This window comes from Panthera onca, chromosome A3 (genome assembly GCF_046562875.1).
Source record: "Panthera onca isolate mPanOnc1 chromosome A3, mPanOnc1 haplotype 2, whole genome shotgun sequence".
NCBI classification, from domain to species: Eukaryota; Metazoa; Chordata; class Mammalia; order Carnivora; family Felidae; genus Panthera; species Panthera onca.
The window spans coordinates 90,683,776-90,827,250 of NC_138341.1; the positions used below are offsets into that span (position 1 = coordinate 90,683,776).

The window sequence follows — 143,475 nt, forward strand, 5'->3', positions numbered from 1 at the left end:
TCATCTCCGCCAATCATAGATCTCTTTATTCTTGAGAGTCAAGGAAACATTTAACTCTTTTATTTGAATATTTTTAAAGTTTATTTATTTTGAGAAAGAGCAAGCATGAGTCGGGAGGGGCTCAGACAGAGAGTCCCCAAGCAGGCTCATGTGGAGCTTGACACAGGTCTTAAGATCATGACTTGAGCTGAAACCAAGAGTTGATGCTTAACCGACTGAGTCACCCAGGAGCCATACACTTACAAGTATGCATATGTTTGCTCAAAAAGGCAGAGTAAAAATTGCCTAAGGGAAATAATTAGTTGCTTTCAAGAAATGATTTCTGGGTGTAATGAAACGTGATTAACAAGTGACCTGTGCCAAAAAGGAAATGTCAGTGTTAAGATTCCCAAAGAACAATGGGACAGATGAGCTACTTGTCAACAGAAATAATAACAATGAATGTCCATGTCCATGCAGACACTGGTGAATGTCTTTCCTACTGAGCACCATTTCCTATCAAGTCTGGGTCGACCTTAAGAATCTTCCTCTAATGAGGAAGATTAGATTAATTAGTGTAATTAGATTAGATTAATTAGTGTAATTAAGGGAGTTTTCTCCAGTCAAGTTATTTATAATCCTTACCTCTTCCCCTACCTGCTTCTCATTGGAGCAGACATCACTCAATGTGCTGTCCTGTCTTGCTCACGTACAGTCCTGCCGCCTAGTTCCCTCTCTCGTTCCTCCTGAACGTTCAGTGGAACGTGGGATTTTGTCCTCTAACACAGCACCAGGCTTGGGCACCTCACCAAAGTTGGGAACATTAGAGTCTCAATTCAGGAATCTGGACTTGGGACAAAGAGACTGTAGTTAGTTGGTGGGATTCCTGAAATGGGAAGTCATGGAGAACTGGGCTTGAGGCAATAGTTTTCTGCCATGGACATGTCCTTGCAGAGAATGTGTGTCAGATGGAACGCATTCAGGTGCAAGCACAAACTGCTCACATGCATGAGGGGTTGTTTTCCTCATGTAATCTGAAAGCCCAGGTGTAGGTGGTTGCTGGCAGAGGCGAGCAGCCTAGGTTTTCTGTTCTCAGACTGCTGTCGTTTAGACCTCAAGGTGTTTTCCCATGGTCACAAGACACTACTGTCACTCTAAGCACAACTCTGGGGTTCAGAGCAGAAGAAAGGGCAAGGCCTATCTCTCCCTTTTATCAGAAAAGCAAAAACTTTTCCTAGAGGTCAAAAGAAACCCTAGATTTCTTTATCTCAAGTTCAGAATCTAGCCTAGGACCACCTTAGCTTTAAGAGCTGGAAAAGTAACAATGTATCCAGCTGTAGTAGAGGGCAGGAAAAAGAAGGGAGGCAGTCAAATAACAGGGCTTGCCCCAGAAACATGCAGGGACCAAGAGACAAAATGTGGCGAGGCCCCAGGGAAGATGAGAGGAACATTGTTCCTGTTTTTCCAGGCCCTTGTTCCATTCCCTGTGAGGTTTGGCTGTACTTTCTGTGATGGTATTCTGTGAGATATCCCCATATCCTTCCAATAGATCCCTCCCTCATCTTACGTGGGCTTTTGTGGATGTCTGTGCCTGGCACCTGCATGATCTCTAAGATGCTTTTTCTACAGTGAACAAGTTATTCTACATTCTCTAACTTTACACTTTACACTTTCCTGCCCGAGCTGACACCAGAGCTTCCTATCACAATACAAGTTAGCTTGAAGCCCTGTTTAGGGCAGGCCATTCTTTCTCTCCCCTGGATTCAGGGCAGGGAGAAGGGCTCTGTCTATTGCTGCTCTTCTTTACCCCTTTGAGATGGTTTGTCTTCCTTGATTACTCATAACCTTGAAGTCTGCCCTGATTGTCATCCCCTTATTGACCAATCCATGGGCACTCCATACTTTTGGCCTGTTTCTTGTCCTCTTCCATCCCCTCAACCTGCCCATTATAATGTTACTTATCCAAGGCCTGGTTCACACATCGCCTCCTCCATGAAACCTTCTCTGGGCATTGCTACCTGATGGCACTTGTTCCTTGTGGCCCCCAAGGCATCATGCAGTTCTTCCATGACACTGTTTTATATTGGTTATTAGGCTTATCTCCCCTCTGAGATTATAACATGTCTGCATGTTGGCTCACCTTATTTCACCTTCGTTTTGTCACAGCACTTGGCTGAGCACCTGGAAGGCTCTCAACAGATATCTGTGAAAGAAATGGAAACAGTATGGGATTCGGAAAAAGCACTGGACTGGAAATAGGGAGTATTTCTAGTTTAAGCTGTGAGGCATACAATTGGCTGCTTGCCCAGCATCACTGCCTCTCCTTCCATGCTGGCAGAACCCTGATTTATTGAAATCAATTGCCCTCCATGTGGGCCAAAGTTACAATGGAAGTGGGCCTCATCCCCAGTCTCAGGGTGCAAAGAGGGTGGCTTCTGGTTGGTCTAACCCAGTGGTTCTCAACCAGGGGCTATTTTGTCTCCCAGGGGACACTTGGAAATGTCTGGAGACATTACTGATTAGCATCACTAGGTGGGATGCTATTGGCATCTGGTGGGTGGAGGCCAGGCATGCTGCAAAACATCCTGCAATGCACAGGAGAGCTTCTCCCTGCCACCCCCAACAAAGAATTATCTGGCCCAAAATGTCAGTGGTGCTGAAGTTGAGAAACTTGGTCTAACCAATTATAGGGGTCCCATCTCCCTGCTGATAACTGGGTGGCAGCTAGGCTGGAGCCTGGGGGGAGAACTGAAGTCACAAACAGCAATGTGGACCTCACCATGACTTGCAAACAGAAAAACGGTACTAAACTGTGCTGCCCACTCAAAAACAAGCATTAAATTCAGACCATTTAACTAATTTAGCTCATTCAGACCATTTGCTCCAAGATAAGACAAGCTGACCTCCCAATAACTCCACATGGACTCCACATGGACTCATGTGTTCCAGATAAGACCACTGACTCCTCCAATGACTCTCCTAGTTTATAAATTTTGACCCATCTCTGCCAAGACTATCTGTTACTAATACCAGCCCTAACCCTCACATGGATGCTTCCATAACTCCCCCCTTTTAAGAAGCCTCACAGGTCCTCTGGTGAATTCCTTTGCTGTAGCAAGTTCAATAAACTTAACTTATTATTATTATTACTTTTTTTTTTTACAATTCTGTTCCTGGCTGTTTTTTGTTGGTGGTCCTTACCGCTGGGCATGAAATACAAATAAATCTAATGCAATGAGCTAAGTACTATAATTGGGCATGTTCAAAGTGTCTTAGACATAAAGATGTTCTGCTTGAGAAATTAGGAGAAGGGTTTTCAGCAGAGAATTAGAAATAGCAAGCAATGCTGAGTATCTGAAAGACAGGATTCAGAACCAGAGGGATAGTCCAGACAGGCAGGAAGGGGCCAGGTCATGCAGTGCTGTTTAAATTATCCTTGATACAACAGCTATGCCAGTTGTATTGGAGAGGGAATGAAATAAAATACTTCCCAGGCCTTAACTATATCCCTGGCAGTCCTGGAATCCCTGAACTGGATTTATATATACTCATTTCCCTTATGCTGGCTCTTGGTTTCTTATTAAACAGTCATGTGGGATTCTAGTGCCTAAGAAAGATAATTGCATGTTTGATCAGGGAAACCTTCAAGTGCAATAAGGAGATTCCTTTTTTTTTTTTTTTTTTAAGTTTATTTTGAGAGAGTAAGAGAGAGCAAGAGCACATGAGGGGAGGAGAGGCAGAGAGAGAGAGGGAGAGAGAATCCCAAGCAGGCTCCCTGGTGTCAGCACACAGCCCAACAGGGGGCTCAAACCCACAAGATCATGGCCTGAGCTGAAATCAAGTGAGATGCTTAATTGAGCCACCCAGGCACCCTGGAAATTAATTCTTTAATACTTCATCCTGAACATGCCTTTTCTAGAGATGATGCACAGTAACAGAACTTGGTTTCCTCTGATTGGAAATCCTGTTTTTCCCCCAAATCCAATCCTTTCTCAGCTCCTTCATGTGTCAAATGCTCTCACAAGATCATATTATTCTTTTCTAGTTCAATTATTACATTTCACATTTTACATTTATCTTTATGATGACCTGATTAAAGTCATCTCTCATTAGTTTACCTTCAGTGAGGGGACTTGTCTATGGGTTGCTCATCGTCACCTCCCAGCACCTAGAAATATACCTAGTTGACTAAAATACTGCTAACGAACAAACTGAAGATTGCTTCCTGCTTTCTTAAACCTTATTTGTTGCAATTAATGATAGTTTCTATTTATACCCCACTTTAACTTCTTTTTTATTTAGACAAATTCTGATTTTATTCACATTAAATCATGTTAAAGGGACTAAAATAAAAACAGGCATAGCTGTGCTTAGCAATGCCCATTATGAGTAATGCACACGTGAAAAAGCCTAAACTTACAAAACAATAATTTTCAAAATTCCTCTTCTTTTGTCATTCTAAAGTCACTCTGCTTCTACTCTTGCTATATTGAGGGACTCTTAAAACAGTAATGTCACTTTCTTGGCCTGTTCTGCAAATCCTCTGACCAATCATTTAATTACTTTCCCCCTCTTCATCAAAGAAATGCAAGGTGTACACAGCTTAATGGGTTTCCCATTCTATCTATCATTATCCACAACTTAGTGTATGCTACCTCAGATACATATACTTACAGCATGGACAAAACAATATGTATTAGTTAACGTGATTTTTGCAGTGTATTAAGTGAAAACACCTGCACGTTCCGTCAATGGACTATTCTACCCAGTGGTTCTATTAAGTATAGACCTGGGATAAGGTCTCTAGTTGCATATATTCTACTTATGACTATGTCAGCCCCACTTTTACTTCTAAGGGTAACTCTTTCACAAACTTTATCAAATGTTCTGTTAACAAAAAGATTTAATACTCAATGTCCCTAATCCAAAGGGCGGCATATTTGTCCCAAATTTTCCCCTCAAGTGGGTGTTTGTAAAAGGTAATATAAATTTCAGGCGGGCGTTACTTGCACTCGTGTCCCTCCCAAAATACGAACTTGTTATTTTTTTAACCCGCTTATATGAGCCAGGGTCTTTGTCACTTCACAAGCAGCGCCAACTTCTACCGACACAAACGGCCAACACCTAAGTCCAGCACCGCCTATGTGCACTACTCTGAGCATAACGTTTCCTGCCTCCCCACCGCCTGCAATGAAAACACAGGAAGCGCAGACGCTGAGCTGGGCGACCCCGGGGTTAGGCTACGCGCGTCCCGATGCCTCTAAGGCGTCAGCACTGGGCCGGGACCCGTTTCGGAGCCCCGCACCCCGCGCCAGGTACGTGACCCCAGACCTGCCCCACTCACTAGTCCTGGCGGAGAGGAACCTCTGACCTTCGCGCCGGAGGCCCCGCGCGCTAGCTCCCGGAAGGGGCGGTGGTCGTAACGTCACATCCGCGCGCTGTCGGGTGAGGGGCGTGGCCGAGGGCGGTGCGGCGGGATTGGGCAAGTGCTGAGCTCTCGTTGCTGTCTCCCGGGTTGTAGCGGGGCTGGGAACCGTGGCGCTCGCACTATGAGCGAGGCGGACGGGCTACGGCAGCGCCGGCCGCTGCGGCCACAGGTCGTCACGGACGATGGCCAGGTCCCCGAGGCCAAGGACGGCAGGTAGGCCGGGACCCCGGACGTGGGCCGCGAATGGCTGGGTCGACCCTCCTAACCAACAGGACAGCAATAACAGCAGTTGGGTAAATGCGTTGCCAAGCGGGGTGCAGGTGCCATTCCAGTTAATTCCTCTGGCTAAATTCATTTTACAGGGCAGGAAACAGGCCCTGGCCAAGGAAATGCACCTGCCGCCTTCTTGAGGTTTTGGTGCATTCTGCTTCCAATCTCAGCATTGTTTCCCGGCTCTCGGGGTCTCAAGACCGCCTTGCTTCCCATCTGCCCCTTTCTTCGTCTCAATCTCACCCTAACTTCTAGAGCAGTTGCTTCCTCGCCTTTCCCTCAGCCCCCCTCCTCCTCCTCCGCCCTAGTCTTCTTGCTGGCTTACCTGATCCCCGGGGGAGAGCCATCTGGCCAGGGTCCAAGGTCTTCCCTGTCCCCGGCTCGCTCTGTCCCGAGGGAAGGTCCGAAATGCTCAGGTCGCGCCTCGTGTTCCAGCGTAGAGCTGGCCTCTGCACCTGCCCACCTCTCTCTGCGTGGTCACCAGCCTTTACCGTGGTTTTCAGGGAAAAGTGGAGAACAGAAGTGACATTTAATGTTAAGCAAATTTTGTGAGAATTCAAGCTTGCAGATTTTTTCCTGATAGGGACGAAGAAGCATAGGAAACTAGTTGATGCCTACCTAATAAAGAAATCTCAGCTGGCCTTTGCTTCTCCCAACCTTCCAGAATTTAAGCACACTATTTTGTTAGCTAAAAACTGAAGCATGGCCCTTAAACATCTATTTACATATATAATACTTAAGCTTCTCTTTTTAATTTTGTCTCCTGAGGCTCGTAACTTTGAATTTTTAGGGAGAACCAAGAGGCTTCATGTAGACCAACCTCAAAGTTGTGGAACTGATTGAATTCTAAGTTGATGGAGATATTTAGTGGAAATATCAGTATGTCAAAGGGTGTGGTGCATACTGAATGAGGGCCAGTTTTTGTGGGGAAAGACTGAATTTATTCACTGATAATAAGAGGACCACATTTGAAGGAGAGCTATAGCAGAGACAAGTGTTTTGACTCTAGAAAGGCAAATGGCAGAGAAGAGATTTTGGTTATTTTTGACTCCCGGTGCCTGTGGAAAGGTCAGGAGTATGCTGAATAAACTCAGAGGTTTCCACGGATGCAGGACTTTCAATGCTAACCCTGGGCAAACCAGGACAAGTTGGTCACTCTACTTATTGTGGATATTGTGAAGTCATGGTCTGCTGATGACAGAGGAGCTTTTTAGAGTTAACATGCAAGGATTGGCAGTGCTTTACAGCAGAAACCATGAAAACGAGATTTGCTTCATACTTGCTATATGAGAAATGAAAGAGCAGCTGGCCCTGAGTTTACTTTGAGGTGCAGTGTGTTGAAAACCAGGGCATGTAGCATCTGCAGGCACTTGTGGGATGGGCCCATCTCACCTGGGCTCCTCTGAACACTCCTGACCTCAGGACAGAGGGGCAGAATTAAATTGTTTTTCAGTTTCTCTGGGATTTCTGACTTAGTGGCAGGATAAATTGGGTGTTCCAGAATCATCATCTGCTGCTCATCTTTTCCACTGTGCCTTTTACAAAACTATGTTTATTTAAGAAATTTTCTTGACTTCCCTGTCCATGAACGTTGTTCTTATTTTCCTGTGTTTCCTTCTTTCTCTTATCTTTTTGATCCCATTGCCATATATCTGTAATGATCTTTTTTCAAAATGAGTTCTCACCTTCTTCCTTACATTTAGTATTGTATATTATAGAGTTATAGTTGTTTTTCTAAATTTTCTCATTGTCTTCTTGATTTACCTTAAAAATTTAGGATTCACCAAAAGACAGGGAAGCATTGTGTATTGTGGGTGAAGTAAAGGAAACCGAAGGAAATAGAAATCTGACAACTATAGAATAAACTTTAGATGTGCTAAACAGGAAAAAAAAAAAACAAACCTTGAATAATGTGTTATTCAATTAACAGAAATAGGACAGTAGATTTTAGTGGAAGGGATGCCTAGTGATACCTTAGCTAGTCTCCTGACTCTTGACATAAAATGTGATGTTAGCTCTGATTGCTAAGGTCATTGAGATCTATGTGAGTGAAGTGATTTATATAACATTAGAGTAATGAAGTCAAAAGAGAAGCAGAAATGAATGAATGAGGATAGCACTGGCAGCTGGACAAGGATTGAGAAGCATATTTTTAAAATTATGCTTTGGAAATAAGGTTTTATACCAAAGCTCTTGAATTTCTGTACTTAAGCTATAATGGGGAATGTGGTCATTAAATCCTTTTATTCAGTTTGGAATATAGATGAACTAAGCACTTGAACAATACTGGAGCAAGCTGATAATTATTTGGCATTAGTTTCCCCGTATGCTTTAGAAACTCTATCAGAATGATTGTAACACTGAAACTATTCCTCCTCTTTTGGAACATAGTTCAGTCTGGAAGAGAGAATAGCTGCTTAATGTCTTTATGTAACTGTTAAGGACTGAAGAGTGAATACATTGAAATTTAACAACTGCTTTTTCAATAAACTTCTAAAGGATTTTAGGCTAATTAAAAATCTCTACTACATTCATTTTTCTTTTTAAGACTGAGGAACAAGGGAGGCAGGGTGGAGAGACAGATGTGGCCATCATAAAGTCATGGACATGAGGAGTCAGGAATCCACGATTTCTTCTCAGCCCTTCCCCCTGAGTGTGTGTTTCAAATGGCTCTTTTAACTTGTTTCTTATTATTTTCAATGCTAAAATGAAGACATCTATGGTCCAGGAGCCCCAGTTTAAAGTAATGTGGACACCAACAAATTCAAGGTGCAGTCGGTTAAAAGACTAGGCTGGCTGCTATTTGACTTTCTCAGATTCCACGGGTCACCTTGACACCTGGGCCTCTGATGCCCCACAGATTTGTGGCTAATAGGTTTTCCACAAAATCACAGGTTGTTTTTGATCTCATGGAATCATCAGTCCATGAATGATGCCTTGCCCTGATGTTGGAGAACATCTTTCAGGTTTGCCTGGTGAAATTATAGAGGATTTTGCAAATCATGGATGAACCAATAGTAGTTGCCAAATCCTGTTGTATCACCATGATTGTTCTATTTCCCTTAGAAATGTTGGAAATTTCAGGGTGCAGGTGTCTTCAAGGAGGTGAGCATCACTCTGGGGTTTTCTAAGAGATTGGGCAAACAAATTGATTTCCCAAACTGCCCCTGGAACGGAAGTTGCCAGCCTTCCTGGATGTGTCAACACAGATTGGGAAAGAGAGTATTGTGGGAACATGTGCACTTTTGTCAGTGAAAATGGATAGAAATAAATGGAGTGTCCTTTATTTAATAAGGCAGATGTGCAGAGGCAGGGGGCAGACATGGAGGAAAGGCAGAATTATAGGTGAATGTGAGTTTGCAGGAATGAACCTTGGGCTAAAATAAATGGGTACAGAAGCCCCATTGCCACACAGTCACAGACTCAGATGCTGCCAGGGGAGCAGCATTCCTGCTACCTACCATTTAGGGAGTGCTTTTATTTTTATTTTTTATTTTAGAGAGAGAGAGTGGGGGAGAGGGGCAGAAGGAGAGAGAGAGAAAATCTTAAGCAGGCTCTATATGAGTGTGGAGCCCAATGCAGGGCTCAATCCCATGACCCTGGGATCATGACCTGAGCCAAAATCAAGAGTCAGATGCATATCCGACTGAGCCAGCCAGACACCCCAGTGCTTTAGATGTTCCAGGCCCTGGCCTTAGCACTGCACATATAGTGGTCATTTTGTTTGTGGTAGAGTCTGTAGCAGGTGTGGGGCTGGGAGAAGAAAAGAATGTGTGATTGTCTGAAGAGTGGAAAGCCCTGTGCACCTGTCCTGCAGCCTTAGGTTTCATAGATCTCTTTTTTCCAGAGAAGCTGGAAACCCAGATTTTTATGTAAAATCATCTTATTTTTCAGTTATGGCAATTAAAGCCATTTTGTGGAATGATGTTTATGGTTTAAGCTAGAGCTTTGCTTTGAGTTCTGGCACCACTTTTTTTTTTTTTTTTTTTTTTTTGAGAGAGCAAGTGAGAGAGCACATGCGCATGAGAGTGGGAACCTGTGGGGTGTGTGGGGGAGGGGGAGAGGGAGAAAGAATCTTAATCCGGCTCCATACCCATCACAGATGGGCACCACATTTAATTTATTGGGGAATTTTGACAAACTCTGAAACAACCAGGAAAGTTCTGCAATCCCTACCATCTGAGGAACTCCTGCAGGACTGGGGATGCTTTGCCCAAGGATGGTGGTGTGATCTTGGGTGTCTGGGAGGTCAAGGGTTTGCTGCCCCTGAAGGCACACAGCTGGGCCCAGTCAGTGCAAGCAGAGATGAAGTGTGTTTCGCAGAACATATTGTGTGAGGTGACTTGAGCAGCCAATGTCCCCCAAGTAAAAGAAGTAGGGAAGTGCTCTATGTTGTAGCCTTCATGGACATTCATCCTGCATGCCAGCAGGCACTTCCCCGACCTTCAGGGCACTGTGGGATCTGCCCCTGGCTGTGGGCCTGACCTGTTCCAGCAGCTTCCCCTCAATGCTTGCCTTGGTCATTCTGTCTGTGTGGTCAAGGTTTGGGAATGGGGGCTTAAAGTTAACCCCTTAAAGCATGTATTCTTTATTCATGGCAAGTGCTTATTGAATCTTACTGTGTTACCTCTGTCTACATTGCTCTGCCTCAGGTATTTGATTTTTTCCCCAGCTTCACTGAAGTCTCTGTTCAGAGGTCATCTGCTTTGACCCCTGTGTGTGGCCAACCTTCCCCCTCTGTACCCCATCATACTGTGTTTTTCTTCATTGTATTTGTCACTGTTTGGCATCTACTTATTTACTAAAATAAACAGAGGGCAGGAAACTATTTTATTTATTGCTATCCTCTCAGGGCCATGGATAGTACCTGGCACATGTATATGGTTTGTTATTAAATGCTCATGTGTGAAGGAATGTTAAATGAACTGTCTGATGTGCTAGCTGCTTGCCATATGTAGCTATTTAAATTAAATGGACTAATGTTAAAAATTCAGTTCCTCATTTGCACTATGTAGGGAGTGTGAGGGATTTGGGGGCTCATCAAGAAAAAAGATACAACTGAGGGAGCAATGGCACACATGAGCTTTATTGGGTGACACTTGGACAGGTTCGCATATGGGAGCAGGAGAGGGGTCCACAGTCCAGAAGGGGAGGGGAGTCAAGGGGGAAGGAGAGGGGCCACCTGTATCTCAGTAAGTCTCTGTGTCAGAGAGCCCCAGGGGCAGCAGTAGCAGGTAAGGGCCTTCAAGCCTGTCTTATCAATGGGTAACTGCCCTCCACGAGCTTTCATAGAGTATGGAAGGCGGGTGACTCCAAATGGCTAAAAGTTTGCTTGTTTGGCTGTTTTAAAGATAATTGAGTATGTAAAAGTTAGAGTTTGGTGCTGGTGGACCTTTTGAACTAAAGGTCTCAGCCTGCAGTAAAGAAATAAACAACACAGAGCCAATATACAGAGGCCATCTTTGGCTCATTTGTATAACATGCTGGCCCCATTTCAGGTGCTCAGCTGCCACATGTGGCTAGTAGCTGCTGTATTTCTATCATGACAGTTCTGTTAGCTGGCACTGCTCAAGGAGTTTAAGTTTAGGCTGTTGTTTCTAAAACTTGACCATAGAACTTTCCATCAGAGACTGTGTCTCATGATCAGCCAGGGGGATGTTGATGGACTTCTTTCACCTGGTAGGGAGTTGGACAAGGTTGGTGGTATCCAGTTGCACATCGGGAACAACTGGGGAGTGTGAAAACAGAAAAAGCGTTCCCAGGCCCCTGTTGGTCCTGCCCAATCAGAATTTCTGGGCTTTATTTAAAGTGCCCTAGTCATCTGGTGTAGGCCCTCCAGGGACCGGCCAGCTTTGGAAGCCCAGGACTGGGTGGCCTCTGAATTTTCTTTAGCTTTTTAGACTGTGATTGTAAGAAGACAGTAGCTAGAACTCTGGCAAGGATGGACTTCCAATTTCTGGCTGCCTTTTTAGCTGTAAGCACCTGCTTTCAGTCCTGGCTGGACTTTTTGTTCTGGAGATCAGTGAGCTTTTTACTATTATGTGAAGGGGCAACCAGATATTCAAGCAGGGACTCAAGATCTCTGAATTGGATTACTAAATTAAGATTAAAATAAATGTAAGCTATGGTGTGGTAAAGGAGAGTTTAGAGTCTGAGACAAATGAGAAGGATGTGTTTTATGTAGAATCATGCTAGGTAAGGAAAAGGTAAAGTAGCAGTTTGGCCAGAGTGTCACCATTTTTGTTAATGACAGCTCTGTGGTGAAAGATTGCACAATGCAGCTTGCTGTGGGGCTGACTGCACCTTTAGCAGGGGTGGTGAGGGGTGATTACATTGGCCTCCTTGTAAGGACAGGACCTCCTTGTTGGACCTTACCTGAATGCTGTATGCAGTGCAGCCACACACGTTCACCACACACCTTTGCATTTGTCTCTCTTGGGATTCTTTTAGAAGAATCACACAAAGTTATTCCTGTTATTTGGACTTGTAAATAGCCCTGCTTTACCATACAGAAACATTGTTATTTCCTGTGTGTTGAAAGACTTTAGGCCACTTAAAGAAAATCACTTTGAGTTACAGTGTCCTGGCCTCAGAGTGGCACTTTGCATAGTTTGGGTCATTGACTTTTTTTTAAAACAAGATATAATTCACATACTGTGAAATTCACCCATTTTAAAATGTCCAGATCAGAGGTTTTTAGTATATTCAGAGTTTTGCAACAGTCACCACAGCCTTAAGTTTAGAACATTTTCATCACTGTTAACATTTTAAAAAATTGAGGTGAAATTAATATAACATGAAAATAACCACTTTAGAGTGTACAGTGATACTTAGTGTTGGGCAACACTTTCTAGTTTCAAAACTTTTTCATCACCCCATAAAAACACGTTGTACCCATTCAGTAATCACTCATTTCCGCCTCTCACCCAAATGTCCATGAGTGGATAAACAAATTGTGTTACAGGCATACCTCTGAGATAATGTGTGTTCTGTTCCAGACCATTTTTACCTCAATAAAATGGGTCAGGTGAATTGTTTGGTCTCCCAGTGCATATAAAAATTATGTTTACACTGTAGTCTATTAAATGTGCAATAGCATTATGTATAGAAAAACAATGTACATACCATAATTTTAAATACTGCCTAAAAATGCTAACCAGCATCTGAGCTTTCAGTGAGTCATAATCATTTTGCTGGTGGAAGGTCTTGCCTCGATGTTGATGGCTGCTGATGATCAGGATGGTGGTTGCTGGAGGCTGGGTGGCTGTGGCAATTTCTTCAAATAAAGCAATGAAGTTTTGATGTGTCAATTCACTCTTCCGTTCACAAATGATTTCTCTGTAACAGGTGATGCTGTTCAATAGCATTTACCCACAGTAGAACTTCTTTCAAAATTGGAATCAATCCCCTCAAACCCTGCTGCTGCTTTATCAACTAAGTTTATGTAATATTCTAAATCCTTTGTTGTCATTCCAACAATCTTCACAAAGTCTTCTCCAGGAGTAGATGCCATCTCAAGAAACCACTCTTTGCTCATCTGTAAGAGGCAGCTCCTAATCCATTTAAGTTTTATCACAAGATTGCAGCAATTCAATCACAATTTCAGGCTCCACTTCTGATGGTTCTCTTGCTGTTTCCACCACATCTGCAGTTATCTCCCACTGAAGTCTTGAACCTTTAACTTGTAAAAAATGCAATATCTGTGAAGCACAGTAAAAGAGACATACCTGTATATACTTGCAATCGAATATTGTTGAGCCATAAAAAAGAATGAAGTAGTGATAACATACTGCAACCTGGATGAATCTCAAAACATATGCTGAGCGAAAGAAGCCATTTGTGAAAGGTCACATTTTTATATGATTCCATAGATATGAAACGTTTAGAATAGGCACTTAACTTAACACTGTTAAGTTGTGCAGAGTTTTCAAACCCCAGCTCCGAGGGCTCCAGGTCTGGGCATCTTCTCCCTGTTCACTTGTCCTTGGCAGGCAGCATTGTTAATGGTGACTACAGCCTTACATTCAGATCTAGCCCTCCATCGTGCTCTTCCAGTTCTGGCAGTGGGCTGTGGGCCCACTTGTCTCTCTCTGCTTTCTTTTCTCTTTGGAAAGCAGAGAGGTACATAGTTCTACCTGACTACCACGTGAAGCCCATTGTATGGGACATTCTTATTGTCACTGTTTTTATCATTACTCTTTTTATGGCCCTTATTCCTTCCCTTGCTGCAGATCTCTCAGATTGCCTTAGCCAGCTGTCATGTCAGGTCATAGCTGATCTGTGCCATATGTGCATTTTCATGCACTGTATTCTTGTACCCTTGACTGGTGTCAGTCACATTAGAAGACTCTGTGGCCTAGGGTTTGGAGACAGGGCTGAGAGGGAGAAATTGGCCTGAATTTTCCCTTTCTGGCTACCTGTCCCCTTCTAGGAGCTTGGGCACCCTTGGCCTCTCCCAGCCGGGTTCTGTGGGAGGGACTGCCTTCTTTCCCAGCTAGCAAAAAGGGTAATGACTGATGACCTGGCCTGAGGTGGGGGTTGGGCTCTGAGTCCTGTGTGAGTGAAGAGAAGGAAGTTAGGAACAAAATTCATTTTTGGAAGGTTATTAGAAGGAAGGTAAACACAGACTAGAGTTCTCATTAGCAAAGGAGGAAATGTCAAAGGCCAAAAGAAGTGCTTAGTGCTGCCCCCTATGCTGTCCTCTGGAGGAGAAAGGACAAGAAGAAATCAGGCCACACCTTCCATTCTGCTTGGAAAGGGCCTCAGCTCAGCATCCTGGCTCGTCATTTACAAGTTCTACTTTCTACATTGCTGCAGGACACAGTATAATAAGGATTTGCTCTCTTCCAGTTTCCGGTAACTTGTTCCTGACATCCTTCTGAGCCCTTACCAGCAGTGCCTTCACTGTCCGTGTTTCTGCTAACAGTCTGTTCCCAACAATTTAATCATTCCCTGTGATGATGTACATTTTCTCTGCCATGCTCCTCGCTGCTTTCTGAGCCCTTGCTAGCAGAGTCCTTAACATCCATTTTTCTACCATGTCTGTTCAAGGGAATACGGACTTTTCCTGTCCTGCTTCTCAAAATGTTTCCCTCTATCTACTGCCCAATTACAAAGCTATTTCCACATGTTTAGGTATTTGTTACAGCAGTCCCCCACTTCCAGGCAACAAAAGTAGTTTAATTAGAAAACTGTGTTAGTTTTCTATGGCTGTTATGGCGGATGACCACACACTTAGTGGCTTAAACAACACAAATGGATTAACTTGCGGTTCTGGATGTCAGCAGTGCTGGACAGGTCTCACTGTGCTAAAATCAAGGTGTCAGCAAGGCTGTGTTCCTTTCCGGAGGCTCTAGGGAGACTGTTCTCTTGCCCATTCAGATTGTTGGTGGAAACACTCTTCAGTTATGCTGTCCATGGTTCTGCAAGGTGACACTATGAAAGCTTTTCACTCTCCTCTTTTGTCTTTCTTTCCCTTTGTCTTTCGTTTCTACCCAATAGAAACAGATGCTTTATTTTCTTCCATATTCATTTATTAAAATCATGCATGTTCAAATTGGGCAAGACTTTGAGGTTATCCTGCCCCAAACCCCATTTCATAGTGGGGAACTTAAGGACTTTGGGTGAAGAACCTTGCCTGAAGTGGAGTTGCTGACTATTGGGAAAGTTAGGACTTTCCCTGAAGCCCCCACATTTCTATGCTCTACCTGGATCAGGTTTATACAGTGGAAGCCTAGCTTGTCAGAAGTCAAACAAAACTTTGTCCTTAAATGAAGTGTTTGTTAAGTGTGAATCTGGATTTTTTTCTTTAAGTCAACTTTTTTTTTTTTTTTTTGGACAGAAAAAGATTCTCTGCCTTAGGAGCTCATGATTTTATTTACTTTAAGTTAATCTTGATGTATTTAATAAATTTTCATTTACAGCAAATAATGATCCTATAAAGTTTATTTAGTTGCAAGAGGCTAAATGTGTTCTCTTGTTTAGCAGATGAGCAATGGTGTATGTGAGATCATTTGAGAGTTATTTTAGTTACCATTGGTCATTTGTCCAAAAATGTCACACAGGATTCCAAAGACATCTTCTAGATCTTTGTAAGGCTTTAGTAAAGATGACTTGGAATTGTGATCGTATAGATTCTTTTTAAGTAACTGTCAGTATCTGTCAGACTTCTACCAGGTAGAGAGCTGGGATGTGCTTTTGAGTTCTTAAAAGTGTGATTGGAAAAATGATTGGAGAGTTGGTCACTCAGGAAGTTGTCCTGTGTTCTTTTTGCTTCATGAATTTGTTTCTCTTGTATCTACAAAATCTGGGAATCTTAAGGTTGCTGCTTTGAATCTATGTGCCTGGAAATAGTGGCTTTTGGGAAGCATGTGTCTTCTCTATAGACGAGTGTGTCTCCATTACCTCCTTGTACCTCTTTTCTCCCATTTTTGTGTTTATCAGTTCTTTGATTTACCCTCTTTGAGACTCTACTAGAGGATTGAAGATGCAACCTATCATACTGTCTGGCAAGTAACTGGCAAGTAAGAGTTTCCCACACCGCCGTCCTAAAGTGTCATCGCAAGCCACAGAGGTTGGCAGCCTTGGGGTGAATCTAGGCTAGAGGTCTGCTCCTGCTTGATGGGCTTTAAGACCAGCCTAGCTTGTCTTGGCTGAGCCTCTGCTAATTGCCTTTGTATATTCCATCTCTGTCAGCTCCTTTAGTGGCCGTGTGTTCCGAGTGACCTTCTTGATGCTGGCTGTCTCCCTCACAGTTCCCCTGCTTGGAGCCTTGTTGCTGCTGGATTCTCCCATAGACCCACAGCCTCTCAGGTGAGCTTCCCTGGCCATTCTTGGGAGGACTTGCATGGCAGATAAAGTAGGCTGGGATAGTATCTAGGGTAATAAACCAATTTGGTTTGAAAGGTAAGTTACTGGGGGGAGGGGGGCACAGAGAGAGAGAGAGAGAGAGAGAGAGAGAGAGAGAGACTTGTGATTTCTTTACTGCCTGTGCTTTGTGTGGATTCAGGTGTACCACAATATATGCATGGTATTGTCCACGATACTCTTTCAAAAACAAAACTATACAAACCAAATGCAAAACCCAGAAAAAATCCCGAATATGAATCCCGAATATGTGTTAGAGATAATTAAAACTTGAATTCATTTGAAGTGGCAAAAGCACACACAAAGGTTGTTACCTTGTTTAAAATTTATAAGTAACTGATTTTTATTTTAATTTTTTTAATGTTTATTATTTTGAGAGAGAGAGAGAGAGACAGAGACAGAGCATGAGCAGGGGAGGGGCAGAGAAAGAGGGAGACACAGAATCCAAAGCTCCTGGCTCCAAGCTGTCAGCACAGAATCTGATGCGGGGCTCGAACCCACAAACTGTGAGTTCATGACCTGAGCCGAAGTCGGACGTTTAACCAACTGAGCCACCCAGGTGCCCATATAAGTAACTGATTTTTTTTTTTTAAACTTGTGATTAGTGTTCTATTTTTCCTAAATTACCTTTCATTGGTGGGCATCTATGAGTAATGTAGTCCATTATAACTTGAAAAAAATAGTATACACCTAGGGGCCCCATGAAATGTATTCACACTTGTAATTATAATAGTGCAGAGCCAGGCTCTTACTGGTGGGATGATTTATGACGTTGATGTTGAGGGTTGTGCAGTCTGATTCAGTAAGTAAATTCCCCTTTTCTTCTGAAACTGCCCAGAGGTGATGCTTTCTGAAGTTTATTTTAAGTAAGTTAGTCCATGTAAGGCTTTAAAAACTTCAGACCAGAACTATGTCCCCATTATAGAGTGAATATAACATATACAATGGAATTATGTGTTGATGTTTTATAAATAAAAAGGCATTATATTGGACTCAATTTACTGAGAAAGTATTTGGCACCTACAGTGCTTTAAGTAGGTACCCAGCTAGATTCAAGGATATAAAAAGGACACAGTTCTGACCTTAGATTTACATCTGTATACAAGAGTCTACTTTTTGTTGTTGGATTTAGAATTAGTAAAGGCACAAAGTGCTGTTAAAATATAAGATTGAGATTGGGTGAAGGCCTGGGCATTCTAGACTCATGAGATTGCTAGCTTATAATTCCTGGTGTGTCAGTGGACCCTTGCATGCAGCTTTTTGGCTGAGCAGGACCCAAGTGCATACTGGGTGTCCTCTCTGAGGGGGTCTCCCAGGACACATGGTGGAGGAAGGAGGCTCTCTTTGCTAACCCCTCTCAACATGTAGAAGGATGTAGCTCAAACCACCCCAAATAGAAACTGACCTGGGGCTTTCTAGGTAATCTAGTTGTTTAAGGTGGGAGTGTGAACCGTGTCCACAGCCAGGGATCAAAACCTTGGCTGGGGAGCTAACCTTAGAGAAGAGCAGGAGAGTGGAAAGAGCAGGCAAAGATGGAGCTTCGGTAACTAGAGGCCTTTGATCTCAGTAGAGGTGAATTTGTGCGTGGAAAGAGTAAAGAAATTCAAAGGAAAGATAGGTGTTTGCTCCTGACCAGAAACTGAAAGGAAACATGGCCCACTAAGGATTTGAAGTTGTACAAAGCAAGTTCTGTCTGTGGAGTAGATGAGCCTGATGAGGAGGAAAGGGAGGAGAAACTCAGTGAAACCAGAATGGCTGACAGGGATCTCTCCCATGCTCAGACTTCGGGAATGACTTGCTCAAAAACTGGAAGGAGTGGCCCCAAAATGCAGAACAAAAGCAGAAGACTGGCGAAGGTGTAAGAATAGGAATGAGCTGAGGTTTGAGAGAAAATGCTAGCGACGACAGCAAAAAAGGCTTCTTTCAAACTCTATTCAGAGCAAAAAGAGCAAGGAAGGGGGAAACCCACTCTCTGGAGCAAGTAAGTGGTTGCAGTATTGATGATGATGGAAAAGCAGAGCTACCAGCTTCTGCTCCGCTTCTGTTATCTCCACGAGCCAAGGAGTATGGGACATGGCAGGGAATGGGGTCAGGCCAAGCCAACTGGCCAGGTGGGAGGGCAGCTGATGGAGGTGCCTCAGAGAGTCTACCTCTAGTTTACATGACATCCTGTGAGACCTTACACCACACTTAGAAATCTCTGAGAAATCAAAGAGAAAAATGAAGAGGGGTGCAGATCCCTCCAGAATGGATTATATGAAGTTGGTTTCAGTTCTAAGCAGCAGTCACCAGGAAGATTGCAGGGCTTTGTCAAAAACCTGCCATGCAAGGTGACTTTCTTTCATTCCTTGTTTGGCAGATTGGAGGACCATCGTAGACATAGCATGTATGACATCCTGATTTCTGGAGGATGTTGGTCAGTTCTTTCAGGATACATTTAACACATGGATTTAATGGGACTTGATACGAGTTAGCAGGACTTAGTAGGAATTAACAGGGAGTTAATAAGAGTTGATAAGTTCACAGGCTTTAACAAGGTTCCATGTGGCCTGGCTGGCCATAGAGCACTGATTTGGGCTTCCTGGGGCCATTCTTCCTTGATGCTTCTGCTCAGGCTACAGGAGTGGGAGCCCTTTCTTACCCATCCTTTACATTTTCTCATTTAAGTTTCTTTGTGTCTGCCAATCGAGATAATACTCAGACTTCTTGTTGGCAGGGACAGTGCACGATATACTGATTAGGTTGATGCTATATATATTTCTTTTTTTTTTTTTTTTTTTTTTTTTTGCTATATATATTTCTTAAGGACTTCCTTTGTGTAAGGAATTAGGCAAAGTCCAAGGACTGGGCGGTAGGGGGTGGCTGAGTATCTGGTGTGCTGTCCTCTATCTCTGGCTGTATGTGCTTGTTCAGTCTTCACGCACACCTCAGGAGGTCTGACCTTCCCAAGGTCAGAATTTGAACCCAGCCGTGTCCATCTCTGTAGCCTAGGCTCTTCTCACCAAAGTATGCAGGTTGCAGCCCTGCTCTCTTCCTTTGGAAATAAAACTCCTAGTTACACAGAGTGTTTTTTTAAAGCAGGTAGAAAGCCATAATTGGGAGGCAGGGTATAGTGAAAGTGTGGGATGGGGGGGAGGGGTAGAGTTTAATTCAGAGGAAATTGTACAGTGTCTTGAGTACACACCTGACTCAGAGGAGGCAGTAGGAAGTGAAGTGCTCTGCCGGGAAGGAAGGGATTGGGCAAGGCGGGGAAATTTCTCCATCATTCCATAGCCTCAGCCACCACTCCCTCTTAGTTCTTGCACTCTGCTGGACTGGCTGGGAAACTGCCCTGCTTGAGGGCAAGGTAGGGAAGGAATTGGGAGATATTCTCCCTCTCCGCTCCATTCTTCCCTTCCTCTCCCCACTCCTCCCTCCCACAGTGTTCATTAGGAGCCTCCTGTATGCCAGGTGCTTGAGATTCGGCAGTGAAAAATAGAAACACATCTCTGATCTCACGGGCCATGTGTTCTACTGGGGATAGACAGACAATAAATGTAACAGAGAAGTGAGAAGCTGATAAATACTATGGAAAAAATAGAGTAGGGTAGGTAGGGGCTAGGCTTTTGGGGGAGTATTAGGTATGGAATGTTATATTGGGTGTTAACAGCAGGCCTCACTGAGAAGGTGAGGGTGGAGCACAGATTTAAGGATTTAAGGTAGGAGGTGCCTGTTACGGTCAGGGGGAGAGGAGTGGAGAGAGGTAACTGTGGGTGTGCTGGGAAGGGCATCCCTGCAAGGCTGTAGGCTCTGGGTGAGATGGGGCTGTTGCAGGGCTGTGAGAGCCAAACGCTGTGATCTGACTGTGTCTCACAAAGTGCATGGTGCTGCTGGGTTGAGGATATACTGTAGAGAACAAGGGAGGAAGTGGGAATGAGAAGATGGTGGCCTGGACCAGGGGGGGTAGCAGATGACATGGGGAGAAGGGCTTTAAACTGTGTCTGTTTTCTGTAGGTGTCACCAGCATGATTTGATGGCTCGGAAGAAGTAGGTGTATTTGTGTGTAGATGGGAAGGACTAGTGGAGAGGGAAGATCTCTGGAGCTGAAGTCTGTTGTCAGGGGAAGGGTCCAGGGCCTAGCAAAAGCTGGCTTCAGAGAAAAGCCAGGCTGAGCCCTGACAGGGACAGGTAGGAGGTAGAGTGCACCTGTGCTGAACGATGGGCTGGTACAGCCAAACTCCTCTTATTTCTTGTGTCTTCTCCTTGAAGCAGGAAGCAACTCTATCAGCTGTGAAATGTCAGCACCACTCTCCTCTGCCTTAGTTGGCCTTTAATGACTGGGCAGACTGGGCAGACTGGGCAGCCACTGGGAAAATAAATGCCAGGGTGTGTGAATCAGAGGGTGTGAAGAGGTCTAACTTGCCTCAAGGTCTGGGACAGGAGCTTGTGTAGTTGGAGGCCCCAAGTTGTCTTAAGTGATTAGCAAAGTTCTTGCATTAGGCATAATCATATTTTAATTTTTCTGTATGGTGACCTTTTCTGATATCCTAGAATGTTTTTTTTCCCTTGACCTTTGTGTTTCTGGCAACTGAGGATGTTATTGCAACATGCCCTCTTTGTCAAAAACTGGGGAATAATGCATGAAGGTCCCCGGTTAACACTTTCTTCATGTATTTCTTATAGACAAATCCCTATAATTGCATTATTTTACAGCTTCAAAGAACCCCCTCTCTTGCTTGGTGTTCTGCAACCAAATATGAAGTTACGACAGGCGGAAAGGCTATTTGAAAATCAACTTATTGGGCCAGAGTCCATAGCAAATATTGGGGGTAAGTAGTAAACCCCTGGAACGTCAAGGCTCTATGAGGGGGGTTCTGCCAGAGCAGCTGCAATGCATCTGCTCCTGTGTGTGGGGGGATCCTGGACGTCTTCCTCAGTTGCAGAGGCGCTGTGCTTGTTGAGCAGACACCCCTCAGCTCTCTGAGTTACAGACCATTTCAGTGCTGTGTGGTTTTGAGTTCATGTCTGTGGAGTAGTTTTTTTTGCTCAAAGTGTCGGGCTCAAAGTCTCTTCAAATTGAAGAGAAAAAGGAAAGATGATGACCTTGATGTTAGCTCATTTATCAGAGTTCGGTAGGTATTACTTGATAGGACATTGCTTCTTCATTCAGTTTGTCTTTGTACAGATTTCATTTTTGAAAAGAGTACAAATGATTCTCTGTATTTCCACTGTTGTTTTGTTTGTTTTTGTTTGAGGCTGACTTTGATGGGTATGTTTAAGGGTAACTTAACTGTGTGCTAACAATTAGATGTGGCTCTGGTTCTGATTCTTGAATCTCTAGCCACAAGGCACTTTCTGCCTTTTAGGATGAAGATTAAGATCAGGAATCAAAAGACATGGTTAATGAGAAGTTAAAGAACTTAAAATGGGATGAGGATTTCTGAGCCGCTTAATGCGGCAGGCCACTCCTCGTTCCGAAGGATGGTGTGTTTCCGTGAAGTGGTGGTGGACTTGTGTGTCCTGTGTGCTGCTGGATGTGGGACCCAAATCTGATGCATTCTGTGACTATTGGTTTGTTTGGCTGGCTGAGTCAAACTTGTAAGAGGGATAGGCACTTCATGATAGAACCTCATGTTTCTCTTTAAAAGACATTGATATTTATTAATACATTTCTCAGATTTTGTGTTTTTTGGTGAAAAACCAAATATTGATATTTACAACTGGAACTTCAGGGAGTTACAGTGATCTTTTTCGTTATCTTTCAACGAGAATGCTTTTCTTAGTCCCTCCCTTTTGTCTTAGACTGACCCCTCATTGCACCTTGCCACCAGGGCTTGCTTTTTTTCCTTAAAGGCCCTGGTTATTCTCCTTGTGACATTTCTGGTTAGGCAGAGTGGGGGCCTGTTAACTTGCCTGCAGCTGTAACCACACGGAGGCCCCCAGGGAGCCCCTGCTTCCAGCTTCATTTGGAAGCTGTCCCTGGGGATTGGCTGGCATGTTGCTGGCAGCAGAAGGAGGCATTAGCCTCGGGACGGTGCCAATTAACATGCTTTCATTTTTCTAAATAGATTTTTTTTTTTTTTTTTTTTTAATTTTTTCAACGTTTTTTATTTATTTTTGGGACAGAGAGACAGAGCATGAACGGGGGAGGGGCAGAGAGAGAGGGAGACACAGAATCGGAAACAGGCTCCAGGCTCCGAGCCATCAGCCCAGAGCCTGACGCGGGGCTCAAACTCACGGACCGCGAGATCGTGACCTGGCTGAAGTCGGACGCTTAACCGACTGCGCCACCCAGGCGCCCCTAGATTTGTTTTTTTTAGAGCATTTTAGATTCATAGCAAAATTGAGGGGATGGTACAGAGATTTACCATATTCCCCTACCCCCCCCACCGCATATAGACAGCCTCCTTCATTATCAACACCCTGTACCAGAGTGGCTCATGTGTTACAGTTCATGAACCTATACTGACACGTCATTATGACCTGGAGTCCATAGTTTACCTTAGGGTTCACCCTTGGTATTGTACATTCTATAGGTTTGGACAAATGTGTAATAAAGTGTATCCACCATTATAATATCATACAGAGTAGTTTCACTGCTCTACAAATCCTCAGAATTCCTCTGTGCTCTACCTTTTCATCCCTCCCCACCCTGCAACCTTGGGTACCTTTTTACTCTCTATATTTTTGCCTTTTCCAGAATGTCATATAATTGGAATCATGTAGCATGTAGCTTTTTCAAATTGGCTTCTTTCACTTAGTAATTTGTGTTTAAGTTTCCTCCACGTCTTTTCATGGCTTCATAGCTCATTCCTTTTTATTGATGAGTAATACTCCATGTGTGAGTGTACCAGTTTATCCATTTACCTACTGAAGGACATCTTGGTTGCTTCCAAATTTTGTCAATTGTGAATAAGGCTGCTGTAAACATCCATGTGCAGGTTTTTATATGGACTTATGTTTTCAACTCATTTGGGTAGGTACCATGGAGCGCAATTTCTGGATTGTAAAAATATGTTTAGTTTTATAAGAAACCGTGAAACTGTCTTCCAAAATGGCTGTACCATTTTGCATTCTGACCAGCAGTGAATGAGAATCCTTGTTGCTCTATATCTTCACCAACATTTGGTGTTGTCTGTGTTTAGATTTTTGGCCATTCTAATAGGTGTATAGTGGTATTTCATTGTTTTAATTTGCAGTTCCCAAATGGACATATGATGTTGAGCATCTTTTTTTTTTTTTTTTTTTTTTTTTATTTTTTTTATTGTTTAATATATGAAATTTACTGTCAAATTGGTTTCCATACAACACCCAGTGCACATCCCAAAAGGTGCCCTCCTCAATACCCATCACCCACCCTGCCCTCCCTCCCACCCCCCATCAACCCTCAGTTTGTTCTCAGTTTTTAACAGTCTCTAATGCTTTGGCTCTCTCCCACTCTAACCTCTTTTTTTTTTTTTTTTTTTTTTTTTTTTTTTTTCCTTCCCCTCCCCCATGGGTTTCTGTTATGTTTCTCAGGATCCACATAAGAGTGAAACCATATGGTATCTGTCTTTCTCTGTATGGCTTATTTCACTTAGCATCACACTCTCCAGTTCCATCCATGTTGCTACAAAAGGCCATATTTCATTTTTTCTCATTGCCACGTAGTATTCCATTGTGTATATAAACCACAATTTCTTTATCCATTCATCAGTTGATGGACATTTAGGCTCTTTCCATAATTTGGCTATTGTTGAGAGTGCCGCTATAAACATTGGGGTACAGGTGCCCCTATGCATCAGTACTCCTGTATCCCTTGGATAAATTCCTAGCAGTGCTATTGCTGGGTCATAGGGTAGGTCTATTTTTAATTTTCTGAGGAACCTCCACACTGCTTTCCAGAGCGGCTGCACCAATTTGCATTCCCACCAACAGTGCAAGAGGGTTCCTGTTTCTCCACATCCTCTCCAGCATCTATAGTCTCCTGATTTGTTCATTTTGGCCACTCTGACTGGCGTGAGGTGGTATCTGAGTGTGGTTTTGATTTGTATTTCCCTGATAAGGAGCGACGTTGAACATCTTTTCATGTGCCTGTTGGCCATCCGGATGTCTTCTTTAGAGAAGTGTCTATTCATGTTTTCTGCCCATTTCTTCACTGGGTTATTTGTTTTTCGGGTGTGGAGTTTGATGAGCTCTTTATAGATTTTGGATACTAGCCCTTTGTCCGATGTGTCATTTGCAAATATCTTTTCCCATTCCGTTGGTTGCCTTTTAGTTTTGTTGGTTGTTTCCTTTGCTGTGCAGAAGCTTTTTATCTTCATAAGGTCCCAGTAATTCACTTTTGCTTTTAATTCCCTTGCCTTTGGGGATGTGCCGAGTAAGAGATTGCTACGGCTGAGGTCAGAGAGGTCTTTTCCTGCTTTCTCCTCTAAGGTTTTGATGGTTTCCTGTCTCACATTCAGGTCCTTTATCCATTTTGAGTTTATTTTTGTGAATGGTGTGAGAAAGTGGTCTAGTTTCAACCTTCTGCATGTTGCTGTCCAGTTCTCCCAGCACCATTTGTTGAAGAGACTGTCTTTTTTCCATTGGATGTTCTTTCCTGCTTTGTCAAAGATGAGTTGGCCATACGTTTGTGGGTCTAGTTCTGGGGTTTCTATTCTATTCCATTGGTCTATGTGTCTGTTTTTATGCCAATACCATGCTGTCTTGATGATGACAGCTTTGTAGTAGAGGCTAAAGTCTGGGATTGTGATGCCTCCTGCTTTGGTCTTCTTCTTCAAAATTACTTTGGCTATTCGGGGCCTTTTGTGGTTCCATATGAATTTTAGGATTGCTTGTTCTAGTTTCGAGAAGAATGCTGGTGCAATTTTGATAGGGATTGCATTGAATGTGTAGATAGCTTTGGGTAGTATTGACATTTTGACAATATTTATTCTTCCAATCCATGAGCAGGGAATGTCTTTCCATTTCTTTATATCTTCTTCAATTACCTGCATAAGCTTTCTATAGTTTTCAGCATACAGATCTTTTACATCTTTGGTTAGATTTATTCCTAGGTATTTTATGCTTCTTGGTGCAATTGTGAATGGGATCAGTTTCTTCATTTGTCTTTCTGTTGCTTCATTGTTAGTGTATAAGAATGCAACTGATTTCTGCACATTGATTTTGTATCCTGCAACTTTGCTGAATTCATGTATCAGTTCTAGCAGACTTTTGGTGGAGTCTATCGGGTTTCCATGTATAATATCATGTCATCTGCAAAAAGCGAAAGCTTGACTTCATCTTTGCCAATTTTGATGCCTTTGATTTCCTTTTGTTGTCTGATTGCTGATGCTAGAACTTCCAGCACTATATTAAACAGCAGCGGTGACAGTGGGCATCCCTGTCGTGTTCCTGATCTCAGGGAAAAAGCTCTCAGTTTTTCCCCGTTGAGGATGATGTTAGCTGTGGGCTTTTCATAAATGGCCTTTATGATCTTTAAGTATGTTCCTTCTATCCCGACTTTCTCAAGGGTTTTTATTAAGAAAGGGTGCTGGATTTTGTCAAAGGCCTTTTCTGCATCGATTGACAGGATCATATGGTTCTTCTCTTTTTTTTTGTTAATGTGATGTATCACGTTGATCGATTTGCGAATGTTGAACCAGCCCTGCATCCCAGGAATGAATCCCACTTGATCATGGTGAATAATTCTTTTTATATGCCCTTGAATTCGATTTGCTAGTATCTCATTGAGAATTTTTGCATCCATATTCATCAGGGATATTGGCCTGTAGTTCTCTTTTTTTACTGGGTCTCTGTCTGGTTTAGGAATCAAAGTAATACTGGCTTCATAGAATGAGTCTGGAAGTTTTCCTTCCCTTTCTATTTCTTGGAATAGCTTGAGAAGGATAGGTATTATCTCTGCTTTAAATGTCTGGTAGAACTCCCCTGGGAAGCCATCTGGTCCTGGACTCTTATTTGTTGGGAGATTTTTGATAACCGATTCAATTTCTTCGCTGGTTATGGGTCTGTTCAAGCTTTCTATTTCCTCCTGATTGAGTTTTGGAAGAGTGTGGGTGTTTAGAAATTTGTCCATTTCTTCCAGGTTGTCCAATTTGCTGGCATATAATTTTTCATAGTATTCCCTGATAATTGTTTGTATCTCTGAGGGATTGGTTGTAATCATTCCATTTTCATTCATGATTTTATCTATTTGGGTCATCTCCCTTTTCTTTTTGAGAAGCCTGGCTAGAGGTTTGTCAATTTTGTTTATTTTTTCAAAAAACCAACTCTTGGTTTCGTTGATCTGCTCTACAGTTTTTTTAGATTCTATATTGTTTATTTCTGCTCTGATCTTTATTATTTCTCTTCTTCTGCTGGGTTTAGGCTGCCTTTGCTGTTCTGCTTCTATTTCCTTTAGGTGTGCTGTTAGATTTTGTATTTGGGATTTTTCTTGTTTCTTGAGATAGGCCTGGATTGCAATGTATTTTCCTCTCAGGACTGCCTTCGCTGCATCCCAGAGCGTTTGGATTGTTGTATTTTCATTTTCGTTTGTTTCCATATATGTTTTAATTTCTTCTCTAATTGCCTGGTTGACCCACTCATTCGTTAGTAGGGTGTTCTTTAACCTCCATGCTTTTGGAGGTTTTCCAGACTTTTTCCTGTGGTTGATTTCAAGCTTCATAGCATTGTGGTCTGAAAGTATGCATGGTATAATTTCAATTCTTGTAAACTTATGAAGGGCTGTTTTGTGACCCAGTATATGATCTATCTTGGAGAATGTTCCATGTGCACTCGAGAAGAAAGTATATTCTGTTGCTTTGGGATGCAGAGTTCTAAATATATCTGTCAAGTCCATCTGATCCAATGTATCATTCAGGGCCCTTGTTTCTTTATTGACTGTGTGTCTAGATGATCTATCCATTTCTGTAAGTGGGGTGTTAAAGTCCCCTGCAATGACCACATTCTTATCAATAAGGTTGCTTATGTTTATGAGTAATTGTTTTATATATCTGGGGGCTCGGGTATTTGGCGCATAGACATTTATAATAGTTAGCTCTTCCTGGTGGATAGACCCTGTGATTATTATATAATGCCCTTCTTCATCCCTTGTTACAGCCTTTAATTTAAAGTCTAGTTTGTCTGATAGAAGTATGGCTACTCCAGCTTTCTTTTGGCTTCCAGGAGCATGATAAATAGTTCTCCATCCCCTCACTCTCAATCTAAAGGTGTCCTCAGATCTAAAATGAGTCTCTTGTAGACAGCAAATAGATGGGTCTTGTTTTTTTATCCATTCTGATACCCTATGTCTTTTAGTTGGCGCATTTAATCCATTTACATTCAGTGTTATTATAGAAAGATATGGGTTTAGAGTCATTGTGATGTCTGTATGTTTTATGCTTGTAGTGATGTCTCTGGTACTTTGTCTCACAGGATCCCCCTTAGGATCTCTTGTAGGACTGGTTTCGTGGTGACAAATTCCTTCAGTTTTTGTTTGTTTGGGAAGACCTTTATCTCTCCTTCTATTCTAAATGACAGACTTGCTGGATAAAGGATTCTCGGCTGCATATTTTTTCTGTTTAGCACACTGTAGATATCGTGCCAAGCCTTTCTGGCCTGCCAAGTTTCAAAGGAGAGATCAGTCACGAGTCTTATAGGTCTCCCTTTATATGTGAGGGCACGTTTATCCCTTGCTGCTTTCAGAATTTTCTCTTTATCCTTGTATTTTGCCAGTTTCACTATGATATGTCGTGCAGAAGATCGATTCAAGTTACGTCTGAAGGGAGTTCTCTGTGCCTCTTGGATTTCAATGCCTTTTTCCTTCCCCAGTTCAGGGAAGTTCTCAGCTATAATTTGTTCAAGTACCCCTTCAGCACCCTTCCCTCTCTCTTCCTCCTCTGGGATACCAATTATGCGTATATTATTTTTTTTTAGTGTATCACTTAGTTCTCTAATTTTCCCCTCATACTCCTGGATTTTTTTATCCCTCTTTCTTTCAGCTTCCTCTTTCTCCATAACTTTATCTTCTAGTTCACCTATTCTCTCCTCTGCCTCTTCAAGCCGAGCCATCGTGGATTCCATTTTGTTTTGCAATTCGTTTAAAGCGTTTTTCAACTCCTCGTGACTGTTCCTTAGTCCCTCGATCTTTGTGGCAAGAGATTCTCTGCTGTCCTGTATACTGTTTTCAAGCCCAGCGATTAATTTTATGACTATTATTCTAAATTCACTTTCTGTTATATTATTTAAATCCTTTTTGATCAGTTCATTAGCTGTTGTTATTTCCTGGAGATTCTTCTGAGGGGAATTCTTCCGTTTGGTCATTTTGGAGAGTCCCTGGCGTGGTGAGGACCTGCAGTGCACTTCCCCTGTGCTGTGGTGTATAACTGGAGTTAGTGGGCGGGGCCGCAGTCCGACCAGATGTCTGCCCCCAGCCCACTGCTGGGGCCACAGTCAGACTGGTGTGTGCCTTCTCTTCCCCTCTCCTAGGGGCGGGATTCACTGTGGGGTGGCGTGTCCCGTCTGGGCTACTTGCACACTGCCAGGCTTGTGTTGCTGGGGATCTGGCATATTAGCTGGAGTGGGTAGGCAAGGTGCACGGGGGCTGGAGGGGCAGGCTTAGCTCGCTTCTCCTTAGGTGATCCACTTCAGGAGGAGCCCTGTGGCAGTGGGAGGGAGTCAGATCCGCTGCCAGAGGTTTGGCTCCGCAGAAGCACAGAGTTGGGTGTTTGCGCGGAGCGAGCAAGTTCCCTGGCAGGAACTGGTTCCCTTTGGGATTTTGGCTGGGGGATGGGCGGGGGAGATGGCGCTGGCGCCTTTGTTCCCCGCCAAGCTGAGCTCTGCCGTCCGGGGGCTCAGCAGCTCTCCCTCCCTTTGTCCTCCAGCCTTCCCGCTTTCCGAGCAGAGCTGTTAACTTCTGACCTCCCAGACGCTAAGTCGCGCTTGCTGTCGGAACACAGTCCGTCCGGCCCCTCCGCTTTTGCCAGCCAGACTCGGGGGCTCCGCTTGGCCGGCGAGCCGCCCCTCCGCCCCGGCTCCCTCCCGCCAGTCCGTGGAGCGCGCACCGCCTCGCCGCCCTTCCTACCCTCTTCCGTGGGCCTCTAGTCTGCGCTTGACTCCGGAGACTCCCTTCTGCTAATCCTCTGGCGGTTTTCTGGGTTCTTTAGGCAGGTGTAGGTGGAATCTAAGTGATCGGCAGGACGCGCTGTGAGCCCCGCGTCCTCCTACGCCGCCATCTTCCGGCACTCTCTCGTTGAGCATCTTTTCATACACTGATTTTCCATTTGCATACCTTCTCTGGTGAGGTATCTAAGGCTTTTGGCCATTTGAAAAATTGGTATATTCATTTTCTTATTGTTGATTTTAAGAGTTCTTTGTATATTTTGGGTAACAGTCCTTTATCAAATGTATATTTTGCAATATTTTTTCCCGGTCCATGGCTTGTTTTCTAAATCCCTTGACAGTGTCTTTCACAAAGCAGAAATTTTTAGTTCTAATGAAGTCCAACTTATTAGTTATGTTTTCATTGATTGTGCCTTTTCTGTTGTATCAAAAAAATAATTACCACACCCAAAGTCACCTAAATTTTCTCCTATGTGATCCTCTAGGAGTTTTATACTTTTACATTTTACGTTCAGGTCTGTGATCCATTTTGACTTTACTGTTGTGAAGGGTGTAACGTCTGTGTTTAGATTCATTTTTTGCATGTGGATGTCCAGATGTTTCAGCACCATTGTGGGAAATATGATCTTTGCTCCATTGTATTGCAATATATTATATAAGATTGCATTGTGAAAGATCAGTTGACGGTATTTATGTGGCTCTATTTCTGAATTCTGTTACATCAAACAATTTGTCTAATTCTTTTTGCCATTACCACAATGTCTTGGTTATTGTAGCATTATAGTAAGTCTTGAAGTCAGGTAGGGTCAGTCGTCTGATGTTGTTCTTCAATACTGTGTTGGCCATTCTGGATCTTTTCCTTCTCCTTAGAATCAGTTTTAGGATATCTACAAATAACTTGCTAGGATTTTGCTTGGGATTGTTTTGAATCTGTAAATCAAGTTGGGCAGAACTGAACTTTTCACAATTTTGAATCTTCCTGTTCATGAACATGGAATATCTTTCCATTTATTTGTTTTTTTTTTTTTTTTATTTCTTTCATCAGAGTTTTGTAGTTTTCCTCATATAGATCTTGTGCATATTTTGCTATATTGAGACCTAAATATTTTATTCTCTTGGGTGCTGATGTAAATGCTATTCTGTTTTTAATTTTAAATTCCACTTGTTCATTTCTGGTATATAGGAAAGTCATTGACTTTTAAATATAACCCTTGAATCCTGAAACCTTGCTATAATCACTTATTCTATGAGTTTGTTGTTGTTGTTGTTGATTCTTTGGGATTCTCTACATAGACGATCATATCATCTATGAACAAAGATGGATTTATTTCTTCTCAGTGTACCTTTTATTTCCATCTCTTTTTGCATTAGCAAGGACTTCTGGTACAGTATTGTGAAGGAGTTGTGAGGTGGGGATATTCTTGCTTTGTTCCTTAATCTTAGTGGGAAAGCTTACAAGTTTGTTGCCAAGAATTAGGATGTGTTAGCTGTAGGTTTTTTGTAGATGTGCTTTATCAAGTTGAAGTGCCATTCTATTCGTAATTTGCTGAAAGTTTTTATCATGAACAGATGTTGGATTTTTGTCAAATGCTCTTCTGCATGTGTCAATATGATCATGTGATTTTTCTTTAACCTGTTGATACTGTGGATTACTTAATTGATTTTCAAATGCTGAACCAGCCTTGCATACCTGGGATAAATCCCACTTGATTGGGGTGTATGATTCTTTTCATATATTATTGGATTTGACTTGTTAATATTTTGTTGAGGGTTTTTGCATTTGTCTTCATGAGAGATCTTGGTCTGTAGTTTTTGATAATGACTAGTTTTGTCATTAGGATAATGCTGGCTTCATAGAACGAGTTAGGAAGTATTCCCTCTGCTTTTATTTTCTGGAAGAGATTGTAGAGAACTGGTGTTATTTCTTCCTTATAAATGTTTGGAAGAATTCATTAATGAGAGGCTTGTGCTTTCTGTTTTGGAAAGTTATAGTTATTGATTCATTGCTTCCATAGATATAGGCCTATTCAAATAGTCTATTTTTTCTTGTGTTTTGGCTGATTGTGTTTTTCAGGGAATTGGTTTATTTCATCTAGGTTGTCGAATTTGTGAGCATAGAGTTGTTATGATATTCCTTTATTATCCTTTTATGTCCATGGGGTCTATCGGGATATTCCCTTTTTCATTTCTGATGTTGGTAATTTGTATCTTCTCTCTTTTTTCTTAGCCTGGCTAGAGGATTGTCATTTATTGATCTTTTCAAAGAACCATCGTTTGGTTTTGCTGATTTCTCTTTTGGTTTCCTGTTTCCAGTTTCATATTAATGATATCAGTCTCCTCTTATCCTTTCTTTCTCTGCTTACCTTGGGTTTACTTGGCTCTTCTTTTTCTTTTTTAGTTTCCTAAGATGGAAGCTTAAGTAATTGATTTTAGTTCTTTCTTCTTTCCTAATATATGCATTCAATGGTGTACATTTCTTCCTAAGCACTGCTTTCACTGCATGCACAGGTTTTGATAAGTTGTATTTTCATTTTCATTTAGTTCAAAATGTTTTTCAATCTCTCTTGAGATATCTTCTTTGACCTCGGTGTTATTTAGAAGTGTGTTTAATCTTCAAGTATTTTAGGGTTTTCCAGCCATCTTTCTGTATTGATTTGGATTTTAATTCCATTGTGGTCTGAGAGTAGATTTGAGAGTCTGAGAGTATGATTTATATTCTTTTAAATTTATTAAGGTGTTTTTATGGCCCAGATTGTGGTCTGTCTTCCTGAATGTTCCATGTGAGCTTGAGAAAAAGGTGTATCCTGCTGTATTTGGATGAGTAATTGATAGATGTCAATTGTATCTAATTGGTAAATGGTGCCCTTGTGTTCAACTATGTCCTTATTGATTTTCTGTCTGCAGGACTTGTCCATTTCTGATATAGAGGGATGCTGAAGTCTTCAATTCTTATGGTGTTTTTATCTCTTTGTCGTTGCATTTCTATCAGTGCTGCCTCATGGATTTTGATGATTTGTTATTAGGCACGTACACATTAAAGCTTGTGATGTCTTCTTAGAAGATTGACCCTTTATTATATGTAATGTTCTTCTTTATCCCTAATATTCTTTTCTTTGAAGTTGGCTCTGTCAACATTTGACTTGGTATATCTTCTTCTTGGTGTATCTTTATATGTTAAGTGGGTTTCCTGTGGACAGCATGTAGTGGGTCTTGTTTTTTGATTTCTTCTGAGAGTCTCTGTATTTTTGATAGGTATATTTAGACCATTGATGTTTAAAGTGATAATTTATATAGTTGGATTAATATTTACCATAATCATTACTGTTTTCTGTTTGTTCCTGTTTTTGTCTTCACCCTCTTTCTGCCTTTTATATTTTTTTGTTTGTCTTAGTATAGTTGACACAAAGTGTTAACATTAGTTTCAGGTGTACGGCTTAGGGATTTGATAATTTTATACATTATGCTATATTCACCACAAGTATAGCTACTTTTATAGTTTTATTGACCATTTTTATGATTCCATTTTATCTTCTTGCTTAGCATATCAATTATACTTTTTCTAAATAATTGTTTTAGTGGTTGTCCTAGAGTTTGCCTGTATACATTTAAAAACTATGGAGTGTTTTCATGAATTTGCGTGTCATCCTTGCACAGGGGCCATGCTAATCTCTGCATTGATCCAATTGTATATGTGCTGATGAAGTGAGCACTCAGTGTGCTTTAGTTTTATCCCGAGCGACTTTCTAGCAGTTCTTCCTCTTCAGTTGGATATAATCCACGCAGCAGCAGACACTCACTGGAGGCGGACATGATCATATGCCCCTGAGTGCTAAGAGTCAGCCTGTGAGTCCTTGCTCCTTTGAGAGTAGAAAATCCTCACTTGTTTTTTCAGATTGGTGTCTGCTGGCTGCACCCTTGCTCCAACGTCAGGTTCAAGCCCACATACCTGGGACATTGGGCCCCAGGCCCCCGTGGTTTTATCACTGCTTGCTTGCTTTAAGGACTTTTTAAGGACTCAGACAACTTCTTCATCTTCAGAACTGCCATTTTCTCTCTAGAGATGAAAAATACAAACAAACCACCTCTGTTGTAGAAGGCTATGACAGTTCTTAGGCTAATCTAGTAACTCTCTTATTCCTTTTTATTTTTTTAAACAGATGTGATGTTTACTGGTACGGCAGATGGCCGGATCGTAAAACTTGAAAATGGTGAAGTAGAGACCATTGCCCGCTTTGGTTCAGGCCCATGCAGTAAGTCAGTGACCGTCCCCCTGATACATGTCTCTTGTTACTGAGAAAAGTGCTGAATGACTGTGTGGAACTAACTCTCCCTAGAAGTCAGGTTCACCCTTGAAGAAAAAAGAGCCCCTGACCACCTGGCAGATCAAACCTGACCTGGGCATTACCATCAGCTTTTCATTTGCCCTGTGGTCCCTGGACCTCACTGTACCTGATTGTTACTCTTCGAGGCAGTGGCCTTAGCACCTGCCAGTTATCACATGGGCCCCGCCCCCTGCCATTCCATAGTGGCCTGTGTTCATCCTTGAGGTTAACTTTGGAGAAGATTATAGCCATTGTCACAGTGCTGCTGTGGAAGCACAGTTGGCTCTGTTGTTACTTGGAGGTTTAAATGTCATTCCTACATTAGCTTCCCAGGAATTTCAGCAGTGTCATTCAAAGTCAAAACACCCTGAAGTCACTCAGTTTTTGGGAAATGAGAGTAGAAGAATCTCACCATTAAAAACTGATAACCCACAGATTTTTTTATTAGTTATCGTTTTTTTTTAATGTTTGTTTATTTTTGAGAGAGAGTTAGTGTGTGAGTGGGGGAGGGGCAGAGAGAAAGGGAGAGACAGAATCTGAAGCAGGCTCCAGGCTCTGAGCTGTCAGCACAGAGTCTGACTCAGGGCTTGAACCCACAAACCGCAAGATCATGACCTGAGCCGAAGTTGGACGCTTAACCCACTGAACCACCCAGGTACCCCTAGTTATTGTTTTCAATAGGTAGAATGTTTTTGTAAAAATGATGCATTTTCATTGTGAAATGCAAACAACACAAAGGTACAAAGAAGGAAGTAAAAATCATCTCAGAGTTTTCACAGATGTAACTGTTAACGTTCTAGTGAATAGCTTTTCAGATATCTTTCTGTTCACAGATACTCTGGTTTTGTGATGGAATCATACTGTATATCCAGTTTTTTAACCTGCCTTTTCCATTCCATATTTTGGCAGTAAGTGATCCTGCAGTCAGTGTCTTGAAGTAAGGATTCTTGTAGTAAGCACCCTGCAGTAAGCACCCCGCAGAAAGCACCCTGCAGTAAGCACCCCTCACCCCTTTACTGCAGTAAACAACCCTGCAGTAAGCAATCCTGAATGCAGTAAGCACCCTGCAGTAAGCAATCCTTAAAAACCCTGTAGAAAGCACCTTGCAGTAAGCAACCATGTACTAAGTACACTGCAGAAAGTACTCTGCAGTAAGCAACCTGGCAGAAAGCACCCCTCAGTAAACAACCCTGCAGTAAGCACCCTGCGGTAAGCAACCATGCAGTAAGCAACCCTTAAAAACCCTGCAGAAAGCACCTTGCAGTAAGCAACCTGCAGAGAGTACCCTGCAGTAAGCAACCCTGCAGAAAGCACCCTGCAGTAAGTAACCATGCACTAAGCACCCTGCAGTAAGCGACCCAGCAGAGAGTACCATGAAGCAAGTGATCCTGTAGTGAGCTCCCTGCACTAAGCACCTGGCAGTAAGCAACCCTGCAATAAACAACCCTGCAGTGAGCACCCTGCAGTAAGCAACCCCACAGTGAGCACCCCACAGTAAACAACCCTTCAGAGAGCACTCTGCAGTAAGCGTCCTGCAGTAAACAACCCTGTAGAGAGCATCCTGCAGTGAGCACCCTACAGTGAGCACCGTGCACTAAGCATCCCTGCAGAGAGCACCCTGCAGTAAACAACCCCGCAGTGAACACCCCACAGTGAGTACCCCATAGTAAACAACCCCACAGTGAGTACCCTGCAGTAAGCAATCCCGCAGTGAGCACTCCACAGTGAGCACCCCGCAGTAAACAACCCTGCAGTGAGCACCCCGCAGTAAGCAACCCCCCAGTGAGCACCCCACAGTAAGCAACCCGCAGTAAACAACTCTGCAATATGAGCACCCCACAGTAAACAACCCTGCAGTGAGCACCCCGCAGTAAGCAACCCTGCAGAGAGCACCCTGCAGAAAGCACCTTTCAGAAAGCAACCCTGCCGAAAGCAACCCGGCAGATAGCACCCTGTAGAAAGCACCCTGCAGTAAGCATGTTGCATAAGCACCCCTGCAGTGAGAATCCTTGCAGTAAGTGCCTCTGCATAAGGAACCCTGCAGTGAACACCACTGCAATAAATATGCATTGCCTCAGGTTTTAAAAAGGTATAGGTATTAAAATAGTAGCTCTTACTTTAAGCCAGGTAGAGGGACAACTGGCAGTGCCATAGATGGGCACAGTGTTCAGGTCAGGCTATTGGGATTAAACTCACAATTCCTGAGATTCCGGGGTGGGGGTTCTAGAGTTGGGGCCTGGGTCCTGATGATGTCCCTGAGTTAACTGTCCAAGTCTCAGGATGCTGATATGAATGTGATTCTCGGGTACCAGTTGTTGTTCATATGTTCAGATCCATGTTCTCAGTTGGTCTCTCTGGATACACCAGACAGTTGTCATAAGTTCTGAGGGGGCTGGAACGCTAGGGTATACATCTGTCTCTAAAGCCATGGTCTTTTTTGTTCTGAACAACTTGACGTATATTTAGTAGGGGATGGATGAGATACTTGGAGACACAGGTAGAACCTGGGACCAGCCACTGATTCCTACCATTTGTTTCTCTAGAAACCCGAGATGATGAGCCTGCTTGTGGGAGGCCCCTGGGCATCCGAGCAGGGCCCAATGGAACCCTTTTTGTGGCTGATGCGTATAAGGGACTATTTGAAGTAAATCCATGGAAACGTACGTAACAATGTCTTATTTCCTTCTGTGGTGACTTCAGATGTTTTAAACAATATGTACATAAGTGGATTTAATGATATTTGTTCAGTAAGTCTACTGGAAACTTTGTATTATTTTCTTATTCATTGAATAGTACTGCAAGTAATGCCTACGTGTATCATGTATCAGTTACATGATGGTATTTGTCATATATCCTAATTTCCTATTTGTTTTTTAGCTGCAGGATCTTATCCTTAAAAAGTTAGAACTCCTCTATCTTTATTTTTCTGTGCCTCTCTGTATCTCGTCTGTTTGTTTTCTGTGTCTGTCTTTTCATTTGTTCTTTGTCCACCTGTTCCTCCTGTTTTTCTCTATGTGCTTCAGCAGGGGAGTTTGTATGATGGAGGAATTTGTTATCGTGGGTAGTAACTGGGACCTGTTTGCTGGCTGTGTGACTATGTAGCTGCCTCAGCCTCTCTGTGCAGTTTACCCATCCATGATACAGGGCTAATGGTAGTGCCTACCTTGTGGGATCGTGTGAGGGTTTAAATGAGATTATACATAGAGAGAGCTTATCATTCCATAAATGGTTGTTTTCCTATTTTTAAAAGTTTACCACCATCACTATTTCTTTTCTTTACTTAAAACCAGGTGAATGGAACATTTTGTATTTCTCTCAAGCAAATGAAAAGAAAGTTGCCTTTTGTCTAAGACTTGTAATAGATTATTATTTTTTTTTTCTTTTTGAGGGGAGAGGGGGAGGGAAAGAGAGAGAGGGAGGGAAAGAATGGGGGAAGAACAGAGAGTGAGGAATAGAGGATCCAAAGCAGGCTCTGTGCTGATACACGGGGTTTGAACTCACAAACCATGAGATTATGACCTGAGCTGAAGTCGGATGCTCAACCAGTTGAGCCACCCAGGCGCCCCTAAGACTCATAACAGATTTTTAAAAGTCAGTTTGTCTTGATAAAAGGAAGAGGTCCTCATCCTTAGAGGGAGGATTCTGCCTTTAATGAAGTTAGTTTAAAAAAATTTATCACCTAACAGATGAAAGAAAGGAAAACACTGGTTTTTAACTGTAAGGGAATAAATTTACTGGCATGTGAGAGAAGCTCATTTTAGTTTTTCCTTTTAAATCAGGTAAGCTGATTAATATTTTGAGATCGTTGAGATACAATTTCTTGGAATGAAAACAGGTCTTCTCTCCCTCCCTCCTTTTCTTCCTTCCTATGTCAGGTGAGGTGAAGCTGCTGCTCTCCTCTGAGACACCGATAGAGGGGAGGAAAATGTCCTTTGTGAATGATCTTACAGTAACTCAGGATGGGAGGAAGATTTACTTTACAGATTCTAGCAGCAAATGGCAGAGACGAGATTACCTGCTTCTGGTTATGGAGGGAACAGATGATGGGCGGTGAGTGTTTATTTCAGATCTTCTGCTCGGTGAGATCATCAGTCAGGCAGGGTGACTTCACAGACCTTATTTGTGGGAGTCATTGGAGTGTTTCTGAGCATAATATTGAGCTTTTGAGGTAGGACATTAATGGCTTCTGGAAATGGGTGATGGATGCAACACAACAGAGCAAGATGTTCACACTTTCTCTTTGAAAAATGAAATTAAAACAAGCCAGTCCATCTGAGCATGTGGTCGGTTGGCACTCTAGGCAGGACCGTGCAGGCTGGCCTGGGTTTCAGGTCATCCCTCCAAAGGGGAACTCCTGTGAGGCTGGAGCCATGGGGGCCCTCCCTGGTGCTGAGCCAGATTCCAGCTCAGCGAGAAAACTGACTAGGGGGTTCTCAGGAAGAGGATGCCTGGGTCTGCTTCAGATGGGAAGGCCTCCAGGGGCAGCCTGGAGCCAGGTCTGGGCAGAGGACCACCAGGGGCCTTGTCACTGCAGCGTAAGGAGGATCCCCTTCTGCAGGCCTCTGCCTCAGGCTCAGAGGGGAGCAAGGCTCCAATGGGGCAAGGCCACGGACTCTCCCACGTGAGTCTTAGCTGTTGGCGCCCTGCAGCCTGCTAGAGTATGACACCAAGACCCAGGAAGTGAAGGTTTTACTGGACCAGTTGCGGTTCCCCAACGGAGTGCAGCTTTCTCCTGCAGAGGACTTTGTCCTGGTGGCCGAGACAACAATGGCAAGGATAAGAAGGTACGTGCGGTACCCACTGAGCTGTCGGGATGGCCAGAGCTCACTGTGGCCTGGCCTGGCCTGGGATGGGCTGGGAGACATCAACCTACGTGATCTGAGATGCGGCAGGTTACCTTCTCTTTTGTGTGATAAGGAAAGCAGTAAAATTCAGGAATGCATTTTCCTTCTCCCCCATCTCACCCTGCTTGAAAAGTCGTAGCTTTGGAGAGTCTCAATTTAATGCTGGTTGCATGCATCCTGGGTCCCTTTATCCATTAGGTGGGCCATCTCCCTGCAACTGCATCTAGTTGGGCCCAGGGCAGGGGCCCCTGTCATCAGCTGTGCTTTTGTTCATGATGGACAGGTTTATAGTTGTTTCCATAAATTGATTGGAACCAAGACAATTTTGGTGCTTGGCTAAAATTTTTCCATAAATTCGGGGGCTACTGCTCACTACCTGCTTGGGTGAATTTTTCAGATTCTACGTGTCTGGCCTGATGAAGGGAGGGGCTGATCTGTTCGTGGAGAACCTGCCTGGATTTCCAGACAACATCCGACCTAGCAGCTCTGGCGGGTACTGGGTCGGCATGGGGACTATTCGCTCCAATCCTGGGTTTTCTATGTTGGATTTCTTATCTGAGAGACCCTATATTAAAAGAATGATTTTTAAGGTAAGTATGAAAACTACAATTCCAAAAAACAAAATGAAAATGCATCTAATTACGATCTTTTTTTGACCTTCGCAGCTTTAAAAATTCTCATTCTGATCATATTTAGTACTGTTAGTGACTTCTTTAAAACATATTTTATTATTCAGCCTGAAATGTAAATTGAAACATTTGAACCCTTTGATGTTTTCCTTCTGGTTTTGTTGTCACCTCACCATCATGGTCTGTCAGTCATGCCTGCCCCCTCCATACCTCCCCTTTCCATAGACCCTGCAACTAGGCCTTCATATGGGGCCCCTGCAGACCATACTGCTGCTTCTCAAATGGTCATCAGGCACACACTTACCTCGGCCCCATCCCACCCTGCGTCCTCCTACCTTCTGGAACTTTCTGTCATTCACATCCCGATCTCTCCTGTACCCTGTACCAGATCTTGACCTTTGACCTCTTAGGAACCAAACTTTTTCATTAAAAAAAAAAAATCACCTACCCCCACCAATGGCCAGCCACAGATCCTTTACAAAAGCCTTTCTCCCCAGTGAGTTCCATGAAATGTACTCAGTGTAATTCTATATGTTTTATACTGGATGAGCAACCTGCTGATATAGGTACTTCCATCATGCAGAAACCTTCATTTCTAACAAGCTCCATTTCACAGACCGAATAGATGTTTGAAATTGATATTGGATATTGAATATTGAATAGATGTTAAAATAATTGTAACTTAAGGCCCTGAAAGGTACTAGGCAGCAATTACTGAGTCTCTGTACTGCTGGGCCCTGTGTCTGGGCCCTGCTGAGGGGCTGTGGGTACCTGCTCTGTCGGGCTGGCCCATGGCCTTTGGTTTTGTTCCAAGTTCAGTGTGTCACTGTGGATAATCCTGATCTGTTTAGAAATAACACATTCTTCCTCTTCACTTTGTTGGTTCCAGAGCCACCATCTGTTCCTACTGGGACCTAGGAGGAGGCAGAATAGTGAGGTGGGAAGGACGGGAGTTTTGAAGAAGGCCAGACCAGTTGTGGGACCCTGGGCAGATGATATGATCTCTCTCTGCCTCAATTCCTCCATCTTTCAAGGGGAAAGAATAATAGCATTGTTCTATTTCATTAGGTACTGAAAAAATGTAATGAGAATATGCACATAATACCCGTACTGACTGTAGTGAGTACTCCAATTCTGTGCCTGTCCGTCTTCCCACAGCAAGGATGTGATGTGGTGATGGGGGTGGTGGTTTGTTTCTTCGCATGACAGAACACATGCTGCATCTTTAGTTCGCTCCTGTGTTTGCAGCACCTAGAACACTGGCACACGGTAGGCTCTCAGAATTACTGTGGAAGGATGTGTGCTCAGGGAGCTGAGACCACAGGTATGAGAAGGAGCCAGAGTGGTGACACATGTTCCTGGTGCGGGAGAGCTCAGCACCTTTGTGTGGCCACAGAGACAGCAGATTGAGTGCAATGGGAGAGGACCACAGGCCTTGCAGATGTGAAAAAGAGGCTAGATTTTATTCTAAATGTGATTGAAGTCATTGAGGATTTTGGTATGTTTTTAGTTTTTCTGTGTTTTTAGTTTTGAGACAGTATCAGACTTAGAAGAGCAGCAAAGGACTTTTGTCCTTGAACTATTGCAATAAGTTGCTGACCTGATGCCCTGCATCCTCAGCTACTTTTGTGATTTTCCTGTAATAAGGACATTCTCCCCATGACCACCCACTGAAACAGGAAACTCACATGGATAGTGGTGGCCATCCAATCCACAGACCCCATTTGAGTTTTGGGAGTTACCCTGGTGATGTCGTAACAGAGGATTCAACTCAGGACAAGGAGTGGCCTTGACTTGTCACGTCTCTTTATTCTCCTTCAGTCTGGAACAGTGCCTTAGTCTTGATCTTTTTGAGAATTACAGGTCAGTTATGTTGCAGAGTATACTTCCATTTGGGTCATCTGGCATTTCTAATGATTAGATTTAGGTTATGCATCTCTGGCAGGAAGACCATGAAGTGAAGTTGTGTTCTCAGTGTGTCCTGTGAGGAGGCACATGATGTCAGCTTGTCCCATGCTGGTGGTGGCAGTGTTGGCCACTTGATTCTGTGGTGAATGCCAGGCTTCTCCATTGTGAAGTCACTCCTTTTCCACTAGTAATTAACACATATTTTGTGAAGAAGTACTTTCTAAATAAGTAAACATTGGTATGATCTCATGGTTGTCTTTTTTATTCAATGGATTATAGTCTATTACTATCATTATTTATTTTGAGGCTCAAATTGTCTGGCTATGGCCAGTGGGAGCCCCTTCAGTGTGGCTCCCTGACCTTTGCACATATTCCTAACATTTTTGGAGTGGTTCCTTACTTTCTGGCACCATACAGTGTTTAGGCTCATCTTGTATTTTCCATGTTCCAGCTCTGTAATCAACCATTTCTCCAAGGAGCCCTGGTTCCTTCTAGAGGGGATCTGGTGTTGCTTGTGCTCATTGCTTTTGGTGTATCACTGCCACCAGGCTCCCTCAATAGACAAAACCAGGGAATATATGCATGTGTATTCATACATTTATCAATACATTTGACTGTTGAACAACATGGGGGTTAGGGACACTGGCCCCTGTGCAGTTGAAAATATGCCTATAACCTTTGACTCCCCAAAGACTTAGCTACCAACAGCCTGTTGACCAGAAGCCTCAATGATAACAAACAATTGATTAACATATAATTTATGTGTTATATGTATTATATACTGTATTCTTACAATAAAGTAAACTAGAGAAAAAAATGTTAAAATTGTAAGGAAGAGAAAATACATATACAGCACTATATTTATCAAAACAAATCTGCATATAGGTGGACCTGCTGTAGTTCAAACTGGTGTTGTTCAGGGGTCAACTGTATATACAGTGTATGTACACATGTTCACACATGTTTATTTGCCATCTGTTTATTTAAATTGATGCTGGTAAGTAATGCTGGTATTGCTGCTTCCAGTCTCATACCACAGGATTTATTCTAGTTTTCTCCACTTCCGTATTTGTATTTCCCTTTTCTAGTAGTAAGAAACCTAGATCCTATTATCTTTCCTACCTATTTGATCAGATTCCCCAGACATCACCAATCTGACCGTTGTCCCTCCATCATGGGTCCTGCTAGAGCTCTAGCATCCTACACTGGGCCTTCCTCCTCCTCCCAGCCATGTGAGGGGCTTGCCTTTTCTCTCAGAGACTCTGGTACCTGCACCAAGTCGTCCCCAGGCAAACACCCTCCTCACTCTGCCTGAGCTCTGCCAGCCTGTGCCTGATCACCCCACTGTAGGAACATGTCTCACCCTGCCTGGGTTCTGATGCCCTGCTTCATGCCACTGCCCTCTCCTTACCCCCAGCGTGGACTGTCCCTCACCCTGCTAAGACTGACTCTTGGTCTAGGCCTCTGTGGTTCCAGCCTCTGCACACACCTACCCTGCTGGGTTTCACAAGTCACTTCTTGACTGAATTGTTTGGGTGGGGAGTGATATAGCACAAAGGAAATTTTAAAGTGACAACTGAAGCTGCTGTGTGGAGAGCAGCCTGTGGCATAGCTCCACTGGCTGTGAGGAGCTTGGCGTGGAGGAGGCTGCGGCAGCCAGGAAGGGTGGTAAGGCAGAGCCTGGGGTGGGAGGTGCATACACATGATAAGACCCCATGGAGCCCGGCTTGTATGGCTTGGAGAGAAGGGATCAGGCATGAGGGCAGGGTTCTTGGCATCAGCAGCTGGTGTCAGGGGCCTGGTCTCCTCTGCTGGGGAGTCTGTTGAGTTTGAAGAGCTTTTAGAAAGTCTGGGTGGGGAAGTTTCAGCACTGGGGGTTAGAAATTGGGGCGAAGATTTGAGGGCTTTCTGGGAAAGCAACTTAAACCAAAGAGAGAGGGTGAGATGTCTTAGGGATAAGATAGAGCAGAAAAGGAGGACCTAACACTGAAGTGAGATGGCATTTCACAGGCCATGGGAAGTCTTATGGAGTGTTTTAAGTTATAATGTAACTTTGGTTGCCATAAAACTTTTTAGAACTCAGTCAACTTGTATGTCTGTTTGGACCTTTGCAAGGTTTCTCCTTTGTCTAGGAGACATTATCCACTGGACACGTACAGTTGTTTGGCTGTTTCCCCTTACATTAAGAGGTAGATAGGGGCGCCTGGGTGGCTCAGTCAGTTAAGCATCCAACTTTTGGTTGTGGCTAAGGTCATGATCTCATGGTTTTTTGAGTTCGAGCCCCATGTCTGTGCTGACAGTACGGAGCCTGCTTGGGATTTTCTCTCTCCCTTTCTCTGCCTCTCTCCCATTCACTCTGTCTCTTTCTCTCTCTCAAAAATGAATACATTAAAAAAAAATTAAAAAGAGGTAGACATCTGCCTATTAATTTGCGCTCATTGGCCTTATGCAGTCGTGTACTGGCATCATTTCCTCCCTAGTGTCCTGCTCTGCCAGAAATTTCATATTTCACCCTCTGGTTTCTCTGCTCTTAAAACCCTTCAGTAGCCCCATGTGGCCCTTGACCTGGCTGAGTCAGGAGGCTGCTAGACGGTGCCTTGCTTAGCATGGAGGGGTTTTCCTCCATCTGTACTCTGGCCTTGAGCAGAGCTGCCAGGGCTCAGGGGGCAGGGACATGCTCATTTAACTTGTCCAGGTCTTTCCTCATCAACACAAACTGCTGTCATGTCTCCATCATTTGCACCTTGCATGTGAGAAATGTGTTAAACTTAGTCTGAGAGCTTGGCGTTCATTCTGGTTAAGCTGTGGTGGAGTCCATGTCAGTCTGGGCATTGGCTTCAGTGTTGTGTCTTCGTCAGATGTGGGGAGCCCTGAACCCTTCTCTGGGTTCAGCTGAGTTGTCTGGAGTAGCGCCTGCATTGGGTCTAGCGGGTACCATGCAGAGGGCTGTTAGAAAGCTGTAATCCTTGTGCTGGGCTAGCCTTGCCTCTGGGTGCACATGACAGGAGGCTCCTTGGCCTGATCTGCATGGGGGCAGAGGTGGGGGATGCCTGTGGGGTGGCAGGTCCTGTGCCAAGGGCAGGGAGCTGGTTTATTCTATGTGGCTTCCCTGTCACTGGAAGAGCTGGGTCCTTATGAGATGGCGAGTGGCTGTGGCATCTGTTAAAAGTAAAATTTAACTGAGTAAATGTCAAAGATCTTATTGGCTTTGATCAGTGACTCCTGATTCGGGCAGCATCTAGTCGAGCAGATAGGAGTTTGGAGGAACTGTACAAAATGAAAGACTTCCGGGCAGGAAGAGGTGGGAACCAAGGGGGTTACCCTGGGAAAACAAAAACAAAAAAACCCAGGTTGATTATTGCTGGGCTGTTTTCCTTTAGGGGATGGAAGGGGTCTGTCAGGCACATTACCTTGCTAGTGCTGATCAGGAGATTTCTGATTGACTCATGTAAAATTCTATTTCTGGGAGAGCCCAAACTGTAAGTAAGTTAGATCTGGTTTAGTGATGTGGGACTGAGCATAAGTGATTCCATTTTGGGCCTTTGGTCTTGTTTTTAGCAAATTGGATCTGCTCACACCACTCCCTTGGTCAGAAGCTAACCTCTCCTCATGCCATTTCCTTCCCAGCTGTTTAGTCAGGAGACTGTGATGAAGTTTGTGCCACGGTACAGCCTTGTTCTAGAACTCAGCGACAGCGGGGCGTTCCGGAGAAGCTTGCACGATCCCGACGGGCAGGTGGCCTCCTACATCAGTGAAGTGCACGAGCATGATGGGCATCTATACCTGGGCTCCTTCAGGGCCCCCTTCCTCTGCAGACTCAACCTTCAGTCTGTTTAGCCAGCCTGACTGTGGCTGTGCCAGGAGTCCTCACACTGGGCACTACTCCTATTCCAGGAGGTACCATGCACACAGCCCTTTCCACCTGCACCTGCCAGTCCTTGGAAGTGGACAGTGAGACCCTGTGGATGTCTGGGCCCCTGTGGCATACCTCTCCCCTGGGTTTGACATTGCATTTAGAGGGAAGCATAATTTGCCATAGGGAGGATAAGTCCATGTTAAACTATATTCTGTTAAAAAAAAAAACCTTTCTAAGTACAGTGATTCTCTAGGACTTAGGAGACTTCATACACTTATAACAGGCCTCAAGGTTTGGTGGATAGAGTGTAGATGAGCTGTCTAAGGATCTTGTTTTTGCTACTGGCTGTCCTGCCAGCCTCAGTGTCTTTACTGTAAAATGGGGTAATACCTGTCTTTGGGGGAGGGGCATGGGAAGGGCAAGGAGAGCTCAGTGCAAACATGTGTTGAGGCTGGTGGGCGGAGCTATGTAAGTAAAGACCTTAGAGCGATATTCTAACTCTAGATGTAGAGTTGTGTGGGACTTGGGACCTTGATCCTGGGTGTTCCCTTCCATAGCTCACACCCTCCAGCCTGTCCCACTCTGAACCAGAGGCTTTTCAAGACTCCTGAGTCCCTATAACCATTTAAAGGCAAGGACCCGAGTAAATGCATAGAAGCAGCAGCTCAGGACTCCCTGGGCTCTTCTCTGTGAACACTTACTACATTGATGGAATGATCCAGCAGCTGGGTACTGCAGGGGAGAATTTAGGCAGGTCCTGTTTACATACCTTTGCTCCTCACCACTAGGCCCACAGATGAATAGTGCACATGCTAGTGCCATTTGCTAGAGGGTCACAAGCCTGAAGTTGCTGTATTTCCTGACAGGTATGCCTGTACATTGGTCCTAATTTTGTCAGGGGAACCCATGTAATAATGATAATTAAATTGACTTTTCTGCTGATTAATCTTTTTTGATGGTGTTGCCTGGGAGTTTTTCTCTAATATAATTATGTTAACAGGGACTGGAATTTGATTCCATTGAGGGCTGATAAGAGGATCATTTTGGTCAGGACCTTGTTTAGGGACAAGCAGTCCATCTGGCTGGCTCAGGGCACAGGGCAGCCCCTCCAGCCATTGCCTCCTGGCAGTGCTTTATTCTTGGGCTTGTTGATGTCATACTGTGTTCCTGTTTCCAGCCTACAAAATGGGCCTAATATCTGTTCCTTTCTGTCCTGTTTGTGAGAATCCATAGGAGATCGTCTCTCTAGAATTGTTTTAAGTAACTTAATAAAGGAAATATTTTCAATAGGTAATGATATTAAAATTCAAAGAGGATTGATAGCTGTGGTAAAATCTCAACCATTTATGTGGTGTTGCACTGGCTGGCACTAATCCCTTTGTTCCCTTTCCCAACAGCGGCCACCCCCCTCCCATGTGCTGGGCTGGCCTCATTTTAGGCGAAACAGGCAGGATCTGGTGGTTGGCTCATCTGGTGTTACCTGTTCAGGGATGGCTTTATGTGCAGCAGCAGTAGCACAGGGTCAGAGATTGGCTTCAGTCCAGTTGATGCAATGCAGAATGTATTAGGTGAATGACTTAATGTTATTTATATTACTTTATAGGAAAGAAAGTTGAGTAGTGATTATTAAATACTTCTTAGTAGATAATGGTGCATCCCATACATCAGCTGTACAGGAAAAGGGAAAGCCTGATCATTATGCCATAAAAAACAATTTAAATGTGAGGAGCATATATAAGTTGACTTCTTGATTGAGAACAGAGGGCTTTGGTTTTAGTGCTTACTTTTTAGCAGTGCAGAGAAGCTGGTAAATTGCTTTCCAGAGTTTTCAGCAAAGGAGTCTTGATTTTAACTCAGATTTTGATTTTCTGTCTCAAAGTGTCATTTGCTGTGTTTTATCTGGTAATTTGCCATGGTGAGGTACAAAATATAGCCTTGTTAGGTTTAAGTATGTGGTGTGCTTTTGTTGTAAACATGAAGCAGATTTGCACTAATGTGAATTACTAACATGCTTTTAAAATTAAATTAAGTGATTCATTCATTGTGTGCTTCTTTATTATCTATTACAAAAATTCTGTCAGGATTCACTTATTGCCTTTCATATGACAGAGGCCCTGTTTTGAGATTTTTATCATCAACATGCATTTGCAGAGTGGTCTGTAGTTTAGAAAGTGTTTTCACAGGGACTCCTGGGTGGCTTAGTCAGTTAAGCATCTGACTCTTGATTTCGGCTCAGGTCATCATCTCATGGTTCCTGAGTTGGAGTTGAGCCTTGTGTTGGGTGCTATGCTAACAGTATGGTGCCTGCTTGGGATTCTCTCTCTCTCCCTCTCTCTCTGTCCCTCCCCCAATGAGTGCTTTCTCTCTCTCTGAAAGTGTTCAGTTAATTTACTTTTTAAATAAATTTTAAAAAAAGGGGTTTTCACATACACTGACCTTTTACTGATGGAAAGAGATGTGGCCTCATTTTATAGGGGAATGGAAGCTAGGGGGAGTGATTTTCCCAAAGTCACTGGGAACACAGGGCCAGTACACTGCTGGGCCAGAAACCGTGCTCTGACTATAAAATGTGCTGGGGAAGCTGGGAGATGAGGAGGCAGGGTGGTGTTCCCAGGACCTGGCCTTTTGGTGGTCACTGCCCAGCCCAAGGGTTGGACCTTGGCTGCACATCAGAGTCCTCTGGGGTTCCTGGTCTTCTAGAGTGGCCTGGCATCATCATAGTTTCAAGCTTCACAGGTGGCCCCCATGGCAGTTGGGGAGGCACCCGTCATGGCTGGGGCCTGTCTGCACCCCTGGAGAAGGGACAGTAGAGCTGAATCCCTTAGAGTCTGTGTATAGTTAGTGAGGAGGCATGGCTGGGGAAAGCGCTAGAACACTCAGAGCAAGACTGTTAGAATTTTGACTGGTTTTGCTCAGTTTCAAGACCTTGAGCAATTAGTATTTCTTCTCTTCAGTCCTATTTCTGGTATGTCTTAGAATCCCAGGTACTTAACTTTACATTTCTCAGTGACAATAACATTAGATGGTGTCACAGCTTCCCTCTGTATCAGTCATTCTCTCCTAGTCAGAGTAAAGCTCTAAGTTGAAAACAGCAGGTAAAATTGGGTTGGCAAGATGAGACTTCAGGGCATCACTGGCTGACATCTGCTCCCTGCAGTAAGTTACACCATCTCTGTGTGGGTGTTTAGTTTCATCTGTTTGAATCCTACCAAATGGCTCTCTGGCATCCCTTCCCAGGTCAGTCTGGAGAGAAATCTTTGATAGGGCCAAAGTGCATTGATGGAACAAACAGTGTGCCCTCAGGGTCTGCTCAGGGGCGGCCAGAACAAAAAAACGTCTGCGAGAGTATGATTGGTAGATATATCTCTATGGAGGACACAGGTATTCCAGCTCTTGTCTTCCAAAAATCAGAATAGCCTCACACTGGCTCACTGGCCCAGCCTCTTTTGTTGTGACCATGGCTGGTGTAAGAGTTATTTAAAGCATTGTTTTCTATGAGGTGTAGTATATAAAGCAGATTGGAAATAATAAAACAGCAGATGTCCCATTTCCACCTGGAGTTTGGTCCCTGAGGCTCCCCAAGTAGAGAAGATTTGCAGACGCCTGAGGTTGGGGGCCCACGGCCAACTGGCATCTTTGGTAGCTGGTTTGCCTTAGTTCTAAGACTTCTCTTTGTTTACTTTATAAGAAGAGATTTTATTTAAAAAAAAATTTAATATTTATTCATTTTTGAGAGAGACAGAGTGCAAGCAGGGGAGGGGCAGAAAGAGAGGGAGACACAGAATCTGAAGCAGGCTTTAGGCTCTGAGTTGTCAGCACAGAGCCCAATGCCGGGTTCGAACCCAATAACCGTGAGATCATGACCTGAGCCAAAGTCAGAGTGACTCTTAATCTACTGAGCCACCCAGGCATCCCTGTAGGACAAGATTTCAAATGATGTTTTGAAAATTGTGGGGATAGGTTGGTGTTGAAACCTGAGAGTTTTGAGATTAAACTGTGAGGCTTCCTTCTCTGTTCCCAGAGGGAAGGTCAGCCCTAGCTCTTGGCTAGGCGGGGGGAGTTCAAATGCAGCTCAGCTTGGAGCAGTGGTACTGTGAGGCTGCTCTACCCCAGACATGTGTGCATTCTCGTCTTTGACCTTGAGGCCAGGTGATACCACGTTGGCCAGTGGGACTGGAGGCTTAGTAATAATTTTCAGGAGAGGCCTGGCCTTCTGTGCTCTGATCCGTTTTTAAATGTAAATGAGGACTGACTGGGAGCTAGCAGGGGGTCATCCCTTCATTTGCTGTGTCTTCTTGTCCCCTTGTCTGTGTCCAAGGTGGTGTTCCTGCCACCTTGTTAATGTATGTATGGGATCAACAGGGCCGGGTGAACTCATTTATCTTTATGAAAGGATGGCCTTCAGAGTCATCGAATAAATTAAATGTCTTGTGGCATAGTTGCCATTACTGTCCCTGAATTAAATGACCAGAAGGCGGTGAGCCAGCAAAAATGAATGAGGATTTGGATTATTAAAGTAGTTCTGTCCTCACTGAAGGAAGCCAAAGGATAATTCATTATGGTGTTCACACTGATCGAGTTTATAACTGTGTACTAAGTTGTCATACATATTTAATGTAGATTTTGTTTCCTATGAATTATCAAGTTGTATTTTTTTTAAAGGCAACAGTGTACTTTGCCTGTAGTTTGAAGAGACCTGGAGAGGAAGAAGTCCAACATGAGGGGCTCTGCATTTGAACCCAGGGTTACACAAGGTGGCTGGGGGGGCTGTCTTCTCTGAGTGAAGCCTCTGTCTACAAGCTCCTGGGTGTCTCTGTGGCCCAGCCTTGCACTTTCTAATGCCAGCTCAATCCCTGTCTTTTACGAGGACCCTAGTGCCTCCCACCTCACAGTGGTCCCCTCCTTCTCCCAACTCAACACAACACCTCCATCCCTAACCTGGACTCCCTTCTTTTGAGGTGCTGTGGGCAGTGGTCCCAGCACTCTGCCTCACCCCACCTGCCCAGGTGCTGTTGTGTGCATGCTGAGCCTCAAAGGCAGTGGAGAGAACTTGGGTGTATGGCTCCCTGTCAGAAGAATACCCAGCTGGAGGGTAAGTGCCCTCCAAAGTGGGGTGCTTTCTGTCCTGCCAGTTCATGATGTAGATATATGCTGGCCTGTTTTGGCTGCTTTGGTCTTCAGTATATTTTAGCTAGCAGTGAGTGGCTGGAAAAGCCTCCAAGGGGCTTTATGGAAGTCACTTATACTCATTAGACCACTAAGTGAGGGGCACCCCTCACAACACCTCACCCTCCTAACTGTCCCTTTAAAGATGCTTTGAGATGGTCAGTTCTTTATTCCTATTTATTCATGACTTTATTCATCCATGAAAGGGCAAAGGTGCTTAATAGCAGACTTGGGTCCTCTGCCCAGTGCTGTAACAGTTATTCAGTCAGAGGGATGGATCTCTGGGCTTTTCATTGGTGAGCGTGGGACCACAGGGTAATTGGGCTTGCTCAGGGGTCCAGAACCTGAAAAATTCCCACCAGAGGACTCGCTCCTGTGTGTCCAGACCCCAAATCTGTCTGGGACACAGCATTAGTAAAATGAAGTTTAGAAAAAAATGTGAAATAATCTAGCCAGGGGCAGTATCTTTTTCTTCCACTCTGGCTACTTTGCAGTGAACCTGTGGGCACTTCTGCTCACTGCTGAGCTCCTCTAGAAGGTCCAAGGGTCTGTGACAGCCAGGACAGGGCTGTGACTGAGCACAGTAAACAGCACAGGTGCAGTCTTGCTGTGAGGTGGAAGTCACTGACAGTGGAGGACGGGCACCTCGAACCTCTGGAGCCAGGGGATGACCCAAACTTCAGAGTAGCAACTGAAAGTCTGAAACAAAGAAGAATCCTCCTGAGAATCTTCCTGGGGCAGAGGCCGCCCTCCCGACATGCTCCACAGAGGTTAAGTTCTGGTGCTGCTGCCTGTGGGCTGTGCATGTGCACACATACCTGTGTGTGTGTGCATTTTCCTTATTAAGCTCTCCTCCTGCCCCAAGTTGTTTTGAAGAATTTCACATCTACAGAGAAGTTGAAAGAGTGATTCAAGAATATATACTTCTTTCATTTGCAAATTGAATTTTGTCACATTTGCTCTCTCCCTGCATGTATATGTGTGTCTATAATTTCTGAACTGTTTGAAAACTCTTTTTGCTGTAACTACCCCTGTCCGGAAGTTCGTGGTGTTTATTTCCTGGAGGTGTGTCCCTCAGGTAGGAGGAAGTGTGGGGTGGGCAGGTTGAGGTGCTCTCTTGGGAGTCTCATCTCTGTGTTCTCCTGGGTCTGTGAGTGAGATTTGGAACTTTGCAGGCAGAGAGGTGATGAAGGGGGTGTTTCCCAAAGTCCTAGGGAGCGGGTAGGGGCTGGGACAGCAGTGAGTACGTGTAAGGAGGCGAGACCCCTTTGATTACCCGTTGTAAGGTGTGGTTGGTCTGGAAGTCACAGTTGTCTAGACTAGGGTGCTGGGTCTTCTTGCAAGAAGTTCTGCCAATCTCCATGTCCAGCATGTACTTCAGACCCTTCACAATCTAAGGGGGAAACAGGCCACATCTGTGTTACTTGGCCACACCAGCAGGAGGCATGGAGACAGGGAGGAGAGAAGCCTGGACGTGACCCCTGGAAAGGGGCTGAGGGTGTGCAGGCCTATCTGGGACTCACCAGAGAGCTCTGGAGGGACACTGCTGCCTAGACCCCAGAACCCTCCCTTCTTACCCATTCATGTTGGTCCTGCTCATGGCACCAGTTCTTGGTTCCCAGGTGAGACTGCGGCTCTGTGTCCAAGACATTTCCTTCCTGCCCAGAACTCTCCATCAGCAGGGATGGGCCCTGTGCCCGTGAAGGTGAACTGATGCCCCCTTCACGCCCAACACTCACCTGCAGCCTGTGCTGACCTGCTGGTTAGTCCCTGCCCTGCATGCCAGCCGTGGTTAATTTTTTCCCAGTTTCAAAATAGATCTTCTCCACTTGCATGTGGCAGCAACCTGGATCATCTCCTTGTTCGTGGTCTCTCAATAAAGCCTCAGCCCCACTAAGAACCAGGTGAAATAAAGTCCCCAATGTCACCAAGGGATAACCTCCCATCCACCAGCTCCTGTAGGCCCTCGAGCACCAGCAGGAGCATCACGAGCTTATGGTGTTCCCGCAGGAGGTGAGAGCCAGGCTTGAGAAGATCCCACAGCGCCTTGAGGGGAGTCCCTGCAGAGCTAACACTTTGGCTATTTCCATGGGACAGCTTTTCAAAGCCCACTGTACACCAGACTGCCTTTCTACAACACACTTTCTGATCATAAAAATATGCTGCCCTTTAACAAGTTTGCAGTTTTGGGGCACCTGGGTGGCTCAGTCAGTTGAGCATCCAACTTGGGTTCAGGTCACGATCTCATGGTTTGTGAATTAAAGCCCCACATCAAGCACTCTTCTGTCAGCCTGGAGCCTGCTTGGTATTCTCTGTCCCTCTGTCTCTGTGCCCCTACCCCACTTATGCTTTCTCTCAAAAATAAATAAGTTTGCAATTTTCAAAAAGTATAAAGATGTTTAGAATTTCCAATAATCTTGTTACACAGGGGTACCATTATTAGTATGTGTAAAAACTGTTAGAGTAGGACCACCTCACCACCTTTCCTTGGGGTTTGTGTGTGGGTAAGGGGCAGTGGTTTGGGCAAAGCTCTGTGAGTGAAAAACATGGCCCAAATGGAAAATGGCAAGATGTCCTATGGGGCTGCTGCGGGGGCGAGACAGGGCAGGGGCTCTGATGGGTGATGCAAGTGTGTGCACTCTGCAGGGGCAATGCTTTCCTCGCTTTGGTTCCTGTGGGGTGGCTTTCCACTTCTTCCCACTACCACCACCCCCCACTCCCACCCAGCAGCCTTCAGCATGCCCAGTGCCAGTTGCCCCGTTCCGCCCCTGCCCTCCTTGTTTTAGTTCCAGATGTGCTGTGGGCCACAACCTGATGGCTCCTCCCAGAAGCATGCTTTCGTAAGAGGTGGCTCAGGGCCTTTTGGCTGTGCCCTTGGTGACTCTGGCTTTGGCTGCTCATGGGCTGTTTGTGTGGCTGCTGCTCTCAGCCTCCTGGCCTGCCTGGGTCTGTGTTCTTGATGGATGGGTACTAGCTGGGCCAGCCCCTGGTAAGATAGGAGTCACTGCAGCCTGGCCTCTTAGGGATGTCCTTGACGGGATGTTGGTGAGACCCAGACCCTCACCTGGACCAGGGCTCTGCTGATGTGGGACTCCTTGAACAAGAAGATGTCATTTGTGCAGTTGTTGAACCTTTCAACGCTGTGTCTGGCTGCTTTGAGGACTGCTGAGTCATTGGGGTTTATTGTTTTAGGAAATCCTGGTTTCACATCTGAGTTAAGGGTCTGGGCACAAAAATCTGAAAGAGAGAAGCACAGAACTAGACAAGAACATTACTGTTAGCAGGGTCCTCAGGCCAGTGTTGCACCTCATACCTTGGTTCTCCTGTCTGCTCCCAGTGTGGCCTCCAGCCATCTACCTACCCCCTCAACCAGCCACCCCACACCCCACACAGCATTTATCATGCGTCCCCATGGTTGCTCCCTACTCAGAGCTGAGGACCAGGCGCAGTGAGGTGTCTGGTGATGAATAAAATATAGTCCTGTCTCTGTGCCTGCCCACACAGCCTCCTTCAGAACCCAGGTTCATTTCTAATGCATTAAAGAAAACCGAAACATGTCTCCAGGTGGCAGAGCCTCTGGGCAGGATGCAGCCCCAGGGGTTAGAAGAATCACCCCAGTTGGCCTTTGAGGCCACCACCATCTGGCCCCAGCTCCTCAGCTTGTCCCCAAGAAGTGGACCATGGGGAAGTGCCCAAAGGCCTGTCCTACTTTCTTACTTGTGGTTACACTCCTACTGTACCCTGCCTCAGTGACTCTTGTCAGAATCTGCCCAGCTTCCAGGCTCTGGGTTGGCCTCCCCAGGGGCCCCAGCTCCTGGCAGCAGCATAGCCCAGTACCCCTCACGTTCTGCCTCCTTCTGTGCTGTTCTGGATACAAGTCTGAGGATGGGGGTCAGGCCTGGGCGACGTTCCCACCCAGCTCCACTGCAGAGCTGGTGTATGGTGGAGGGAGGGATGGCTGGCTTGCTTTCATCCTTCCATGCTCTTCCTATTCCACAGAGGCCCATATTTGGATAAAAGATGGGGTAAACAACATGAGGGGCTTCTCCCCCAGCAGCTGGGTCCCTCAGTGCTTGACAGAGCCTGGCAGAACTAGGGACCCCCACACCCCTGCCCTGCTCTCCACATCCTCTGCTTTCAGCTCCCACAGAAGCAGAGCCAGGCCACACTCTGAAGAAGGACCTGACTTTATTTATTTGTCCAGCTCACTCACTGGCCCTTCTGGAGCCCTCCTCATCCCGCAGGCTCAGGGGGTGCAGAATCTATGTTCACTGGAGTTCACATTCCGTAAATAAACAGGCAAGACAAACACTAGAGAAGCAAGCAGGTGAAGCAAGGCAGGAGCTGTGCAGGGGTCTGTCCACAGGAGATGCAGGATCAGGCTGTGCCATCTGCACAAATCTGTACAGAGAGCCCGGGGGCAAGCTGTGGGCCAGGAGGGCAGAGGAGTCTGAGGGCCCAGGACCCCAGCGTGGCTGAAGCAAGGAGGGTATGTAGAGAAGGGCTGAGAGCCGAGGCATGGGTGTGTGCCAATTCGGGTTACAAACTATTATAAAGAAAACACGAATATATTGGGTGCCCAGGTGGCTCAGTTGGTTGAGCATCTGATTCTTGATTTTGGTTCAGGTCATGATTTCACAGTTTTGTGAGTTCAAGTCCTACATCTGGCTCTGTGCTGACAGTGTAGAGCCTGCTTTAGATTCTCTGTCCCCCTCTATCTCTGCCCCTTACCCGCTCATGCTCTGTCCAAATAAATAAATAAACTTAAAAAAAAAAAAAAAAGCCCCACAGGTTCTGTATCACAACAAGCCAATGGTGGCCTTTTCTGGTTGGTGGCTCATCTCATGGTGAATTTAGGTTTCTCTGTTTGTCAGTTTTTCTACAGTATTTGTCAATTTTTCTACAGTGGACAACTGGTGTATTAAAAAGTCAGGGGCACCTGGGTGGCTCAGTCAGTTAAGCGTCCAACTTTGGCTCAGGTCATGATCTCATGGTTTTGTGAGTTCGAGCCCTGCGTTGGGCTCTGTGCTGACAGACAGCTCAGAGCCTGGAGCCTGCTTCGGATTTTGTGTCTCCCTCTCTCTCTATCCCTCCCCGACTAATGCTCTGTCTCTCTGTCTCTCAAAAATAAATAAATGTAAAAAATAATAATAAAAAAATTTTTTTAAATAAAAAGTCAAAAGTTTGGAGGGAAAAGTCTAAATAAACTGGTGGGAGGGAGAATGGGAAGAGGATTTTACATTTGTAAACTGCTTTACTAAGACTTTCTCCCAGAGTTCCCTGAAATATTAGCATGCCAGAGATGATCCTGAGCTGAGTGGTTTTATTTCATTAACTAAATTAAACAGATTGTGACAATCAGCTCCTCAGTAGCATGGCCACATTTCAGGTGCTCAGTAGCTACACGTGGTTGTGGCTGTGGGTATAGATAGGGACATGGTGTCCTGAGCTGCTCTGAGACTTTGCTTCCCTCTACTGTGACCTTGGGGAGCACCTGTGGTGCAGGCGGCTATGTTCAGTCAGGGGAGGCCTGAGTTTAGCACCAGGCAGAGGTGCCGAAACAGCAGGAAGTGGAGACTCAGGATGTGTGGGTAGCAGCAGCACTAACCAAGCTTCCGGGCTGAGCATATGTAAGGTGGAGAGATTAGTCCTGACCTGTCCCCAGCCCACCCTAGCCCACCCCATCCCCTCCTGAGAGACAAGTCTGGCTCAGGTCAGAGACACTCAAGTGTATTTGGGTTGAGGAAGATAATGGTGACAAGGCATGCAGGCCTTCAGGGAGTCAAGATACTTGCTGGTTCCCTGGGTTGTCAAGAAATCTCAACTTGAGGGGAGGAAGTGGCAGTGTAAGTTCAACAGAGCTTTAATAGAAGCTCTGGGAGCTTCTAGAATGGAAGCTGCATTGGGATGTTCCACTGGGGACAAGGAGTCCCCCACCCATGGGGACTGACAGAAGGGGGCTGAGGGAAATGCCTGTTACCTTGTATGGGAGTGGGGGTAGGGGTTAGATAGGGCCAGTGGGCTGGCTGGGCCTAGGAAGTGCTGAGCAGGATGGTGCCTTGTGTGCTGTGCCCCTGCTATGGCACAAGACCCCCTTGTGCACACAGTGCCTTGTATGCTGTACACCTTGTGTACATGAGACCCCTGCCAAGTGTGAGAACCAGGACAGGTGGGATGGGAGGTGGGCACTGGCTGGTTGCTCTCCCCTCCCCTGTGTGAGTAGTACAATGGAAGGAGGACTGGCATGGGAAGGTACAGGTCTGTGTGTTCTGTGGCCCTGGGCTTCCTGCTGTCTGGGGAGGGCCAGCACTGCTTGACCAAGCAGGGCCCCGCCTGGCAGATGGATCTTCCCCAGCTGGTTCCTTGGGCCAAAGGCGAAACATCAAGACTAAGCCCATGATACCTCTGCGAGGCTCCCAAAGCTTTAGCAGCCCCAAGGACCTGCCCTCTGTCCCCTGTGAAAACAGCATACTGCTGGTGCCCTTACCAACACAGGGTTATGGCCATCTGCTGGCCTCAGTTTCCCTCATAGCTTTGTCCCTTACAACACTGGGATTCTCTTGCAGGAATCCAGCCCTCACAGGACAGTCTTTGGTTAAAGTCTCTGAAGATGGAAACAAGGAAAACTACTTGTGATCCTTGAGCACCAGCAGCTCGGCTGGTTGGGCTGGGTCAGGCCCTGGAACCTGCATTTCCCCAGCTTCCCACGTGGTTGTGACTCAGGTGGTGTTACTGGGGGGACCTCCTGGCCCCTGCACACAAACATGCTAACGTGAGGAGGGAGGGGCTGGGCCCAGGGCCTGCTCCTCTAGCACCTGTGCCTGTTGACCACAGGAAGTGTAGCATGATCTTTAGTTTAAACAAAAAACCATTTTGATAGCTTCATTTCTGCTCATCAATGTAATCTAGATGGCAGAGAAAGAATGAAGCCACGTTGGCACAAGGATTGAAGCTCTAATGTTATTCCTGCTCTCAGAGATTAGAGGACCACCCCCCCCCCCCTTGCTATGGATCAATATGACTTCTATTTTTTGCTTTGTATAAATTACATTTATTGCTTTTTCTGATTATAAGCTTATGTATTTTTGGTGGGACATTAAAGAAAAACAGAAGAATATAAGAACAAAATTAGAAGTCACTCATGATCTCAAAGGTAACCACTGCTAATGGCTTTTTAAATAAAACATATTAAATTTAATTTTCCTTGAATTTAACAGGATTAAAAAATGAAGTGAAAATAGGTGCGGCCTAACCTCAGATAAGTGTCCTGTTCAAACATGTGATGTTGGTTCCTGAGCAATTTCGGTAATGTTACAAAAAGTTTAGGGAAAACACTGAAGTTGGTTTATTTTTATTTAACCACATTTCCTAAAATGTAGGCTTCAAGTCAGTAAAACTTCATCAGCACAGTTGTCTGAACAGTTTTTAATTAAAAAAAAAAAAGTTGAAAAGTCAAATCTATTTTTAGGATCCTTCAAGAGAAATCAACAGGGAAAGGCTTTTCATGGAGAATCAATGTCCCAAAGAGGCAGTGGTCCTTCAGAGAAGAACAGGAGCCACCACGTGGGTTCTGAGCAAGAGATGACAGGGCAGCCTGGGTGGCCTGGGCCAGGGGTGAGCCCCTCCCACACGAAGGGGGCCCTGGGCTGTCATCAGGGATGGGGCATCTGGGTGTGTGCTGTGCAGCTGAAGTCTGGGGAGCAGGACAGCCAGAACTGTTCTTTTCTTGTCACAACCAAGGGCAGCATGTGTCCCCATTCCACCCAGGAGAGACTAAGTCCCCAGAGGAGTGCAGAGTGGGTTTAAATCAGCTTCAAATAATTATAAAGACCAAACATTTTTTTTTTTTCTCATCCAAGAAGTATTTCTTGTAGGTGCTACACTACAGGTAATGCCAAATGACTCAGAGCCTGGGGAGCCCACAGTCCTGGAGGGGAGGTTGGAAGGGGAGGTGAGCAGGCCGGGAGGCTCCCAGGAAGCTGACACTGGGCAAGAAGAGAGCCCTGGGGGGAGGGGGTGGAGGCTGGCAAATGGGAGGCCACTGAAAAAACTGTGGAGGTGACCCAGGTGAAGAGGACAAGGCTGTGCTAAGACAGGACTGACAGGGCAGCTGGAGGCTGGGGGGCGGGGGCAGCAAGCAAAGGTTGATCCAGGATTCAGACCGGGGACATGGTGATGGCCTGGGTGACAATAGAAAGAGCAATGGGCAGAGGAGCAGTTTTGTGAGGAGAAATGAGAAATTCTGCATGGAGCTGCACTGTGCTGCCCCTGCCCAGGCAGGTGGGCCTTCCCTAGGGAATGCAGTCCCAGATTCTGCATCACAGCCTGAATGGTTCTGATGCCAGCTGGGGAGTGAGTGGGGGGCACACCCAGAAGGGCACAAAGCCTGGGGGAACAGCAAAGATGAAGGTGGGCAGATGTCCCTTGTGGGGCCTGGTCAGGGTGGACAAGTATGAAAGGAGGGCATGCAGGCTCTGCCAGAGCAGCCCCGGGAGCAGGATGCCCAGGGACCCTTCATGCTCTCAGGAGAGGAATAACTGTAGCTGATCTTGAAGAAAATGACTCAAGAGACTAGGCAAGACACCAGGGCACAGGGGGACCTGGGGGCAGATGAGGGAGACAGCAGGCTGTGCTGGGCTGAGTGGGGGACCGAGGTCCGCCCCCAGCATGCAGTTGTAACAGCACCCGGGACTGAACACTTGGGGTGCAGATGCAAGATGCTAAAGTTAGGGGGCTGCTTATCTGAGGCTGCTGTAGCCTCCTCCCAGGGGCCGTGCACTCAGCAGGCCCAGGACAGCGGGCACTGCAGCAGAACCTGTGGGTAGGAATCAGCTAGGGGGCAGCCGGGGATCCCACAGTCTCCGCAGCTGCTTGGGGCCTGCCCCAGGGGATCTCCCCCTGTCGTCTTCCATAAACCACCCCTCCTCCTTGTTCAACACCCAGAGGAGTCTAAAAGTCTCCTCTCCCTCTGATCAGAATGGGAAGCAGAGCTTCAAGGAAATGTTCTGCTATTCCTTGCTTAAAAATGTAACTTTCCATATAAATCCCAAATGATTCCTACTCCCAACATCCTGTCCTGTTCTCCATCTGCCTCCACACCCTTTCCTTCAGAGTATGACACTGACCCCTGTTTGTGTGCCAGGCTCTGGAGGCCACCCCAAGGTGCTCTCCGAGCACCTCCTCTCTAAGGGGAGTACTGCATGTACAGGCCCCAGAACACCTAAGAGTTTAAATGAAATCCACAATTGGACAGATGATGCCAAAGCTTGGGGACACTGCCAGGATGTTACCTGCTGCAACAGTTGACTGTTTCTACACAGAGTAAAGAGGAGTAATCTGCCTTGGAATTACCACCAAACTTACAAGCAATGTCTGTAAGAGACATGGGGCAAAGACTTCCTCACCAAGAACAGCTGGTAAAATAATCCAGTAGTAAATGCTTTTGGCAGATGTTCCTTAATTTACTTTTCTGAAAAACTAAGATGTGTTGGACACATGTCCTGTAGGAAGGCAGTAGAACCCAGGATGCTGGTCATGTGTCCCAAGTACTGAAGCTGTTTGGAAGACTAGACCCTTTGGAGAGAGCTGTGATCCCCTCCGGCCTGCCCTGCCCCACCCTGATTGCTACTTTGGGGGTCCCAGTTATGAGGGGGGGGGCTAGTTCCTGCAAGTGGAAGGAAAAGGGGGTGCTCTGGGGAGGCTGGGGTTCCCCATCACCTTTCTCTTTCAGGAGTGTTCTACTGGAGGTGGAGGGAACCCCAGCTTGTGAAACTATCCCTGAGAAGGGAACCAGGGTGCCCAAGAGCCAAATGCTGACAGTCCCTGCAGATGCCTCTTCCCCTGTCACCTGGGGTGGTTTCCTCTGTGCAGCTGCTTGGACACATCCACGCTGGGCTTTCCCCAACAGCATCTCTGAGCCCTTGTTGTGGGTCAGGTGTTGAGACCCATGGGGAGGGGGCCCTATAGGTTCCTGCTCCTAGAGCTTACAGTCTGGAAGGCTATGCTTAAGAACTTGGGTGGTGGGTAGTGAATGTTAGGCTCATGGGTACTGGGGTCCACTGGGGTAGGGTACTGCCCCTACCTGGAGATGTCACCCTGAGCCCCATATCCATGTGCTCTTCTTGTAAGACACAAAAATTCAGTAAGTCTGGGTCATTGCCATGAATTCCATGGGGCTGCACCCACCCAGCTGTGTTCTGGGGGCTCTCAGTTAAGGATAGGCCCATCCTTTTGAGGCTACATATGGTTAGTCCTTGATTTAACCCACTGACGCATGCTCAGAATTTGAATCCCAGCTATGCCTCTCAGGCTGTGAAGTCTTGGGCAAGTTGCCTACCCCTCTCTGAGCCTCTGTATCCTTCTCTGTAAAATCGGGATGTTAATGGCACTGGCCTCACAGAGCAGTGATGAGAAGACAGGAGCCAGTACAAATGAAGTTTTATGGACAAATGACATGAATAGTGTAATGATTAACAAATATCAAATATGCAATATGGCTACAGCAGAGGTCGCTGAGGGTAAACAGGTGACCCCCATGGGCCCAGATGCAGCCTATAGCAGTTCTCAGGGCCCCTTCCCAGGATGCAGGGGAGTGTGAACCTTGCTGCTGGTGGTCTCTGGGTGTGGCAGGTGTACCTAGCCCTTGCTACTGGTAACAAGAACTCATGTCATCTTACAGGTGGAAAGAGTGGTGGCTGCTGGTCTCTGGGGCCTCTGCTCTGGCAGCCCTGTAAATGGGAAGATGGGCCACTGCAAGTTTGGCTAGGGGCAGGGGAGGGAGGCAGAGTATGACATGGTAGCCCAGTGGAGCCTCCCAGAGAGACAACAGATGGGCTAAGGACAATGATGCAGCAATTTCCCAAGTCCTGAAGGGATCAGAAAGGGAAGCTGCCATGGGGCTCTGCATTTCTGTCAGTGCAGTTTAGTGTCTGTGTGTGGGGAAGTCATATGCCCAAATGGCACCATCATCAGGGGCCCTGTCATACTCTACTCCCCCATGGGAAGGCTCTGGAATCTGTTCTCAGAGGAGGGAAGGGAAAGGCTGTCAGAGCCATGGAGGCAGAGTTGGGGCTGGGCTGAGTTCCTGTCTCTGTCCATCCACCAGACAAGAGGGGCCTCCAAGCCCCTCTTTCTGAGGTTCTTGCTGGGCCTTCATCTGTCAAATGAAGGAAGCACCAGAAGGGATTACATCAGAGGGGTGGGGGTGGGGGAAGCTATCAGCATGGCAGACATGGCAGAGACTCAGAGCAGAGATGTGGGTGGGTGACTCCCAAGCACCCCAGACCCAGTGAGAGTGCTTTCCATGGGCCCCCACAGTCAGGACTCTCCAAGGTGATGCAGTTATTTACCGATCTCATGGATGGTGACACTGAGGCTTAGGGAGGCTAGGCTGCAGGTTCCACAGCTAGTAGGTTTGGGGAGTCTATGGTGCCCCAAGGCTCTCTGCATGTAAGTGTGGGCTCTGGACTTTCCAGATGCTGCTCAGTGACAGAGAGTAGGTCTCACAGCGGAGGGCTGCTGCTGTCTAGAGCCCATCTCCCCTACCTCCCAAGGGGACAGGCGGCTCTGGTGTGGGCATGGATTGGAGAGGGTTTGGTCCAGCAGTAAGCAGCAGCAGAGGGAGCACCTGCCAGCAAGAGGCCACTAGTAGTTGGCCAGTGCCACCTGTCTCTGGATTTCCCACTCAATCCTGTTCCTGTCCCTGCTTTGTTCAGTGAGGAAACAGGCAAGCAGAGGAATGTGGCAAAACAATTGACAATGAGTGTGAATAATGAAATCCCAGTATAGTTAAGACAGCAGGCTCCACATCTCTCCAGCAGACCCTTCACTAAGGTTCTGAGAAGGAATGTGCTGAACATCCAGTTTCTTCCCCTGATGTCCCCTCCTGGGATGGGCACTAAGTAGGGGGCACAGGAAGACAGTGGCATCCCGGGGAGAAGGGGGGTCCTAACCATGAGAGCTAAGAAGGAGGGTTGAGGAGAGAGAGGAAGCAGGGTGTCCTGTCCCTGATGTCCCCAAATGCAGCACCCACCTGAGACAATCCAGAGGTCAGAGGCAGTGTCACCATGAGGGCATGTGAGGCCTCCACCATATAAGTTAAAGGAGGTGTAGTGGGGGCCCTCTAAGTCCCCACCAGTGACCCTGGCCTATGATTCCAGTGATGGGAGGGCATCGCCTGCTTCTCCGTGCTCTAGTGAGGACAGGTGCTCACTGGCTGTGTAGCTTGGGCAAGTCACCTAGTCTCCTGCCTCAGCTGCCAGGAGCACAGCAGCGACTTCCTCCCTCCCCTTCTCCCCCAACGCTGGACCGGCAGGAAGTATTTGATATTCAGGCTCCCAGGAGCCAAGTCGAAGGACAGCAGCAGGAACTAACCATTGGACATTCCGGGGCTAGGTCCCCGTGGAGGAGCCACAGGAAAGCTTCCCTTGGGCGGACGGTTCTCAGGCCCCCGGTCTCTGGAGGGGCTGAAAACAAAGGACGCTTCCCTGCCCGCCCCCTCCCCCCGCCCGCCCCAGGCAGTCCCTGGGGCTCAGCAACATGAGCAACCTGGCTGGAAGCTCATGGCGCACCCAGCCGCCGTCGGGCAATTTCGGGACCTCGCCACGGGGACGACCAGAGCCCTGGAGCCCTGACACGAAGTGGCCCAGGGGAGACCCTGTCCTTACCTCGCGAAGGGCGCCCGGTGGTGCTCAAGACCAGGCAGCAGAAGGCGAGCAGCTCCCGGGCTCGCCGCATGGCTGCCTGCGTGGAGAGCGGTGAGCACTGGGGTAGTCGGTGCCCAGTGCTGGAGAGCAGGGGGGGCCCCGCCCTGCAAACCGCCCCCAGGCCGGGGTGGGGGCTGCCTGCCTCCGGCTGGGGCGGCGCGGGGCGGTGATGGTTTCTTGCTGAATCATTTTGACTAGAAGCTCCTCACCTCCACATCTTTGGGCTACCAAGTCAACCGCTTCCTTTACAAAAGTTTCCAAACCGATTATTTGCAAGGCGAAGAGGAAGAGAAATGAGAAGCTGTGAACAAAACCTTCGTGATTTTTCTACCTTCAGAACATACATGGAAGAGAACGCATTAAAAAGATAACGGGGGCGCCTGGGTGGCTGCGTTGGTTAAGCCGCGGACCCTGTTTGGCTCAGGTCATATCTCACCGTTCCTGAGTTGGAGCCCCAAGGCTCTGTACTGACGGTGCGCGGAGCCAGTTTGAGATTCTCTCTCTCTCTGCCCCTCCCCCAGTTGTTATCTCTCTCTCTCTCTCTCTCTCTCTCTCTCTCTCTCTCAAATAAACTAAAAAAAATAATAACAGGGATTTTCAGAAGCAGAATGATCTGAGTTTCCTTTTCCAAAGAAGATACTTCTTAGGCCCAAGATTCCAGCGTTCTGAGTGGCCCCTTGCAGGAGACCACCCTCCTGTTGGTGTCAGTGGGCATCTCCCCCTAGGAAGTGGGCAGGAAAATGGGGTGCAGACTGCAGTTTCAGAGAATGAACATCACCAGGAAACATGCTCCCTTTGGGTTATTACTGCACCTGGAAATGGGCAGACAGCAGTGTTTGCTGGTTAAGTGTATGATTACTTCCCAACTTTGGCTCCACACTGGCAAAGAAGAAGGAAGAACAGAATCTGACCCAAGAGGTTTCCCTTTACATTCCCGGCCCAGCAGTTAGAGTGGGAGCTTTGCAGCCACACAGCCTGAATTTGTTTGAATTCAGCTCTGCCTCTTAACAGCTGGGGACCTTAGGTGAGGAACAGCCTCTCTGTGCCTCAGTTTCCCCCTGATGGTTGTGGTGAGAGTTTGGGGACTTCCTCAGTATAAATGCTCAGGGCTGGGCTAGAGCATATTGTATCGTCTTAGCTTTGGGGTGGTTCGTACAACCCCCCAGACTTTAGGACTGCCCTACAAGGAGGAAGAAGATGCCTGAGCCTTCCTCAGATGGCTCCTGCTGGGTCATACTGACTTTCAAGTAGGAGATCAGACAAGCCATATCAACTCTTGGGGCCTCCTGGGTCCCTGGCTACCCAGATTTATCGGGAGGACTGTTATTAGCAAAGCTCATTTGGCACAGAGTGTAGATGGTAGATGGTGGCATTCAATAAGGGCCACCACTTTCTGCTGGGTCTGCTGTGTCAGTCGTGGACACTCACCCTCTGGCTGTCAGTGGCCACGACATAAGGGCTCCAAGGTGGTGTCTCCTTGCCAGGCTCTGTGCCCTGATCATGTGTGCCAGGTTTGGTATTCATCCTCAGCAGGGGGCTGGGCTGCAGGAGAGGTGGGTGTCATGGCATTGGTGTCTGTGCCCATGGACACAATTGGCAGCCTCAAGGCAATTCAAACACATTGAATTTTACTGCAGAGGGTGCATCTTGGCACAGACGGTGTGAACTTCCGGGCAGCCCTGCTTTCAGGGTGCTTGGCTTGTTTCCTCCACTGTCCCTCCCTTTGCAAGTTTGCAAGAAAAATCCAGTGGCATGGCTCTAGTTATTGGATTCATTACCTATTACTGCATAGCAAACAACTACAAACTTGGCAGATTGAAACACATGTTTATTGTCTTAGTAATTGCGGGTCAGGATCTGGCACAGCTTAGCTGGGTTCTCTGCTTCAGGGCTTCACCAGGCTACAATTCAGGTGTTGACTGGGACTGAGTCCCATTTAAGGGTGCAACTGGAGAAGGATCCCCTTTCAAGCTCATGTGCTTGTTGGCCATCCTCAGTTCCTAGCCATGTGGGCCTTCCCAACATGGCCACTGGCTTCCTTAAAGCCAGCAAGGGAGAGAGAATGTCCTAAAAAAATGACTTCAGGCTCTCTGAGCCTTGAGAGTCTCATGTGCACAAAGGGCACAAGCTGGGCTCTTTGTGGTTTGTGAGGGTCCAATCTTAGCAAGTGTGAAGGCAGCCCTCCAAGGCCTGTTGACTCACCTGAAGACAAATGGCAATGAAACATGCATCTCACAGAATCCATGGGAGGGTAAATGGGACAATGTGTGTTGGGCACTTACAAGGTTGTAAAAGCTTCATCCGTTGAAAAACATGGTAAAGGTTTGTTTGTCCATAGCTTCCAGACCAGTGGCCTTCTCCCTAGTCTCTGGGAGGTCAGCTGATCTGGAGCTATGGAGGGCAGGGGTGCCAGGTGAAGGCAGAAAAGGTCTGAGGCTACCTAGGGTTGGTGTGTTGACTGGATGGAAATAATCAGAAGAGCCGATGTTTGTTGATCACCTCCTGGATGCACAATAGCAAATTGGCTCAGTTAATTGTTATCATAACTCTTTAAGATGGGTATCAGTGTTCCCACTTTGCAAATGAGAAAACTGAGCTTCAGGGAGGGAAGTCACTTGCCTGGGGTCACACAGCTTGCTTATTCTAGGGCTGGGCTTGATCTTAGCTCTGAAGCTCAGCCTGAGGTCTGGACTGTGAAGATCAATAAAGGAAACCTCACTAAAGTGGGGTGGAGAGGCTAGAAGGGGGAGCCCTGCCACTAAACACCAATTACAGGAAGAGTTGTCAATTACAGACCCCAACAGAAGAGTCCCCAACAGGAAAAAATCATCAATCGCAGATCCCAATAGGGAAAAGATGTACATTGCATCTCCTGCAAGAAATCTACTACTTCTGCAACTCAGCTAATGAGAAACCGTCATCACCCTGAATTCTTGCTTCTGTCCAATACACATTGGTTTCAAATAACCACTTGCAATTTCCTCCTTCTTCTCCATTAAATAATGTTCCTCTGCTTTGCTGGACTTGCCTATGGTTTTGCAGGAGCGTGCCTGTCCCAAGTTGCAGTTCCCTGCTATTCCTGGATAAACCCATTTTTGCTGTTAAAATAAGTGACTGTTTTATTTTTAAGCTTAGCAGGACTTTCCACAATGCTCTTTCCAGCAGAGGAGGCTGCTTGCAGATTCACCTGCTCAGCAACACAGCGATATTACACTGAGTTCTGGGAATGTTCTGGAGTCCTGGCATCCTAGAAGACAATTGAAGGCCACAGCCTTGTCCAGAAGGGAAGAGCCTGGCAGGCCCCTTTGGGATACTTTCAAGATCTGACATTTGATGTTCCTTTGCATATCTGTTGTTTCTATAGAGGAGAGAATGAGTGTAGGGTCAGAAGACCAGTTTGGGTTGATTCTGGGCTTGGAGTTTTGTGCTCTGTGACCTGAGCATGTGCATTTAATCTCAGGAAAAGTGACCTTCTGTTCTTGTACCCAACATCCTCTGTCAGTCCATGGCCCTCACTGCAGGGGCTGGGAGTCTGGGAGGCCCAGTCTCATGGAGGAGAGGCTGAAGGTGAGGGGGATGCAGAGGCCTGGGGGTGAGCGTGAGGGGGCAGGGGAGTCTCCATGATGCAAGCCAGAATCCTGGGAGGACAGACCTGACTCCAGAGTGGAGCACTGAGAGGCTGGATGAAGCCTGACTGGATTCATGGCTGAGGATCTGTCTTGGACCCAACTTGCATTTGTGCCCACTGGGGCTCAGTTGACCTGAACCAATCAGTTCTAACACTGTCTTGTCCCCAACCACCTAGCCACACAGCTGAGAAGCCAAAGGGACATCTGAACCATCCTGCTATTTCCAAATCCTGAGCTTCCCTGCTTCATGCTGCCTGTCTCAGCCACAGCCAGGCCCCAGGGCTCAATTAGTTAGAATAGAAATGATGACAGTAAGAGGGAGCAGGTTGACAGCTCCCTCTAGGTACTTGCTAGGTACTTTCTCAGCACATTATGATTACTTCCTCACTTGATCCTTGCACCATTACTATAGAGGCAGGAGACTGAGGCAAGAGAGGGTAAGAAGTTGCAAGATGTCCTGCAGAACAGGGGCCTGGCCCTGGCAGTGTGGCTCTGGCTTCTGGGTCCTTGCTGCTGTCCTCCACCTCTTCCCTGCTTGGCCTAGTGCCTGGCCTGGGGTGTCTGTGCCAGCCTCATTGACACTGGCCCATCTGGGATGGATGGGGTATGACTCCTGAGCTCTGGTTAGCCTGCAGATGCCAGTTTGGCAATGGAGGCCTCTGATGGTGGCCCAAGGGCGCTGGGACAGATGCAGAAGGGCAGGTGGTGCTGATACACCATCCAGAAGGACTGTTGGCCAAAACATCACAAAGCCTTGCAGAGCAGGGAGTGAGTGGCCTCAGGAGTCTCATGTGTTGTGTGAATGAGAGATTTTTGTGTACCTAAACCAGGTATAGAAGAAACAAGAACCAGTTGTTCTTGAGAGGATTACCTGATGGCCTTCTGATACCTTTATGTTCTGCTTGTACTTTCTTTTTTAAAGTAAGTGGTGGTTATCTGAATGGTGAGGTTACAAGACCCTTTTTTGTCCTTGTATTTCTCTGTTCACAGAGAATGTATTTTACACATTTGTGTGAGGAGAATTTTATCCACATGTTGGCGCTGTGATCCAAGAAATGAGCGTAGTGTTCCTTCTGCTGTAGCCACAGACCCATTTAGATTCAGAGGATAGGAAACAAAGCAGACCCTACCTCTCAGTGAGACAGTGTCACTGTCACATCTTAAGAAAAGCATGTGGGAGGGGATACATGGATGTGGGCATCTTTGGAAAGTTATCTGCTTCAAGTGGATCCAGAAAGAACTCAGGTCTAAACCTCTCCGAAAGGGACCCTCTCTGACTTAACCCATCCAATGAAGATGCCACCTGTTGCCATTATGCTGGTAATGGACAGGGCAGGGCAGTGGGGCAGTAGGCATGCTGGCCTTGTAGCCAAAGTGTTCAGGAGAGGTTGACACCACCCCAGCTCATGGAATGGGTTCTGATTGGTCCACATCAACTTGGTTTTTTCAGGTGGACAGGTGACTGAGGTGGCCCAGTCAGAGTCCAGTGAAGGACCTATTTCCCATAGTTGAGGAAAGAAAAGCTATCTCCCATTCCTCTATCCTGCTCCCTCTCTTTCTTTCTCTCTTCTTCCCTTGGATGAATAAAACAGTATGTAGTTCCTAGAGCTGCTGGGAACTGTCTTGGTATATAAGGGCAGGCCAGACTGAAGAGAAAGCCATAAGAGGGGAGAACTGTAGAGATTCAAGCATGATAACCCCTGAATCAAACCCATCCTGAGGCTCACATACTGCTAGATTTTCCAAGTATGACTTCCCATAAAATCCCTTACTGTGTAGTCCATTCAAATTGGGTTTTCAAGTTGTTTTCTTTTTTCTTAGAATAAAAAGGCCCCAGCTGACATGGATAGGAAGCAGGTTTGTGGCTGGGTCAGATCAAGGGTATGTGCTTTTCAGTGGCCAGCAAACCAGGGAGTGTGCCAAAGCTGGCAATACTGTTTACCAGGAGAACTGAGGCCTTTCTAGTTGTGATGGAAGTCCAGATCAAAGGGTGGAACTGAATTCAGGTGCCACAAGCCTGGTCAGTTTTCAGCAGACTGACGTGGAGTTGATTCTCAGAGGATGGACACAACCTGTCTTCCTTGTTGCCAGTTCTGTGGCATCTACGTATAGGCGACTTAGAGGCCTGGCATGGCTTCTGACATCCGGTTACCTAAGGTTGCCAGTTAAAATACAGGGCCAAGATAAATTTGAATTTCAGAGAAACAACAGATGAATTATTGGTATAAGCATATCCTACATATTGCATGGGACATACGTGAACTAAAAATTATCCACTATCTGAAATTCAGATTTAACTGGGCATCTGTATTTTACTTACCAAATCTGGCAAACTCTACTTTCTGTAGCCTGGTGAACTTTGTAGGACAGAGTTGCTAACTCTCTACACATGATTCTCCTGTGTGGAATGGGGAAGCTATCAGCTTGGGGTTTCAGAGTTCAGAGCCTTGGTGGGTCAGCCTGATCAGCTGACCATACTGGCCAGCTTCAGAGTTCTTGCTTGGTCACCAGAGCAAGAACAGGTACTGACATGGCAGGATGTGTTTCCTTTGCTTCTCTCACCCTTGTGTTTTTTAGGTAAGTATCCTCAGAAGTCCTAATACCTGTGTGGGGACTAGACTCTCCACCTGGCTGTGTCACTATGTCAATGATTCATGACATTAGTTGTGAGCGTTTTCAAGAAGGCTGCACCCCTTCAGTCAGATCTAGGTGATGTCTGGAGACCAGAGCTCTGTCAGCAGAACTATCTGTGCCTATCCTGAGGGTGTCTGAGGCCCAGGCTTGGTCCCAAGGAGCTCATCTGGAGGGGAGAACAGGTGTCACTCAGATAGTGCTGCCCAGCAAGAGCGGAGGGTGGAGCTGCTCACTCTGTCTGAGCTGCTTGGTGGGAACAGGGCAGCAATGGGCTCTAAGGCAGAACCAGGGTGCTCACTTCCCCAGCTGCTGGAAAGGTCATCCTTGGCTGAAGAGAGCCACCTGTGTCAGGGTCACCCCTTTCCTAGGGGCAGCCTGAACCCCGTTGGCTCATGGCAGGGTATGTCTGCATGTCCACTGCCGCTCCTGAGTTCCAACTGCCCTCACTCCCCACCAGGCTCCTGCTCCTCCAGCACCATCTGCCTCATTTGCTCCCCAGGGAACTCATCCATAACAGGTGGGATGCACTGTATCCACAGAAGGGATATTTAAGTTGGGTTCTGGTGATTAGATAGGAGTGTCCTTGGACAGGAGAGGGACAAGAGCTGAAGGAAGAGCTCAACTAAGGGCATGGCATGCAGGTGTGGGGAGCTCCTTGTTAGGATAGCCATGCTGCTTCCATATGGCTACTGCTGGGGACAGTGGAGGCCAGTCCAGCCCTTGTCATGTGGTCCTGGATGTTTGGGTCATTCTTGGAGCTGCCTGACCCTAGAAAGGTGTGCTTGAGGGGAACAAGTGGTGGTGTTAAGAGTGAGATTTGTTTTATAGTCATCAGCAAGGCTATGTAAGCCTCACCCTGCAGAAGAGTGACAGCAGTGTGACTTGTCACCTGGCACAGGAGAGCCAAGGACCATGTGTAGATTGACTGTGTGTTCACCCTAATTGTCCCCTACCTGCCCTGCTGACATGCCCCCATGAGCTACACCCCCTTGAATCGGGCTTTCAGATCTAAGGGTATGAAAGGGTTGCCTCTTCTCAGGGGTTTTGGAGTTGGGACTCTGGGCAATCCCTGCAAGAGGTGGGGGCCAGAGAGGATGAGGAGGTAAAGGCACAGGGCAGGATTCCTTGGTGTCCAGAGCCTCGTGCAACCCCAGGGACATGGGGACTGCTGACAGCTGAGGGAAGGCATCTCGCTGACCGGTCTCCCCTCTTCACATTTTTCTGTCCAAAACCAGGTTCTCTGCTCTTTAAGGATTCATGTGATTACACTGAGGGATCACCTGGGTAAGCAGGGTAATCCCTCCACCCCAATGTCCTTAATCACATCTGCAAAGTCCTTTTTGCCCTGTAAAGTGCCATATTAATGTGTCTCGGGGTCAGGGCATGGGCATCTCTGGAACCATTACTGCGTTAGCCACAGGGTGTGTCAGGAAGAGGAAGACCCCTTTCATGGCTGCCAAGCTTAGGGCTACCCCCACACTGGATGGGCACCTTTGTGGCCTGCAAGGTGGCAGACAAAGAGCTGGTAGGCCTCTGGGGGCATGTCCCCTGGCTCCACTGTCTCATAGGCCACTTAAATTTCATCCTTATCTCTTGGGGAAGGTCTTGTGCTAAGTCCCCTGGAAAAGACCTAAGACAAAGGTTGGAGTGTACCCAGCATATCAGGGAGGCGATTCCAGGGAGAGACACATACACATAACAGCGGCCAGACCATAAGTGACAATAGAATCTGACCCACAACTTGCAGCACCAACCCAGGAAGCCAGACCACAACCTCTGTAGCAATTGGACCAACGGTCAGACTTGGTCAATAACTGCCAGCTTCCCTAATTTTTGTCCCTGTATCCAACTTAGCATCAACCAGAGAAAAAAGGAATATGCTTCCCTAACCAATCACATAGGATGTGCTACATCTGATTGCCTGCCTGCAGTGCCCCCAGGCAAACTTGAAGCCTTCCCCTTTTCCCATCATAGAGCTCTCCCACTCCCCAGCCGGCACTCCAGACTCTGCCACATGCAGGAGATGGTAGCTCACCTCCCCTGCTATAACAAGTTCTGAAAATGTAGCATTTTCTTGTTCTCATTTAGGTAGTCTTTGTTTATTTCCACAATAAGAGATGTGGGTGGAAGAGTGAGGTAGGGACACAGCATACAGGGTGGGCTAATAAGCAGGTTCTCACTGGGCATCTGGGGGTCTCAGAGCTAGTGCCCTGGAGGGTGAGGAAGCTATAGGGTCATGGGCTGAGGGCTGTCCTGGGAATGGTAAGAGAGTATCCGGGGCAGAGTTGGTGCTTGCGGTGTCCCTCTGTCAGCACTGAGGCACTGGGATGTGGGTGGGACCCCAAGAGCACCTGCTTCCAACATAGGTAGCTTTCAGGGTGATTCTTGGTTTTCATGGTGGCTGCTTATCAGAGTAGCCCCGCAAACTTGGTAGAAATGCAGCCTATTTGCTCCTCAGTGCATCCCCATTCTGTGGATCTGGGTGTGGAGCTGGGAATGAACAGTTTAAAAGCTCCTAAGGATAGACCCTCCTACTCAGCTATGTCTCCACATGGTTCCCGGGCCGACTGCCCACTAGACATACCTGCCTCATGGCCCTGATTTGCCTCAGGTGTTTACTCTCCTCATTTTTCACAGAATGATTGCTGACTTAAATGGAGATGGCATCTCTGTTTCAATCCCCCTTCTTCGACTGGCAACCCATTTATTACTGCATTGATTAAGTGCCCCGGGTGTATCTTCCCTCAGGTATCTGTAATTCTCAGGTGTCATTCATTGGCTCTATGCTGACATGGAACCATGGATAACATATCTCACTGGCTTTTCTTCTACCATTAGTTTCTATAGCTCTTGTATGAAATTTCCAGATTGTAATTCCAGGACTCTAATTTGGTCCATCTTGATCCAACGCCCCTCATATGGGAGAATCTAGGGTTGGCTCTACCACTTCTCTCCCTCACTTTTGTTTGATCAATAGTGATCTTTTACTCTTGCAGGGGAATCTGCTGAGATATGTACCCTTCCAGTGCCTCTGGTATTGATCCAACCCTAGGGCTGGCTGGATTTACACTGTTGTGTGTGCTAGGACTTTGTGTCAGAGAACCACAAGTCCAGGGTCAAAGGATGGTTATTAAATGAAGTTCTTCACTTGACTTCTTCCCACAACATTTTATTAGAAAATTTTTCAGAAATGTTGAACGAATTGTTCAGCGGACATTCATATGCCCACCCTCTAGTTAATCCACAATTACCCTTTTCTACATTTGTTCTATGATCCATCTATCCATCCATCAGTTTGTCTTATTACTTTTGTGCATTACAAAGTAAGTCGTGCTTCAGTTGATGTTGAGTCCCAGGGACTCCACTCTGCCCAGTGATTGCTTGGCCCTTGTTTAAACTCCCCTGGAGATGGGAAACTCACTACCTGCTATGATTCCCCATTACATCTACTCTGGCTCTCACCAAGTTCCCTTCTGTGCAAGGGGTCCAATGGCAAGCCCTCCCAGGTGTGACTATTCAAAAGAAAGACACTGAGAGGAACAAAGAGTCAGAATTCACTGGAGTTGTTATAGCCTGGTTTTTGGGCCCTGCTTTAGGACTTCCCATGAAGGAGGTGGCTGGCAGGGTCTGAGAATGTGCATTACTAACAAGCTCCCAAGTGTGCTTGATTTGGCTCATCTAGGACCCCACTTTGAGAATTGCTGGTCTAAGCTCACACAGCAACCTGGAGGTACAATTATCCCTAAAACAACTGGCTAACCAGAGTCTTGGGTGTCCCTTTGGAATAGATCTGGAAACATGCTTCTGCTCTGAAAGTGCCACAGTCTTTACCTCAAGGAAAGCCATGCCACCCCTCTCCTGATGGCCTTGAATGCACCTGGTTGCCGGCCAGGGGATGGGGCAGGTGCCTTCACTGAGCCAACTTGCTCCTGACTTGTGTGTGGTTTCCTTGAAGGCTGTGTCTGCTGGTTCTGGCATGGGTCCCCCCCAGTGGCTTCTTTGGCTTTCTTCTTTACCTGGGTGTACACTGGCTCCACTGACCATCCAGGGATGGGATCCTGTCCAGGGAGAGGAGGCATCATCATTCGACCTGGATGAACTGGTGCACACAATAACCTTTGTTTGCTTTATTTCCTCTCTGCCCAAAGCTAAATGTTCTGTAAAAAAGCAAGTGTGTGTCTCCGAGGTTGCCTTTGCCTCTGTCGGCAGACTGGGGATGCTGTCTTTCATACTCTACTTTTGCAAATTAAGTCGTTTAAGAAAGAGTAAACTTGTGTTAGTTGTTGATGGCTTATTAGTACCCATCTAGATGGCGTGGCTGGGGATAGGTGTGAATTTCATTAATTTCCCCCATGCTTTTCGGGTTTGGCTTCAACTCAAAGGTCTTTCTTGAACGACCTCTTGTGAGAGCTTTAATTAACTCTTGCCAGTGTCAATATGTTTTATTACTGTCTGCAGACTGCAGCCTTCCCCCATGACTAATTTACTCAGATGTTTGGGGCCTTGGTAATGAAGGCAGGAGCTCTGTGCAGACACTGAAGTGGATTAAATCACTTCATGGGCTCCAGTTCTAGGGCAGTTCCTCTCCATCAGAGGTGATAATGGAGGGTCATTCCTCTCTGGGAGGAGGTGTGCACCCCAGCAGACTCTAAGCCTATGGTGAGTAATGCTCCTGTGAGGCCAGAGAAAAGTCCCAGAGGCAGCAATCAAGACATAGGTTTATTGGGGAACTTACGTAAAGCCCAGGAGCGGCTGGCTGGATAAAGCTGCTGGGACCCTTACAGTAAGCATTTATAGCACAGCCACTGAACCTAGTGACTCTCTGTAGCCCCTCCCTCCTTGCACCACCAGCACTCCAGGGAGATCAAGGCCTGCCACCTGGGCAGTCTTTGTCACAAGGGAGACACTCCGGGTTGTCCACCCCTGGGAGCCACTGACCTTGAATGATAAAAAACATGTTATTCTGTACATTCTGCTTGATGGGAATAGAGAGGGAGGACAGGATCTCCATGTTCTCAAGATAGGGAGTAACAGAGGCATTCAGGGTATGTCTGTACCAACTAGCCATCCAGCATGTTCCATACAAGAGGGCACCCTGAAGTTTTAGTCAGTTTTGTTGCATCAGAAACACAGAGGCTGAGCTGGTCATATGACCTTGGGTGTGGCCTTTGAGATCACAGACATGGGGTCTACGACTTGAATTAAGGTCCCTGCCATCACTTAAAAGCTGTGGGGTGTGGCATATTCACCCCTGCCTTGGGACCCCCTTTCCCTCTATTAGATAGTGTGGGTAAGAATCTTGCCCCTCAGAAGGCCAGATGTGGGGGGCATCATTTCAGCCACAGTGGATGTGGAGTAGCTGACCTCCATTGGTTGGGTGGGTTGGGGTCTGTGGAGGTGTGGCCGCTGGGGTAGAAGCAGGGAGCTGGCTGTCACAGTCCCCTCCAGCAGCCACATTCTAGGGTACACCTGCAGCTCCTTGTATCTCTGCCCACAGGACATGAAGGGCTGGGGGGAAACACCCTTCTGAGGAGCACCTTCCCTAGTCTTAGAGCCCCCACAGATAGAGCCCAGGGGCCCGTGGTGGCCACAAACCTGCCTCTTTCCTGGCCTTTTCTTCTGACCTCACATCCTTGGAAACTACTGGCTGTCATGTCCTTTCAACATCTGCTGAAACAACATCCGCTGAAACAACATCCTTTCATCAGGAAACCCATGAAGGAAAGGAGTGTCAGAGGTGGGACGGGGGTGGGACAGCATAAGATTAAAGAGCCTCAAGGACATGGAGCCCTGCGGGGGTGGGGGGCAGACGTGGGAGGTTGTGGAGAAAATGAGAGAACTATTGAAAACTTCATTGAAAACCCAGACATGTAACACCCAATACTCAGAACTCAGGTGATAAAACCCAGGACCCTGGACTAGGAGGCAAGTAGTCACTGCCCTGCAGACACAGGCCCGTGTAGCAGGTAGAGGCATGTAGGTTTGGGATACCTCAGCCCTCTGAGGCTGCATCCCCAAATCCAAGTTAATCCAAATGTTGATCTTTGAGGTTATTTGGATTTGATTGAGGTAAAATTCACATACAGTGAATTGAATGTAAGGCTGTAAGTAAATGATTCCATGAGACTTGAGAAATCCATACACTCAGGTACCTGGCACCCAGTGGAGACAGTAAGCATTCCACCCTCCGGAAGCCCCTGAGATGTCTGCCTTCTCCCGAGGCACCAGGCATTCTGGTTCCTCACCACAGACCAGCCTTTCCCATCAGCTTCACGTCCAACAGAATTGCAGAGGTGACACTCCTGTCCCACTTCTTTTGTGTCATAATGTTCTTGAGGTTGAAGGTGCTTGCTTGTATGGAGTGTTTGTTCCTTTTTATTGGGGAGTATTCCATTCTGTGACAGACCACATTTTGTTTGTTCAGGTACTTGTTGATGTACATGACATTTTTTCCAGGTGTTAGCTATCATGAGAAATGCTGATATAAATGTTCTTATACAATTTGTTCATTATGTAGACATATGATTTCATTTCTCTTGGGGACATCATTTCCCTAAGTCATCATGTGGGTATATATTTAAGTTCACAAAAAACTGCCAGACGCTTCTCCAAATTGGCTGTATCATTTTTCACTCCCAAGAAGGGTGTGTGAGTTCCTGGTGCTCCACATCCTCACCAGCACTTGCTACTGTCAGTCTTTTTAATTTTAGTCATTTTGGTGGGTGCATAACAGCATCTCATTGTGGATATAATTTGCAATTTTCTGACAACTAATGGTGTCGATCATCTTTTCATATACTTAATTCTGTGTATCTTATTTTGTGAAGCATTTGTTCATGTTTTTTTGCTCATATTTAAAAACTGTGCATTTAGTTATTTTGAGAGAGAGGGGAAGAGAGAGGGAGTGGGGGAAGGGCAGAGAGAGAGGGAGAGAGAGAATCTCAAGCAGGCTCTGTGCTCTTAGCACAGAGCCTGATGTGGGGCTCAATCTCATGAACTGTGAGATGGTGACCTGGGCCAAAATCAAGAGTCAGACACTTAACTGAAAGAGCCACCCAGGTTCCCTGTTATTTACTCATTTTAAAACTGGATTGTCTTATGGAAAACAGTATGGAGGTTCTTCAAAAAATTAAAAATAGAACTAACCTACAACCCAGCAGTTGCACTACTAGGTATTTATCCAAGGGATACAGGTGTGCTGTTTCAAAGGGGCACATGAACCCCAATGTTTATAGCAGTGCTATTGACAATAGCCAAAGTATGGAGAAAACCCAAATGTCCATCAATGGATGAATGGATAAAGAAGATGTGGTATGTATGTACACACACACACACACACACACACACACACACACAAAATGAAGTATGACTCGGCAATCAGAAAGAATGAAATCTTGCCATTTACAGCTATGTGGATAGGGTATTATGTAAAGCAAAATTAGAGAAAGACAAATACTATATGACTTCACTCATATGAGGAATTTAAGATACAAAACAGATGAACATAAGGGAAGGGAAGCAAAAATAATATAAAAACAGGGAGGGTGACAAAACATAAGAGACTTTTAAATATAGAGAATAGAGGGTTGCTAGAGGGGTTGTGGGAAGGGGAGTGGGCCAGATGGGTAAGGAGCATTAAGGAATCTACCCCTGAAATCATTGTGCTATATGGTAACCAACGTGGATGCAAATTAAAAAATAAATTAATTTAAAAATAATAAAATTGGATTGTATTTTAAATTATTAATTTGTATTTATTTATATATTCTTTTTCTTTAAATATATTTTTTTAACATTTATTTATTTTTGAGACAGAAAGAGACAGAGCATTAAAGGGGGATGGTCAGAGATAGAGGGAGACACAGAATTCCAAACAGGCTCCAGGCTCTGAGCTGTCAGCACAGAGCCTGATGCGGGGCTGGAACCCACGGACCATGAGATCATGACCTGAGCTGAAGTCGGATGCTTAAGTAACTGAGCCACCCGGGCGCCCCTATATATTCTTTATATAAATCATTTATTAGGTATACATAGTGCATAGTTTCTCCTAGCCTGTAGCTTGTCTTTTCATCATCTAAATGTTGCCTTCATAAACTGAAGTTTTTAATTTTGATGAGTGCATTGTACTTTTTAGATGGAGGTGTAATTAGACTCTTGGAGCTGGGTTTGTAACTTTAGGATTTTAAATTATTCCCATCTTGGGGCGGCTGGGTGGCTCCATTGGTTGAGCGTCTGACTTTGGCTCAGATCATGATCTTGCGGTTTGTGGGTTGGAGCTCCGAGTAGAGCTCTGTGCTGACAGCTCAGAGCCTGGAGCCTGCTTCGGATTGTCTCCCTCTCTCTCTCTGCCTCTCCCATGCTCATGCTCTGTCTCTCTCTGTCTCTCAATAATAAATGTTAAAAAAAATTAAATTATTCCCATCACACACACACACACCCTTTACCCCAAGGTAACCTGTGTTGGCAGCTTCCTATGTATCCTTCCACATCTGTTTCCATGCTCCTACCAACATATACTTATGTATGAATTTTTTTTTTTTTTTTTTTTTTTTTTTTTTTTTTTTTTACTTAAGTGGGAGCACACTATAGACCAAGGAAACTATTCTTCTCATTTAACAGATTTAACAGTACACTGACCAACAGGTACATGAAAAGACTTGTCAGAATGGCTGTTATAAAAAGGACAAGAAGAAGTGTTGAGGATGTAGAGAAAAGGGAACCTCCATGCATTGTTGGTGGGAATGTAAATTGGTGCAACAACTATGGACATGGTATTATGGTTCCTCAAAAATTAAAAATAGAACTACCATACTGCCCCATAATTCCACTTTTGGTAATTTATCTGAAGAAAACAAAAACACTGAACACTAACTCAAAAAGATATCTGCATCCCCATGCTCACTGTAGCATTATTCACAATAGCCAGGACATGGAAGCAACCCAAGTGTCAACTGATAGATGAATGGAATATATATATATATGTGTATATATATATATGTGTATATATATATCTATATATATATCTATATATATACACATATATATATATGGTATATAATCCATTATAGGGTATATATATATAGGATATATAATCCACTTTATATATATATATGTAAAATTATACAGCCACAAAGAAGAAGGAAATATATATATAATAATATAAATTATATATTATAATATATAATATAATATATAATATATTATATATTATATTATATTATATATTATATTATATATTATAATATATATTATAATATATTATATATTATATAAGGAAATATAATATATATATTATTCAGCCACAAAGAAGAAGGAAATCTTGCCATAGGCAATAACATGAACGAACCCTAATCTGTTAAGTGAAATAGGCAGAGAAAGCAAATACTGTCTGATTTCACTTATATGGAAAATCTAAAAAGAAAAAAATAAAAAGAAAACCAAGCTCATAGATACAGAGAACAGATTGGTATTTGTCAGAGGTGGGGGGGGGGGTGGGATGAGAGAAATGGGTACAAGGGGTTGTCAAAAGATTAAAAAAAAGAAAGACTAAGGCTAGCATAATTATAACAAAACTGAAAGGGTTAGTGGGGGCCCAAATGTTTGGTAGATTTCTCCACCAGATAATGCACATTGTTTTATTTTTCGCTAGTTTGACGAACATTTTGCCATTTTTTTACACTGTATAGGAAAAACTGAAATATAACTTACATTTTATGACATGGGAAACCGATTTCAAATGCAGTGTTGAAATTCATTTACTATGAAATTTGACATACACACTTGAAGGACACCTAAACATGTGGACTGAACAAAGAATGAAACCACAGCAAGCGCTTTTGCAGCTAAGACTGAACCAGGTTGCGAGTGAGTGTTGCCAGGACCCCTGTACACTTCTGCACATCATATCCACTCGAGGGATATATCCCTGTACAAAAATATCACAAAAAAACAAAAAAACACATTTTTTTCCCTGACCATTTTGTTATGCCATTTTAAATTATATTCAAGGCTGTGCTGCTTTAGAAATACTTCTGTTAAAACACAGACATAGGAAATGGAAATTAAGGACAAAATAACAGGCTGCAAAAAATAAACAAAGACAAAATGATAGGTGGTTTATCCACTGAGGCTAGAGGCAGAGATCTCAACCATTTCTTTTTGGTTCCTGTTTAATATTCCAGAGAATGAATATACAACCATTGATTTAACCCCTCTCTTTTTAACGACTTTTCTCTCTTTCTGCTGCTGGACATTCGGGTTGTTTCCAATGTCTTGCCACCTCAAACAATGCACACAAGTGAACCAACGAACACACCAAGTGCACAGCTCTGCGAAGCCTGTTGTTTTTTTCCTGTGGGATAAATTCCAACAATGAGATCGTTGGGTCATGGAGTGTGTGTATTTGAAACTTAACAGCTACTGCAGATTTCTTCCCCAAAAGGCCATAGGAATTCACAAGCTGTAGGTGAGGTTCTGTGTCCCTGTGTCTGCAAGCACAAGGTGTTGTTGCTGAACTCATTTTTCAGACTCACGAGTAAGAAAACTCTTACTGCAGCCCAACCGTGCTTTTCTATTAACTCATTTTAAAAACTGATTTTTAAAATTTATGTACTTTTTTTCTGTTCAGAAATGGTTTTCTTTTTTTATTCTCCCCTTTTTCCTCTCCAGCATTTTCTCTTGCTCTTCACCTTGTTATTTCTCAAATGACATGTTTCAGACATGTTTCAGATGTGTTTAAACATGTCCCAGGAGATCCTCGATTCGCAGTTATTTTTATGTGTGATTTCCTCCAGTTCTCAAGCCTTGCTTACAGAGCAGTGTTCCTGCTCGTGAGCTCCCTGGGGATTCAGCATCAGCATTTCTAGATAAAACTTTTATCACGGCCTGCTATGTAGGAAACTCTTCAGTTTTGTAATTGGGTCCAAGGGTTCTGAATGCATTTTCTTTTTTGAAAACTGATCCTGTCTGAGATCAAATGCATATTGCCTGAATCTAAACTTCCTGTGTGGAGGCTAAGCTGATTTCTGAGCATTTCTTCTCATGGCTGGGAGAGGCTCCTGGCCTCTGTGGAAGCAGCACCACCCCCCGCAGCACCGTGATATCCCAGCCAACTACCAGAGGGGTCTCTGTGCCCTGTGGGGGCAACAGACCCTTCGATGGCAGTGAGCAGATGTGCAGGTTGGGTCATGCTGCCCCATTCACAGGGAGAGAGGCAAGCAGACTCAGAGCTACCATATTGCTGGCCACAGGCAAATGGAAGTTTGGGGAGAGCCTTGGACCTTCTGAGTAGCTTTCTCCTCATCGACTCTGGATAACTTTTGAAGAACTTCAGAGAAAACCAAACCACAGAAGTTTCTTTCAGTGTTGCTGAGATGTAGTTGACATGCAGCACTGTGTAAATTTAAGGTGTATAGCAAGGTGTAATGCCTTAGCTTACATGTGTCGTGAAATGATGACCACAGTAAGTTCAGTTAACACCCATCATCTATACAGAGTTGGGGGGGGAGAAAGGATAATTAAAAAAATGTTTTTTGCTTTTTCCCTTGTGATGAGAATTTTTAGGATCTACTCTCATAGCAACTTTCAAATATACCAACAGCAGTGTTAACTATAGTCCTCATGTGTACATCCACAGTACTTATATCACTGGAAATTTTTACCTTTTGACCCCCTTCATCTGTTCCCCCACCACCCCTGCCTCTGGTAACCACACATCTGATCTTGTTTCATATGAGTTTTTTTTTTTTTTTTTTAAGATTCCACATATAAGTGAAATCATACAGTATTTGTCTTTCTCTGACTTATTTTGATGAGGAGAACAAAGGCAAGAAAAAGGTAGCCAAAACTAAATTTCCTTACAGCTGGCTGATACCTGAAACATGCAGAGCATTACATTCTGCAAGGAACTCATGGCTGCCCTTATGTCTTAATGGTTATGTTTTATTAAAGACTAAGAGTAACTTTATCTTAATAGCTAGTCCCTCAAGGTCCTGAAAGTCTTGCTTCCAAATTCCTTACAGACTTATGTTATCCCTAACCTCCACTAATTAAAAAGTATATAATCAGTCACTCGTCACAACCCTAGTGCAGCTCTTTCTTCCCAGGGGTCCTGTCCTTGTGCGGTAATAAAATAATCTTTTTTGCATCAAAAACGTCTTAAGAATTCTTTCTTGGTCATTTGCTCTAGAACCCAAACTTCAAATCACATCAATTTCATTTAGCTCAGTACCCTCAAGGTCCATCCATGCTGCCACAAATGACAGTGTTTCCTTCTTGTTTAGGATGAATAGTATTCCATCCTGTGGTGTCTCTCTCACACTCTCTCTCTCTCTCTCATCTATCTATCTATTTATCTATCAATCATATATTGCCTATCATCTATATATCTATATCTATCTATCATCTATATCTATCTATCGATCAATCTATCATCAGATTACGTGTTATGTAGAAAATTTGAATTATTATACCAGAGAATATAACAACTATAAGAAAACTTGTGTATAGTCTCACTATCCACAGATATCCACAGATATCCCACAGTAAGTAATTAACACACACACACACACACACACACATATGTTTAAGCATTTTATATATATTTAAAATTTGTCTCACATTGTATGTCCAATTCTCTTTAAATAAAAAATCATGTGCACAATTTTCACCCCAGCAAAGTAAGCAGCAGGATGCAGAAACTCTGAGAAGGGCCAGTTTCACGAACCCTCTGTTCCCAACTAAATTCAAAGCCCAGTCATACCCATACATGATGTTCCCTGATCCTACCCTCTGCCTGAATGTGGGGTTCATTAACCTCCAAATCTCCAGAGCCCCAGAGCTGCCTCTGGGTGGCCCTCCACGTTCTGATAGACAAGACAGAGAGGAGAAGGTAATGCAAGCAAGCTCACATTGGTCATGAAGGGATGTGACACAGCAGCTACCAGTGCAAGTTCCAGACTCAGACATCCTGGGTTCAGAGGTCCTGCTCTGCCACCACTGGCTGCCGACCTCAGGCAGGTTACATGACCATTTTGTGCTGTGGTGTTCACAGCCATAAAATGCAGGTAATCACAGCACGTACCTCATGAGATGGAAATGGTGTGAGGGTTAACGTGAGCTTAAATTGCATAGAAGAGGATCCAAACACATGAAGTGCTCAATAAACAGTGCTCATCATAACCCCATTTGGGAGATGCAAGACATGGCTGCCTTTTCTGGGAAAGTCACAGAGACCCGGCAAGCCCTCAACTTTTCATGCTGGCTGTGTCCTGTGAGAAGGGGACACCACAGGGCAGAGTCAGGGAGTCGGGGGTCCCAGGGAACAACATTCCCAAGGAGCCTTACCACTGGGTGAGAAGATAGCCCTGGGCTCCTCCTTTAAGAGTGACATTGACTAAATCAGTCAAGAAAGCAATCCCAAAGCCAGACTAAGCATGGAGTGACAATCTATTTCCAGTCCACTGAAAATAAGGTCTGCCAACTAAGATGAGGCAGCTAAAGGCGTTAACTCAAATTTGGAAATATCATGGAAGAGAAGTTGGGGCAGCCAACTCCTGGGACCCTCTCAGACATTCAGATTTGGGGCCTCCAGTCACAGACCCTGTGAGTCACATTGAGGACAGTGTGTTTCCTGAGTGTCCTGCAACCACCCTGTCTTTCCCAGGGGGTCTGCTTCTAACAGTCAACACTCAGTGTGGGAAACTGGTCTGAAGCCAGATCCAGACAAACCAGCTGTGAAAGCTCTTGTTGAGACTACATCTCCCAGTGGAGGGAATCAGGTGGTATTAGGACTCACTGTCTGACAGCAGAGTGGAGGGCATATGTTCCCAAGCCAACCTCAGAGAGCCTCAAGTCTATGGCACCCTGAAAAGATCCCAGCTTCTCATAACTTCCTCTTTGTTAAGCTACTTAGAGTTGGGATTGTCTCCCGTGAATGAAGTGTCCTTGAGAAGAACTAAGACCTTGGGAGAGGCTGTCTTGGAGGTAACCCATTCTCCTGGCTGCCTGGACTTGCATAGTCCTCATGGGAAGAATTAGCATTTATGGAGCACCAGACAGACTTGGTGCTCTATACCCTGTGGCCAATCCTCAGAAAAACCTGTGAAGGTAGTTGTCTCATCCACTTTACAGTCAGGCCAGGGAGAATGAATGATGGAGCTTTCTTCAATAAAAATTACAATTTTAAAGAATATTTAAAGACATGGATAAATAGTAATGATATAATGTTAAGTAAGAGAGAATTCCCAGAAAAGTCTGTAGAGCTCAGAGGGAGGAATGCTGATTCTAAGTCTTGGCCCCAAATTCCTTCTGGGCTGAAAAAGCACACCTGTGGAGTCTCATAGGGGCTGAGCAAGGGACCATGGTAGGTGAGGTTCAAGCTCAAGAGGGATCAGGTGGCATGCATGGAACCAGGCTCTGCCCTCTGGCCCTCTCCTTTCTGAGACTCCTGGAATAGTGAATGCACTGACGCGGTTCTCTGGCTTTCTGTACTCTCACTATGGAGTTGCAGCTACTCTCAGTGCTAGGCCTGCCTGTTGGAAGCCGTGGGTCTCGAAAGTCACGGTGCACCTCTCTTCCTCCAAGTGTCAGTGCCCGGCTGGCATCTGCCTACTCTGGGTGGTTTCCTAGTGCCTCCAGTGGTTGACTTTACATTTTATCCTTATGTAGTTGTTGTAGTCCATGGGATAGTCTGTCTAAGTGCTTGCTTGGCCATCACCAGGAGCAGGGGCTTGGATGCAGAGGATTTGTCTATGCAGCCTAAGATACACTATTCTTTTCCACATGAGTGGGTATCATCCAGCACCCATGGCCTTTCTAGGCCTCTCTGTTTCTGACCCACATTCCAGTACACATCTTCACTCTCCCACTTCTTCTCCCTTCCTACACATCACCCCCTCACTGTCTTCCCCCAAAGCCACTCTGTACTCTCACCACCCTTTACACTTGGATATGCATTCCCACTGGCATGGGGGAAGGGCCCTGGGCCAGTGATTCTCAAACCTGGCCTATAACCACAGCAACCACATCAGGGTCCCTGGGGTGGGCCTGGGCTCACCAAGTGATCCCACAGTGTGGTTGAGGCCAAAAACCACTTCTAGGAGAAAGAAGTCTCGCAAGACACCTGCTTTTGATGCTTCTTGGTAATAAAACACAGTGTTGTGTCCAAAATGGTTTCCTGAGGGGTATTACTTCCTGCAGGCTACATCCTAACTGTGCAGAGACCCCTGAGGTGGCCACACCACCCAATCAGAACTGTGGGACATCCCATGAACGGGCCAGAGCTGGCCACACGTCTGGGGCTGCTGCCCTTCCTTCCTTCTGTCCCATGTGTATCCCTGCCCACTCCTCTCCAGCCTCTGCCCTCCATCTCAGCTAGCTCAGCTTTTCTTATTCTCAGAAAGGCTGTTGCTCAGGCCATAGGGGCATTAGGGATCTTGGAGAAGGGCTCCATAAAATGAGAAACTGTATTGTCTGCCAGATGACCCTTTCAGGACAATGGTGCTGGCAAGCGGAGAGCTTAATGAGAAGGGAAAAGTGAGCCTGTAATGGACTATGGAAGGCAGGAGATGCTCCTGCGTCTGAGTCAGGCCTGAGACGGAGAAGGCCTGGCTGTCAGAAGGGAAGATGCTTCTGCAAGGAGGGGACATGACACTTTGGTGGCTCCTCACTACCTTGCTGGACCAGATACCCTGGAGTCATTATGAATCATCTGAAGTCATGTGAGGGGATGGTGTTCCTAATTGTTGCCACTCTTGGAGACTTGTGGCATTTGGAATTGTTTTGGAAACACAACAACACTTCTGTTGTGTTGCAGAACCTCTTTGGAAATGCAGGTGTTGGTGTGACCCAGCCCCTGCCTCATGTTGATGTATTGGTGCCACAGAGCTTGCTGCTGAGATCCATTGTGTCCTGGCAGAATGTGCACAGATGGTTGGCTCCCTCGGGGCCAATGCAAAAGCACCAGGAAGGAACAAACCACAAGACAGGGAGGTGAGCAGGGAGTCCTCAGTACTAAGGATCTGAAGGTGCCCTGTTGGGCTGGCTAGAAGCAAAGTTCATGGCAGAAAAAGGATTTTGAAGTGAAGCCAACCATGCTTCATCCATTCCTCTGTCATCTGCTCTACAAATGTTTACTGAGCACCTAGTGAGTGCTCCAAAAAGCAACAGGCGTATGTGCTAGGAGTCTTGCAGGAGATGTGGGAGAAATCTAGGCCTGCCATTTACCCAGGATATACTTCAGGACAGTCCCTCAGCCTCAGTTATCTCATTTGTGAAACTGGCTCTCAGTCCAGCCTGGATGTCATCACAATCAATGTAGGAGGCCATTGAGATCCTATCAGTAACTTCTGTAGGGCTTATCTGTGCCAGAGTCTGTTCTCAAGGAACCCACAGGTCCTGGGGGCGGCTGGTCTGCAGGCATATGAGAATGTTCCAGAAACCCCTTGCCCTGGGAGCAGCAGGCAAGTGGTTCCTAATAGCTATACTCCCTGGGAACACCTTCCTTCCGAAGCACCAACTTTCTATTAATGGGCAAGAGCTCCTCTACATTAGAGGTGTTATTGACTGAAAGGAGAGGGCTTTTAGGGCTCAGAGTTCACACAGATGTTCCCAGATTTTGAGCCAAGATGTTCCCGTTTTGACTTGAGATGGCAACAGGGGCTGAGATTGCGGTGGCACTGACATCTGCCTTTCTGGGAGCTGGTTTTGTGGACATCACAGACTCTTTGTTACACCCATGAGAACCAAATACGCAGGGGCAGGCTGCCTCTGCCACAGTCGAGGTGAGGTGGGAGGGGGCTGATCTGGGTCCTTGAGTTGTGAGAACCTTGGGGCTGTTTGAAGCAGAATTATTGAGGGCAAACATTCACTGGCTTGGAGAAAGATAAGACAAATAAATCAATGAAACAGAATAGAGAGCCTAGAAATAGGGCCTCATAAGTAGTCAGCTGATCTTTGACAAAAGAGAAAAGACAATGAAATGAGACAAAGATAGTGTCTCTAGCACCAGTGTTGTAACAACTGAACATCAATATGCAAATAAATAAATCTAGACACAGACCTTATACCCTTCACAAAAGTTAACTCAAGATGGATCACAGACATGAATGTAAAGTAAAAAATTATAAACCTCCTAAAAGGCACTGTAGAAAACCCAGATGACCTTGGGTATGGTGATGATTATCTAGATACAACACCAAAGGCATGATCCATGAAAGAAATAGTTGAAAAGGTGAACTTCATTAAAGTTAGAAACTTCTGCTCTGTGAAACACCCTGTCAAGAGAAAGAGAAGAGAAGCCACAGACTAGGAGAAAATATTTGCAAAAGATATATTTGATAAGGGACTGTAATCCAAAATATGCAGAGAGCTCTTCCAACTCAACAATAAGACCAAAAAAAAAAAAAAAAACCCAATTAAAAAATGGGCCAAAGACCTTAACAGAAACATCACCAAAGAAGATGTACTGATGCCAAATAAGCAAATTAAAAGATGCTCCACATTATACTCATCAGATACTTGCAAATGAAAACAACAATGGGATACCACTGCACTCCTATTAGAATGGTCAAAACCCAGTAGACAGACAGCACCAAGTACTGGAATGAATGTGGAGCAACAGGAACTCTCACTCACAGCTGGTGGGGATGCAAAATGGTGCAGTCATATTGGAAGACAGTTTAGTAGTTTCTTACAAAACTAGAAATATTTTTATCATATGATCATTTGTGCTCCTTGGTATTTATTTACCCAAGGAAGTTGAAAACTTATGTCTGCCCAAAAAGTTGCACATGGATGTTTATAGCAGCTTTATTCATCGTTGTCAAAACTTAGAAGAGCCAGGATGTCCTTCAGTAGGGGAATGGATAAATAAACTGTGGTGCATCCAGACGATGGAATATTATTCAGCAATAAAAAGAAATGAGCTATCAAGCCATGAAAAGACAGGGATGAAATTCAGGTGCATATTATTAAGTGAAAGAAATCAATCTGAAAAGGCTACATGCTGTGTAATTCTACCTATATGACATTCTGGAAAAGGCAAAACTGAAGAGACAGTAAAAGGATCAGTGGTTGCTAGGGGTGAGATGGGGAAAGGAGGGATGAATAGGAAGAGTACAGAGGATTTTTAGGGCAGTGTAACTACTTTGTATGATGCTATAATGGTGGATATATGTCATACATTTGTCCAAACACTGAGGATGAACCATGATGTAATCCCTTTGGAGGGGAGGCTGTGTATGTGTGAGGCCAGTAGATATTTGGAAAACCTCTGTACTTTCTTTCAATTTTGCTGCTTTAAAGAAATAAAGTTTTAAATAACTTTATTTTCTTAATGTTTATTTTTGAGAGAGAGAGTGAACACGAGTGGGAGAAGGGCAGAGAGAGAGACAGGGACAGAGGATTTGAAGCAGGCTTCATGCTGACAGCAGAAAGCCTAATGTGGGGCTCGAACCCACAAACTGTGAGACCATAACCTGAGCTGAAGTCTGATGTTCAAGCAACTAAGCCACCCAAGTGCCCCTAAATAAAGTCTTTAAAACACTTCATTGGCTTAATCACCCCCGGATATCATTCTTGTTGAATTACTGCTGTTACCAACGTTGTGTGAGATCATGGTGTCTTTCCTCTCACTCCCACCCTTGAGGACGAGGTCGTTTTCTGAAAACCTTTAGAGGTATTGGACAGTGAAGGGTGAGGATGTCTTGGGTATATGGTTGGCAGGCAATTCAGGATTGGGGCTGCTGACTGGCAAGGCTGCCCTCTGGACCTTCCAGCAGAGGACACTGAAACTGAGGCTGGTTTGAGTTGGATGAGTAAACTCATTTCAGATGGAGCAAGTTCTTTTTGGGGCTGGCCCAGGAAAGGCTATGGGCACCAGCCAAGGGGAGCTGCCAGGGCTTTCTTCTCTTGCCTAGCCCCTCATTGGCACTAGTGGAACACCTGTGAATTATGTAGGGCAACCCATTCCCCAGCGCCTCCCAAGTGTGTCACTCGGGCAGGTGTTACCAGAGCAGTCCGCAGGCATTCTACTGTCATAGGATTGGTTCTGGGGTCAAATACAATTTACAGTGGCAGTTAACCAGTGCTTCTCTGACCAGCATCAGTAGCTCCTGGGATCTTGTCAGAAATACAAATTCTGGGCCTCCCCCAGGCCTACTGAATCAAACACTGTAGGAGTGGGGATGCTGATGATCCTTTCTCAAATCTGAGATCCTCTGCTGTGAACCAAGGGTGGCTGAGCCCTTGTGGCCAAATCCAGCTGAGGCTGTTGAATAAAGTTTTACTGGGACACAACCCCACCCATTCATTTACATGTCATCTGCTGCCACTTTTACTCTTCAACTGCAGAGTGGTTGTGACAGAGCCTGTGTAGCACACAACACTAAAATATTTACTCTCTGGTCTTTTATAGAAAAACATGGCTGACCCTGGTTCTCAGCCTAAGCTGCACATCAGGATTACTCAGGGAAGTAAAAAGACCCACTGAAGCCAATACCCAAGCCCAGAGATCCTGATTTGGGTGGTGTGGGGATGCCCTGGCTGCTGGAATTTTGAAAACCTCCCCAGCTGATTGCTCAGCCATACTTTTGAGACCTACAGCTTCAGACCAGCATTTGTTTTTGAGCTTTGCAATCTGCTCAGCCTTTCTTAGCCAGTTTTGCTCACATCCCATGCTCAGCCAGCTCACTCTTCCCGACACAGGCTGGGGGAATTGGTTTCCTTTCCTTCTTTCGGAGTTGTGCCAGTTCTTAAGTGTGGTGAGTGCTTGGGCTCCATGCGCTGCATTCCAGCAGTGCCTGCACTCATGAAAGCATTTGAGTGGCTCTCCTGTGAGAAGGGCCACCTTGCAGCTGCCAGCCTGCTGTTTGGGCCAGGCGTCTCTAAGGGGTGGAAGGGCTGGCTTGACGGCAGTGTGGGTATTGACGGAAGCGTGGTACCTAGATGTGCTTCTGCTCAAGTGTTTCAGCACACCGGGAACATCAGTGCACCAGAAGCCAGGAGACCTGGGAGCTGGGAGCAGGTCACAATTTACCAGATGGAGAAGCTAGGCAGGCAGCTCCCGGGCCCAGCGGTTTACACGGGTACTGAGTGCAACAGGTCATCCAAGAGAAATTTACCATTTCTCATGCCCTATTAGTTGAGGTTCACACTTACTTGTTTTTAAAATAAACTATCCCTTTTATTGTGATGACAGAAGAAAAGCATCCAGTGGATGAAATTTAAAAGCTAAAATTTAGATCAAATAAGAAACAAGAAATCACTCGCCAGAGAAAATCCCTGATAAGACATTTGTATGTATCTTAGTCCTTATTCCAAAACTGAACTCTATGTAAAATTTAGTTACTTCGCAATAGCTTGGGATATTGGAGGGAGTGGACAATGCCATCTTAGCAGGTTGAGGAGGAGAGTCAGCCCTGAGGGTAAATGTGAAGGTGAAACATGCAGGGTTATGTAGGTATGTGGATATTCAACTTTGGGAGATATAAAATCACTCATCTGTGATCTAACCTCCCCTGGGGACTTGCTAACATGCAGATTCTGGCCTCTGGGCTGGGCCTGAGAGTGTGCATTCTAACCAGCTCCCCAAGGAAGTCCATGCTGCTGGCCTTTGGGCCACATTTGAGTACCAGAGACTAGAGAAGAATTGAGAAAATCCAGCTGAGCTGTGTGCTCCATGCTCTTGTGGTGCTATAGTGTGAGATGGGGAAAGAGTTCATGTTCACTTAAATGTCTGCTATTGACCTTTCAATGCAGAACTTGCAAAATATTTTATTAGGAAAAAGTTCCATGTAAAAATTTCACTGTTTTCAAACTAAAATACTGTCTCTCTGGGAAAATTCTTTCCTTGTCAAGGATAAATATATCAGGCTGCTCACTCTGAAGTATCTTCTCAGCTTCTAGGGTGCCTGTTCTCCCACATCTGTGGGAGGGGTTCACCTCTGCCCCAGCTGGGCAGGCAGACCTGCTTTCTCTCCCCATAGGCCTTTTGCATAGCCCCTGATCTCAAGTGAGGAAGAAGGAATGAGCTTGCAAAAGAAAAGGTGTAGTTTTCTGACTTGAAAAAGCAGGAGGTGAGTGCAGGCAGGCTGAGTTGGCTGCTATAGCAAAAGGCCTCACTCCCAAGTGGCAGGCACTGTGTGGGCCCTCTCTGCAGCTTGCAGCTGCAGGTGAAGAGTCCCCCCAGTTGCCTCTGTGGGAAAATGAGCTCAGGAGGTGAAGTGCAGGGCAGCTTCATAAACAGAGCCTGAAATGTCTTTTCCTCCAGCAAAATACATTTTCCCAGAAAACATAATTACGCTGCCAAAACCACTACAAGCAGCTTGAAGATAAGAGCACCACAAAATGGAATGAGGCCTTTAGTTTTATCTAAAGAAAAATCTGGAGAATTCAAAATGGCTTAATTGCAAAGCTATGAAACAGCTCCTAAATCTGGGAAGTTAGAGCTATTTAGTTACCAATATTTTCTTTCAGTGTGCTGAGCCCCCTTCCTCATTGCAGGTGGCATGTGTGAGGTTTGACTGCCTTTTCTCCTGTAGTTTGATGATGACCATTTTTATCCTGGCTGCAGGAGCATAAAACTCCAGCCTGCCTGGGTTTATGCAGCAGCTTCCCCAGGAGGGAATCTGCTCTGGAGACAATGCTCCTGGTCTGGGGGAGTGGATTCTTTTCCCCAAGGACCCTGAACCATTGAGGGTCTTCCCAGCCAGTCCAACCCCAGGGTCTCTGCCAGAACAAAGAGGCTTAGTATGGAAGACAGATGGGGACTTGGGTGTATATAGTACTGAGGCCCTGTGAATGGGGGCAACCATTTACCTCAGGAGAATCAGAATTCAGAGTCTGACTTAGCCAAGCCCTCTGTTTTCCTTTCCCTCTCCTGAGTGGGCCCTGGCCTAGAGACCTGAACATGGGGGTGGCATGGTGCAGGCATCCTTCTGGAGCCTTTTGTGTTCTTGCTCATCAGTTTGGGTGGGTAACAAGTGCACCCACCATGTTCATCCCTTTATCAATGCTTTCAATAAGCAAGAAACTTGGGGTGCCTCGGTGGCTCAGTTGGTTAAGTGTCTGACTTCAGCTCAGGTCATGATCTCACAGTTCATGAGTTCCAGTCCTGTGCTGGACTCTGTGCTGTGAGCAAAGAGCCTAGGGCATGCTTCAAGTTCTGTGTCTCCCTCTCTCTCTGCCCCTCCCTTGCTCACATTCCGTCTCTCTCTCTCTAAAATAAATAAACATTAAAAAAACTAAAAAAAAAAAAATTCAACTTGATTAAAAAAATAAACAAGGAACTGATGAGTGAACCCTCTGCATCCCTCTGCCTTCCCTGGCATGGAAGCCCCCTTTGTCCCTATAGTATTATATTTAGGAGAGTTGACCATATTCCTAAAACACTCAACACTGAGTGCAAATTGGCAAGCCTGCTGGGAGTCAGCACCGAAGGCGCTACACTGCCTCTTGTTATTCTGCTTTACACTGTGGACTTGCACTTTTCCTGGTCCTAACACAGCATCATCTTTTTGTTTCTTGCTCTTAACTTTTAGGACAGTCTTTAGCTCTAAGGAAAAGGGACCAACCACTCTGGTGGGGTTAAAAACCTGTCTGAAATTTTATTCTTTAAAACTGGTACTAATTTTTAAGATTATGAAATATTTCAAACATACAGAAAATCAATAGAGTACCATAAGCACCTATACATCTACCACTCAGATTCAACCAATGAGCATCATTTGCTTCAGATTAAAATTAAAACATTTTAATTAAAAAAATTGAAAAATATATTAATTTTTTAATGTTTATTTTTGAGAGAGAAAGAGGCAGAGTGCAAGTGGGGGATGAGCAGAGAGAGGGAGACACAGAATCTGAAGCATGCTCCAGGCTCTGAGTTGTCAGCACAGAGCCTGACGTGGAGCTTGAACTCATGAACCACAAGATCAAGACCTGAGCCAAAGTTAGATACTTAACCAACTGAGCCACCCACGTGCCCCTGGATTACATATTTTTTAAAGAAATAAAACATCACAGCTGAAGAAACCATCAACAAAGCTAAAAGACAACCTACAGAATAGGAGAATATATTTTCAAATAATATATCCAATAAGGGATTAAGATCTAAAATATATAAAGAACTTATACAACTCAACACCAAAAAAACAAATAATCCAATTTAAAAATCCAAATTAAAAAATCCAATTAAAAAATGACATGAATACACATTTTTCCAAAGAAGATGTACAGATGGCCAACAGACAACATGAAAAGATGCTAACCACAGCAAGCTGTGGTTACACCTGTCAGAAGGCTAGAATAAAAAAGATAAGAAGTAATAAGTGTTGGTGAGGATGTGAAGAAAAAGGCACTCTCATGCACTGTTGGTGGGAATGCCACTGTAGAAAACAATTAAAAAATTAAAAAAAATTAAAAAGAGAAGTACCATATGATTCAGTAATTCCATTACTGGATATTTACCCAAAGTAAAAACAATAATGATTTAAAAAGATATATGCACTCCTATGTTTATTTCAGCATTGTTTACAATAGCCAAGACATGAAATCAGTGATGTAGAAGATAAAATTACAGAAAATAATGAAGCTGAAAAGAAGAAGGAAGGAAAGTATTGGATCATAAATGTAGATTTGGAGAACTTAGCAACTCTTTAAAGCATAATAATATTCTTATCATAGGAGTCCCAGAAGAACGATTAGGGAGAAAAAGGGCAGAAGTTTTATTTGAGCAAATTATAGCTGAAAACTTCCCTAACCTGGGGAAGGAAACAGACATCAAAATCCAAGAGCCATAGAGAACTCCCATCAAGTTCAACAAAGCCGATCCACATCAAGATCTATCATATTCAAATTCACAAAATACACAGACAAGAATCCTGAAAGCAACAAGGGAAAAAGAATCTTTAACCTACAATGGAAGACAGATCAGGGTCACAGCAGATCTGTCCACAGAAACTTCGCAAGCCAGAAGAGAGTGGCGTGATATATTCAATGTGCTGAATGGGAAAAATATGCAGACAATAATACTTTATCCAGCAAGACTGTCATCTAGAATAGAAGGAGAGATAAAGAGTTTCCAAGAACAAAAAAAACAAAGGAGTTCATAACCAGCCCTGCAAGAAATATTAAAAAAAAATTAATGTTTATTCATTTTTGAGAGGAGAGTCAGAGGGCAAGCAGGGGATGGGCAGAGAGAGGGAGAGACACAGAATTAGAAGCAGGCTCCAGGCTCTGAGCTGTTAACACAGAGCCTGATGTGGGGCTCGAACTCATGAACCACGAGATCATGACCTGAGTTGAAGTCTGATGTTTATCCAACTGAGCCACCCAGACACACTTTGAAAGAAATATTAAATTTAGGAGACTCTTTGAGTGGGAAAGAAATACTATAATAAAAAAAAAAACTAGAAAGGAACAGAGAATGTCATTGGAAAAATCAGTTTTACAGGTAACACAATGGCACTAAATTCATATCTTTAAATAATCACTCTGAATATAAATGAGCTAAATGCACCAATCAAAAGACTTAGGACATCAGAATGGATATAAAACCAAAACCATCTATATGTTGCCTACAAAAGACTCATTTTAGACCTAAAGACACCTGCATATTGAAAGAGAGGGGATGGAGAACCAACAGCCGTGCTAATGGATGTCAAAAGAAAGCTGGAGTAGCTATATTCATATCATACAAGCTAGATCTTAAACCAAAGACTGTAACAAGAGATGAAGAAGGACACTATATCACTATATCACAGTTAAGGGTCTATCCATCAAGATCTAACAATTGTAAATATTTACGCCCCCAACTTGAACACCCAAATATATAAATCAACAACAAACATAAAGGAACTTATTGATAATAATACAATAATAGTAGGAGACTTTAACACACCACTTATGGCAATGGACAGATCATATGAGCAGAAAATCAACAAGGTAACAATGGCTTTGAATTACACACTGGACTGGATGGACTTAACAGATATATTCAGAACATTTCATCCTAAAGCAGCAGAATACACATTCTTTTCGAGTGCACATGGAACATTGTCCAGAATAGATCACATGCTGGGTTACAAATCAGTCCTCAACAAGTCCAGAAAGATTGAGGTCATACCATGCGTATTTTCAGGTCACAGCACAAGGAAATTTGAAGTCAACCACAAGAAAAAATTTGGAAAGACCACAAATACATGGAGGTTAAAGAACATCCCACTGAGTTAACAAGGAAATTAAAGAAGAAATAAAAAATACATGGAAGGAAATGAAAATGAAAACACAACAGTCCAATACCTTTGGGATGCAGCAAAGGTAGTCCTAAGAGGAAAGTATATTACAATACACATCTACATAAGAAGAAAGAAGAGTCTGAAATACACAACCAAACCTTACTCCTAAAGGAGCTAGAAAACGAACAGCCAATAAAGCTTAAAGCCAGCAGAAGATGGAAAATAATAATGATTACAGCAGAAATAAATAATATAGAAACAAAGAAATCAGTAGAGCAGATTAACAAAACTAAGCACTGATTCTTTGAAAGAATTAATACAATTGATAACCCCCCTAGCCAGACTTATCAAAAGGAGAAAGGGCCCAAATAAATAAAATAAATGAAAGAAGAGAGGTCACAACTAACACCATAAAAATACAAACAATTGTAAGAGAATACTATGAAAAATTATATGCCAAAAAACTGGGCAATCTGGAAGAAATGGACAAATTCCTAGAAACATACAACGTAGCAAAAACTGAAACAGGTAAAAATAGAAAATTTGAACAGATCCATAACCAGCAAAGAAATTGAATCAGTAATCAAACAAACAAAAGTCTGGGGCCAGATGGCTTCCCAGGGGAATTCTACCAGACATTTAAAGAAGAGCTAATACCTATTCTTCCCAAATGTTTCCAAAAAATATATATGGAAGGAAAGCTTCCAAACTCCTTCTACAAGGTCAGCATTACCATGATTCCAAAATCAAAGAGCCCACTAAAAAGAAGAATTGCAGGCCAATATCCCTGGTGAACGGTGTTGCAAAAATTGTTAACAAGATACTAGCAAATCAAATTCAATAGTACATTGAAAGAATTATTCACCATGATCTAGTGGGACTTATTCCTGGACTTCAGTGCTGGCTCGATACTCACAAATCAATCAAAATGATACACCACCTTAATAACAAAAATCATAAAAACCATATTATCTTGTCAATAGATGCAGAAAAAGCATTTGACAAAATATAGCATCCATTCTTGATAAAAACCTTCAACAAAGTAATGATAAATGAAACATACCTCAATATCATAAAGGCCATATTCCAAAGATCCACGACTAATATCATCCTCAGTGGGGAAAAACTGATAGCTTTTCCTCTACAGTCAGGAACAAGACAGGGATGCCCACTCTCACCGTTATTTAACATAGTACTGGAAGTCTTAGCCTCAGCAGTCAGACAACAAAAGTAAATAAAAGGCATCCAAATTGTCAAGGGAGAAGTCAAACTTAGAGTATTTTCAGATGACATGATACTCTATGTAGAAAACCTGAAAGACTCTAGCAAAAAATTGCTAGAGCTAATACATGAATTCAGCAAAGTTGCAGGCTATAAAATCAATGTACAGAAATCTGTTGCATTTCTGTGCACCAATAACAAAGTAGCAGAAAAAGAAGTAAAGGAATCAAACCCATTAACAATGGCACCAAAAACCATGAGATACCTAAGAATAAAGGTACCTAACCAAAGAGGTAAAAAATCTGTACTCTGAAAACAATAGAAAACTTATGAAGGAAACTGAAAAGGGTATAATTAAATGGTAAAACATTCCATGCTCATGGATTGGAAGAACAAACATTGCTAAAATGTCTATAATATCAAAATCAATGTACACATTTAATACAATCCCTATCAAAATACCACCAGCATTTCTCACAGAGCTAGAACAAACTATCCTAAAACTTCTATGGAACCACAAAATATGCCAAATAGCTAAAGCATTACTGAAAAAGAAAAGTCAAGCTGGAAACATTACAGTTTCAGACTTTGAGTTATATTAGAAAGCTGTAGTCATAAAATAGTATGGTGTTGGCACAAAACAGACACATAGATCAATGGAACAGAATAGAAAACCCAGAAATGGACCCACAACTATAAAGTCAACTAATCTTCAACAAAGCAGGAAAAAATATTCAATGGAAAAAAACAGTCTCATCAACAAATGGTGTTGCAAAAACTAAGTGGCAGCATGCAGAAGAATAAAACTGGCCCACTTACACCATACACAAAAATAAATTCAAAATGGATGAAAGACCTAAAGATGAGACAGGAAGCCATCAAAATCCTATAGGAGAACACAGGCAGCAACCTCTTTGATTTTGGCTGGAGCAGTTTCTACTAGACATGTTGCCAGAGGTAAGGGAAACTAAAGCAAAAATAAACTATTGGGACTTCATGAAGATAAAAATCTTCTGCACAGTGAAGGAAACATTCAAAAAAACCTAAAAGGCAGCTTATAGAATGGGAGAAGATATTTTAGATGACCTATCTGATAAAGGGTTAGTATCCAAAATTTATAAAGAACTTACCAAACTCAATGCCCCCAAAGCAAATAATCTACTCATAAAATGGGCAGAATACATAAATTAAAATTTTTACAAAGAAGACATCCAGATGGCTAACAGACACATGAAAAGATGCTTAACATCACTCATCCTCAGGGAAATACAAATCAAACCCATGAGAAGATAGTACCTCACACCTGCCAGAATGGCTAAAATTATCAACACAGGAAACAACAGATATTGGCGAGGATGTGGAGAAAGGGGAAGCTTCTTACATATTGGTGGGAATATAAACTGATGCAGCCACTCTGGAAAACAGTATGGAGTTTACTCAAAAATTTAAAAATAAAACTATCCTATGACCCAGCAATTGCACAACTAGGTATTTACCAAATCATAAAGATTTGATGTTTATAGCAACGTTATTAAAAATAGCCAAACTATGTGAAGACCCCAAATATCCACTGACTGATGAATGGATAAAGAAGATTAATGGAATATTATTTAGCCACCAAAAAATGAAATCTTACCATTTGCAATGAAGTGGATGGAGCTAGAGTGCATTTGGCTAAATGAATTAAGTCAGTCAGAGAAAGATAAATGCCACCCTTATGTAGAATTTAAGAAACAAAACAGATGAGCACTTAGGAGGGCAGAAAAGAGAGAGAGAGGGAAACAAACCACCAGAGACTCTTGAAGATAGAGAACAAACTGAGGGTTGATGGAAGGAGGTAGGTGGGGGATGGGTATTAATAAAGGCACTTGTTATGATGAGCACTGAGTGTTATGTGCATATGATGAATCACTAAATTCTACTCCTGAAGGCAATTTTAAACTATATGTTAACTAACTAGAGTTTGAATGAAAATTTGAAAAAACCCCAAAACTCGCCTCCTTTATCATTTCCATCCCCATTCTTTCAGTTGTTGATTTCTCCAAATTGCATCTTTATACATTTATGTTTCCAAAATGTAAACTAATATATTGTTTAATGCATTAGTCTCCAAAAATATGTAGAAAATAAAATGTGTAGTTGCAAAGTTAAAATAATATGTTTTTAGACTAAAAATTGTTTTTGTGTATGAAACAAAACCTGGAGTTATATACCGTTGTTACAATAATACAAACTTTTGTAATTGCCCATGTATTTACCTTTACTCAGATATTTATTTCTTCATATAGACTTTAAGTTACTGTTTAGTGTGTTTTCATTTCAATCTGCAGGACAGTTTTTTCATATATAGATAGGATCCTTGGTTGACTAAGTTTTTCTGTTTTTCTTTTTTTTCTACTGAATTTTATTTAAGAGAGGGGCACCTGGGTGGCTCAGTCAGTTAGGCGTCTGACTTTGGCTCAGATCATGATCTCATAGTTCGTGGGTTCGAGCCCCGGGTTGAGGTGTGCTGACAGCTCAGAGCCTGGAGCCTGCTTCAGATTCTGTGTCTCACTCTCTGTCCCTCCCCTGCTAGTGCTCTCTCTCTCTCTCTCTCCCCCTCTCTCTCACTCTCTCTCAAAATAAATAAATTTTATTTGAGAGAGAGAGAGACAGACAGAAGATCTGAGGCAGGCTCTGTGCTGTCAGCAGAGAACCTGATGCGGGGCTCAAACTCATGAATGGTGAAATCATGACCTGAGCCGAAGTCAGACACTTAACCAACTGAGCCACCCAGGAGCTCCTGGACTCCAAAATTTTTGACAAGAAATCTTCTGGTAATCTTATTGAGGACTCCTTGTTTGGAAAGAGTCACAATTCTCTTCCTGCTTTCAAAATGTTCTTGTCGCCTTTTGAAAGTTTGATTTTAATGTGTCTAGGTGTGGGTGTCTTTGAGGTCATCCTTTGGAAGTTTGTTGAATTTCTTACATGTTTATATCATTCTTTCATCAGATTTGTTAAATTTTTGGCTATTATTTCTTCAAATATTCTCTCTGCCCCTTCCTCTCTTTCTCTTCCTTCTGGGACTTCCACGATGCGTTTGCTGGTCTGCTTGATGATGCCCATAGTTCCTTTAGGCTCTGTTCACTTTTCTTTAATCTTTTTCTCAGAGTCAATAATTCTCATTTAGTGATTCTTTCTTCTGCCTGATCAAATCTGCCTTTGAATTCTTCTAGTAAATTTTCATTTCAGTTATTATATTTTTCAGTTCCAGAATTTCTTTTTTGGTATCTTTTTAGATATTCTATTTCTTTATTGGTATTTCCACTTTGTTAACACATTTTTTTCTTGACTTTTCCCACATCTTTCTTTAGTTCTTTGCATATCTTAATATAGTTGTCTTTGTCAAGTAGATCTGCCAGCAAGTCTTCTTTCAGGACAGTTTGTTTGTTTGCTTATTTATTTACTTTGAATGAGCCATACTTTTCTATTTCTTTCTATGACTTGTTATTTTGTCGTTGTTGATGAAAACTAGACATTTGAATCTAGTAATGTGATAACTCCAGAAATCTGATTCTTTCCCATCTACAGAGTTTGCTGTTTTTGTTTTTATTTATTTTTGATCTGTTGTACAATCTGTCACCTGACTGTGCTTAAGATCAGACAGAGGTATAAACTCAAGGTATTTTTCTGGTCTTTTCTGAGCCTTCACCTCCCCCTGGGCATGTGTGGTGACATTCTAATTTCCCCTGTATATGTTGCTTTTGAATGTCCTAGTTTTTAGTGTATGTCTCCCAAAAATGGAAAAAGAGAAAGACAAAAGGCAGGGAAAAGATGTCGGCCCTTTACAATCCCTAGAAGTTATTTCTGCCAGAGGGAAATGAACAGTGCAACAATGGGAGGAAGTGCAACAATGTCTGCCCTCCACTTTGTCTGCACTTCTGAGAGCAGAAGAGCAGTGATCAGAGCATAATCCTCAGTATTTGGAGGATAAGTTTCTTTTTGTCCACTCTTGCTCCTGCAAGGTGTGTGCAAGCTACTCTAGGAGCACATGCACAGTTTTCTGCCATGTGGCTGGGGGTGGGGGATGGGTAGCTGCTTTGTGCTAAAAGCTGAAATTGACTAAAATTAACCCTAGCTTACTGCTCAAGCCTTCCCCTTGGAAGTTTCAAACCTTCAATAGACTCCAGAGTTCCAAAATAGCTACATCAGGGGATTCTGCCAGAGCAATTGTCCCATCTCTGTGGGGGATGTGGATTCCTGGTGCTTTCTACTCTGCCATCTTCCCAGTGTGTTTGTTAAGAAGTTTTTTTTTTTTTTTTTTTTTTTAATTTTTAAAATGTTTTTTTAAAATTTATTTTTGAGACAGAGAGAGATAGAGCATGAGCAGGGGAGGGGCAGAGAGACAGAGGGAGACACAGAATCTGTGCTGAGCTGTCAGCACAGAGCCTGATATAGGGCTTGAACTCACCGACTGTGAGATCATGACCTGAGCCGAAGTCAGACGCCCAACCGACTGAGCCACCCAGGCGCCCTTAGAGTTTTTAACTTGTATGAGGTACTGAATTTTATCAAATGCCTTTTCTATATCTGTTGATGATATTGATATTACTTTTTTTTTCAATCTGTTATGTGATAAACCTCATTCCACAACTTTAAGCCAACTTTGTATTTCTGAGATAAACCCTATTTTTTTTTCAATATATGAAATTTACTGTCAAATTGGTTTCCATACAACACCCAGTGCTCATCCCCAAAGGTGCCCTCCTCAATACCCATCACCCACCCTCCCCTCCTTCCCACCCCCCATCAACCCTCAGTTTGTTCTCAGTTTTTACCAGTCTCTTATGCTTTGGCTCTCTCCCACTCTAACATCTTTTTTTTTTCCTTCCCCTCCCCCATGGGTTTCTGTTAAGTTTCTCAGGATCCACATAAGAGTGAAACCATATGGTATCTGTCTTTCTCTATATGGCTTATTTCACTTAGCATCACACTCTCCAGTTCCATCCACGTTGCTACAAAGGCCATATTTCGTTCTTTCTCATTGCCATGTAGTACTCCATTGTGTGTATAAACCACAATTTCTTTATCCATTCATCACTTGATGGACATTTAGGCTCTTTCCACGATTTGGCTACCGTTGAGAGTGCTGCTATAAACATTGGGGTACAAGTGCCCCTATGCATCAGTACTCCTGTATCCCTTGGGTAAATTCCTAGCAGTGCTATTGCTGGGTCATAGGGTAGGTCTATTTTTAATTTTCTGAGGAACCTCCACACTGCTTTCCAGAGTGGCTGCACCAATTTGCATTCCCACCAACAGCGCAAGAGGGTTCCCGTTTCTCCACATCCTCTCCAGAATCTATAGTCTCCTGATTTCTTCATTTTGGCCACTCTGGCGTGAGGTGATATCTGAGTGTGGTTTTGATTTGTATTTCCCTGATGAGGAGCGACGTTGAGCATCTTTTCATGTGCCTGTTGGCCATCCGGATGTCTTCTTTAGAGAAGTGTCTATTCATGTTTTCTGCCCATTTCTTCACTGGGTTATTTGTTTTTCAGGTGTGGAGTTTGGTGAGCTCTTTATAGATTTTGGATACTAGCCCTTTGTCAGATATGTCATTTGCAAATATCTTTTCCCATTCCATTGGTTGCCTTTTAGTTTTGTTGGTTGTTTGCTTTGCTGTGCAGAAGCTTTTTATCTTCATAAGGTCCCAGTAATTCATTTTTGCTTTTAATTCCCTTGCCTTTGGGGATGTGTCGAGTAAGAGATTGCTACGGCTGAGGTCAGAGAGGTCTTTTCCTGCTTTCTCCTCTAGGGTTTTGATGGTTTCCTGTCTCACATTCAGGTCCTTTATCCATTTTGAGTTTATTTGTGTAAATGGTGTGAGAAAGTGGTCTAGTTTCAACCTTCTGCATGTTGCTGTCCAGTTCTCCCAGCACCATTTGTTAAAGAGACTGTCTTTTTTCCATTGGATGTTCTTTCCTGCTTTGTCAAAGATGAGTTGGCCATACGTTTGTGGGTCTAGTTCTGGGGTTTCTATTCTATTCCATTGGTCTATGTGTCTGTTTTGTGCCAATACCATGCTGTCTTGATGATTACAGCTTTGTAGTAGAGGCTAAAGCCTGGGATTGTGATGCCTCTTGCTTTGGTCTTCTTCTTCAAAATTACTTTGGCTATTCGGGGCCTTTTGTGGTTCCATATGAATTTTAGGATTGCTTGTTCTAGTTTCGAGAAGAATGCTGGTGCAATTTTGATTGGGATTGCACTGAATATGTAGATAGCTTTGGGTAGTATTGACATTTTGACAATATTTATTCTTCCAATCCATGAGCAGGGAATGTCTTTCCATTTCTTTATATCTTCTTCAATTACCTTCATAAGCTTTCTATAGTTTTCAGCATACAGATATTTTACATCTTTGGTTAGATTTATTCCTAGGTATTTTATGCTTCTTGGTGCAATTGTGAATGGGATCAGTTTCTTTATTTGTCTTTCTGTTGTTTCATTGTTAATGTATAAGAATGCAACTGATTTCTGTACATTGATTTTGTATCCTGCAACTTTGCTGAATTCATGTATCAGTTCTAGCAGACTTTTGGTGGAGTCTATCGGATTTTCCATGTATAATATCATGTCATCTGCAAAAAAGGGAAAGCTTGACTTCATCTTTGCCAATTTTGATGCCTTTGATTTCCTTTTGTTGTCTGATTGCTGATGCTAGAACTTCCAACACTATGTCAAACAACAGCGGTGAGAGTGGGCATCCCTGTCGTGTTCCTGATTTCAGGGAAAAAACTCTCAGTTTTTCCCCATTGAGGATGATGTTAGCTGTGGGCTTTTCATAAATGGCCTTTATGATGTTTAAGTATGTTCCTACTATCCCGACTTTCTCAAGGGTTTTTATTAAGAAAGGTGCTGGATTTTGTCAAAGGCCTTTTCTGCATCGATTGACAGGATTATATGGTTCTTCTCTTTTCTTTTATTAATGTGATGTATCACGTTGATTGATTTGCGAATGTTGAACCAGCCCTGCATCCCAGGAATGAATCCCACTTGATCGTGGTGAATAATTCTTTTTATATGCCGTTGAATTCGATTTGCTAGTATCTTATTGAGAATTTTTGCATCCATATTCATCAGGGATATTGGCCTGTAGTTCTCTTTTTTTACTGGGTCTCTGTCTGGTGTAGGAATCAAAGTAATACTGGCTTCATAGAATGAGTCTGGCAGTTTTCCTTCCCTTTCTATTTCTTGGAATAGCTTGAGAAGGATAGGTATTATCTCTGCTTTAAACGTCTGGTAGAACTCCCCTGGGAAGCCATCTGGTCCTGGACTCTTATTTGTTGGGAGATTTTTGATAACCGATTCAATTTCTTTGTTGGTTATGGGTCTGTTCAAGCTTTCTATTTCCTCCTGATTGAGTTTTGGAAGAGTGTGGGTGTTTAGGAATTTGTCCATTTCTTCCAGGTTGTCCAATTTGTTGGCATATAATTTTTCATAGTATTCCCTGAAAATTGTTTGTATCTCTGAGGGATTGGTTGTAATAATTCCATTTTCATTCATGATTTTATCTATTTGGGTCATCTCCCTTTTCTTTTTGAGAAGCCTGGCTAGAGGTTTCTCAATTTTATTTTTTCAAAAAACCAACTCTTGGTTTTGTTGATCTGCTCTACAGTTTTTTTAGATTCTATATTGTTTATTTCTGCTCTGATCTTTAATATTTCTCTTCTTCTGCTGGATTTAGGCTGCCTTTGCTGTTCTGCTTCTATTTCCTTTAGGTGTGCTGTTAGATTTTGTATTTGGGATTTTTCTTGTTTCTTGAGTTAGGCCTGGATTACAATGTATTTTCCTCTCAGGACTGCCTTCGCTGTGTCCCAAAGGGTTTGGATTGTTGTGTTTTCATTTTCATTTGTTATCATATATTTTTTAATTTCTTCTCTAATTGCCTGGTTGACCCACTCATTCTTTAGTAGGGTGTTCTTTAACCTCCATGCTTTTGGAGGTTTTCCAGACTTTTTCCCGTGGTTGATTTTCAAGCTTCATAGCATTGTGGTCTGAAAGTATGCATGGTATAATTTCAATTCTTGCATACTTATGAAGGGCTGTTTTGTGACCCGGTATGTGATCTATCTTGGAGAATGTTCCATGTGCACTCGAGAAGAAAGTATATTCTGTTGCTCTGGGATGCAGAATTCTAAATATATCTGTCAAGTCCATCTGATCCAATATATCATTCAGGGCCCTTGTTTCTTTATTGACTGTGTGTCTAGATGATCTATCCAATGTTGTAAGTGGAGTATTAAAGTCCCCTGCAATTACCACATTCTTATCAATAAGGTTGCTTATGTTTATGAGTAATTGTTTTATATATTTGGGGGCTCCGGTATTTGGCGCATAGACATTTATAATTGTTAGCTCTTCCTGATGGATAGACCCTGTAATTATTATATAATGCCCTTCTTCATCTCTTGTTCCAGACTTTAATTTGAAGTCTAGTTTGTCTGATATAAGTATGGCTACTCCAGCTTTCTTTTGGCTTCCAGTAGCATGATAAATAGTTCTCCATCCCCTCACTTTCAATCTAAAGGTGTCCTCAGATCTAAAATGAGTCTCTTGTAGACAGCAAATAGATGCATCTTGTTTTTTTATCCATTCTGATACCCTATGTCTTTTGGTTGGCTCATTTAATCCATTTACATTCAGTGTTATTATAGAAAGATATGGGTTTAGAGTCATTGTGAAGTCTGTGTGTTTTATGCTTGTAGCGATGTCTCTGGTACTTTGTCTCACAGGATCCCCCTTAGGATCTCTTGTAGGGCTGGTTTCGTGGTGACAAATTCCTTCAGTTTTTGTTTGTTTGGGAAGACTTTTATCTCTCCTTCTATTCTAAATGACAGACTTGCTGGATAAAGGATTCTCAGCTGCACATTTTCCTGTTCAGCATATTAAAGATCGCCTGCCAATCCTTTCTGGCCTGCCAAGTTTCAAAAGAGAGATCAGTCACAAGTCTTATAGGTCTCCCTTTATATGTGAGGGCACGTTTATCCCTTGCTGCTTTCAGAAATTTCTCTTTATCCTTGTATTTTGCCAGTTTCACTATGATATTTCGTGCAGAAGATCGATTCAAGTTATGTCTGAAGGGAGTTCTCTGTGCCTCTTGGATCTCAATGCTTTTTTCCTTCCCCAGTTCAGGGAAGTTCTCAGCTATAATTTCTTCAAGTACCCCTTCAGCACATTTCCCTCTCTCTTCCTCCTCTGGGATACCAACTATGCGTATATTATTTCTTTTTAGTGTATCACTTAGTTCTCTAATTTTCCCCTCATACTCCTGGATTGTTTTATCTCTCTTTTTCTCAGCTTCCTCTTTTTCCATAACTTTATCTTCTAGTTCACCTATTCTCTCCTCTGCCTCTTCAATCCGAGCCATCGTCGTTTCCATTTTGTTTTGCATTTCGTTTAAAGAGTTTTCAGCTCCTCCTGACTATTTCTTAGTCCCTTGATCTCTGTGGCAAGAGATTCTCTGCTGTCCTCTATACTGTTTTCAAGCCCAGCGATTACTTTTATGACTATTATTCTAAATTCACTTTCTGTTATGTTATTTAAATCCTTTTTGATCAGTTCATTAGCTGTTGTTATTTCCTGGAGATTCTTTGGAGGGGAATTCTTCCATTTGGTCTTTTGGATAGTCCCTTGAGTGGTGCAGACCTGCAGGGCACTTCCCCTGTGCTGTGGTGTATAACTGGAGTTGGCGGGTGGGGCCGCAGTCAGACCTGATGTCTGCCCCCAGCGCACTGCTGGGGCCACGGTCAGACTGGTGTGTGCCTTCTCTTCCCCTCTCCTAGGGGTGGGATTCACTGTGGGGTGGCATGGCCCATCTGGGCTACTTGCACACTGCCAGGCTTGTGTTGCTGGGGATCTGGCATATTAGCTGGGGTGGATAGGCAATGTGCATGGGAGCAGGAGGGGCAGGCTTAGCTCTCTTCTCCTTGGGTGATCCACTTCAGGAGGGGCCCTGTGGCAGCGGGAAGGAGTCAGACCCGCTGCCGGAGGGTTGGCTCCACAGAAGCACAGCGTTGGGTGTTTGCGGGGAGCAAGCAAGTTCCCTGGCAGGAACTGGTTCCTTTTGGGATTTTGGCTGGGGGATGGGCGAGGGAGATGGCACTGTCTAGCGCCTTTGTTCCCCACCAAACTGAGCTCTGTCATCTCGGGGCTCAGCAGCTCTCCCTCCCTTTGTCCTCCAGCCTTCCCACTTTCTGAGCAGAGCTGTTAACCTATGACCTCCCAGATGCTAAGTCCCGCTTGCTGTGGGAACACACTCTGTCTGGCCCCTCTGCTTTTGAAAGCTAGACTCGGGGGCTTTGCTTGGCCAGCGGGCCGCCCCTCCACCCTGGCTCCCTCCCGCCAGTCCATGCAGCGCGCACTGCCTCTCCGCCCTTCCTACCCTCTTCTGTGGGCCTCTCGTCTGCTCTTGGCTCTGGAGACTCCGTTCTGCTAGTCTTCTGGTGGTTTTCTGGGTTAGTTAGGCAGGTGTAGGTGGAATCTAAGTGATCAGAAGGATGCGTGGTGAGCCCAGTGTCCTCCTATGCCGCCATCTTCCCTCCCTCCTCTGGGCCATCTCTTAAGTAAGCTTTTCATTTTGAGTGTAACATACATACAAAATGCTCAGTTTCTGTTACAACTTGATGAAGTTTTGCAGTAAACACATCCATGGACCATTCATCTGAAAGGGCGGGCCTACTCCAGCCGACTCCATCTTGTTTTGTGTCCTCCACCTTGAGTGACTATGTACCCGACATGACCCCTTTTCTGGGAAAATCGCAGAAACCTCAGACCGTGCCTCCTCTCCTTGAGTAACCTCCCGCTCACCTTTTCAAACTTCCTGATCAAAACATGCCCAGCGACCTGCATAACAGGACTCCGACCCTTCCCCAGCCAATCGGCTGAGGCCACAGCCATTACCTCACCAACTGCCCCTAGGGCCCAATAAAACCTTTGTGATTTTGAAACTCGCTCTCTCTCCCTGGTATCTCACCGCTGCATCGGTGCAGGTAGGGGATTGAGCTCGAGCTAGCTCGAATAAAGGCTCTTTTGCTTTTACATCAGACTCGACCCCCTGGCGGTATTTGGGGATCACGAATTCTGGGCATAACACATCCAGATCAGCCATTCATGTCCCCATGTGGGTGTTTTATCAAATGCTTGTCTACATTTATTGAAATGGTTCTATTTTCTCTTTTAATCTGTTAATGTGGTGAAACACTATAAGTGATTTTCAAATGATAGATCAACTTTGCATTTCTGGGATAAATCCAATTTGGACATTCTGTTACTCTAAATATATTGCTAGAATTGATTTGCTAATATTTCCTTTAAGATATTTGTATGTATGCTTATGAGAAGATTAAGCTGTAATTTTCTATTTTCAAAGTGTCTTTCAGGTTTGGGAATCAAGATTATGGTAGCTTCATAAAACAAGTTGCTGTATCTATGTGTCAGTTTATTGTTTTCAACTGCAAGGAATTGATTATCAGCTTAGTAGTGGCTTAAAAAGCCACGTAATTATTTCACATCAGAAAGAGTAGTGAGGGAGATGGTTGGAGGGCTCATTTGGGGGCTCATCGTTGTCATCTGAGATGCAAACTCTTTCCATCTTTCTGCGATACTCATCTTGTTGACTTTTTGTCTTCAGGCTTATTGCCTCATGGTTACAAGATGGCTGCCAAAGCTCTAGGCCATACTATCTCACCACATTATCTTGTTCAAAGTACAAGAGCAAGTAGAAAGCCTGGGAGGTGAGATAAATATAAAGATAGATAGAAAGATAGATAGATAGATAGATAGATAGATAGATATCTTGGCTTCTCCTTTCTTTTTACCTCAGAGGAAAAATGGCTTCCTTCAAAATCCAGAGAGGATTTCTCCTAATGTTTCATTGCAGAAGAAGTGGGTCATATTCCCATACATTAAACAAGCACTGCTAAAGGAATTAGGCTCCAAAGTCTGCTTCTGACAAGTTATGACTCCCTGCCAACACTCCCTGCTCCACATTAGAGTTGGGTCACTGTTGTCTAAATACCAATGAGATTTGTTGGACATGAAAAGGAGAAATATCTGTTGACTAACTTTATTTGAGACACTTGTATCCAATAAATTTAGTAGGTTGGTAACTGTCCGTGGAGGAGCCTTGGCCCATGTTTTAAGAGCCGATATGTGCCTGTGAACTGGGCTCCTGAAAATGACCTGAGTTCTCAGAAAGTGACACTATTTTTTTAAGTTGCTTTCTTTTTAATGTTTATTTATTTTTGACAGAGAGAGAGGGAGAGAGAGAGAGAAAGAGAGAGAGAGAGAGAGGGAGAGGGAGAGAAAGAGATAGGGAGCAGTGGAGGGGCAGAGAGAGAGGGGGACAGAGGATCTGAAGCACGCTCTCTGCTGACAGTAGAGAGCCCAATGCCAGGCTTGAACTTACAAATGGGAAATCGTGTCTGAGCTGAAGTCAGATGCTGAACTGACTGAGCCACCCAGGTGCCCCTAGGCAGGTGATACTATTTAGTAATATTAGCAGTATAAAAGTTAGACCTGCTCTGTATAAATACAAGCAACAGAAGACTCTGCCCCTGAGCTAAGGAAGCTGTCAAACAAGGTTTTTGTTTTGTTTTGTTTTGTTTTGTTTTGTTTTGTTTTGTTTTTTAGAATGTCCCACATGTCTTCATAGTGGGGTTTGAATTGAGTTCACAGCTGGTGTTAAATCTTAAAAAGGTTAGCTCTATTTTTCACATATTAGTTACAAGGCATAGGTGGGAAGCTGGAGACCACAAGTAGATGTCCACGAAGACCTGTTAATGCAGAGAACACAATTAAATCCCAGTGTGATAGAGCTGATGGCCACCTCCCTTGAAGAAAGGCCTCATCCAATCTCCAAAGCTTCCCTCTTCACATCTTTGTTGGCTTTTAGTGGACCAGAAGATTTGAACAGAATCTTGCACAGAATCCAAGGAAGAGAAAGAGAAAGCTCCAGTGGAAAAACAGCCATTTGTTTTTTTTTGTTTTTTTTTTTTTCAACGTTTTTTATTTATTTTTGGGACAGAGAGAGACAGAGCATGAACGGGGGAGGGGCAGAGAGAGAGGGAGACACAGAATCGGAAACAGGCTCCAGGCTCTGAGCCATCAGCCCAGAGCCTGACGCGGGGCTCGAACTCACGGACCGCGAGATTGTGACCTGGCTGAAGTCGGACGCTTAACCGACTGCGCCACCCAGGCGCCCCTGCCATTTGGTTCAAAGTAATTTCAGGAGCTCTGGCATGGCAGGAAGGGGGTAAAGTGCACTGTCCTTCAAGTCTGATGACTTACATTTAATTCTCAGCCCCTTCACATGCAATCTGTATGACCTTGGGTTCCAAGGCTGGGCTGTGAGATGGAAGTGTGACACCCAGAGTGCCCACCTCAAGCAGGTAATGACCACAGAACCTGTCAACTGTTGCCATATAAACAGTGCTCTAAAGATCAGCTGCATGAGCAGCTAGCTGAGAGCTGGCTAATAAAGGCCAGGGTGGTCTGCTTCATACATCTCAGATCCTCCAGTAGGCTGACCTGGACATGGTCCCATGGCTCTGGCAGCACCACAGGAGGGCAGGTGGAAACACACAAGGCCTATTGGGACCTGGCTATGAGCTGGCATACCATCACTTCTGCCTCATTCTATTGTCCACACTAGAGGCAAGGGGCAGGGGAAAACCCTCTGCTTTTCTAGTGGGGGGACTGCAAGTGGTAGGTGATGTCATGGGTGTGTCTTCTTGCTACTGGGAGGGAGGAAGTATGGTGGATTGGATTGTTTCAGAAACAAAAGTGCTAGTTAGAAGGAGAGAGGAATATTCACCTGTTTGTACACAAGATGGAAATAATTTTAACAAATACTGTTGAGCTGTAATACAATTCTGGGGGTTCCGTGTGTTAGTCACTCTTCTGTTGCTCCTCATCACTTCTATTTGGAGATGTTTGACACCTATGGCACTCATTAATGGATTCAGGGAGCACATGCATAGGGGAGGTAGTCCAGCTCGGTGGTTGAAGGTGCTGGCTTCAAGTCCAGAGTGGCTTAGTTTTGGCATCCAGGCTTTGTTGCACCTAGTGTATGACTTCTGGAGTTTCAAATTCCCCAACGCTCAGTTTTCCCAGGTTGCCCTGAGAGGGAATTGGGTCTGGCATGTAGAAATAGTCCTCTTAATGGTTATGGCCACTGTTGCTTCCATGAGGTCCCTCCGGATAGCTCCAGGGCCCATGGTGGGCATGAGTCCTGGATGCAGCAATGGCAATTCTTCTGTAACCCAACCCAAGTCTGTCTGCCTGATGTGTAGCAATGACAGTCACTGAGACTTCAGGTTTGCAGCAAGGAGAGAGTTTATTTGAGAGGCAGCCAAATGAGGAGACAGGAAGGCAAGTCTTGAATCTACCTCCCTGAAGGGGGAGAGAATCAGTTTTTTATAACCACAGGCATGAGCTTACATACATATTGATAAAAAGGGTGGGTAAACTTATGACTATTTATGAGGAAAGATGGTGCATGCACATTGAACAAACATATATGTAACATACCTCCCATATTCACTTGGAATGGACACTTAGCATCACACCAAGGCAAAATTCAGTCCCTAATGTCAGGAGGTTATCTTAGGACAAGGAGAAGGGGCTGTGGGCATGTTTTGAGAGCCTGTATAAATTGAATGGGGTCTTGAGCTTATTATTGCAGGTAAGAAATTCAGGACTTTGCTCATTCTTAGGCTGGAATCATATCAGTTGATCTTGAGTCCAGGCTTCTGTAGAGACAGCTAGTGGGCTTGTTAGTGGGGTCTGAAAAGACACAACAGCTGATTAGGGTGACACAGTTTTCTGACAAAGGAACTTTAAACTTTCTGCTAGTCAACATCAATAACCCTGTGGGCACAGTTTCACTTCCACACTGGACTCTGGTTGGATCAGTCTCTGCTGTCCAGTGCTGCATAGGGCCATCAGAATAATCTCCTGTTTCTGCTTCTCTCCGCTGACAATTCCAGTAAAGAGCCCACAGTGCTTATTATATCAGGTCCAGATTTCTCATTCAGTTTGAGCTCTGTGTATAAACAATGCTGACAATGTCCAGAACAGAATGTGCATGTAAAGAAATGAGGTCCTTTTGCTCTTCAAAAAATCAATAAATCATATATAATGCCTTGAGTAGATTGGTTACAATAAAATGAAGTTTTTAGTTCGCATATGTACTTTGATTCATAATGTTGACTACTCATATTGAGATTGATTATGAAATAGAGCTGTTAAGGAGTGGAACGGAGAACTTCAGATTGGCTGCCACCCTTCCCAGCACTTCCTACATGTGGGGCTTTGCAGCATTGTGCAGGTGCACAAGTGGTTCCCTTGGTCCCTGTCCTTCCAAGGTCCTTGACTCTGCTGTACAAACATGGCCTCACACTTGTGTACATCTTTGTTCTCATGTAAACAGGAAATGTGGGGACTGTCCATTTTCATTTCTGGTACAAAAAATTGGAATTTTGAGGTTTGTTGTAGGTCTCATTATTAACAGGCAGATAATGACTTCAAAATGCTGTGTCCAGCATTGAAGGCCAAGGGCATCAGCCTTCCCTATGTCCCAAGTCATGTGGTCTTTACCACTAAGTTTCTCATTTCTCTCTCTCTTCCTCTCCTTCTCTTTTCCTCTTTTAAAATAGCTTTACTGACATACAATTTACACTCCATATAATTCAGTCATTTACAATTCTTTTCTTATATACTACATTATTTAAAAAAATTTAGTAAAATATATATAACATAAATTTGCCATTTTAAACATTTTAAGCATAGAATTCAGTGACATTAATTACATTCTCAATGTTGTGCAACAATTCTTTCATCATCTCAAACAGAAGTTCTGTAACCACTCAGCAGTGACTCTCCACTCTCCTCCCCCAACCCCTGGCAACTTGTCTACTTTTTATCTCTACAAACCTGCCTACTTTAGATGCATCATATAAGTGGAGCCATATAATATTTGTCCCTTTGTGTATGGCTTATTTCACTTAGCTTAGTATTTTTGAAGTTCATATATGTTGTAGGATGTATCAAACCCCAGTCCTTTTTGTGGTTTAATAATATTACATTGTAAAGTAAATACCACATTTTGTTCTACTGATAGGTTGTTTCCACTTTTCAGTTATTGTGAATAATGCTGCTATGAACATGGAGGTCCAAACATCTGCTTGAATCCACGTTTTCAATTCTTTTCCACGTATACTCACAAGTGGAATTGCTGGATTACATGTAATTCTATTTTTGTTGTTTTGAGGAATGGCCAGACTGCTTTCCACAGCAGCTGCCCCATCTTACATTCTCACCAGCAATGGACAAGGGTTCCAATTTCCCCAAATTCCCACTAACACTTGTTATTTTCTTTTTTTAAAAACTTAATTAATTATTTAATAATAGCCATCCTAACGGATGTGAAGTGATATCTCATTGTAGTTTTGATTTTTCTCTGATAACTAATGATGTTGAGCATCTTTTCATGTGTTTATTGACTCTGTATATTTTCTTTGAAGCAATGTCTATTCAAGTCGTTTGTCTATTAAAAAACTTTTTTTCCCTTGTTAAGTTGTAGGAGTTCTTTATATACATTTTGGGTATTAATCTCTTATGAGGCATGTAATTTGCAAATATTTTCTCCCATTTTGTGAGGTGCGCTTTTATTTTGTTGATAGTTCCTTTGATGCACAAGAGGTTTTAGTTTTGATTAAGTCCAAACTAGCAACATGTTGCTGTCCTTAGGTTACTTGTGTTTTTGGTGTCATATCTAAGAAATTGTTGTGAAGTCCAATGCCATGAAGATTTCCCCTTAAGTTTTCCTCTAAGGATTTTATAGTTCTAGGTTTTACATTTGGGTCATGAATCCATTTTGAGTTAATTTTTGTAGATTGTGTGAGGTGAGGGTCCCACTTCATTCTCTTGCATGTGAATACCATGTAAGGTGGTGATCACTGTTCATGTTTGATAGGCAGGAAAGAGAAGATGTGGAGAGTCATATGCTCTGGGGCTTAGAGAATCTTTGTGCAGGCTTTCCATTCATTCTGGGCTTGGCTAGCACCTTGTTTGACTCCAGTTGTGTGAAGTCATGTGTCAAAATCTATTCTATACTTTCATTACCTACATGTTTTCTGTCTCCATTCAACTTACCCCCAGACTCCAGTGCTCATGGCTGTAGGATGGGGTAAAGTCCTGGATACCAACATGCTGTCCTTAAAAATGTGTTGCTGGTGTAGAAATGGAGAGATGCTCAGCGGCTTCCAGAGGCAGGGATTGGGGGTGAAGCTGGCCCCAAAATGGCAGCATGAGGGAGTTTTGGGGGGTGATGAGACTGTTCTGAATCTTGATTGTTGCGGTGGTTCCATGACTGCATACAGTTGTTCACACTCATAGAACTGTATTCCAAAGCAATGACTTTTACTTTATGTTAATTTAAAACAGAAATTAGAGAGCGAACAATGGTGCTGTTAACAGGCGCAGAGCATTGGGTGAGAGCATCCCTGGGGGTAGATGGTCTGGGTTCAAATCTAGACTCCCCTGCTTCCCAGCTGCTTGACCTTGGCAACCACTGAGTGTTGGGTCTCCTGTTCTGTAAAAGAAAGGTGGTAGTTGTTATTGCATAGAGTTGGAATGAGGATTAATTTTGTGTGGTCATACAAAGCTAGTATGTTGGTTTACCATGTAAGGGATTGTTATCACCACGTGCATCTTCAGACCCCAAGGGAGGGTGTCTATCTGTGGGGGAAGAAGATGATGGAGTGAAAATTTCTAGTCCTTGTAAAGTACTCTGTTGTCACTTGACTTTATTTGTTCATGTCACACTGTACCACGTTTGAGTGGGATGCTCTGTGTCACCCATGGCATCTCTCATGCCCTGGACATATGGCCTGAGGGGACAGCTTGGCTGAGCTGGACTGTGCCTCCTGATCCCTGGTGGTGGCAGGAGGCCTTCGATGGCTGTAGCCCTGATGCCCAGACTTTGGGGCCTCAGCCCAGTCTCCACAGTTAGGTGGGACTATTTCTGGATGTCGGTGCTGCTTTCCTTATAGTGTAACCTGTTTTACTGATCATTGGTCACAAGGAAAAGAGGATGAAGCAAAGGAGGTGAGAGTGGTCACCTCGATTTGAAAAGTGTTCACTCTGCTTTATGCTATCCCAGGTGCTGCACAGTCCAAGGAAAGAAAATGCAACCTGTTCTGGCCTGATAGGAGCTGTTCCTTATGGATTTTCATGGTTAAGGGGCAGGAAGTCAGACCTCACAACCTGTTGGGTGTGTCCGTGGTATTCTTTCCAGATATGTCTCCTCAGATTTACCCCCTTTCTATGGGCTGGGGCCTCTCTGGGTCCTTCCAGACATGCTCACCCCCGTCTGCCTGTATTTTGTGTTGAGGCTCCCCACCCTCTGTTTCATCTACCAATGCATTTCCATCTGCCTTCTGTCTCCCAGAAATTGATTGAAATCTCATGTCTGCTCACTGATGGTCTGCTTCCAATTCTTTTTTTGGTAACAGGGTTATATTCCCTTTTAAACTTATTTTCTGGCTTTGAAGGGAGGAGAGACAAGCATGTATGGTAAGCCTGGGACCAGAATGGTCCTCTTAGAAGGCAAATATACATAGGAGTCAGGAACCCAGGCAGTCATTATATCCTATCATGAATGATGCTGATAAGTGTCTTTGAAAGGGCATTTTGGAGTCTGGAGAGCTAGAAAGGGCCATCTGTGTCTGAACAGGAAGGCAGGAGGCAGTGTGAGGGCCATGGAGGAGAACACTGGGAACATGGGAGGTGGGGGTGACATCGGTGCAGGAGCAGCAGATGAGACCCAGGATTACCTTGTAACGGAGACCCAGAGCTTGCTTCATTCTCAGTGGGACCTTTGGGGGTGGCCCTGCACTGTTGGGACAGTGTTTGAGCGTATTGTAGGGGAGATTTTGGCCAGACATCAAGGCACTTTCTTTTTGTCCTTGCCAGGCCCCCAACTGATGCATAAACCAACTCTATGAGATGGAAAGTAAAAGGTTTAGAACTCTAACAAGCAAACATCAGCCAGAAAAGTTTTCACCTAAGCCCTTTATTCAAGAAAATAAAACCTAACAGACAGTTCGTATGCAGATTCTCACAGTGAGGTCCTTTGCAAAAGCCATGGGCAAACATTTGGGAGTCCAGCAAACACTTCTGTGCTGTCCTGGAGCAGGAATGAGGGCAGAGTGAGTGAGTAGGGATGGAGGAGAAAGGCTGTCCAAGCGGTCCCTTGGATCAGGGGAGTGGTGCCCCGTCTCCACTGGGTGATGCTCTTCTGGGGGCTGGTCCCCAGCCCTTCCAGGCCTTTTCCCACCTAAGCAGCATTGGTGGAGCCCTAGGTGGGAGTTGAGGGGTATGTGGTGTGGGGTGAAGCCACTGGGGTACACTTATGTGGCAGGACCCCTAGAGAGGCCAGTGGGTAGACCCTGAATCGGTTCCAAATGCCATAGGTACAAGCAGGTAGTTTCCTTTATCCCTTTGGATTTTTGTTCTTTTTCATAACTTCCTTTTTATATAAAATGGTTGGTGGTGGTGGCTCCAACTCTAACACTGAACTTTGTCTTGTTTGAAGCACTAACCATCAGCTTCCTTGCTCCTAATGGAGGTCTCCCAGGGAAGGGAGCATGGGAAAGTCACAGGGCAGAGTGAAGCATTGTAAGGCCCTCCTGCTCTCTTCTGTGGGCTTCCAGATCTGACCCTCCCCTGAGGCCATGACCACAAGGTACAGTGCTAAGGCTGAGTTAGAGCCTCGTGCTTTCTGTGTCAGGAAGTGAACCCTCAGCATCTCCTGTGCCTCCTTCCTCCTCAGCCCCTCTCTATGCTGGCCTAAGACTCCTGGCCAGGCAGAAGTCTTCTCTCAGTCTGACCCATACACATGTTTTTGGCCCCATATTTTCTTTCAGCCCAGAAGGCTGTGCTGTAAGTTTGGATCCTCAGAGCCTGGGGCCTGTGGCTCTCCTGGTGGCCCTGGAGACTGCATCTCCCATTCCCCAATGTGCTCTGCTCTGCTCTGTGGCCTTGTCTGCACAAGCCTCTGTGGGGGTCACTTGGGACTTTTGCACTCCAGTGGTTGTTAATTTTATTTCAATCCTTTGTGTGCTGCCAGGAGGATAGGAGGAATAGCCATTCATGCCACACAGACCCTTGCTATGGAAGCCACAGATACTGTTGATGCCACATGGCTGCTGACCATGAGAACCCTGAAGTTATTCATTCGGCCTGGGTGGCCACATTCTCCCTTCATTTTGCTTTCCATTGTGGCAGTTGGTGGTGTCTCTACTTCCTTCCTTGCCTGGGATGAGCCAAGCACAGGCTTTGTTGAGCCCCAACAGCACACGGTACCGTGCACCTTTTCCCCATACTGGCTCAGGCACTGGATGCCCCCACAGCACCAGGACAACCTGTCCTTATACCCAAGAACCCTGGGCCCCACTCAGGTTCACGCCAGCTCTGATGAGAGAGGAGCAGGAGAGGAGTCACATGGGGGCCCAGGCCCAAGGGCTCACCCTCTGCCAGTAGGGGAGTAGGGGAGGCCAGGTTTTTCTGGTCTGAATTGCTGGGGTTTGCTACCAAACCCCTGCCCACACAGTGTGCATTACCAGACAAAAGAAGCCAAGGTCACCACACCGCCCTCTCCCGCTGGGTCTGCAGGCTATGCTGTGGACTAGGCCTGGGCACTCAACCCCAGGAACACAGTTACCTGCCTCTGCTGAACCTCAGACAGACTTGACTCCAATTGCTGTGCCCTGCTGGGGGTAAATTTCATGTTACGTGAATTATAGCTCAATAAAAATTGTTTCAGAAAATATTTTAAAAAATGAGCTGTGAGATGTCTGTTGTATGAACTGGGTGTTAGAATCCAGTGCCTCTCTACTGGGAGGGTGTAAACTGGGAAGACTTCTGCAGGCACAGCTGTGAACAAAGGCTCGCCCTGCTGGCAGCCACATGGAGAACTGTCTGCAGGAAGTTGAGCTGGAGGTGTAGTTTATGCTGACAGCCCAAGTGGACCTTCTTTCTCCAAACAAGTATAAATCTTGGGACCAGTTTGCTCAGCCAAGCCTGCTGGGTGGGGTGAGGAAGAGGATGAGATGGACAGGAAGCAGGCAGGAAAGCTCAGGGCCCTAAAATGGTGGTGATTTTTTTTTTTTAATTTTTAATGTTTATTTTTCAGAGAGAGGGGGAGAGAGAGAGAGAGAGAGAGAGACAGAGAAAGGGAGACACAGAATCTGAAGCAAGCTCCAGGCTCTGAGCTGTCAGCACAGAGCCTGTTGTGGGGCTCAAACTCATGAATTGTGAGATCATGACCTGAGCTGAAGTTGGATATTTAAGCGACTGAGACACCCAGGCGCCCCAAGGCTGGTGATTTTGAAGACATAGTGGCCCTGCCCTTTAGTAAGTGAGGCCTAGCAAATGCCCATCCCAGCCAGTAAGATCAGCAGCTCCTTCTCTGTGTGGGGAATTGGGGGGCAGTTGGTGTTCAGTGGAACCAGGGCGGCACAGTGGAGCAGAAAAGCTGATGAGGATTCCTTTGCTGCTAACAAGTTGTCTTTCACCCCATTTAATAGTTCTTGATAACACACATTCTGTGCAGCCCATCAACATGGGGCCAGGGAACTCTGGGAGAGCATGCGGACTCCACCTGGTGACATTGCCTTGCAAATCACGTGGCCCTACAGGGCTAGCAGCTGCTCTATTTACAGGCATCTGGCCCAAGAAGGAAGGACAGATGCCACTAAGATCATAAGATGAGTGAGGACCACCACTTCACGGATGAAGGGAGCAGTCTGGGGCCTTCTGCATGTCACTGTTCTTTCCAAGATGGAAGACAGAGCCCTGGCAGAAGGAGTTGGAGGCGACAGACATCAGGACTGTCTTTCTCCTTCTAGAGTTTGCACCCAGCCCATCATCTCTATGTCCTCCTCTGTCCTCACCTCATGGCCTGTCCCCTTCCTGGAGGTGACCTCTGTCTGAAGAGATGTCTTTCAATCTTCCTTTTCTCCAGCTCCCCTTTTTGAGCAACAAAAATGAGATTACATTGTTCTGCAAATTGCCTTTGTCCATTTCACAGCATACTGTCTAAATTTTTCCATGTTTGTATCAGGGTCAATCCCATACCTTTTTAATTTTATTATTTATTTATTTATTTATTTATTTATTCATTTATTATTAATTTATATCCAAGTTAGTTAGCATATAGTACAATGATTTCAGAAGTAGATTCCTTAATGCCCCTTATCCATTTAGCCCATCCCCCCTCCCACAACCCCTCCAGTAATCCTGTTTGTTCTTCATATTTAACAGCCTCTTATGTTTTGTCCTCCTCCCTGTTTTTATATTATTTTTGCTTCCCTTCCCTTGTGTTCAACTGTTCTGTGTCTTAAAGTCCTCATATGAGTGAAGTCTCATATGATAATTGTCTTTCTTTGACTGACTAATTTCACTTAGCATAATATCCTGTAGCTCCATCCATGTACTTGCAAATGAAAAGATCTCATTCTTTTTGATTGCCAAGTAATACCCCATTGTATATATATACCACATCTTCTTTATCCATTCATCCATCGATGGACATTTGAGCTCTTTTCATACTTTGGCTATTGTTGATAGTGCTTCTATAAACGTTGGGGCATGTGCCCCTTCGAAACAGCATACCTGTATCTCTTGGATAGATACCTAGTTGTGCAATTGCTGGGTCATAGGGTAGTTATATTTTTAATTCTTTGAGGAACCTCCATCCTGTTTTCCAGAGTGGCTGCACCAGTTTGCATTCTCAATAGTGCAAAAGAGATCCTCTCTCTCCACATCCTCACCAACATCTGTTGTTGCCTGAGTTATTAATGTTAGCCATTCTGACAGGTGTGAGGTGATACCTCATTGTGGTTTTGATTTGTATTTCCTTGGTTATGAGTGATGTTGAGCATTTTTTCACATGTTGGCTGGCCTTCTGGGTGTCTTCTTTGGAGAAGTGTCTATTTATGTTCTTTATACATTTTGGATACTAACCCTTTATCTGATATGTTGTTTGCAAATATCTTCTCCCATTCTGTCAGTTGTCTTTTAGTTTTGCTGATTGTTTCCTTCGCTGTGCAGAAGTTTGTATTTTGATGAGGTCCCAATAGTTCATTTTTACTTTTGTTTCCCTTGCCTTGGAGACATGTTGAGTAAGAAGTTGCTATGCCCAAGGTCAAAGAGATTTTTGTCTCCTTTCTCTTCGAGGATTTTGATGGCTTCCTGTCTTACACTTAGGTATTTCATCCATCTTGAGTTTATTATTGTGTATGGTGGAAGAAAGTGGTCCAGGTTCATTTTTCTGCATGTCAGTGTCCAGTTTTCCCAGCACCACTTGCTGAAGAGACTGTCTTTATTCCATTGGATATTCTTTCCTGCTTTGTCAAAGATTAGTTGGCCATACATTTGTGGGTCCACTTCTGGCTTCTCTATTCTGTTCCATCTATCTGAGTGTCTGTTTTTGTGCCAGTACCATACTGTCTTGATGATTACAGCTTTGTAATACAGCTTGAAGACCAGGATTATGATGCCTCCAGCATTGGTTTTCTTTTTCAAGATTGTTTTGGCTATTCGACATCTTTTCTGGTTCCATACAAATTTTAGGATTATTTGTTCTAGCTCTGTGAAGAATGCTGGTGTTATTTTGATAGGTATTGTATTGAATATGTAGATTTCTTTTTGGGTAGTATTGACATTTAACAATATTTGTTCTTCCTATCCAGGAACATGGAATATTTTTCCATTTTTTCATGTCTTCAATTTCTTTCATAAGCTTTCTATAGTTTTTAGTGTATAGACTTTTCACTCTTTGGTTAGATTTTATTCCTAGGTATTTTATGGTTTCTGGTGCAAAATTTATTCTTAGGTATTTTATGGTTTCGATTCCTTGATTTCTCTTTCTGTTGCTTCATTGTTGGTGTATAGGAATGCAACCAATTTCTGTGCGTTGATTTTATTTATTTATTTATTTATTTATTTATTTATTTAATATGAAATTTATTGTCAAATTGGTTTCCATGCAACACCCAGTGCTCATTCCAACAGGTGCCCTTCTCAATACCCGTCACCAACACCCTCTCCTTCCCACCCCTTATCAACCCTCAGTTTGTGCATTGATTTTATATCCTGCCACTTTGCTGAATTCATGGATCAGTTCTAGCAGTTTTTTGGTGGAATCTTTTGGGTTTTCCATATAGAGTATCATGTCATCTGCAAAGAGTGAAAATTTGACCTCCTCCTGGCCATTTGGATGCCTTTTATTTTTGTGTTGTCTGACTGCTGAGGCTAAGACTTCCAATACTATGTTAATAACAGTGGTAAGAGTGGACATCTCTGTCTTGTTCCTGACTTTAGGGGGGAAAACTCTAATTTTTTCCCCATTGAGTAGGATATTAGCATTGGGTCTTTCATATATGGCTTTTATGACCTCAAGGTATGATCTTTCTATCCCTACTTGAGGGTTTTACCAAGAAAGGATGCTGTAGTTTGTCAAATGCCTTCTCTGCATCTATTGGGAGGATCATTTTGTTCTTGTCCTTTCTTTTATTGATGTGATGAATCACATTGATTGTTTTCTGGATATTGAACCAGCCCTGCATCCCAGGAATAAATACCACTTGGCCGTGGTGAATAATTTTTTAAAATGTATTGTTGGATCAAGTTGGCTAATATCTTGTTGAGGATTTTTGCATCCATGTTCATCAGGGAAATTGGTCGGTAGTTCTCCCTTATAATGGGGTCTTTGTCTGGTTTTGGAATCAAGGTAATGCTGAGTTCATGGAAACAGTTTGGAAGTTTTCTTTCCATTTCAATTTTTGGAGCAGTTTCAAGAGAATAGGTGTTACCACTTTCTTAAATATTTGGTAAAATTCCCCTGGAAAGCCATCTGGCCCTGGACTCTTGTTTCACGGATTTTTGTTCACTAGTTTGATTTCCTCACTGGTTATGGGTGTGTTCAAATTTTCTATTTCTTCCTGTTTCAGTTTTGGTAGTGTATATGTTTCTAGTAATTTTTCCATTTCTTCCAGATTGCCCATTTTATTGGCATATAATTGCTCATAATATTCTCTTATTATTGTTTGTATTTCTGCTGTGTTAGCTGCAATATCCCCTCTTTCATTCTTGATTTTATTTATTTGGCTTCTTTCCCTTTTCTTTTTGATCAAACTGGCTAATGGTTTATCAATTTTGTTAATTCTTTCAAAGAACCAACTTCTGGTTTCATTGATCTGTTCTGCCGTTTTTTTGGTTTTAATAGCATTGATTTCTGCTCTAACCTTTATTTCCTGTCTCTTGCTGGTTTTGGGCTTTATTCGCTGTTCTTTTTCCAGCTCTGTAAGGCATAAAGTTAGGGTGTGTATCTGAGATCTTTCTTCTTTAGGAAAGCCTGGATTGCTATATATTTTCCTCTTATGACACCCTTTGCTGCAGCCCAGAGGTTTTGGGTTGTGGTGTTATCATTTTCATTGGCTTCCATATATTTTTAATTTCCTTTGTAACTTCTTGGTTAGCCTATTCATTCTTTAGTACGATGTTCTTCAGTCTCCAAGTATTTGTTACCTTTCCAAATTTTTTATTGTGGTTGATTTCGAGTTTCATAACACTGTGGTCTGAAAATATGCACGGTATGATCTCAATTTTTTTGTACTTGCTGAGGGCTGATTTGTGTCCCAGTATGTATTCTATTCTGGAGAATGTTCCATGTGCACCGGAGAAGAATGTATATTCTGCTGCTTTAGGATGAAATGTTCTGAATATATGTGTTAAGTCCCTCTGGTCCAGTGTGTCATTCAAATCCATTGTTTCCTTGTTGATTTTTTGATTTGGTGATCTGTCCATTGCTGTGAGTGGGTGTTGAAGTCTCCTACTATTATGGTATTACTATCAATGAGTTTCTTCATGTTTGTGATTAACTGATTTATATATTTGGGTGTTCCCATATTTGGCACATAAATGTTTACAACTGTTAGGTCTTCTTGGTGGATAGACCCCTTGATTATGATATAATCATAATCATAAGGTGGTCATAAGAGGAACCCTTTCTGCATCTCTTGATACAGACTAGACTTTATTTTAAAGTCTAGATTGTCTGACACAAGTATGGCTACTGTGGCTTTCTTTGTTTGACCATTAGCATGATAGGTGGTTCTCCATCCCCTTATTTTTATTCTGAAGGTGTCTTTAGGTCTAAAGTGGGTGTCTTGTAAGCAGCATATAGATGGATCTTGTTTTCTTGTCCATTCTGTTACCCTATGTCTTTTGATTGGAGCATTGAGTCCCTTGACGTTTAGAGTGAGTGCTGAAAGATATGAATTTATTGCCATGATGTTGCTTGTAGAGTTGGAATTTCTGGTGGTATTTTCTGGTCCTTTCTAATCTTTGGTTCTTTTGGTATTTACTTACTTACTTACTTATATTTTCATCTTTTCTGCCTTCAGCGAGTCCCCCTTGAAATTTCTTGCTGGACCAGTTTAGTGGTCATAAACTCCTTTAATTTTCGTTTGTGTGGGAAAATTTTATCTCTCCTTCTATTGTGAATGAAAGCCTTGTTGGACAAAGAATTCTTGGCTGCATATTTTTCTGATTCAGCACATTGAATATATCCTGCCACTCCTTTCTGGCCTGCCAAGTTTCTGTGGATAGGTCTGCTGCAAACCTGATCTGTTCTCACTTGTAGGTTAAGGACATTTTTTTCACTTGCTGCTTTCATGATTCTCTCCTGGCCTGAGTATTTTGTGAATTTGACTACAATATGCCTTGTTGATGGTAGGTTTTTGTTGAATCTAATGGGAGTCCTCTGTGCTTTTTGCATTTTGATGTCTGTCTTTCCCCAGGTCAGGAAAGTTTTCTGCTATGATTAGCTCACTTAAGCTTTCTACCCCTATTTCTCTCTTTTCCTTTTCTCGGACCCCTATGATTCTGATGTTATTGCTTTTTAATGAGTCACTGATTTCTCTAATTCTTAAATCGTGTTCTTTTGCTTTAATATCATTTTTTTTCCCTGTTTCATTATTCTCCATAAGTTTGTCCTCTATATCGCTGATTCTCTGTTCTGCCTCATCCATCCTTGCCACCACGGCATCCATCCATGATTACAGCTCAATTATAGCATTTTTAATTTCATTCTTACTATTTTTTACTTCTTTTATCTCTGCAGAAAGGGATTTTAATCTGTTTTCGGCTCCAGCTATTATTCTTATTATCGTGATTCTAAATTCTGGTTCAGAAATTTTGCTTGTATCTGTGTTGGTTAAATCCCTAGCTGTCACTTCTTCCTGCTCTTTCTTTTGGGGTGCATTCCTTAATTTTGTCATTTTTAAGGGAGAAAAGGAATTAATGAGGTGGAAAATATTAAAATTAAAAAATGTTAAAATTAAAAAATTAAACACACAAAGACACACAAAATTGGATAAATGATGCTAGATCCTAAGTGTGTTTTCGTTTGGGTGTCGACATTGGCTTGATAGATTAGAGAAGAAAGGGGGTGGAAAGAAAAAATAATAAAAAAAAAGGAAATCATTTGAAAATTTGAAAAAATGAATGCACTGTAGTAGACTAAAATGAAATGATGGAAGTAAAGTAGACTTTGCAAAAATTACACAACAGTAAAGAATATAGTAGAAAAAAATTAAAGAAAAATATTTTTAATGGAAATTAAAAATAAAAATAATTTTTTTCTGTTTCTGTATTAAGAAAAAGAAAAGAAATGAAAAAGAGAAAGAAGAAAAAGAAAAAAAAAGGGAAATCGTTTGAAAATTTGAAAAAGAGAATACAGGACGCCTGGGTGGCTCAGTTGGTTAAGCGTCTGACTTCAGCTCAGGTCATGATCTCATGGTCATGAGTTCGAGCCCCACATCGGGCTCTGTGCTGACAGCTCAGAGCCTGGATCCTGTTTCAGATTCTGTGTGTGTCTCTCTCTCTCCCCCTGCCCTATTCACGCTCTGTCTCTCTCTGTCTCAAAAATAAATAAATGTTAAAAAAAATTTTAAAAAAGGGCAAGAGAATACACTGTAGTAGACTAAAATAAAATGATGGAAGTAAAATAGAACTTGAAAAATTGACAGAAAAGTAAAAAATATAATAAAAAAATTAAAGAAAAATATTTTTAATAAAAATTGAAATTAAAAATGAATTTTTCTCTTTCTGTATTCAAGAAAAAGAAAAGAAATGAAAAAGAGAAAAAAGAAAATAAAATTAAGTAGTTGGACCTGCTAACAGATTGATATATGACTGAAATTACTTAGTGTTCCCCTCGAAGTCAGACTATGAAACACTTTATAGTCAATAAACTAAGTAGGTGGTGAGACGTGTGTTCTTGAAGAGGGAGGTTGGCTCGGTTGGGCAGGGCTTAGTGTAATGGCTCCATTCGCCACTAGATGGCGCTGCTAGTCTACTGGGGTGGATTGTTGCGGTGGTCAGAGGTGCATACACGCATGCGCGAGAGTGGTGAAAATGGCGTCACCCAGCTACCCAGTCTCTAGTATCGGAACTCTGTTCTCCTCAATCAGCAATTGTGTACCTGTTCTTTGTCTTCAGCTTTAGTCCACTCCCCCCTTTTACAGTATCTGTGACCAAGCCCCAGGTAGTACCTCTCTCCCAAGTTTAGTCTCAGATGCAGATGTTTTCCCTGGCTCCTTACTTCTTAGGGACTGTGGATTTGACCCATTCTGCCCCTCTGTGGAGGGTCTCACTGAGCAATGGCCAAATGCTGGCTGCATCCAGAATGCTTGCTGGACCATGCTGCTGCACGTGCCCAGAGACCAGGTGCCAGCCTGCCCCAGAAAAATTTCACGAGATAGAGTAGCAGCAGCGTTTCAGGAATTATGGAAAATCACAACACACATCTGGCACCGGCCTTCACCCTTAATGACCTTGTTCCAGCACCAGTAAATGTGGCGGTTCTCTGGGGTCTGTTGGGACCAGGTGGCCTCAACAGTCTCTACCAAATGTCCTTCCAGCAGTGGAACTGCTTTTCCCCGTGTGGCCCAAGAACATCCCGGACCCCACTCTGCTCCTGGGGAGTCGCCCTTCCCACCAGAGCACCCCCAGGTATGGAGCTGCAGAGTTGCAGACTCTGCGTTCCCCCTGTTTACAGTCTTAATGGAATTTAAACCCTCTCCTTTCTCCTTTTTCTCTTTTTGGTTTAGTCTCTGCAGCTGTTTCTAATTTTCCACTTTCTCTCCAGCTACTTTTGTGGAGGGATATCTTTCCCATATTTTACCCCCCGTCTCTGTCCTCTCCACCCACAAAACAATTCCCTGCCCTCTGCAACTTCTCTCTTCCCAAGTTCACCTCTCTGCACTGCATACCTGCTGAATTCTGTGGTTCAGGTTGTGCAGATTGTTGTGTTAATCCTCAGATCAGTTTTCTAGGTGTGCAGGATGGTTTAGTGTTGGTCTGGCTGTATTTCATGGATGGGGGACACACAAAAAACTTCCATGCTGTTCTGCCATCTTGGCTCCCTCCTAGGATTTTCTATATATAGTATCATGTCATTTGCAAATAGTGACAGTTTTACCTTTTTCTTACCAATTTGGATGCCTTTTCTTTTTCTTGTCTGATGGTTGTGGCCAAAACTTCTGGTACTGTTTATTTTTGAGAGAGAGAGACAGGCAGAATCTGAGAGAGGGAGGGGCAGAGAGAGGGAGAAATAGAACTTGAAGCAGGCTCCAGGCTCCGAGCTGTCAGCACAGAGCCCGATGTGGGGCTCGAAGTCACGAACCATGAGATCATGACCTGAGCTAAAGTCAGATGCTTAACCGACAGCCACCCAGGTGCCCTTGGTACTATGTTAAATAAAAGTGGCAAAAGTGGGGATTCTTGTCTTGTTCATGGTCTTACATTAAAAGATTTCAGCTTTTCACTACTGAGTATGATGTTAGCTATGAAGTTGTCGTATATGACCTTTATTATGTTGAGATATATTCCCTTTATACCCACTTTGTTGAGAATTTTTATCAAGAATAGATGTTGAATTTTGTCACATGATTTTTCTGTATCTATTGAGATGATCATATGGTTCTTATTTTCATTTTGTTAATGTGGTGTATCATCTTGGTTGATTTGAGAATATTGAGCTGTCTTTGCATCTCCAGAATAAATCCTACTTGACTGTGGTGAATGATCCTTTTAATATATTGTTGAATACAGCTTGCTAGTATTTTGTTGAGGGTTTTTGTGTCTATGTTACTAAGGGATATTGGCCTGTAAATTTCTTCTTCTGTGGTGTCTTTGTATGGTTTTAGTGTCAGGGTAATACTGGCCTCATAAAATGAGTTTGGAAGTGCTCCTTCCTCTTCAATTATTTTGGAATAGTTTTACAAGAATAGGTATTAACTCTTCTTTAAATGTTTGGTGGAATTCACCTATGAAGCCATCTGTTCCTGGACTTTTGTTTGTTTGGAGTATTTTGATTACTGATTTAATTTTATTACTAGTAATCAGTATCAGTCTGTTCAGATTTTCTATTTCTTCCTGATTTAGACTCAGAAGATTTATGTTTCTAGGAATTCATCCATTTTTCTAAGTTGTCCAGTTTCTGGATGTATAATTTTTCGTGGCAGTCTTTTGTATTTCTGTGGTGTCGGTTGTATCTTGTCTTTAATTTCTGATTTTATTTACTTGAGTTGTCTCTCTTTTCTTAATGAATCTGGCTAATGGTTTATCAATTCTATTTATGTTTTCAAAGAACCACTTCTTAGTTTCATTGATCTTCTCTATTATTTTATCTTCCTCCTTGTTTCATTTATTTCCACACTGATCTTTATTATTTTCTTCCTTCTACTAACTTAGGGTTTTGTTTGTTCTTCTTTTTCCAGTTCCTTTATTTAAAAAAATATTTATTTATTTTGACAAGCACCAGGGTGGCTCAGTCAGTTAAGTGTCTGACATTGGCTCAGGTTATGATCTTGCAGTCATGAGTTGGAGCCCCATGTTGGGCTCTGTGCTGACACCGCAGAGCCTGAAGCTTGCTTTGAATTCTGTGTCTCCCTCTCCACCTCACTCACACGCACTCTTTTCTTTCTCTTAAAGATAAGTAAAGATCAAAAGTTATTTTTAAAATTTATTTATTTTGAGAAAGAGAGGGAGAGGACAAGTGGAGGAGGGGCAGAGAGAGGGAGAGAGAGAATCTCAAGCAGCCTCCATGCTGTCAGCACAGACCCCAATGTGGGGCTCAATCTCACAAACCGGGAGATCATGACCTAAGCCAGAGTCAAGAGTTGGACACTTAACTGACCCAGGTGCCCCTCTAACTTCCTTTAGGTATAAGGTTAGAATTCTTATTTGAGAATTTTGTTTGTTTCTTGACGTACCCTGTATTGTTATAAAGTTTCCTCTTAGAATTGCTTTTGCTGCCTCCTCAAAATTTAAAATTTTGTGTTTTCATTTTCATTTGTGTCCAGGTATTTTTTAATTCTCTCTTTGATTTCTTCATTTACCTTTTGGTGTTTTAGTAGCCTGTTGTTTAGCCTCCCAATGTTCGTGGTTTTTCCCAGCGTTTTTCTTCATAATTGATTTCTAGATTCATACCATTGTAGCTAGAAAACATCATTATTGATATGATTTCAATCTTCTTAAGAATTTTTTGAGACTTGTTTTGTGGCCTAACGTGATCTATCCTGGAGACTATTTCATGTGCATTTGAAAAGCATGTGTATTCTGCTGTTTTTATATTTATTTATTTATTTTTAATATAATTTATTGTCAAATTGGTTTCCATACAGCACTCAATGCTCATCCTAACAAGTGTCTTCCTCAATGCCCATCACCCACTTTACCTCTCCCCCACCCTCCATCTACCCTTGGTTTGTTCTCAGTCCTTAAGAGTCTCTTATGGTTTGCCTCCCTCCCTCTCTGTAACTTTTTTTCCCCCTTCCCCTCCCCCATGGTCTTCTGTTACATTTCTCAAGATCCACATATGAGTGAAAACATATGGTATCTGTCTTTCTCTGACTGACTTATTTCACTTAGGATGATACCCTCCAGTTCCATCCATGTTGCCACAAATGGCCAGATTTCATTCTTTCTCATAGCCAAGTAGTATTCTATTGTATATATAAACCACATCTTCTTCATCCATTCATCAGTTGATGGACATTTAGGTTCTTTCCATAATTTAGCTATTGTTGAAAGTGCTGCTATAAATATTGGGGTACATGTGTCCATATGAATCAGCGCTCCTGTATCACTTGGATAAATTCCTAGTAGGGTTATTGCTGGGTCATAGGGCAGTTCTGTTTTTAAGTTTTTGAGGAACCTCCACACTGTTTTCTGGAGTGGCAGCACCAGTTTGCATTCCCACCAACAGTGCAAGATGGTTCCCGTTTCTACACATGCTCACCAGCATCTGTAGTTTTCTGAGTTGTTCATTTTAGCCACTCTGACTGGTGTGAGAAAAAAAGTTAGTTCCTATCCCTTCCCAGTGACAGGAGGTATTTAAGCACAAGTTAGAAAATGGCAGATCTGGGATGTAGTTGAAGAGATTTAGGCAACAAGTTTGCATCAGATTACCTCTAAAGCTCCTTTTGACTCTGGTGTTTCAATATTAATACAATTCTTCCCTACTCACCTTTCAAACAATCAACTGGGATAATACAAAAAATTATTGTTTTATTTAAAAAAATCAATTCCAGCTAGATATTAAATCTAATTGTGAAAGATAAAGCAATGTTATCCAAAATAGCCAAAAACAAAAAACAAAACAAAACAAAAAAACCCTTATGTTTCCATCAGCAGTAGAATAGATAATAAATAGTAGTATATTAATGCAACATTGAACAGGAACACGTTACTACTAAATGCAGCAACATGAACAAATTCTACAATCATGATGTTCAATGAAAGAAGTTGGACATTAAAGAACATATCCCATATGATTCTACTTATATAAAGTTCAAACAAACAAATTTAACTGATATCATTGGAAGTCAGAATTCTAATAGTGTTTGGGAAAGAAGGTGGGTGTTATGAATAGCAGGGGCAGAAGGGGAGGTTTGTGGGATACTGGTAAGGCTCTAATTATGACCTCTGTGGTGATCACAGAGGTATATGTTCATTGTGGCAAGTCTTCAAGCAATGCACTTATGACTTGTGTGCTTAGCTTACAAATACCACAATAAAGTTATTTATTTTAAAGAGTGAAAAAAAAGTGTTCAAATTACATTTTTACTTCCCTTACCCATGTTTTATGTATTTGATGTTATTTTACATTTTTTTATTCTGTTTATCCTTAAATAATTTTTATAAATATAGTTGACTTTGCTACTTTTATTTTTTAACCTTCCTACTGGCTTTATAAGTGATTGATCTACTACTTGTACTATGTGTTTGCTTTTACCAGTAAAATCTTTTTTTCATAGTTTTCTTCTAGTTATGATTTTTTCTTCTTTTTTGTTAAAGAAGTCCATTTAGCATTTCTTGTAAGGCCAGTTTAGTGGTGAAGAGCTCCTTTAACTTTGTTTGTCTGGGAGAAACTATCTGTCCTTCAATAATGAATGATAATCCTTCTGGGTAGAGTATTTCTGATGGTAGGTTTTTTCTTTTCATCACTTTGAATATATCATGCTACTCCTTCTGACTTGCAAAGTTTCTGCTGAAAAATCAGCTCATACTCTTATGGGTATTCTCTTGTACCTAACTAGTTGCTTTTCTCTTGCTAATTTTAATATATTATCTTTATTTTTTCAACATTTTAATTATTATGTGCTTGGTGTGAAACTCTTTGGGTTCATTTTGTTTGGGTCTCTTTGTGCTTTCTAGACCTGAATGTGTTTCCTTTCCCAGCTTAGAGTAGCTTTCAGCTGAAGCTTATTTCTTCAAGTGTTTTCTGCCCTTTTCTCTCTCTCTTCTCCTTGTGGGACCTCTATAATGCAAATTTTAGTATATGTGATGTTGTCCCAGAGGTCCCTTAACTCATTTAAAAAAGATTCTTTTTGGGACACCTGGGTGGCTCAGTCGGTTGAGCATCTGACTTTGGCTCAGGTCATGATCTCACAGCTCGTGAGTTCGAGCCCCGCATCGGGCTTTGTGCTGACCGCTCAGAGACTGGAGCCTGCTTCGGATTCAGTGTCTCCCTCTCTCTCCACCCCTAACCCACTTGCATTCTGTCTCTGTCTCTCTCAAAAATAAATAAACATAAAAACAGATTTCTTTTTTGGGGGACAACTAGGTGGCTCAGTCAGTTAAGTATTTAACTCTTGACTTCAGCTCAGGTCATGATTCCAAGGTTGTGGGATCAAGCCCTGCATTGGGATCCACACTGAGCATGAAGCCTGCTTAAGATTCTTTCTCTCTCCCTCTGCCCCTCTCCCCAGCTTGTGCATGCATGTTTTCTCTCTCTAAAAAACAGGGGGGAGGGACTCAGTTGGTTAAGCATCTGACTTTGGCTCAGTCATGATCTCATGGTTTGTGAGTTTGGGCCCCACATCAGGCTCTGTGCTGACAGCTCAGAGCTTGGAGCCTGCTTCAGATTCGGTATCTCCCTCTCTTTCTGCCCCTCCTCCGCTCACGCTCTGTCTCTCTCTGTCTCTCAAAAATGAGTAAATGTAAAAAAATAAAATAAAATAAAGCAAAAACAAAAAACCCACCTTTTTTCCTTTTGTTGTTAGCCATGGATGATTTCCATTACTGTCTTCCAGACTACTATTTTCTACTTTTCTTCATCATCTAATCTGCTGTTCAGTCCCTCTAGTATATTTTTCATTTCAGTTATTGTGTTCCTTAGCTCTGAGTATTCTTTTTTATGTTTTCTATTCTTTTGTTGAAGTTCTCACTTATTTCATTCACTCTTCTCCTGAGTTTGGTGAGCATCTTTATGACTATTACTTTGAACTGCTTTTCAGGTAAATTCATTAGTTCCATTTCATTTAGTTCATTTTCTGAGGTTTTGTCTTGTTCTTTCACTTGAAATATATTCCTCTGTCTGTTTCTTTCTATGTATTAGTTAGATCAGCTGTGGCTCCTGGTCTTGAAGATAGTTGCATTATTTAGAAGTTGTTCTATAAGCTCAGAAGCACAATCCCCCCTGGTCACCAGAATCAGATACTCCAGAGGTTTCCTCTGTGTGGGATGCATGTGCCCTCCTGTTGTGACTGGGTTGTGACTGCTATGGAATGCTGGGGGACATGCTGGGGGGCACACAACTGGCTGCAGTGCCAAGCAACAACCACTGGTGGATGGGGTTGACCCTGGTGTGGCAAGCTGTGAGGCTCAGCTGTGACAGTTGTGGTACTGTTTCAGTCATGTTGATGGGCTTGGCTGACTCCCCTCCTCCACCCCAGAAGGAATTGCTCTTGAGGAGTGCTGGTCTGGGAAAAGGATGCCCACTGGGTGTTGTGAGGCAGGAACTGATCTGGTGGAGGTGCTTGATGGAGCGGGCAGTTTATGTGGGGTGTGTCCATAGGGTAATGCCAGGGAAGGGAAGAGGTATTAGCCAAGTATATGGAAATTGTCAGAATAGGTGCCCACTAGCTTCGGTCCAGCTAGGCTAAAAGAGGGAAGAAAAATGGTGTCCACCAGCACTTCCATTCCTAAGGAAAGTTCCTCCAGATCCCTGCCCCTCCAGCACACACTCTAAAATTAATGAATAAACTTTTTCATGTATGGCCTCTGCTTTTCTAACTGCTGATTCTCTGTGGGGTCTCATGGTGAGGGAGACTGTGTGCTGGCCCTTTGAGAGCAGAATCTTGGTTTCTTATAGCCCCCTGGCTCTCCTGGAGTTGTGCCTCTGTGATTTTCAAAACAGACATTATGGGGGCTCATCTTCCTGGTACAGGTCTTCACTGCCAAAGTGCCTGATGTGGGGCTTGATCTCTTGCTTCTCAGGGAGGACTTTCATGCATGTGATAATGCCTCCTGGGTTTTGTTTTGTTTTCATTTACTCTAGATTGGGATGGCTTGTTTCCTCCTATATTTAGTTATTTAAAAACATTTAAGTTTATCTGTGTGGAAGTATTTGTGGCCTGAGCTTAACACACCTCTGGAAAAGACACAAATTTGCTTCTGCCAGGGGCCTAGAGATTGCAAATCTAGGTCTATTTTTACCTGGATTTTCAGTTTTTATTTTCCCACAACAGAGGCATGTGACTTCCGGCTCCAAATAACTGGGTATGTTGTCTTCTTAGGGGAGGTTCCTTTATGCTTCAAAGCTCTAAGCTTTCTCTCCAGTGTCAGAGATGTCTCAGTTCAACTTTTTTTTTTCAACGTTTTTTATTTATTTTTGGGACAGAGAGAGACAGAGCATGAACGGGGGAGGGGCAGAGAGAGAGGGAGACACAGAATCGGAAACAGGCTCCAGGCTCCGAGCCATCAGCCCAGAGCCTGACGCGGGGCTCGAACTCACGGACCGTGAGATCGTGACCTGGCTGAAGTCGGACGCTTAACCGACTGCGCCACCCAGGCGCCCCTCAGTTCAACTTTTTATGAGGCAGGGTGTCTGGCTTTGTTCCTGGGCACGTTCTAGTTTTAGATGGGCTCCTTGCCTCCCCTACAACTGCCTATGAATAGCCCTCCACCTCAGCCAGACCCCATAGTTCTGTCCTCTCACCTCAGGGACTTTGCAGCTGTTTCCCTTCTTGTAACCTCCCCTTACTCATCTCTGACATGCACTAAGTACAGGCTTGCATTCTTGCTTTGCAGCTCAATAGCTGTGTGACTTTGAGCTGGTTTTTAAAAACTTCTCTAAACCTCAGATTCTTCATCTGTAAAATAGCTACATATCAGTACCCTAATAGCAGGTAAATATTTCTTGCTTCTCCTTTTCTCTCTGCTTTTATATCAGTTTTCTCTCACTTAGAGTGACTATTATGCTGAGCCCATTAGAAACCTTGAAGTGTGTATTAAATTAGAATAAGAGCTCTACTTACAATTAATAATGGCTTCTTTGAAAATATTTCACGTTTTGATCTCTTTTGCTGTTGTCTTATTGCCTGTCTGATTTGCTAGAGGGCAGATAACAAAACAAAAGGTTTCAACATAAAAATGTCTCTTGATAGCTGGAGTAATAAATCTTCAAGCAGAATTCAAGTAACTTTTTCTTTTGAGTCATTATAAGAGAAAAGTAAATAGCATGGCACAAAATGACAACCCACACAAATGCAGTCCTTTGAAGGTGTTTTGAATGTTGGCATTTAAACACTGCTAGAATGTCTTCAGATCACTGGAATCTTCCCAAAAACTGAGGTGTCATGTCCTTTGAATATTTCTCAAAAGATAAAATACACTGATTTCCCATATATCTTGAGTCCTGTACATGTAATAGATGCCTTTATTTCTATTGCCAGATGTTCTGAAAGAGGATAAGATTTTAATTAGCAGTCAATAAAATTCCCTCCTATTTTTCACTGTAATGGATTTGCAAGCTGTTACTGCTACCTCCTCATTATTCAGCATGGTTTAAAATGTCACTGGTTGCTTGCCAGTCACAGGCTATGAAAAGTTCAGGGAAGTTGGTTTGCCACTCCTTTTCTGAATGGCAGTTTCCTCTCCCATTTTCTCCCAAGACATTTTTTTTCTCTATAAGAGATGATGATATGACGGCTCTTCTCCAAGCCTGAGGACTTCTTACAGGAAATCATATGTGGCTCACTTATCCACCGAGAAAGGCTCTTTTCTCCTGGCAGCTGGTGCCACAGCTTCCAGAAGCAGCTTGTTAGGAGGCGGGCTTGCTGTTTCTTGAAGCTTCTCTGCCTCATGAGCTTTATTAGAAACCTTTCACAGACATACTTGCACATTGATGAGCCATGAGTTGGCTTTGGAAGGACAGTCTCTGCTGCTGTAAATGGCACCAGGAGAAGATGGCTGAAAGAAGGCTTAGTGTAAGGGCAATGTAATATGCAGAGATGGAATTTGGAACCCTTTCACCTATCCATGCATCCAAACCCTCATTCACCCAAACTTCCATCTGTTCTTCCACCCTTCTATCCACCTATCCATCCATCCATCCATCCATCCATCAATCCATCCAGCTTTCCATTCACATATCCATGTATTTAGGTATTAGTTTATTTCTTTTTTTCTGTAGTATTTGAAGACTCTGAGCTTGATGGTGGGGTTATAAAGACAAGATTGGTCATGCCATAAAATTCCTCAGTCTCATGGCTGAAGTTGATATATAAACAGAAATTCATTATACAGTGTGAAAAGTGCCATAATAAGATGCATTCAAGTGGAGAGAGGAGCATAGCTTTTGGAGTGGGAGACAGGGTAGGGAACTCTTCACAGAGTTTACATTCATACCAGATCTTAGACCATGGGGTCTGAAGTGGTGCTGGAATTGCACTCCCTACTGAAGGTCTGTTATGGATGAATGTGTGGCATGTGGAAAAATGTTCTCTATGTGAATGGGAGTGACAGGAGTGTGCAGGTGCTAGGTCTTGAGGGATCTCAGAAACCTTGTTACAAGATCTGTGCTTTATTCTATAGGAGATGGAAAACGTTACGAAGGATGTGATAATAATCAAAATTGAATTTTGATAATAATAAAAATTTATTTATTCCAGATGCTTCTTGATGAATGAGGAAAAGATACCACCAGGTGGGAAGTTACTGCCTTTGTCCCAGGCAGGAGGTTCTGACTGTCTGAGCTGAGGTGGGCAGTGTGGAGGTCAGCAGAGGATGCTCTCAGGGAAGTGACTTTGGCAGAAGGTAAGGGAAAGAAATGGGAAGAGTGTAAGGAAAAGCCCAAGTGTCCAATGTTGGGGCCACTGGGAGACCTAAAAAATGGGCTGCAGGCATGACGGGTATGGGTGTGAGTATGGCAGGTAGATGATGGGTGTTAGCACACAGTGTTCAGTTTTAGGGGTTTGTGGGATGTTTTGGGTGAATAGGTCCATAGATTGTTGGAAACAGATCTGAAGCTCTGGAGGGTGGTGTGAGCTGCAAAGACACAAGTGATGGGGGCAGGGATGTGGAGGTGATGGTCAGTAGGGACATGGAGATGACTGAAAGTAGCCACAGAAATCCATTGTATGCCCTCTGAAGAGGTCCTATCTTATTAATTAATACTTATTAATAGCCATGTCATAATGTTGGTTCACATTAAGTTTGTGGTGAGCTAAAATGTAGGACTTTTTCACCAGAACTCCTTGTAACATAAATCTCTTCCATCTCATTTCTAAATGACTGATCCTTTGAATTCTAAGGTCAGGAGCTCATATCTGGTTAAATTTGGTCCAACAACTAGCCTACGAGGGCCTGTCTGATTTACTGTCCCATATATACACTGTGCCATGGTGGGGTCTTCTGCAGCTGACTACCTGCAGGCTGTTGATAAGTGTTGACTGGAACAGGGCCAGGGACAAGGAGTGGGTGAAGCTGGAGTGGCCCCCTCCAGTCTGCTGGGGTTGGGCCCCATTGCATCTCCTTTGGCTGTGGCCCTTACCCATGGGAATTCACCTACCTACATCTCAAAATCTTGCAGTTCTTCCCCCAAGGCACATAGATTCCACTTGCTTGAAAGGAAGTCTATATTATAATGATGTTGCCCAATGAGTGTGTCAACTGAAGTCACAGTTTGTGTGCCATTGGCTGTACTTGATACACCCAGTCTTATTCCCAGGTGTTGTTCCCCATCATGTCTCTTGGATAACTCTAAAGTTGGAAGGAAGCTAACATGCCCATTTCCTTCAGAAAGAGAAAACTATGGCAGGAAGACCCCGCTCTCTATGTGAGGATGTCTAAACCAGATTCACAAGACAATTCCTTTGTTATTTGTGAAGGATAATGAAGAATTTAGAAAAATCATAAAAGTGATTAAAATCTTTTATTTCATTATCTTCAACATCACATTGTCAAAAACTGATACACAAACTAGAAGGGGCAAAATGTGTGCAGGGGTGACATGTAGGAGTACCGATTTGAGCAATTCCACAATAGCAAAAGAGGTTCTGAGTTATTAAGATGCTCCAAAAGACTCACCTCCCCAGGTATGGGAGAAAACTAGACACTCTGAGTTTGTCTGCCACTCAATCTGCTCTGGTTATGGAAGATCCTGGTGTAAATGGCTCAGAACTTCTGTGAGGCCAGCATGGCTGCTAGAACCAAGGGCTACGGAGATATAACTGTCTTCTGTATTTAACAGCTCAATTGTTTTACATTAGTCAGTGTCAAGTAAAAGTTTTGTTGACAAGGAATATCTCCTGGTGGTTAGTTAGCAGGTTAAAAAGCTATCAATCAGGTCTAAACAAGTCTTCTGTCTGTATGTTTGGGGAACATAAGATGTGTAGACAAGTCCAAAAATGAATTTAGTTAGAAATGTGAGGCAGGTGTGCTTGTCTGGATCCTTAGCCTGCCATTTCTGGGAAGGGTCCCTTTCACCCCCATCAGGTGGCCCCACTGGCCCACCCATCTGCTTACCTCATGCTCTGTCCACTTGGACCTGGCAGAGGGGCAGGGCCACTCACCACCCCCTTGGGGTGAAACATTTCCTTTTTCCTTCTTTCTAAGGTGAGGATGGTGATGATGGTTGTCCCCCTCACAAAGCCACTGATGCTGCCCACTAAACTGGGACCTGCTGCATGAATGACTGAGCTCTTGATGGACATATGGCCCTAGCAGCAGGCAGGGAAGGACTTCAGAAGAGGTCTTTTAGGAATTGACAGCCACTCACTCCACTATTTAAGAGCCATATTTGGGAAGAGGGAGAGGTAGAGAGGAAAGGTGTACCCAGACTTCAGTGGCACCAGAGAACCTTGGGACATGCTCCAGGGCTGTCCCAGGTCATTTTCTTGAATTTCTGATATTTTTAGCATAATAATCTCAAGCATCTTTACTCAGAAGCTAAGCTTTTCCACACATCTCAAATTGTGTGCTTGTAGAAAACCAAATAGTGAGTTCCTTGAATCGGGTGAGTAAAAATGGACACTTGAGATAATTGAGTAGAAAAGTTAGCTGCATGATGACTTTATGCATTTTGCATAAAGTGGTTTTGCCTTAATTAACTTGGAATAGCAGATCTGGCACAATGTTTAACCCTGGAACACGGAAAGCTCTCAGAGACCTCCAGCTCTGTTCCTCTCATTTTACAGATGAGGAAACTGAGGTGCATAGATGGAGTGGGATTGGCCCCAGGCCTCAAGTCCTTTTTGAGGCATACGCTTCTGTCTTCTTGCCTCGTACCTCCATAGTTAGCAAGTGACTGCTGCACTGTGTGGGGACTGGGACAGAATCTGTCACTTCTGAAACCTCACCATTAGACATCTATTTATTGGAATGCCTCCTCATCAGTGGACACTATTTTATTGATGTTTGTCACTGACAGGTTACTGCAGAAGGATCTGGGGCAATAGGTGACTTAGTCTTTGCTACACACACTCAATAGGCAACACAGAGAGGGAAGTGTCAGTGCTGGGAGTAGGAGAGGGTTCTCGACAGAATCCAGGCTTGAATGAGCTGGGGCCTATAGGCAGGAGGACTTTGTTCCTTCCCAACTTGGCCACCCAGTGGCCCTGGGCCCTGGCATTGATGATGAACCTCCTCTATCACTTATGGCTCAGAAGGTCATTTGTGAGAAAAGACTTCGGAGAAAAGGTGCAAACTCACTGAGAATGGTGGAGAGAAACTGGCTGCTGGGTGGTGGGGTGGGATGGGGAGAGATTCCAGGAGGGCAGAATCAGCAGAGCATATTCTGTGTTCAGAGAGAAAGCCATCCATCTGTACATGGAATGCACCTGTGGTCCTTCTCTGTCCTGGATAATGGTCCCATTAGCTGTGTGCTGGTTTCCAGGGGTACAAACGTCCTTGGTTCTGTCCAGATGCCACCTCCATCACCTCCTGCAGGTCTTTCCTGAGAGACTCACTCAAGGCAGTAAACACTAGAACAATGTGCTTTGGGAGCACTTTTCATCTTGTCTCTGCCTTCAGCTCTGTGAAACACATAAAGTTGACCATGGCTCTTTTAAAATTTCAGGGTTTTCATTGAGAACACAGAGCAGTTTGCATTTCCCAAGGGCCTTGGGGCCCCTGAGGCTTGAGCCCAGCTGGCTGGGATTCAGAGATGTCTGTGTTCTGTGGGGGTGTGGAAGCAGAGAAGGGGTGGGTATGAAGACTGTTACTAGAGTCCTCACAGGACTTGTTGACAGAATCCAGTGGCCACCGGTGGGAGGGAGAATAAAAATATTTGTGTGAAGTGTCCACTTGGGTTAATGGGGAAGAGTGGCAGTGAGCAGAAGTGGTTGAGGGAAAGGGGACTCATCTGGTCTTAGATGCAGAGCACTGGAAGTTCTGACAGAGCATCCAAGGACAATTATTCAACATTAGAACTTGGGATGGAGTGGTTAGAGTTGGTGGGAGGGGGGCAGCTTTGGGTGTCATTTCTGAGAAGAAAGTCATCTGCTGAGAGGGCGAGGCCTGGGGACTTGGGGGGGAGTGAAGGATGGCTCCCAATCTGTAGGCTGCAGTGAGGGTACACCTCCCATGCTGCCAACAAGGGGGTTTATCTGCAGAGAACTGCACAACAGTAATACACCTGCCTAAAGTCTGGCTGCTTTTACTACGACCCTGCACTGGCAATACTAAGCATCAGTGATAAAATATTAGTCCCTGGAAAAAGCCCTTGCTCATCTGAGTTCTAAACAACTGCTTTGATTGTTGTATCAATTAAAGGTACAATATATATTATATAGAATATGTAAGTTATATATATTATGCAGCACATTATCTATGTTATCTATGTATATGTGGATGCTCTAAGTATTATATAAATGTTTTAGATTAGCATGTATCTATCACTTGCCCTTCACAAGCATCACTTTCTATGGGGCAGAACTCTCAGCAATGGAGGCAGCTCCCAGCACACCTAGATTCAGCTACGTGCTTTTGTTTTGAGAGTCAGGTCACAAATGTTCAGTCATTTGAGCCTGCTTCAGGTGCAGTTCATGTCTTCAAAGCCTGTGGGCTTCTGCATTCCTGCAAATTCTAAACAGTAAATTATAAATTAACACTATAGCAAAGTGTTTGTAAAGATGAATGAGTAGGACTTGAATTACTTCACTTCTGTCATGTGGTCACTTGGTGGTATGACCACTCAGAGTTTAGATTTATGTTTAAAATTTAAAACAGTGAGGGGCACCTGGGTGGCTCAGTACATTGAGCATCTGACTTCAGCTCAAGTCATGATCTCACAGTTCATGAGTTTGAGCCCTGTGTCGGGCTCTGTGCTGACAGTTCAGAGCCTGGAGCCTTCTTCAGATTCTGTGTCTCCCTCTCTCTCTGTTGCTCCCCTGCTCTCTCTCTCTTAGAAATAAAGATTAAAAAAATAAAAAGAAATTAAAACAGTGAAATAGAGATTTCTTTTTGAGTTTTTTTATTGGTAATTGCAAATGTCAGTTCTTATATGAAATATTGTGCTGAGTTTGAACCATATAGTAGAAATTTTTGCTTCTTTTAAAATTGTTAATCATTTTAAATCCAAGGAACATATAAACAAAATAATGATTACTGATTATTATATGAGTGTTTACTTTTCAAGTGAAGTTTATTGAAGTATAATTTGCATAAAGTAAAACTCTTCCTTTGAAGGCATATAGAGTTCTCTTGGGTGTATAACTAGGAGTGAGATTGTTGGATTGTCTGGTAAAAATATATGCTTAACTTTGTAAGGAACTGCCAAACTTTTCCCCAAAAGGTGCTGTTGTGCTTTCGTGCCAGCCTTGTATGAGTTTTCATTGCCCCCTACCCTTGCCAGTGCTTCTCACTGTGAGGGTTCTTACTTTCAGGGATCCTAATGTAGTGTGAGGTGGTAACCCATCTAACTCATCGGAGTTTTGATTTGCCTAATGCCTGATGCCTAATGCTGCTGAGCACATTTTCCTGTGCTTATTTATCATCCTTATCTCTACCTTATCTCTACTTAAATGAAGTGCCTGTTCAAATCTTTTCCTATATTTTTACGTTGGGTTGTTTGTCTTCTTACTATTAAGTTTTGAGAGATCTTTATGTATTTCAGATACAAGTCCTTTATCAGATATGCAGCCCTTTTTCAGCCAGTATTTGCTGATATAGCTTTTGGTTATATTAATGCTTTCTTTTTGAAAAACAGAAGTTACCATTTTTTTTTTTTTCCTTTTATGGATCATGTTTTAGGCATCCTTGCTGAGAACTTGCCTTCTAAACCAAGATGGCAGATTTTTCTCCTCGATTTTCTTACAGAAGTTTTGTACTTTTATCTTTTACATATAGATTTATGGTTCATTTTGAGTTAATTTTTATACATGGTGCAAGGTACGGGTTGAAGTTTCATTTATTGACATGGTTGTCCACTTGTTCTAGCACCACTGGTTGAGGAGACTACCCTTTCCCTATTGGATGATTAAGCACTTTTGTCGATACTCATATATGTGTGGGCTGTTTCTGGACTATTTTGTTCCACTGATCTATGTGATGTCCTGTGCCAATACCACACCGCCTTTATTTCTGTACCTCTGCAGTATTGCTTACTATTGAAAATATTTTTATTGTACAGGTAAGTGGGTTTTAAAGAATGTTCTGCTCTGGAAGTCAAATATGATAAAGACACCTTGACAAAAAGAGATGAATGAGAAGCAGGTGAGAGGTTTTTGAGTGGGAAGTTTATAGCCTGACTCCTCTTTGTGGTTCCCTGAGCAAGAACCAGGGGACTTTCAGCCTGGGAGGAGGATTGTGCTCCCCATACCACAGCAAGAAACTCTGCTAGAAGCAGAGTCTGGATTGGCCTCTAGAGTTTGGTGCTGGGGTGACTCTGGGAAGCTGTAGGCACCTATGGGAGAGAGAGAGAGAGAGAGAGAGAGAGGCCATGCTGGAGTGTTTACCCAAGAGCAAGAGATGCTCCATGTGATGCTCCCTACCATGAAATCCATGAAAAGTTAGCTTTCGATGAGCTTCCAGGCGGGGACTTCTTCTGCACATATCCGTAGAACGAGCTCTCAGACTCTGGTTGCTGTCTCCAAGACACTGGCTTGAGACAGTGGACAGGAACTCAGTAGTTCATTTTCCAAAACCTCATGCAATTAGTTTGGGTGATGTAGTAAGGAGGGAGATCCTTTCTGAATTGCTGGCTTCGATGACATCACAGAGGAACAACTTTCAGTTCTCTTCAACTCATTTATGTTTTTTTTAGTTTTTATTTTTTAAATAAAATTTATTGTCAAATTGGTTTCAATACAACACCTAGTGCTCATCCCAAGTACCCTCCTCAATGTCCATCACCCACTTTCCCTCTCCCCCACTCCCCATCTACCCTTAGTTTGTTCTCAGTCCTTAAGAGTCTCTTATAGTTTGCCTGCCTCCCTCTCTGTAACTTTTTTTCCCCCTTCCCCTCCCCCATGGTCTTCTGTTACATTTCTCAAGATCCACATGAGTGAAAACATATAGTGTCTGTCTTTCTCTGACTGACTTGTTTCACTTAGGATGATACCCTCCAGTTCCATCCACGTTGCTGCAAATGGCCAGATTTCATTCTTTCTCGTAGCCAAGTAGTATTCCATTGTATATATAAACCACATCTTCTTTATCCATTCATCAGTTGATGGACATTTAGGTTCTTTCCATAATTTGGCTATTGTTGAAAGTGCTGCTATAAACATTGGGTACATGTGCCCCTATGCACCAGCACTCCTGTATTCTTTGGGTAAATTCCTAGTAGTGCTATTGCTGAGTCATAGGATAGTTCTATTTTTAATTTTTTGAGGAAACTCCACACTGTTTTCCAGCTTCCTGTAGAGGAGATCATGGTACACATCAGGGCACTCAACACAGTCTGCTAATGGCACAGCTGCAAGCCTCAGTTGGTCAGAACAAGGGACAGATGTGGTGATGGCCATAGTTTTCATTCCTGAGCTGACTTTGCTTCTCACAATCTCTGGTCTGCTGACTTACCAATGGTACCATTGACACCACTGCTTGTACTGGGAAAGTAATCCAGCAGGTCTCATGGAGCTGCTGTGGCTGGTTAGAAATGTGGGCTCCTTATCTACCACCTGGATCTCAGCACTAGGCTAAAAATAGCCACATTTTAGATGTTAAACCAACAGCCAGTAGTCTGGGTATCAACAATGTCTCATGGTGAAGCCCATGGTCAGACTACATTGATAATCAAATAATACCAGTTTTATGTAATCACTAAAGACAGAAATGTATTCAGTGACTCAGGATAGCACAGAAAATTACTGTAAGAAAACAGGGGATAGGTTAAGATAGTCAGGGAAAGTATCATAGAACCAGAAGCATTGAGATTGCTCATTGAGGTTTGCTCGTGGACCAAACATGGTGTGCACTGGTGCTCTGTGTTTCTGTTTTTTACCTGACAGAGTGTTTATCTTAAAAACTGAGAATAAACTGAGTGTTTATGGGGGTTGGGAGGGAGGGGAAAGTGGGTGATGGACATTGAGGAGGGCACCTGTTGGGATGAGCACTAGGTGTCGCATGGAAACCAATTTGACAAAAATTTCATATTAAAAAAAACTTTAATTAGTTGCCAAACACAGACACTGAGAGATTTTGGTTAGGAGTCTGGATCTCATCTTCTGACATGGTACCACCTGGCTTTAAACAGGGTATGTTCTTCTGGGGCAGCTGGTCAGTCCCTATGGGACCCAGAGTCTAGGATCCTGAAACAGACCTGAGTGGACCTTCAGGAATGGATAGAGACCACCTGGAAACGTCAAGGTTAGAGTCCTGAATTTCTTGCTTTGGGAAGAGCTTTCCAAGCAACATATGAAACACAGAAGGTATAAAAAGAGGGGTTTGACTCCACAAATATTCTAATCTTTGCACTTCAAAAGCACTTTAAACAAAATTGAAAGGTAAAAGGCAAAATAAGAAAAATGCAACAAGTGGCAGATGGTTAGATGTACTGTACCTCTGGAAAGTTCTGATTTACCCCTGCCTAATTATCGACTGCAACCCTTTCACTTTCGAAAGTGCCCTGATTTGGACAATAAATCACGTACATGGTTATCTTACAAATGGTCAATATTTGTAGTCAAATGGTTAATATTTGTAGTATATAAGAAATGTTCACATGTTAAAAAGAAAGATGAACACTGAAAAGTGGAATAAAGCCATAAACAGGTAATGTATAGTGTAGATTAAAACAAACGGTCAACTCATAGTGAAAATATTAACTGTTAATAAAAAAAGGATGGTAAAAATGAGGTAGTATTTTTTGTCTGGAAATTGGAAAGCTTTATAAAAATATAAGCACATACATGCAGTTTTGCACAGGTATGGGGACTTCTCATTTTGCAGTTTGGAACATAACTTGGAAGGCTCCTTCTGGAAGGTAATTTTGCAATTTGTATAAGAAAATTTTCCACTTCTAAGAATGTATCTTTAGGAAATATTTTAGAATAAGCAAAATGGTTGGAATATTATTTTCACTGAAGCTTTGTGTATAGAAAATTGGAAAGAAGATAAGTGCCCAACAGGGAGGAAATAAATTGTTATTAGCTGATGGTTCTTACGTCCCACTAGGCACTTTACGTACTTTCTCCCTTTTAACCTCTACTACAACCTTATGAGGTAGGTACCATCATTATCCCCATTTTATAGTTGAAAAAACTGAGGCACAGACCACTGAAGGCAGCCAGTAAGTAGCAGGATGTGTGCAATGTGGCCTCTAACCCTAGAATTTCACAACTGAACAAGCATCTCTCTATCCATGATGTTGCATCCACTGAGTGGC

At 43.8% G+C, this 143,475-nt stretch overlaps 2 protein-coding genes, 1 long non-coding RNA gene and 1 other non-coding gene across 8 annotated transcripts; 1 reads left to right on the top strand and 3 right to left on the bottom strand.

Moving 5' to 3' along the window:
- Window positions 1-208: 208 nt before the first annotated feature.
- On the bottom strand, window positions 209-5,391 carry LOC132664136 (uncharacterized). Of its 2 annotated transcripts, none has more exons than XR_013554592.1 (3): window positions 5,324-5,391; window positions 2,120-2,182; window positions 209-823 (listed from the first exon to the last, which is right to left on the bottom strand). It is a non-coding gene; the product is annotated as an uncharacterized LOC132664136 (long non-coding RNA). The 2 variants fall into 2 exon arrangements; XR_013554593.1 differs by having other exon boundaries at window positions 209-828.
- Window positions 5,392-5,441: 50 nt separating this feature from the next.
- On the top strand, window positions 5,442-47,202 carry APMAP (adipocyte plasma membrane associated protein). The gene is made up of 9 exons (XM_060610595.3): window positions 5,442-5,620; window positions 16,373-16,489; window positions 21,236-21,351; window positions 33,760-33,852; window positions 36,468-36,584; window positions 37,800-37,974; window positions 38,574-38,708; window positions 39,166-39,358; window positions 44,933-47,202. Exons 1-9 carry the CDS (start codon window positions 5,529-5,531, stop codon window positions 45,140-45,142), a joined length of 1,248 nt encoding a protein of 415 aa, XP_060466578.1. The 5' UTR covers window positions 5,442-5,528; the 3' UTR covers window positions 45,143-47,202.
- Window positions 33,211-33,312, bottom strand: LOC132672610 (U6 spliceosomal RNA). Its single transcript, XR_009607596.1, has one exon. It is a non-coding gene; the product is annotated as a U6 spliceosomal RNA (small nuclear RNA).
- Window positions 47,203-49,853: 2,651 nt separating the features above from the next.
- CST7 (cystatin F) lies at window positions 49,854-63,179 on the bottom strand. Of its 4 annotated transcripts, XR_009603460.3 has the most exons (5): window positions 62,993-63,162; window positions 53,392-53,585; window positions 51,604-51,720; window positions 51,146-51,213; window positions 49,854-51,026 (listed from the first exon to the last, which is right to left on the bottom strand). XR_009603460.3 is itself a non-coding variant. In XM_060610622.3 (4 exons), the coding sequence occupies exons 1-4, from the start codon at window positions 63,060-63,062 to the stop codon at window positions 50,949-50,951; spliced, it is 459 nt and encodes a 152-aa protein (XP_060466605.1). In that variant the 5' UTR covers window positions 63,063-63,179; the 3' UTR covers window positions 49,854-50,948. The 4 variants fall into 4 exon arrangements, 3 of the variants coding, with proteins under 3 accessions (XP_060466605.1, XP_060466608.1, XP_078300438.1); XM_060610622.3 differs by lacking the exon at window positions 51,146-51,213 and having other exon boundaries at window positions 62,993-63,179; XM_060610625.3 differs by lacking the exon at window positions 51,146-51,213 and having other exon boundaries at window positions 53,392-53,564; window positions 62,993-63,175.
- Window positions 63,180-143,475: the final 80,296 nt, after the last annotated feature.

Bases quoted from the DNA above. Each gene is read 5' to 3' on its own strand.
- APMAP (XM_060610595.3), top strand. From the start codon at position 5,529: ATGAGCGAGGCGGACGGGCTACGGCAGCGCCGGCCGCTGCGGCCACAG. The intron at 36,585-37,799 runs GTACGTAACAAT...TTCCTATGTCAG, and splicing joins TGAAGTAAATCCATGGAAAC to GTGAGGTGAAGCTGCTGCTC. The intron at 38,709-39,165 runs GTACGTGCGGTA...TGAATTTTTCAG, and splicing joins ACAATGGCAAGGATAAGAAG to ATTCTACGTGTCTGGCCTGA.
- CST7 (XM_060610622.3), bottom strand. From the start codon at position 63,062: ATGCGGCGAGCCCGGGAGCTGCTCGCCTTCTGCTGCCTGGTCTTGAGC. The intron at 53,586-62,992 runs GTAAGGACAGGG...GTTCTTGTCTAG, and splicing joins CACCGGGCGCCCTTCGCGAG to TTCTGTGCTTCTCTCTTTCA. The intron at 51,027-51,603 runs GTAATCAAAGGG...TCTTTGTTTCAG, and splicing joins CCAACCACACCTTACAACGG to ACTTTCAGTTGCTACTCTGA.